This window comes from Strongylocentrotus purpuratus, unplaced genomic scaffold, assembly GCF_000002235.5.
Source record: "Strongylocentrotus purpuratus isolate Spur 01 unplaced genomic scaffold, Spur_5.0 spur5_scaffold_4, whole genome shotgun sequence".
Lineage (NCBI taxonomy): Eukaryota > Metazoa > Echinodermata > Echinoidea > Camarodonta > Strongylocentrotidae > Strongylocentrotus > Strongylocentrotus purpuratus.
This window is the reverse complement of record NW_022145610.1, coordinates 26,058,148-26,202,326: the sequence shown is the minus strand read 5'-3', so window position 1 is coordinate 26,202,326 and position 144,179 is coordinate 26,058,148. Positions and strand designations below refer to the sequence as shown.

The following is a 144,179-nucleotide window of genomic DNA, read 5'->3' as shown; positions in this document are numbered from 1 at the left end:
CATCTCCCATAAGGATTACACGCAAAAAGTAATGGATCTAGTGATAATAGGGTAATAATAAAGTAAATATGGTTGTTTATTACATTATTTGCGATTGTACGTGTTTTAATATTCAAAGGAGATGGTAGAGTGAAAGGTCAAAAAGAAAAAAAAGTGAAGAAAACAAATTGTTGGAGACGCCCGGACTCGAACCAGGGACCTCGAGGTCGGAAGTCAAGTGCGTTACCGATATACCAAAACATTTCCCATAGAGATTACACGTAAACGGAAAATGAAATCCTCAAATCCCACATTCCAAGTGAAATATGAGCATGATCCCGGCATCTGATCGAAAAATAAAGGGCACACTTGTGATAGCTTATTGTCTCAGCTACAACATACTCAAAGCTCAGCGTAAACAAAGATAAAACGACGGAGATATTGCTCGCGAAAGACGAGAATGTAGAATCCAGTTTTGAGAAAAAGTCATGTCCCTTAGAGAATACACGCAAAATGTGAAAAATTGACATGCCTCCTTTAATCGCAAAAATACGCCATGATATTATTGTCAAAATGAATTATTGTGATGACTGCATTTGTAGAGAATAATCTAAGGTAGAACATATCAAAATTTGAAAGAAAATTGATTAATATTTACAGAGATACAATCAATTTTCCAAAAATCTGCTGACGTCATAATATGCAAATTGAAATTCTGAGTTCGGAGGCCATTATGATGACGTCATGAGTTAATTGAGGGTCAAATGAGACATGAAATCATATTTCCAACTCATGCTTTTTCCAACCATGATATTAAAGTTGGGGGTCAATTGACTATCTGAAGAGCTATTTTGATTTTTAAAATGGCATGTTTTTGATCAAATTTGCATTATATTGCCCATAGCAGCACGCGCGGATTTTGAACTTTGACGCGCGCTCACGGCCTTATGACAGGTTAAGAGTAACTGAAATTATTGTAAATTGTCATTTACGGTAAGAGGAATCGAAATCATGTAAAAAAATTGAATTTGACCTTTTTCCGCGCGCCGTGCGCGCGCGCAACGCGCGCGGGGACACGTACGGACGGAAAATTTCGAAATGCTTAAAATGACCTAATTCGTACTCTCGTTTAATAGTTAAGTGATTTTGAGCATTTTAAAATTTTGACGCGCGCGTACGTGCGCGTCATGACCTTTATATGACCTTTGATGACATGACTTGTTGACCCTTGACCTGAAGTATATATGATATTAATATGAATGACCTTTGATAATGCATCATGAAGATATGATTGATAATGTGATTCCACAAAATGGCGCCTGGATGACGTCACGATGACTTGATGGCCTTGAAAATGTTCCTGTCACGTCTCATGACAATGACCTATCACTGTGTCAAAATTGAAACAAATTAACACAACCAATCTTGAGTTATCCTATGAACAAAAAAGTGTAGGAAATAAATAAAAATAAAGAATAAATAAATAAATAATAATAATAATAAAGAAAATTCTGACGAAAACAATAGGTGATCTGTTTTCAACAGACCACCTAATAAAGAATAAATAAATAAATAATAATAATAATAAAGAAAATTCTGACGAAAACAATAGGTGATCTGTTTTCAACAGACCACCTAATAAAGAATAATAATAATAAATAAATAAATAAATAAATAAAGAAAGAAAATTCTGACGAAAACAATAGGTGATCTGTCGTTGACAGACCACCTAAAAATCTTGACGAAATCAAAAGGTGATACGTAGACTTCGTTACGTATCACCTAATAACAATCTTGACGAAATCAATAGGTGATACGTAGACTTCGTTACGTATCACCTAACTAGACTTTAATTCGTCACTTCGACGAATTAGGTGATACGAAGCTATTTTTGCATCATGAATGTGTACCGATGATGATCTAATGATAATATTCATAAATACGATAATGACGATATTGATGATGAAGATTTTTTGGTTTTAAATGACGATGACCATGATTAAAAGTGGTATAGCGCCCCTTTAGGTATTTGATAGAGAATTGTTATATGATTAAACTATTAATTTACTAAACAAGCTCAAATTTTCGTCTGATTGCAGAGCCTACCAATCATTGAACTGATATTTCGACGCACTACATACGCAACATAATGAACAAGTCTAGACTGGAATGTAGTCTCAATCACCTCCCATAGGCATAACACGCATATTTAGCAAAAATTTGACATATGTCGCCTTTAATCGCAATTTTCACCATAATGACGTCATTAAAATGAATAAATATTAGTAATGATCTTGTGGATTGTCTCAGCTACAACATATCAAAATTTAGAAGTAAATCGATCAATATTTACAGAGATACATTCGATTTCCCATAAATATGCTGACGTCATAATGTGAGTATTCGTATTTCGGCTTCCAAGGCTATTATAATGACGTCACGATGTACTTAATGGCCAAATGAGACATGAAATCATATCTCCTACTCATACTCTATCCAAATTTGAAAAAGGAATGGGGAGTCTCTAGGCATCCCAAAGAGCTATAATGGACTTTTTATAGGCATATGTTTTTGCCAGTATATGCTATGTATTACAAAACTCGCGCATATGCCTTAAACAGACGCTCATTCCGTTATTTATAGTGATAAAGAGATAAACATGGTATCAATTTGTTCGGACAAATATGAGAAATATCCTGTCCAAAAAAATTGACTGGTAATTATTTTGAGTTCGACTGTGACAGACGAAAACGCGCGAAAATGCGCGTTTGCGCGATTTTTTAAATAAAATGCATATAATGGCATGAAACGTATGCAAAATGAATTTGAGATGATTTGGAGCAATTTAAAATTTTGCGCGCGCATTTACGCGCTGACATACGCGCATGCGCGTTTTTGTTTAACTGATATTGATTGGACGGATATTGACCTTCACCATAACAATTATGAATGAGGAAAGACTTTCTGTTATGAAGATATGATCATGAGTTGATTTTCACAAAATGGCGCCTAGATGACGTCACGGTGATTTTGAGTCTTTGAAAAGTCACGCAGTTCTAAGTTAGACTAATATCTATCATCATTACAAGTTTCATGATAATAGCTTTATTCATTCTTGAGATATCTTGCGAACAAATTCGAGGAAGAATAATAATAAAAACTAGACTTTAATTCGTCACTTAGACGAATTAGGTGATACGTATGATAATGGTTTACATAACGAATAATGCATTACATGATATATTATTTTATCAAATTCTTCTCCCATTATGATCCATCCATATGTCAAGATTAAATTGTGTCTCCTTGATCATCATGGATCTAGGGAAGATAGATTGAAACAATATATGACCACTGACCCTGTGCAGTAACCAGTTACACATTTGACTCTAATTTACATCATGAAGAACACCTTTTGACGATTTTATCTTATTCAAAGAAATGAAAATGTAATTGATAAATGATTAGCATCATTATGATAATGATGATCGTGATGATCATGATCATGATCATGAGCGCGATCATGACATCTTATTGAAAAAATGAGGGTTGATTTAGATAGCATATAGTCTCAGCTACAACATACTCAAAAATCAACAAAATCCAAGCCGAAATAACGGCGATATTGCTCGCAAAAGACAGGAATGTAGACTCCAGATTTGAGAAAAAGTCATTTCCCATAGGCATTACACGCAAAAAGTAATGGATTAAGTGAAAATAGGGTAATAATAAAGTAAAAAGGGTTATTTATGACATTATTTGCGAATCTACGTGTTTAAATAATCAAAGGAGATGGTACAGTGAAGGTCAAAATGAAAAAAAAGTGAGAAAAAAAAAGTGTTGGAGACACCCGGACTCGAACCAGGGATCTCGAGGTTGGAAGTAAAGTGCGTTACCGATATACCAAAACATCTCCCATAGCGATTACACGTAAACAGGAAATGGAATTCAGAAATCCTACTTTGCAAGTGAAATATGAGCATGATCCCGGCATCTAATCAAAAAATAAAGGGAAAACTTTTGATAGCTCATTGTCTCAGCTACAACATATCCGAAGCTCAGCGAAAACAAAGCTAAAACAACGGAGATTTTGCTCGCGAAAGACAGGAGTGTAGAATCCAGTTTTGAGAAAAAGTCATGTCCCATAGAGAATACACGCAAAATGCGAAAAATTGATATGCTTCCTTAAATCGCAAAAATACACCATGATACTTTTGTCAAAAATAACAATTGTGAATATTACATTTGTAGAAAATTGTCTCAGCTAGAACATATCAAAATTAAAAAGAAAATTGATCCATATTTACAGAGAAACAATCAATTTTCCAAAAATATGCTGACGTCGTAATATGCAAATTAAAATTTTGAGTTTGGAGGCCATTATGATGACGTCATGAGTTAATTGAGGATCAAATGAGACATGAAATCATATCTCCGACTCATAATCTATCCAAATATGAAAAAATATTAGGAGTTTCTATCTATTCTAAAGAGTTACAATGAATTTTATATAGGCATGTTTTTGCCCATGTATTGTGGATAAAGATAACGCAAATCCGCGCGTGCTGTCAACTTTGACGGACGCTCATTGCGTTAATAAAAGGTGAACAAATTATTAAAATGCTTGGAAAAATGTACCGAATATGATGACAGAAAAAAATCGGCGATTCTGTGTTGCAAAATGCCAGTACGCGCGAAAACGCGCGCGCATGCGCGTGTGCGTAATTTTTTTATCAAATGCTTTATATGGCCTGAAACGTATGCAAAAAAAATTTGGGATGATTTAGAGTATTTTTAATTTTTGCGCGCGCGTAAACGCGCGGACGAACGCGCACGCGCGCATTTACGCACGTTTATTGACCTCAACTTGACCGGACGGATATTGATCTTAATCATGATAAATATGAATGAAAAATTACTATTCGTTATAAAGATATGATCATTAGTTGATTTTCACAAAATGGCGCCTGGATGACGTCACGATGACTTTGAGTCTTTGAAAATTCACGCAGTTCTAAGTTAGACTAAGATCTATCATCATTGAAAGATTCATAACAATGGCTTCATTCAGTCTTGAGATATCCTGCGAACAAATTCGAGGAAGAATAATAATAAACTAGATTTGTAATACTTGTTTGGAACAAGTATAGGTGGGCTGATCCAACAAAAAATTGAGACAAAATAAAGGGTACATTTGAAATAGCTTTTTGTCTCAGCTACAACATATTCGGAGTTCAGCGTAAATGAAGCAAAAACGACGTAGATATTGCTCGCGAAAGACGGGAATGTAGAATCAAGTTTTGAGAAAAAGTCATGTCCCATAGAGAATACACGCAAAATGTGAACAAATTAGCTTGCCTCCTTTAATCGCAAAAATACGCCATGATGCCTTTGTCAAAATGAAAAATTGTGACAACTGGATTTGTAGAAAATTGTCTCAGCTAGAACATATCAAAATTTTAAAGAAAATTAATCAATTTTTAGAAAGATACAATCAATTTTCCAAAAAAATGCTGACGTCATAATAGGCAAATTGAAATTTTGAGTTCGGAGGCCATTATGAAGACGTCATGAGTTAATTGAGGGTCAAATGAGACATGAAATCATATCTCTGATTCATACTCGCTCAAAATATGAAAAAAAAAATTGGGGTCACCTTGCATCCTAAAGAGCTATAATGGATTTTGCATAGGCATGTTTTTGCCCATATATGCTATGTATTACAAGAGCTCGCGCGCATTGAAATTTATGTTAAACGGTCGATTATTCAATTATTTATAGTCATAAAGAGACAAACATGGTATCAATTTGTTTGTAAGAATATGTGGAATATTATGAAAGAAAAAAAATGGCGATTCTATGGTGTCTAATAGTTTTACGCGCGAAAACGCGCGCGCATGCGCGTGTGCGCGATTTTTATAAAAATGCTTAGAATGGCCTAAAACGTATGCAAAATGATTTTGAGACGATTTTGAGCATTTCAAAATTTTGCGCGCGCATTGACGCGCGGACGTACGCGCACGCGCGCGTTATTTGACCTGAAATTGACCGGACGGATATTGATCCTGATCATGATAAATATGAATCAGAAATACCTTTTGGTTATGAAGATATGATCAGGAGTTGATTTTCGTAAAATTTTACAAAATGGCGCCTAGATGACGTCATCAGTGAAGGTCAATGTTGAAAACGTTATTGTGCTTTGTACATAGGCCTATACATATGTGTGCCAAATTTCAAATTATTTGATTGAGCCATTTCCAAGTTATCTTGCCAACAAAAAAGTGGTTAGAAATAAGAAAAATATACTAGATTTGTAATACTTGTTTGGACCAAGTATAGGTGGGCTGATCCAACAAAAAATTGAGAGAAAATAAAGGGTTCATTTGAGATAGCTTTTCGTCTCAGCTACAACATACTCGAAGTTCAGCGAAAACGAAACTAAAACAACGTAGATATTGCTCGCGAAAGATGGGAATGTAGAATCAAGTTTTGAGAAAAAATCATGTCCCATAGAAAATACACGCAAAATGTGAAAAAGTGACTGATGCCTTTATCAAAATGATGAATAATTGAAACTGCATTTGTAGAAAATTGTCTCAGCTAGAACATATCAAAATTTGGAAGAAAATCGATCAATATTTACAGAGATACAATCAATTTTCCATAAATATGCTGACTTCATAATATGCAAATTCGTATTTTGAGTTCCAAGGCCAATATGATGATGTCACGATACACTTAATGGCCAAATGAGAAATGAAATCATATCTCCGACTTATAATTTATCAGGATATTAAAAACAAATTGGGGTCACCTTGCATCCTAAAGAGCCACAATGGATTTTGTATAGGCATGTTTTTGCCCATATATGCTATGTATTACAAGAGCTCGCGCGCACAGAAATTTATGTTAAACGGTTGATCATTCCGTTATTAATAGTCATAAAGAAATAAACTTTGTATCAATTCGTTTGTAAAAATAGGTGCAATATTATTAAAGAAAAAATGGCGATTCTATGTTGTGTAATAGTTTTACGCGCGAAAACGCGCGCGCATGCGCGCGTGCGCGATTTTTTATAAAATGCTTAGAATGGCCTAAAACGTATGCAAAATGATTTTGAGACGATTTTGAGCATTTTAAAATTTTGCGCGCGCATTGACGCGCGGACGTACGCGCACGCGCGCGTTCTTTGACCTGAAATTGACCGGACGGATATTGACCTTGATCATGATAAATATGAATGAGAAATAACTTTTGGTTATGAAGATATGATCATAAGTTGATTTTCGTAAAATTTTACAAAATGGCGCCTAGATGACGTCATCAGTAATGTTTAATGTTGAAAACGTTATTGTGCTTTGTACATATGCCTATACATATGTGTGCTAAATTTCAAGGCTTTTGATTGAGCCATTTTCAAGTTATCCTGCCAACAAAAAAGTGGTTAGAAATAAGAAAAATAAATAATAAATAAATAAATAAACTAGATTTGTAATACTTGTTTGAAACAAGTATAGGTGGGCTGGTCCAACTAAAATTTAAGACAAAATAAAGGGCACATTTGAGATAGCGTATTGTCTCAGCTACAACATACTCGAAGTTCAGCGTAAACAAAGCTAAAACGACAGCGATATTGCTCGCGAAAGACGGAAATGGAGAATCCAGTTTTGAGAAAAACTCATGTCCCTTAGAGAATACACGCAAAAAGTGAAAAATTGACATGCCTCCTTTAATCGCACAAATACGTCCTGATGCCTTTGTCAAAATGAAAATGTATGGCAGCCATATTTGTAGAACATTGTCTCAGGTAGAACATATCAAAATTTGGAAGAAAATTGATCAATATTTTTAGAGATACAGTCAATTTAAAAAAAATATGCTGACATCATAATATGCAAATTGAAATTTTGAGTTCGGAGGTCATTATGATGACGTCATGAGTTAATTGAGGGTCAAATGAAACATGAAATCATATCTCCAATTTATTTTCTATCAAAATATGAAAACAAAATTCAAGTCTTATGATGTATTATAATATTTACTATATTGAGAAAGGGAGAAGTTATATAGACATGTAAACAATGATGATCATGATGATGATGATGATCTTGATAGTAATGGGGATGACGATGATGATGATGATGATGATCATGATGATGTTGATGATTATCATCAACAGACCACGATGACATCAGACTGAAAAAAATGAGAGAACATTTAGATAGTATATAGTCTCAGCTACAACATACTTAAAAATCAACAAAAATCAAGCCGAAATAACGGCGATATTGCTCGCAAAAGACAAGAATGTAGAATCCAGATTTGAGAAAAAGTCATCTCCCATAAGGATTACACGCAAAAAGTAATGGATCTAGTGATAATAGGGTAATAATAAAGTAAATATGGTTGTTTATTACATTATTTGCGATTGTACGTGTTTTAATATTCAAAGGAGATGGTAGAGTGAATGGTCAAAAAGAAAAAAAAGTGAAGAAAAAAAATTGTTGGAGACGCCCGGACTCGAACCAGGGACCTCGAGGTCGGAAGTCAAGTGCGTTACCGATATACCAAAACATTTCCCATAGAGATTACACGTAAACAGAAAATGGAATGCACAAATCCCACTTTGTAATTGAAATATGAGCATGATCCCGGCATCTGATCGAAAAATAAAGAGCACACTTGTGATAGCTTATTGTCTCAGCTACAACATACTCAAAGTTCAGCGTAAACAAAGCTAAAACGACGGAGATATTGCTCGCAAAAGACAGGATGTAGAATCCAGTTTTGAGAAAAAGTCATGTCCCATAGAGAATACACGCAAAATGTGAAAAATTGACATGCCTCCTTTAATCGCAAAAATACGCCATGATGCCTTTGTCAAAATGAAATATCGTGGTGACTGCATTTGTAGAGAATTGTCTCAGCTAAAACATATCAAAATTTGGAAGAAAAACGATAAATATTTACAGAGATACAATCAATTTTCCGTAAATATGCTGACGTCATAATATGCAAATTGAAATTTTGAGTTCGGAGGCCATTATGATGATGTCATGAATCAATTGAGGGTCAAATGAGACATGAAATCATATCTCCAATTCATACTCTATCAAAATATGAAAACAAAAATGGGTTCATCTTGCATCCTAAAGCGCTACAATGGATTTTGTATAGGCATGTTTTTGCCCATGTATGCTATGTATTACAAGAGCTCGCACGTACGGACATTATCTTAAACGGACGCTCATTCCGTTATTAATGGGCAGAAAAAGGTGAACAAGGTATCAAAATGCTTGGAAAAATGTGCCAAATATGATGACAGAGAAAATTTTGCGATTTTATGTAGGCAAATACAAGTACGCGCGAAAACGCCCGCGCACGCGCGTGCGAGCTTTTTTTTGCGAAACGCTTAAAATGGCCTGAAACGTATGCAAAATTAATTTTAAACGATTTAGAGCATTTTTTTTTTTTGCGCGCGCGCTGACGCGCGGACGTACGCATGCGCGCGCGTTTTTTGACCTGAAATTGACCGGACGGATATTGACCTTAATCATGATAAATATGAATGAGAAATGCCTTTCCGTTATAAAGATATGATCATGAGTTGAAAGTACAAAAAAAAACACAAAATGGCGCCTGGATGACGTCATGAAGACTTGATGATATTGAAAAGGTTACTGTCACGTCTCATGACAATGACCTATGACTGTGCCAAAATTGAACGAAATTGATCAAACTGATCTTGAGTTATCCTGTGAACAAAAAAGTGGGAACAATAAATAAAAATAAAGAATAATAATAAATAAATAAAGAAAGAAAATTCTGACGAAAACAATAGGTGATCTGTTTTCAACAGACCACCTAATAAATAATAAATAAATAAATAAATAAATAAATAAAGAAAGAAAATTCTGACGAAAACAATAGGTGATCTGTCGTTGACAGACCACCTAATTATATACAGTGCGTCCCAGAAAAAACGAAACCGAGAAGTATCGATGTTTTATCATAACTTAATCACAACCATAATTGATGAATGATACATATTTGGAAAGCTTAGAGTCTCCTCTTTCAGTTGTTGCTACTCAGGTGATGCATATTTCACGCATGAGTGATTAAAAGCAATTTGAAGGAGGGAAACCAAAAAGACATTTGGCGGGCGGTATCTGAATTTCGAAGAAAAATTCACATTTCTAGAAAGTTAAGTTTCTGCCCTTTCATATGACACCTCAACCAGGAAAAATGAGCTAGGAATAACAAAGTTCTGTTTGTTTAAAGTAGCCCTTACATTTTCATAATTTTAACAAACGAATTTGTTTTCACTGGGTGCCTGCCGTAGCAAAAAGCAGATTTGACAAAAGACTTAACTCCGTTTCGTTGACAAATCAGCCATGCATGAAGACTCTCGTCTACGGTTGATTGTCAACGAAACGGAGTTAAGTCTTTTGTTAATTTCGTTTATTGATACGGCAGGCAGCCAGTGAAAACGAATTCGTTTAATAAAATTATGGAAATGCAAGCACTACTTTAAACAAACAGAACTTTGTCATTCCTCGCTCATTTTTCCTGATTGAGGTGTCATATGAAAGGGCAGAAACTCAACTTTCTAGAAATGTAAGTTTTTCTTCGAAATTCAGATACCGCCCGCCAAATGTCTTTTGGGTTTCCTTCCTTCAAATTGCTTTTAATCACTCATGCGTGAAATATGCATCATCTGAGTAGCATCAACTGAAAGAGGAGACTCTAAGCTTTCCAAATATGTATCATTCATTAATTATAGTTGTGATTAAGTTATGATAGAACATCGATACTTCTCGGTTTCGTTTTTTCTGGGACGCACTGTATATTGTTACGTGCATCATTGTCCTTAAATTCTTTGACATGTGATAGCGTATTTACAAACTACTAACTAGCTAAACGTAAGATATAGCGCTAATCTTTAGGTATGGTAATTCTACGAATTACATTTTCATGTTCAAGAATGAGATTAAATGATACTTGCAAACTAATTTTATTTCGTTTCGTATTTGAATACACTTATATTAAAAAACTATTTAAAGTATTTTAAGGCATAGAAACAAAAGAAATACATCGAATATTCTCGAGCATTAGTTACACACTTTCATCTGTACACATATCAGTACTACTTTCCTATGAACCATGATATATATTTCGAAAATATTTTCTTAAAGGTACTATGTCCCTTTAGCAGCCAACCTCAAATTCTGTATAACTTTGCATAAATTATGAATATGTCATGTAGAACTAGTCTATGTCCTATCGGTGAAATTTAACCGTTAGCAGTGTCCAAATATTCAAAATATGCAAGGAAACCCGTTTACTTGCTAGACTTCACTGTCAGACACTATTGAGTGACTGACTGGTTTTTTCTTCTTTGGTAATAACATACATAAAATGAGCTGTAAAGGGTACATGAGCATTTGTCTACATCAATAACCCACTTCTTGTGATGGCCAAAATTAAACTGATTGACTCCTTCTGAACCTTCTGAAATTGTAGTCAGCAGGGCGGTGTTCCGCATGTCGCTAACTTGTATGGCAGGTAATGCATGCTAGAGTGTGTTTCTGAAATTATCAACTGATGTAGCTATTACGGACTGCTGGTCGAGGGCATTCCATGCTCGTCCAGTTCTTGGAAAAAAGGAGTATTTGTATACGTCCTTTCTGGCAAAGGGGATTTCTATTGAGTGTTGGTGGTTTCTTCTTAACCTTGACCCTGTTGATACTTGTATGTAGTCCTCTTGCTTTAGGCCCACCTTTCCCTTGTAGATTTTGTACAGCATAACCAAACGACTCTTTTCCCTCCTGCGTTCGAGTGATTCCCATTCAAGGCAGGTCTGCATTTGTGTGACACTGCTGTCCCTTTGGTAGTTCCCTGTTACGAAGCGTGCTGCCCTCCTTTGAACTGCATCCAGTTTATTAATCTGCCCTATCCTGTATGGGTCCCAGGCACAGCTTGCGTATTCTAACACTGGTCTCACTAGGGTCTTGTATGCGAGGGCTTTCACATTCCCTGGGCAAAACCATAGATTTCTCCTGAGGAATCCTAACGTGCGGTTGGCTTTCATGGCTGTGTTGTCAACATGGTTCGCCCATGTCAGTTTACTGTCTATTTCTACTCCCAGGTAAGGATGAGAATTTGTCTGTTGTAAGTATTGTCCACAGAAGATATAATCCCTTGTCAGAGGTTTTTTCTTGTTCGAGATGATCATCACTGAACACTTGGAAGCGTTGAACTTCATGTTCCACCTATCTTGCCACGACTCCAGAGATGTAAGATCTGCCTGTAAGGAGTCTGTGTGCCTCTCGTTCTCTACTTCCTTGTATACCAAACAGTCATCTGCGAATAGTCTGGTCTGGCTTTTCAGCAGGTCTGGGAGGTCATTGATATACATCAGGAACAGTAACGGCCCGAGCACTGTCCCCTGGGGCACCCCGGATAGAACTTTGCTTGTTGATGACATACTACCTTCACAAGTCACTCTCTGGGTTCGGAATGTCAAGAAATTCCTAAGCCACCGATGTGTATGGTGTCTAATCCCGTAGTAGTGAAGCTTTTCCAGTAGTCGTTCATGTGGAACCTTGTCGAACGCTTTAGCAAAGTCCAAGATGGCCATGTGTACCGAGTTACCCCGGTCAAGTATTCTAGCAACATCATCGATCGTTGAGATAAGTTGAGTTTCGGTGGATCGCTTCGCTCTAAATCCATGTTGTGTATCCACTAGCACATCGTTTTCTTCCAGATGGTCCATGATATGTGAGTGAATTATATGTTCCAGAATTTTACTCACGACACAAGTCAACGACACAGGTCGATAGTTTTCTGGAGCGGCTTTATCTCCTTTCTTGAAGATAGCACAGATATTAGCCATCTTCCATTGATGTGGCAAGATCCCATTGTCCATAGAATCCTGGAACAAGTCTGTTAACAATGGTGCCAGTTTTGATGCAAACATCTTCAAGAACCAGGGAGGTATTTGGTCAGGTCCTGGTGCTTTGTTTGGAGATAGGTCCTGCAACTGCTTGAGAACTCCACCTTCATGGATCACTACATCGGGAATACTCTGGATGTTACTAGTTCCCAACTCTTTGCGCAGCATAAAACGTATGACCATTCGGAACAATAGTCTGAAAATCAAGACTATTACTTATTGGCTCTATAGCTCCTAAGTCGATTTGACAACCAATAGTCGTTAGTTTCCCACTTGAAGACATTTTCAAGCCCCACCTTTTTTAGGGAAGTTCTAAATAAATATTATCTTTCAAATGCCGTTGGAATTTAACCTTTTCATTTGTTTGGCCTGCAAATTGGACATAGTACCTTTAACATGTAGTTTGTTTAAATTTTTTTGTTCCAGGCAATCTTCTTCCACATAATGTACATTAACATTATTTTGATCAGTTCCTTGAAATCCATTTCGAATACTTACTCGAAATAGATTTTGTTAAATAAATTATTAAATCATTATTGAGTAGTATTTTGTGAACCCTTTGTTCATCTGTTGACATTGAACAAATGTGTAGAAAAAAAGTATTATTATCAGGAAATAAATTAAAATGCATGAATGATTGAATTGAAGAAAAAAACAGACTTTATAACACATTCTTTAGGCACGCAGCAAAAAATCAGTCTAAATATAGTGTAAACAGTTTACAAAAGCATGTCCTTTTATTTCAGTTTCGGATTTTGGAGGGGATTTCGTTGGCAAAGCGTATTTAAAGCGGCGGTATCAGAACTTGGCGTCATGGGGTGGGTGGGGTGCAAAACTTCCGGGCCGAACGTGATTCCAACAAAAATCACTTTTCAATGTACTATTTTGGTGTGCACAATGAAGGCCTTTGTTTGGTGACATTTAACTGCCATTTATACCAGAATTATCGCGAATTTAGTGGCATTTTTTTGCGGAAATATCCTCCAAAATTGGATTACAAATTTCATGAAATTTTCCCCAAAAAATGACTTTTGACGAATTCATTTCGTGAAATCAGTTTACATCTCTCTTTTTTTAATTCAACTGTACCAGGCGTTCGTAAGGGCTACAGAAATATCCGTTCACCAGCCATTGAATTACGTACATCATTACATGCATATCAACTGGTTAGCTGGGTGAAATTCTGCTAGATGGGAAAGATGGGAATTTATTCTGCAACCCATGATGTAACAAATCTATCCGAAAACTTTCGCGAAAGTTTTCAATAATTATTAATGCCGTTTTGGGGAACATATTCGCGAGAAAAACAAAATCGCAAAAATGTACAATTTTCGCGAAATTTTGAAAATGTCTTCAAGGGTCCCCCCAAAAATGAGGTATGGGGGCAGGGGCGGCGATCCCGGGAGACGGGGGACGGGGGACCGTCTCCCGGGATCGCCGCCCCTGCCCCCATACCTTTGGGCCATGAAGTCAGGTTAAAAGATTACTTGTTTCTGATTCCCCAAAAAGCTATACAATCACATAATTATCCACATTAAAAGTTTAGATTCGCCCTCTTGTAATTACGATGTCGTTGGTAAAGAATGACATTGACTTTCTCTGCCACGTTCTTACAACCTTTCACAGCGAACGCTTTCGAACCTGGCGGCCCAAAAAACTCGAGCTGTGCCAGGATTTCCGTTTCTTGCTTATTGTAAGAATGCTGGCCACTCTTTAAGAACTCTGCCCTGATGCACTGCCTTATATGATTAGTTTCAAGCGGAAGGAAGGGAACAAAGTGGCTGATGAGGTGAGAATTGATGATCTTGGCATTGTACAGACCGGTATCTACAGTATATGGATAATAAAACATTGAATTTTAGGGCTAAATGACATCTGGAGACTGGAGGTACATGAAATGGACTGGGTAAAATTTAGATCACTGGGCTAAAGGAAATATACACGTATGATGGATAAAATTTCACATGATATTGGTTAAATGAAAATATCCATTAGGCTCGTACAGATTATTATTAATATTTTTTAAATATATATTTTAAACATGTAAATGAATTGCAACTGTGAGCAAGCTTTGTATTTAAATGCCGCGTAGCTTGGCAAACACTGGTTAACGCCATCTACGTCTTCTTTTGGACAACTGCACGTAAACGAATGGACTTGATTAACGGTAGTCAGCGACTTAATCTCTACATGGTCAGCGCACGCTAGCGTTCGTGAAACAGATCGAAGTTCTCCCCGCGCTTCGGTTTCGCGTATGTAACACGCACGTGATTGCTGCGGTCGCGTCGTCCGTCGTCGTATTAGCGAGCTTTCGATTTAGGCACCCGACGTCGGCTACTACGAGGTACTGGAGCGTGGAGACGTTCCGCCGCTCAAGTCCGTTCCCTTCGCGGCAGTGCTTACGATTTTCCACGACGGTGCTTTCGTCGGCCAAGTGACCAATTTTTGAGATCGGGTAATTAAATCAGGTAATAAATGTGCGCGAAAATCTGTTACGAAGAATAACATGAGGATGACAGAAATAGAAAGTTAAAATGATAAAACAAAAAATAACATAAGAAAAGGTGAGGAAGAATAAAGAAAGGATAAGAGAGGAAATAATAAAAACAAAGAATAACATAAGAGAAGGTGATAGAAAGGAAGAAACAAAGTATAACATTATATTATAACTTAAAAAAAGGTGCTAGAATGATTAAAACACAAAGAATAACATTAGAGAAGGTGATAGAAGGAAGAAACAACTGAAGAATAACAAAAGGAAAGACAGAAAGAGAAAGTGATAGAATGGTAAAACAAAGAATAACATAAGAGAAGGTGACAGAAGGAAAAAACAAAGAATAACATAAGGAAAGACAGAAAGAGGAAGTGATAGAATGATAAACACAAAGAATAACATAAGAGAAGGTGATAGAAGGAAGAAACAAAGAATAACATAAGGAAGACAGACAGTAATAGAATGATAAAACAAAGAATAACATAAGAGAAGGTGATAGAAGAAAGAAACAAAGAATAACATAGGGAAAGACAGAAAGAGGAAGAGAAAGAAAGACAAAAACAAAGAATAACATAAGAAAAGGTGATAGAAAAAGAAACAAAAGATAGCAAGACGAAATAATAGAATAATATAAAACAAAGAATAACATAAAAGAAGGTGATGAAACTACACTCACGTTGACGTTTTCACGGCGACGGGGATTCACGGATATTGCCCCCGACTCCCGTCGCGTGATTTGGAGTGGGAACGTGGGCCCAGAAGCTCGAGCATGCGCAGGGGATATATATGACGTCACGCGTAGTAACCGACGTCGGGTGCCTAAAATCGAAAGCGGGCTGGCCCCGAGTCAGGCCACGGGAAAGACACGTAGTCTCGTCATGCTACATTACCTTTAAGATACGGAAATGTAAAGCGTGTTACGCTTAACGCCATCATAACAAAAACGCTACGGTTTGCCGCATCATATCTGAATTATATCCGTTTGTATATATTTGTTATTCTTCAATCATCTGTCGTCCTCCTATACACACATCCCACATAGATCGCACGACCCCCGAAAATACACCCTTGGCCTTGCGGGGTGAGAACGAAAGGCAATAACTGTCTCCGGTTTGGCGTTGAGGGTGTGTTATTTTCTCAGCTGATTGGGCGCGCGACATGGAAACAGTCCAGTAAGTGGTAAGTGTACTACATATCTGAACGAGGCCTAAACAGGAAAGGCAGATCTAGGACTCTGTCGGAATGAGAGGGGGGGGGTTTAAGATCGAGAAATTCCACGATCGGTGGGTATCACCAGGCGCGGATCCAGGATTTCTTAGGGGAGGGGGCCCAACTTTTTTTGTTTTGCTCCTGAAAATTTGAAAATCACGCCGGCCGAAAAGTCGCTCAGTGGGGGGGGGGGGGGGGGGGGGGGGGGAGGGAAGTGAGCCCTGGATCCGCCACTGGGTATCACAGAGTGCGTGTTTCAAAAGCCCATGTGAGCGGGGGACGGGGCAGTTAGAATATGTTACTGTACACACGCATGGCAAACATGTTTTCCAAAACCCCCTTTTAGTTTTAGCCATTAGTCGAAATCACACACTTTTCCGATTTTTACTCGAAAATTTTACCCCCTAAACAAATTTAGCCCTCTAGAAAATTTTCCCTAAACAAGGTCTACCTCAAATGAACCTCTATAGTCTAAAATGTGTACCCTTAACACGTTATAACAAACTCGGCAATCATACCCCCCTTTTTTGTCCTGTTTTTATAGGCCGAAGTCTCGAATAACAACAATAATTGAGTTGATTTCACGAATGTCTTTGCATTCGTGCTGTAATGATATTACAGAAAATTGAAAATTGTCTTATTATTCTTAGATGTGTTATGCTAGAATTCGTTAATTGAAAAGGATTGCAGTACATTTGCCATGAAAATTGTTATTTCACAATTCACATTTTCAAAAGATAATGCAGATGAATATATGCAGATAATTACACTTTATTAATATTTGTCTGGTAAACTGGGTAAAAGAACAATGAATGAAATTATATACTAAATTCGCTATCGTACAACTTTTAGGGCTTTCTATTTTCGCGTATAGGGTTCCAATAAATTCCCTTGTTTTAATGAAATACAATTCACTAACCTGCTTTGGAAAGGACGTCCTTTCTGATGATTTCCTCCATTTCTTCTAAGGTGATAGCCTCCCTGGCTCTTCCCTTGTCATACTGATCTAGAACATAATCGTTGATGGCCGTCGCAGCTAGGTTGCTGTGTTGAAGGTAAATGAGCTAGAGTTTAGGACAATGTATGTTGAAAATGATTATAGTAATAATGATAAAATAATGATAATAATGATAATGACAGTAATAATAATAACAATAATTACTATGATAATGGTGATGATAATAATAATAATATTAATAATAATAATTACAATAATAAGAATGATGATAGAAATAATAATAATAATAATAATGATAATAATAGTAATGTCAAAAATAATAATAACGATGATGATGATGATAATAATGATAGCCTACTAGTGAAAAAAATAATAATGGTAATTATGATTACAATAATAATAAAATTGATACTAATAGTTATAACAAAATATAGTGTGCGGTGGCCTTACACTGGGTGTACGACCGGTTTCCAATATCTGACAACAATGCAGCAGCGACCATCGATAACTAATTTGCAAAAATTGAAGTGAGCAATCAGTTGCTAATCGGTTGTAGGCCAGTTGCCGGTCAGTTGCCGGCTACGCCCTATGTCTGGTTATATACACAGTCTGATTATCTTCCTAAATAAACGCTCTAACTTACACATACACGCGCAACTTCCCATACTCACGCCTTGACTAAATTCCCAGATAAATGATATTGATAATAATATACATTAATAAATCGCAGATACTATGCAAATCCATTTTACTGCGCTGCAAGAGCTCCTGATATGCTTGATATCTTCAATATAAAGTTAATTGAAAATATATGCTTTTAGTTTTGATTTAAGGTACTTAACGATTGTGATTTCCTAATCGTTAACGGTAATCTATTCCACAGTTTGGGACCTGAGCATCCAAATGCACGATCTCATAATATTATCTTTTTGTTGGCTGCGCGGGTTACGAGTATGTTTGTGAGACTCAAGTTTTAAAGGTCCCATTTGCAGGCTAAACAAAATGAAAAGGTTAAATTCCAACGGCATTTGAACGATAATACTAATTTAGAAATTTCACAGATGGGACATATATGACATATTCATAATTTCTGCAAAGTTCTACAGAATTTGATGTTGGCTGCAACAGTTCTACAATAAAACTAGGGGCTTGACCGATTAGCACTTTACAGACGATCAACAGAATCTTGAATGATATTCTTTGGCGTACTGGTAGCCAGTGCATATCTTTCAAAAGAGGGGTTATCCGTGGTAATTTAGAATAACGGCAGATAAGTCTTGCACACGTGTTTTGGACCCGCTGTATATGTAAAAAATAATGTGTTCATTGGTAATTTTTACGTATTTTTTCCATGTAGAATTTACTTGTAAACATTAGTTTTGCCACTTACGCACTAAATTTAAGTCTTGCTAACTCAAACTTTCCATTTTAGTAGAACATACGTGGAATATTTAAGTAAAATCAAATACATAAGAACTTTAAGTAGTTTCAGCTTGTATTAATTTAGTAATTTTAACTCAAAATCAGAAATTATACGTATTACTCAAACAATTTATGTTGATTATTCTTATCTTTTTAAAGTAAGGACCGATGCAGTGCGTAATAGAAATATTTACATAATTTATGAATATTCATTAAGACAAAATTAAACTCTTTTTTAAATAAAACAATTCTTTTTTGTGGTTGAATGAAAATTTAAGGACTTTAAAACATTTACTAATTCATTTAACATGGCTAAGCAAAGACAAGACAATTTTTAATTGTTACCCAGTTCAAAACAAATCAAAACTTGATATTTCAGGAAATTGTCAACCAATTTTCCTTTTAAGATGCTACGATCAAGTATATATAAAATTTGGAGCCTTTCAATATGTGTCGAATTGAAGCGTATGTTATAGTTTGTGATGGTGGTAGATATATATATACGGTTAAATCTTAAATAAAAGTAGTGTTAGTGATTAGTGATTAATCTTAAATAGAAGTAGTGAATGATTAGTGGATGTTACTTTTTAGATTAGATGGGTACCAAATCGTGCAATATGTAATCCTATCATAGCTTTTTTTTAATTATCTAAAATGATTACAATACTTAAATTATTTACGTTAATGTAACTCGATTTAACTGAGTAATTATTTATTTAGCAAAATAAGTAAATTCTACTTAAGATGCCGTAGGTAATATTTACTTAATAAAAATAAGGCAATTCTTTTCCTCAATTTTATTGAGTTATTTCGACTATTATTTTTTTACAGTGTAGGTAGTCGCCCTATTTCGGAGTCAGGTACTCCATACAGCACCCTATACATTAATATAACTTACTAGTGATGCAAGCATGAACAATTACCTTTTTAATATTTTCTACACGCCCTGACTAAATTTCTACCTAAATGCCCCGACAAACCTCCCACATAAAAATCCTGGCCAACATACCTTTTTACACGCCCTGACTTTACTGTCTTACATGACTGTAAATGTATATTGCCTATGTGCAGGTACATGTAAAGCCTATTGTGCAGGTATGATTTTAATTATAAAGAGAATAAGTTATTGTGGTTCCATTTGTGCCAATGTATTAAAGCAGACTGGTACCTGCACATAATGCGCGCCCTGACTAACCTCCGAAATATAAAGATGGATCTCCGATAATCGATGCCTTCTATGTTAGGGTGGTTGTCCATGAACATCTTGATACTGTCTAGCAAACTTGAAGGCATGTCCTCTATCTCATCAAATATAAAGACGGGTAATATAGGACAAGAAGAAACCTTGGAAGTCACCAACTTAACCAGTTCTCTCTGCGAAGAGCAAAGAGAAAAAATATACATGTAATTATGTAGATTGGTGTTCATATAATTACAGAAGTTTACGATCGGATTCATATTAGGATATTATACAGGATGTAATCAAGTTTCATGAAGTTGCTAACTTTAAGGTTTTAATGAGGGTGCATCCTCGCCTTCCCTTCCTCCCCCCTCTCTCTCTCTCTCGTTCACTCACTCTCCCTCTTCCCCTCTCTTTGTTCCCTCTTTCTTCATAGCCAATTCTAGAATGATCTTAACTTCTCCATTTCTTAGATGTTACAAGTTTTTTGTTAAATTATAGCCTTTAAACTGTAACACTCGCTAAAAATTGACTAATTAAGTCAAGACATGGATACACTTTGGCCTTTAAACAGATAATTCAAATCCTTTTGTTATGGTACCTTGTAATCCTCAATTAGCTCCTTATGAGGGTAGTCCTTGGTTGATATCTTGACAGTCACAAAGCTGCTTCCCATTCCACGTGTGAAAATACTTTCAACTAGGAGGTGACTGATGTGGTTCTTACCGGTTCCAGCCGATCCATGCAGGGATAAGACTAGAGGCTTCCCTGGATCTGCATCGAATAGTTTGGCCATATGACCCATAATGGCAGCAGAGATAGTCTTGTGGGCTAAATGCTGACCAAACAGTTTGTCATCTAAAGCCTTATCGAATTCTGTAAAAACAGTTAACAAATGGTTTATGCAAAATATAGAATGGTTTTATACTAAATAATTATGAATGGAAATGAGAGAGAGAGAGAGAGTCTAGCTGTCATTTTAAATGAATAAAGATGCCTGTGACTTTGTATATAAAATATAAAAATCTTAGAGAGCATCATATTGGCCAGAAAGCTATCGCGTGACGCTCAACATTTTATTTTTTATATCCTACATAAAAGAATTCCCGTGCAGGGATCGGTCATGGATAGCTACACGTGATGTAAATTTTTTTCACCATGACAAAAAATGGATAATTATAATGTAACGTCAAACGAGGTATATTGTACAAAATTATATCCCGTTTTATGTAACGCACCTCGCACAAAGATACGCGCACTGCGACGTGTATTGGTCTACGATGCGCTAATCTGACTGAGCAATGATCATAAATAAATTGAGAAATTTTCTTGTATTTCATGTCATTATCATTTTGGTTAAAATTGGTGATTTGATGTTATTTTTCAGCTTTACCGTTTCTAAAGCACTGCGGTCGCAACCGCCTGGACTGGCTCCGTGAATTTTACTCGACCTGCCTCACTGGGCTGCATATCAAGAAGATCTGGAGGAAATCTACCGTTGTTGCCCTTCTAAAACCCAACAAGCCTGCAGATAATCCTAAGAGCTACAGGCCAATGTCACTCCTGTGCGTGCCATTCAAGCTTCTCTAAAGGCTTCTTTTGGCCCGACTCAACCCAGTGGTTGATCTCCAACTTCTGGATGAGCATGCCGGCTTCCGTCATGGTCGGTGTACTGTCCACCAGATTGTCAAGCTGACTAATGATATAGAAAAGAGCTTTGAAATAGGCAACAAGACAGGGGCTGTTCTAGTGGACCTCATTGCGGCTTATGACACAGTGTGGCATCATGGCTTGATACTAAAGCTTCTCCGTACCATCCCTGACCGTCACCTAGTGCGGTTTCTTGCAGCAATCCTTGCGAACCGCAGTTTCATAACCAAGACTAACGATGGACAAACTAGCCGACTGCTCCGCCTACGGAATGGGGTGCCTCAGGGCTCGGTTCTGTCTCCCATGCTATTCAATATCTACATAAGTACCTACCTTGCTCAGCTTCACGACAGTATGGCTATGCAGATGATCTGGCATTGCTGTGTACAGATAGGAACTGGAGCAAAGTAGAGAATGTGCTCACTGCAGACTCCCTCAAGATGTGGAGACTCAAGCTGAGCGTTGCCAAAACTACTGCAACTGCCTTTCACCACAACATCAAAGAAGAAATTCGACAGCTGACGGTTTTTCCATAATGGGACACACACCCCAACCAAACAACCCTCACCCAACATATCTTGGAGCGAAACTGGACAGACAGCTGTCTTTATTTTTTTATTTTTTTATTCCGTTTTATTTAAAACAGGGTAGCCCCGTCAGTAATCACAGTACTGTTTTCCAGGGGGCCCTGTACACAAATGCAACATATATGAATAAACAAACTACTTGAACAATATAAACATCATGGAAAACATCGATACATAGTAAGATATAACAGAAAATGAGTAAAGAATATGAGTGAATAATGAAACAAAGCCGTAGTAAGAATGATAAATTTCAATGAGCAATTTCAAATCGTTAACAATATACTCTGATTATTATTAATGATCTGTTTAGATTTTAACAAATTATTATATTAAGAAATTTATGTAAATATTCATGAAAGAAATAAATAAAGAAAGGCAAATTTATCCTTAACATCGCTGCTTAAAATAGAGAGAACAAAAAGTATTCTTGTCGGGGCATTTCGAACTGAGTGGGGTAGGCTATTCCACTGAAGAGCACCATCAACTGAGAAGGCACGTTTTCCACATTCTGTTTTAATTCTTGGAATAATAACGCCCAAATTGTCAGCATTCCTTGTTGAGTATCTATGAGTATGGGCGGACAGGGTGAACATATCATATAAATATGATGGGGCACTATTATTCATAACATCATACATTAATTTACTTTTATTGAACTCCCATCTTTTTTCCATGTCAATCCATCTTAGGGTACTAAACATTTCGGATGTGGGAATCAAAGTATTTATTTATAGGACAATTCTTGCCATCTGCTTGTGTTGCTTAATCAAGATATCTTTTGTTCTTTTATTACAAGTACTCCATGAGACACTACAATAGTCATAGTAAGGAAGGATAAGAGAATTGGCAAGTAGTTTGGCACTATCAATTGTGAGATATTTCCTGACTCTACGAAGTAGGGCCAACCTAAAGGCAATTTTATTTGAAGTATATTTCGCATGATCCTGCCACGTCATGTGCTGGTCTAGACAAACTCCCAGATATCTTACACTTTGAACTTGCTTGATTGGTACATTAGCAACTTTTATTGCGATTGGTGTGTATTGCAAGTTCAGCAATTTCTGCGGTGTTCCAAAAATCATGAAGCTTGTCTCGTCCGTATTCAGGGTAAGTTGGTTTCTTTCTAACCACTTTCTCACACAATCCAAATCATGATTCAGACATGTTTCGATTTCCCTTGGATTTGAAGAACTGTACATAAGGGCAGTGTCATCTGCATACATAATCACTTTACCGTGCTCGATGACTGATGGAAGATCGTTCATGAAAGGAGTGAAAAGGAGGGGCCCCAATATGGATCCCTGGGGGACTCCAGACTTTAACTTTAGCACGTCAGATTTTTTACCTAGCAAGGATGTACATTGTGCCCGGTGTACAAGATATGATTCGAACCATGATAATGCTTGTCCCGTATATGCCATACAGTTTTAACTTATCTAGTAATAATCTATGATTAACATAGTCGAATGCCTTTCGTATGTCAAGAAAGAAAGAAAGGGGGCCCTGTACACAAATGCAACATATATGAATAAACAAACTACTTGAACAATATAAACATCATGGAAAACATCGATACATAGTAAGATATAACAGAAAATGAGTAAAGAATATGAGTGAATAATGAAACAAAGCCGTAGTAAGAATGATAAATTTCAATGAGCAATTTCAAATCGTTAACAATATACTCTGATTATTATTAATGATCTGTTTAGATTTTAACAAATTATTATATTAAGAAATTTATGTAAATATTCATGAAAGAAATAAATAAAGAAAGGCAAATTTATCCTTAACATCGCTGCTTAAAATAGAGAGAACAAAAAGTATTCTTGTCGGGGCATTTCGAACTGAGTGGGGTAGGCTATTCCACTGAAGAGCACCATCAACTGAGAAGGCACGTTTTCCACATTCTGTTTTAATTCTTGGAATAATAACGCCCAAATTGTCAGCATTCCTTGTTGAGTATCTATGAGTATGGGCGGACAGGGTGAACATATCATATAAATATGATGGGGCACTATTATTCATAACATCATACATTAATTTACTTTTATTGAACTCCCATCTTTTTTCCATGTCAATCCATCTTAGGGTACTAAACATTTCGGATGTGGGAATCAAAGTATTTATTTATAGGACAATTCTTGCCATCTGCTTGTGTTGCTTAATCAAGATATCTTTTGTTCTTTTATTACAAGTACTCCATGAGACACTACAATAGTCATAGTAAGGAAGGATAAGAGAATTGGCAAGTAGTTTGGCACTATCAATTGTGAGATATTTCCTGACTCTACGAAGTAGGGCCAACCTAAAGGCAATTTTATTTGAAGTATATTTCGCATGATCCTGCCACGTCATGTGCTGGTCTAGACAAACTCCCAGATATCTTACACTTTGAACTTGCTTGATTGGTACATTAGCAACTTTTATTGCGATTGGTGTGTATTGCAAGTTCAGCAATTTCTGCGGTGTTCCAAAAATCATGAAGCTTGTCTCGTCCGTATTCAGGGTAAGTTGGTTTCTTTCTAACCACTTTCTCACACAATCCAAATCATGATTCAGACATGTTTCGATTTCCCTTGGATTTGAAGAACTGTACATAAGGGCAGTGTCATCTGCATACATAATCACTTTACCGTGCTCGATGACTGATGGAAGATCGTTCATGAAAGGAGTGAAAAGGAGGGGCCCCAATATGGATCCCTGGGGGACTCCAGACTTTAACTTTAGCACGTCAGATTTTTTACCTAGCAAGGATGTACATTGTGCCCGGTGTACAAGATATGATTCGAACCATGATAATGCTTGTCCCGTATATGCCATACAGTTTTAACTTATCTAGTAATAATCTATGATTAACATAGTCGAATGCCTTTCGTATGTCAAGAAAGACTATCCCAGTTATTCTACCTTTATCCATGTTAGTCAACAAATAATTGTTCAGCACCTTGAAGCCCTACGTGCGAGAGTCTCTGCACGGAACAACTTGTTGCGCCGCTTGACTGGTACATCACGGGGTGCATCAACATGCACCCTTCGCACATGAGCAATATAGCCCTGGGTTTCAGCGCTGCTGAATATGCTGCACATGCATGGTGCAGGAGTATACCCACACCAGAAAGCTGGCTTTGCACTTAATGACACCATGCGGCTCATCACTGGATGTCTCCACCCTACACCCACATATTTCCTCACAGTCCTTGCAGGAATCGCAACTCCAAGGCTGCGCCGAGAGAATCTGACAGACAGGCTGACAAACAAATCCCTTAATTGCTGATGAAGATCACCCCCTATACACAAAATAACGACAGAATCCCAAAATCTAGGTCGCCAACGCCTTCGATCGCGTCGACCTTTTCTCCCGATATGCAGCCGCCCTCAGCAGATCAGACTTCAGCGTAATCCAAGTTTTGAATTGAATTTATTTGAATTGAATTTATTTATTCACCATCATTGAAAACATTGAAACAAAAGATAAAAATGTACAATGATAATGTCAATATAACATAAATGCATGACATGAATTATAAAAAATACATGTTCTACAGCGATATACATGTACATTATGACAAAGATAAAGTAAACTTTGCTTCAAGAGTAAAACAATAAATGACTATTTACAATGAGTTTGTGATCGATGGTAAAATAGAGTCAAAAATAGCACATGTGCTAGTCGAGTCTGACTCTCGTTATCTAAAGCCTAAAATAAAGTTAATTTTAAAATACATGATGGGTTTCCAAATCTTATAAATAAGATTGGTGTATAATATTAAAATGAGACTGGTTACTATATACAACTATATAGTTACGAGGTTATGATTCGTGGTTTTCACTTAAGAGTAATTTTGTAAGTTTTTTACGAAAAGAGGTTCTTGATCTCTCAATTCTTAGTATGGGAAAAGAGCTGGGAATAATTTAAGGGACGTACGGTGGTTCGCCAACGGCAGTTCACTGTTCGACCCCCCTGGCACCAAAGCTCCGGCTGGCTCTGAGCTACCTCGGAGGGGTTGGGTAACACTCAATAGGCTGCGAACTGCCATTCCCGTAAAGAAACGTAAATTGCCAAAACCCGTTAATAGTCTTGTGAAAAACGCCCTATAGGGCACTTTTCTAAAAGACTATTCACCGGTTTGGGCATTTGACGTACATGCGTGAAATCTCAATGGGAAGGATTTTCGCATACAAACTCGAGTGGTGCGCAATAGCGTAAACAAACTTGATTACCATGATTGTCAAGTCACACATGACGTATTCTATGACCCTTTTCGATATTTGAAAGTTATAATGACTGCTTTAATATTCGAGGCATAGTTGTTTTATAGGCTCTCGGAGAGGTTACATCGTGCTATCACCACTCGGCACGCCTCTGGGCGATAGCACGATGTAACCCCTGGTAAATCAACCGGTAATCGTACTGGTTTTCAACTGGTAAATCAACTGGTACTCATCTACTGGTTTTCAACTGGGAAATCAACTGGTAACCATCTACTGGTTTTCAACTGGTAAATCAACTGGTAATCATCTACTGGTTTTCAACTGGTAAATCAACTGGTAATCACCTACTGGTTTTCAACTGGTAAATCAACAGGTATAATAATCTACTAGTTTTCAACTGGTAAAGCAACTGGTAAATCAAATGGTAATATCAACTGGTCTCAGATGTCAACTGGTATTTCTACTGGTTTCCAAATTGTATCAACTGGTATCAACTGGTACCAGTTGAGACCAGTTCAAACCAGTAGATACCAGTTGGAAATCCTTACTGGTTTCAACTGGTATCAACTGGGATTTCGACCTGGGATGTGATACCAGTTGGAAATCCTTACTGGTTTCAACTGGTATCAACTGGGATTTCGACCTGGGATGTCTCTCATAGCAGTCATTTTTACCATTATACTACCCAGTGGCGTACGCAGGATTTTTTTCAAGGGGGGGGGGGGTTAAAATGTTGTTATCGGGCCGAAGATTTCGCAACGACTCAGCCAGCCGCTGAATAAGCGGGGGGGGGGGGGGGGGTAAGAGGACACTTTTTTTTTTTTTTTGTAGTCCCCAAAAAAACGCAACGACTCAGCCAGTCGCTTAAAAAAAAAGGGGGGGGGGGTAAAGAGGACACTTTTATTTTTTTTGGTCTCGAAATTTGAAAATTTGACATTTTTCTTTGGTGGGGGGGGGGGTTAAGGTCACCTTTTTTAGGTCAGCCATGGGCATATTTTTTATTTTTTTATTTTTTTATTTTTTTATAATTAAAAAAAACAAAAAAACAAAAACAAAGGGGGGGGGTTTCAGGGGGGTTTTAGGGGAGTTTACACACATAAAAATACCAAAGGGGGGGTTCAACCTCCAACCCCCCCCCCCTGCGTACGCGCCTGCTACTACCTCATACGAAATAAGAAGAAAGAGCTTTACCGTTTACCGTTTTTCTCCCCCCCCCCCCCCCCCCCCCCGTGTGCAGCGCTTTGTAACTGCGCTGTATCAAATATCTTTTGGATTGGATCGGATACCATGCACTGTTTTCGAGGCACCTGGAAAATGTTTGATTCTCTTCAGTGACAAGCAATATTATATTTACCATTTTATTCGGGGCAATGTATTTCATCGTTTAGTACCATGATTACCATGGTTACCATAGTGTTTGGTAATTTGGACCAAAAAAAAACATGGTTAACATGGTTCTTTCTTGTAAAAAAAAAAGGAGTTCCGTCCTCCCTTTCGTCAAATGTATGATCTTTTGTATTTTTCAGATGTTTTAAATGGCCTGCAAACTGAAATGAACATGTAGTTTGAGGTTAATTCCCCTTAATAAGCGCACCACATTCTATACAATCTGACGACGACCCGACTTTGGAAGGAAAAAAATGTAATAGCATAATATGTTTAATACGAACAGGAAGAGTTTTACGCACTAAAATCCCCATTGTTAGTGTTTTTATTATCTTTCAAAAGCTAAGTCAGGAAGATGATGTTCGTTTAGATTTCCTCAAATACAATTGCCATTTCTTCGAAATTCGGATCGCAGGACGGTCGTGTAGTCACCCTGGGAATTATTACGGCAGTTGATTGAATGAACAATTAGGCAAGCTGACAGTCCCGAGAACTTCGGATAACTAAAAAAAGAAGAATGAACACCACAGTAAACTATGCAAATTACGTTAATTGATACAACACAAGAATACCGGTGTTAAAATAATGTTTGGGAATAGTTTTGTCTTCAGTCCCATGATTTGTTTAGAAATGTAGAGTAATTTTTGTTTGTTCGAATTTACGTACAGAGACAGAAGTTTATATTTTGAATCATACTTACTGCTTGAACCGCCATGGATATACGACCAGCGATGATAGCAACACTCTATAGCACCATAACATAGAGGATTCATGTGGGATATAAAATGTGACCGCGTAATAGATACTCGTTCTTCTCCATCATAGGCAGTATAGAGAACGAATACTAATATAACTAATATAAAGTTTGGGACTTTTTTCAACTGAATCATGGCGATAACAGTAAGAAATTCACTCTTTATCCCTTGAAAGTTGGAGAAATTTATCCGCGTTGACAGAACCAGAAGTAGAATTTTTTTATGACGTCACAAATGCATTGTGTCTACGCCGTTTGGATTTTTCATTTCAGGCTGTATGCTACCATGGACCAAGTAGGTCCATGATGCTACATGTTAGATAAGCATAATTTGTACAGGCAAAATTTCAACAGTATGGGCTCAAATATCATTATTTATGGAACAAAGTTCATGACAACTCCCTTCTCTTCCTCATAAGGAGAACAAAGTCCATAATCATAATCTTATTCATGAATTCCCACTTTTCTGACATCCTAGGATTTTCATTGAGAGTCAAGCTATAGTGATCGAATGAATCACTATACCACGACACCTCCACGTCGAGAAAAGATAAACAATGCTGCTTCACACATCTAATCTGAATCAATTATTTATTTTTGATCTGCGTATATCTAGTTATTTATTAATTTATCTATTTATAATTATTTTCATTCATTTTTTGTTTGTGTATAGGGGGGGGGGGTGGCGAGGGGGCTCAAGCGAACTAATGAATTTATCTGCTGCCCTCCTGATCACGAATCGTCATTTATACGGCCTGCTGTAGTTAAAGGCCATCAGTTTCAACAGCACAATTAAGAGAAAAGCGTGTTAAGTTATTATTGAAAATAAAAAATACAATATAGGATCATGATTATTGCTATTGTTATATCCTGGCTCAGGGTTAAAATTGGTTTCACTACCACAGGACGTGATTTTTTTGATGAGTCCTATTCTCGAGACAAATAAATGTTACGAGGTAAATCACAGTGTACATAATAATCATCAAAACAAACACCGAAAAAAGATTTATAATCAAATGTAATTTGATAAAGACATGAATAGGGGTACGATGCGTAGAGGCGGGTATATCCCCCCCCCCCCCCCCCCCCCCTCCCGAGGATACTTAAAGTTCCGATATTAGGGCAACTATCGCCTGGTATTCGGGCAGTGAAGTGCGTTTTTATGACGAATTCAGTTTTTGTCTGCTATCTCGCTTTATAGGCTCGCAAAATGTTGAAACAGGATGGTGGCATGATATGCGGGCAAAAGTATGAAGGTAACACGTACGCCTAACAATTCGTATTACCATATATGTAATGCCAGATTTTTGTAATGTTGTTTCCAGCCTATTGTCACGAGAAGATCTGGGATTCACTCTCGGCGCGACTCGGTAGCGTGACTTTTTCCTCTGATTCACGATTTACTCTCAAACTGACAAGTAGTTCTAAAGCTGCTCAACATGAAATTATTATTGAATTTAGATCTTCGATCAGCATAAACATTAAAATGTGTACCAGAAACGTCTGCATTTTACAGAAATCAGAAATTAAAAGTATGGTAATGCGATCATAATTCGCGCTCGACCTTAATTCGACCTTAAACAAAAACAAAACAAAAAATAGAAAATCGGATACCACCACCACCAAACGTAAAAGGAACCTTAGACTATTCAGGGGTTATGCAATTATCTCTTATTTGATGATTTTTTTTGGGATAAATCAGCTCTAAACTTCCCGTGCGCGAATTAAGGTCTCGTTTTTTCGTAATTTTCGTTCCCGCCCCCGCCCCCACTCTGGGGTCAGAGGGACCGCTTTCGTGTTCCCAAAATATCCGGTAAAGGGGTACAACAAAATTCGGTCCGTATTGACTTTACACACCAGAGATACGGGGTGCTTTCAAAGGGAGGGAACATGCATACGCGTAACCTAAATAACACTGAGTGGGGGGGGGGGGGGGTCGTCAGTTGCAACACATGCCGATCCGACATTGAATTTTGAGATCGCGATATCTCCCTTATTCTTTTTCGATACATGTTCTATAGATGCACCAATTTATATTAAAAGCCTTAGCCGTCTATTTGGTATACTCAACTTAATAAATTCGTGTAGAATATGAGAAATCATGGATCAAATCACGTTTCCTAATACTATTTTTTAAAAGTGTATTTATTTTTGTGAATACATGTTGAAAAGACGGTTCTGAAGGTTAAAGGTAATTTAATCCTACACTTTAATAATTATCATAGCATTTATGGTTCTATCGTTATTCGTATAGCGTAATATAAATGCATTTAATTCTTCTTCTTATTTTATTGAACATTAATTTTTCCTTACTATAGGATAAATTATATTTTTCAGTTCTATAGCAAATTAATATCAATAAAACAATATTCCATAACATGCAAAAACAGGCAAACAAATGTTAACTAATTCCTTGAACTTTAGATTAATTGAACACAATATAATTACAATGTGATCTTGTATATAATACCCAAATGATTGAAACAAAGGAATATTATTTTTGTTTATGATGAGTGCATTCATCATTTATTTATGAAATGACATTTCATTTGTATAGGACAAGTACCAAGTACATGAAATCGCACAGATAAAAGAAGTCTCAAATCTTTCTATGAACTGTTTCTTAACTTCTTTCCAGGTGCATATACTTATAGAAAATGCAAGAGGAAAGAGCAAATTATCTATTTCCAGAAATCAAGTATGACAAAGAATCTAACGTGTACATTTTATTTGTTCGTGACCCAACTCTCTCTCTCTCTCTATCCATGATTCTCTGTTTTAATGTTAGGAAGACAATTTATACATATATATATACTGTTATGTGCGTCATTGTCCTTAAATTCTTCGTCCTGTGATAGCGTATTTACAAACTACGGTACTGACTTATGCTATGGTCACATTACCCAAAAGTAGCCTGCTCGGCGGCCGAGCGGCGAGTTTTTAGCCAATTTTGCCCGGCCACCGAGCGGCGACCGCCCAGGCACCGCTCGTTTTTAAGGCATCGCTCGGTCGCTGCTGAAGTTTTAGCGCGGAGTTAAAATTCGGGCGGCGCCTGCTCACTTTCACTCGCCGCCCAGACTACGCTCGGTGACCGGGCGGTCGCCACCCGAGCGCCGACCTAATCGAGCGTTCACCGTCGAGCGATTTAGGTCGAAAATCGAAGACGCTAGGTCAAAGGCTGTCGAGCAGTCGCCGCCCGGTCGCCGCTGGGAGATCAGTCGGTCACTGGGCGGCGAGTCCAAAATCGGTCGGCAGCCTTTGACCTAGCGGCTTCGATTTTTGAATTAAATCGCTCGGCGGCGAACGCTCGATTAGTTCGGTGCCCGGGCGGCGAACGGCCGGGCACCGAGCGTATTTTGGAGCCCCGCCGATCACTGGCCGGCCGCAGTGCAGTATCTTTAAAATCAGCCGGCGGCCGGTGGGAGACTGCTCGGCAATCGGTGGGTCACCGGTCGGTCACAGCCGGGACACCGCGCGGAAAAGCTCCGCGATTTCGCCCAGTTTTGACCTAAAATCGACCGGCGACCGACGGGAAATCGACAGGTCACCGCCCAGGCATCGCTGGGGCTCTACAGCCTGCTCGACTTCTCCAAAAATCGCTGGGTGATGCCTAAATTCCAGCGGCGACCGAGCAGGCTACTAATCGGTCGGTCGCCGCTCTGATTTGTGACCATAGCTTTACTAAGCGAAAGATATAGCGCTAATCTATATGGTAATGCTACAAACTAAATTTTTATGTTCAAGAATGAGATGATACATGAAAACTAATTTTGTTTCGTTTCGTATTTGAATAGTACTAATACACTTACATTCAAAAACTGTTTAAAAAACAACATGTATTTTTAGGCATAGAAACAAGAGAAACACAGCGAATAGTCTCGAGCATTAATTACACACTTTCATCTGTACACATATCAGTACTACTTTCCTATGAACCGTGATATATATTTCGAAAATATTTTCTTAACATGTAGTTTGTTTATATGTTTTGTTCCAAGCAATCTTCTCCCACATAATGTACATTCAAATTATTTCGATCAGTTCCTCGAAATCCATTTCGAATACTTACTCGAAATAGCTTTTGTTAAATAATATATTAAATCATTGTTGAGTAGTACTTTGTGAACCTTTCGTTCATCTGCTGATATTGGACAAATGTGTAGAATCTGATAAATATCATAATCGTAAAATAAAACATAATGCATGAATTAAACTTTATAACACACTCTTTAGGCATGTAGCAAAAAATAAATCGAAATATATTGTAACCTATCTTTGGTCAGGCAGCACTGAGAAAACGTGTGACTGATCACTTAGCTTGAGAAAGTCCACAGGAGTGAACGAAAGCTTGCTCACAAAATTGAAGGTTGGTAGAAGCTTTAAAAACTACATTATATATTGTAAACAGTTCGCACAAAAAAGAATATCAAAATTTTCCTTTTATTTCAGTTTCGGATTATGGAGGGGATTTTGTTGGCAAAGCGTATTTACAGTGGCGGTATCTTAAGACCTTGGCGTCAGGGAGTGGGCAGGGTGCAAAACGTCCGGGCCGAACGTGATTCCAACAAAAATCATTTTTTCAATAGCACTCTTTTGGTGTGCACAACGAAAGCCTTTGTATGGTGACATTTAACTGCCATTTATACCAGAATTATCGCGAATTTAGTGGGATTTTTTTCTTCTCGGAAATGTCCCTAAAAATTGCATTAAAAAATTCATGAAATTTTCCCAAAAATGACTTGGGACGAATTCACGTCGTGAAATCAATTTACATCTCTCTTTTTTTAATTCAACTGTACCAGGCGGTCGTTAGAGCTACACTGATATCCGTTCACCGGCCATTGAGTTACGTACATGCATATAAAATGGTTAGCTGGGTGAACTTCTGCTAGATGGGAGAGATGGGAATTTCTTCTGCAACCCATGATGTAACAGTTCGCAAATCTATCCAAAAACTTTCGCGGAAGAAAAACAAAATCGCAAAAATGTCCATAAATTCGGATAAAAAGTGCCCCCAAACAGGGGCGGCAATTTGTTTCATGACCGGGGATGGGGCAAAACGTGAGGGACGAGGGAGCATAGTGTAAACTGTGTTTACGTGATACTAACGGAATACATATATTTTACAGTATTCTCTAGTACATTTTAAAGGATATTATGCGAGGGAGCGTAGCGACCGAGCGAGAAGATTTTTGCATTCCTGGGCCCTCAAGAGCCTAAAAGTTTGTTGCAGTCTTTAGTCAGTATTTGCTACACATTTTTTTTTGCACTTTTTCGGGGGGGGGGGGACGATCCCCCTAAAAAAATGAGGGGGGGCGTGTCCCCCGGGATCGCCGCCCCTGCCCCCATACCTTTGGGCCATGAGGTCAGGTAAAAAGATTACTCGTTTCTGATTCCCCCAAAAGCTATACAATCACATAATTATCCACATTATAATTCTGAATTTTTCCTCTTGTAATTTTCACGAAGTTGTTTGTAAAGAATGACATTGACTTTCTCTGCCACGTTCTTACAACCTTTCACAGCGAACACTTTCGGACCTGGCGGCCCAAAAAATTCGAGCTGTGCCAGGACTTCGTCTTCTTCTACCCTAAGAGGCAGTCGGCCAATCTTTAAGAACTCTGCACTGATGCACTTACTTACATGATTTTTTTCAAGCGGAAGGAAGGGAACAAAGTGGCTGATGAGGTGAGAATTGATGATCTTGGCATTGTACAGACCGGTATCTACAATATATAATAAAACATTGAATTTTAGGGCTCATTGACATCTGGGAGGATACGAAATGGATTGGGTAAAATTTAAACCACTGGGCTAAAAGGAAACATACTATGGTCGATGATGTTGATAAAGTGTAAATGTGGGTAAATTTTACCCACTCATTAATGATACATTTGGCCTGATATTAGTCCATTTTTTAATTTTTTAATTTTTTTTAATTTTTTTTTTTAGCAGATGTTTCTGCATTTATTGATAAATCAAATGTAAAACATTCAAATAACAATAATAGTATATAATATAATTGATTTACATCAAGAGTGACAACTTAATACACACAAAATAAAATATTAAAAAAATGCATAATTGAAAGCTTGAAAGTATGGAGGTAAGTATAAATAATCAAGATAAATGCAGAGGCCAACTATCATAAGCAAGGAAGCTTGAGTCGATAGCAGCCTCCAGCAGATTCCAGTGCAGATTCTTCGATCATCTATGTACGCCTCCCTTAGTCGCACGACCCCCGAAAATAAACAGTGACTGTCACATGTACATTGCGTAATTCAAAATAGAATTCTATAGTCACTACAGTAGGATATTGAAACTGCTCTTGAGTTGATTTCACGAAAGTCTTTCCAATCGTGCTGTAATTATACAGTGCGTCCCAGAAAAAACGAAACCGATAATGATCGATGTTTTATCATAACTTAATCACATGCATGAAGTCTTTCGTTTATGGCTGATTGTCAACGAAATGGAGCTAAGTTTTTTGTCAACTTTGTTTGTTGCTACGGCAGGCACCCAGTGAAAAAGAATTCATTTGATAAAATTATGGAAATTCAAGCACTACTTTAAACAAACGGAAATTTGTCATTCCTTGCTCATTTTTCTTGATTGAGGTGTCATATGAAAGGGCAGAACCTCAACTTTCTAGAAATGTGATTTTCTCTTTGAAATTCAGATACCGTCCGCCAAATGACTTTTTGGTTTTCTCTCTTCTAATTCATTTTAATCACTCATGCGTTTATATGTGTCATTTAGTAATTATAAATGTGACTAAGTTATGATAAAACATCGATAATTCTCGGTTTCGTTTGTTCTGGGACGCACTGTATTACAGGAAATTGAAAACTGTGTTATTATCTTTAAATGTATTACGTTAAAGTTCGTTAAATGAAAAAGGATTATAGTACAATTGCCAAATATTAATTTCACAATTCACAATTTCAAAAGACAATTTCAAAAGATAATAACATGCAGATGAATACAGAAACTTACACTTCATTAATATTTTGTCTGGTAGATTGGGTAAAAGAACAGGGAATGACATCATAAACTAAATTCACATATCGTATAACTATTAGGGCTTTCTGTTTTCGCTATGGGGTTCTCATAAAATAAAAAATGAATTAATGAAACACAATTCACTAACTTGCTTTGGAAACGACGTCTTTTCTGATGACTTCCTCCATTTCTTTTAAGGTGATATCCTCCCTGGCTCTTCCCTTGTTATACTGATCTAGAACATAACTGGTGATTGCCGACGCAGCTAGGTTGCTGTGTTGGAGATAAATGAGCTAGAGTTTAGGACAATGTTGTACGTTGAAAATGATTATAGTAATAATGATGAAATAATAATGACAATGATAATAATGACAGTAAAATAGTTAAAAAAAAATAATCACAATAATAATGATGATGATGATAATAATAATAATAACAAAAGTAATGACAAAAATAACAATGATAATAATAATAATAATAATAATAATTCCAATACTTCTTCTACTACTACTACTACTACTACTACTACTACTACTGCAACTAATAATAAAAATAATGCTAATAATAGTAAACAAATATACCATGCACTGAGGGGCTCTAGTTGAAATTATGGATCGAGGTGGCAGGAATAGCACTATTTCTGTCGCCGAGGAATCCATAATTTCACTAGTGGCTTGGAATAGTGCATGATATATTTGTTTTATATCTTTCAAACGTACCTTCCTAAAAATAATAATAATAATAACAATAATAGTACTGTCACTGTAGAGTGCAGTGAGAACAGCGCAGACGACCGTACCTCGAACGCGACTAGGCCGACACCTATATCACATTGATCTTGATCGATCGCATATCTATGACGTCATCCATGGTATAGTGCACTATACCATGAATGACGTCACGGTATTGCACATTTTTCTCATCGGTAACATTATAGCAATGTTTTGTTTGGTCACACGATGCTATATGTTAACCAATCACTGATCACAGGATTTCATTGATCAAAAATCTAATAAGATATAAATGATATAGAAATAATACGCGCCCTGACTTGTACCTCCGAAATATAAAGATGGATCTCCGATAATTGATGCCTTCTACGCTGTGGTGGTTGTCCATGAACATCTTGATACTGTCTAGCAAACCTGGAGGCATGCGCTCTATTTCATCAAATATAAAGACGGGTAAAAGACAACAAGAAGAAACCTTGGAGGTTACCAGCTTTTCCAGTTCTCTCTGCGAAGAGCAAAGAGAAAAAATATACAGTATGGACGTGTGACCATAGTTAGCGCCACCAATGGAAAGAGGAACATAAAATTACCCAGAAACGAAATTTTATTTGGAATTGGGTGCGAAATTGTGAAAATATTGACAAAAGATGGGCAAATTTTTCAGTCCGATTTGCGTCCGTTCCGAACTTAAAAATGTTCAACTAACCGATAAGGGTCTGGAAATCTTCGTTTTCAGAGCAGGGGCCCGTCTTACAAAGAGTTGATATCAATCGCAACTATGTACATTAGAGATAGGACTCCTGCAAACTTGCGATTGATTGGAGGACTTGCAATTGATTTGGATCAATCGTAACTCTTTGTAAGACGGGGCCCAGATATCCTCAAAATTGTAAGTAAAAAGTGGTACCAACTGATTGTATACTATCTTGCTTAGCAAATTATGATATTACCTTATTTTTTATGGATCGCATTTTTGGATAAATCAGCTGTAAACCCCCGTGCGCGAAGTAAGCTCTCGTTGTTTTTATGACCGTTGCAGCGCCCACGCCGATCCGAAATCGAATTTTTAGATCGCGATATCTCCGGAATCCTTTGACTATAATGTTTTTAAGTTGAACCAATTTGTAGTAAAAAACTTTGCAGTCCAATTAAAATAAATAAATTTGTGTAGAATATGAGAATTCATGGATCGAATATCACATTTTATGATATTGTCAAAATCTCCGCGAACTTTGGTCACCCCATTTGGATTCAAATTAGAACAATATAGGCCTACAGGATGAAAATAATCAGGTTTCATGAAGTTACTGATGAAGTTTAATGAGGGTGCATCCTCGCCTCCCCCCTCCCTCTCTCTCTCTTTCTCGCTCTTTCAATATCACTTTCCCTCTAGCTCCCCCTCTCTTTTTTCCTTTCTTCACAGCCAAATTCTAGAATGATCTTAACTGCTCCTTTTCTTACATGTTACAAGATTTTTGTAAAATTCTAGCCTTTAAACTGTAACACTTTTTTAGGACTGATTAAGTCAATACGTGGATACACCTTGGCCTTCAAAAAAAAAACAATACACCCTTTCACGGTTACAAGAGTGCGCATGCGCTGACATTGACGCCGTTTTAAATACACCGGTTTACGGTTGTATCAGTGCGCATGCGCAGACAGTTGACCTCGGGTCATTGGCTTTGAAACAAAGCCAATGACCCGAGGTCAGTGGTATTTATGCGTAAATTAAGATTGCGCCTTTGCAAATGATGATGTGCGCGCACAACGCAGCGCGTAGGCAGTGATGTCTTCATAATTTGCATGGGCGCAATCTTAATTTACGCATAAATACATGACCTCTAGGTCATTGGCTTTGTTTAAAATGGCGCACACAACCGTAAACTGGTGTATTACGAGTATAGTATACAGGGGGGTTCAACTCCGCTTCTGCATCCGTCTAGCCATGGGGAAATTTGGTGGGTCAAAAGTGCACACTGCTTCCACTTATCGTGTATTAGCCTATGAAGACGACAAATTTTTAGTGCACCAGCGAATTGGGGATTTTGGACTGCGCGCAGCGCGTAAAATATGTAAATTACGGAGGACATACTGTGTATGATCGAATCTCTTTGATAGTATACACCTGTTTACGGTTATGGGCGCCATTTTAATTTACGGGCAAACAAACCATTGACCTCTAGAGGTCAGTGGTTTACGCGTATATAGCGCCCATGTAAATATGATGTGAGCGCACATGCAGCGCAGGCAGTGTCATCAATGTTTTCAGGTGCGCATACAGTTGCGTCTTTGCCTGCGCTCGCATCTAATTTGCATGGGCGCTTTCTTAATTAACGCGTAAGCCACTGACTTCCAGGGGGGTGTTTCACAAAGATTCTAAGAACTTAACTCTAAGTTGAACTTAAAAGTTATGGAGAGCCATTTGTAGCCTTGAAATAAAATATATTCAAAAGCGAAAAATCAAGTATTTTAGACTTTTCATAAATTCCACATCAAGAACATGAAATCTCCCATGATAATAGAAAATACGAATGATTTGAATCAAAATTTTATGCCTTTTAAAATAACTTTTACAAAATATTTTCAAGGAAGCTAATGGCTTTCCATAACTTTTAAGTCCAACTTAGAGATAAGTTCGACTTCGGATCTTTGTGAAACACCTCCCAGGGGGTGTTTTATATAGATGTTCGTAGGTTACGCACAACTTTACGCACGACTGGAACATGTTCTTGGGTGCTAATCAGATTCTCAATCATTTACATGTAGCACAAGAACATATCACCAGTCGTGCGTAAAGTCGTGCGTAACTTATACGAACAGCTTTATGAAACACCCCCCAGAGGTCATTGGTTTGTTTACCCGTATATTAAAATGGCGCCCATGTCTGCGCATGCGCACTGTTCTAACCGTAAACTGGTGTATTAACAAAGTTGTTTACTCGTAATTTAAAATGGCACCCATTTCAATATGATGTGAGCGCACAGCGAAGGCAGTGACGCAAAAGTACATGCGCATCTGAAAACATTGACGACGCAATGTTTACTCGCAAATCAAAATGGCGGCTTTGACCGTGAAAGGGTGTGTTCAAATTCTTTTATGGTACCTTGTAATCCTCAATTAGTTCCATATGAGGGTAGTCCTTGGTTGATATCTTGACAGTCACAAAGCTGCTACTCATTCCACGTGTGAGAATACTGTCAACTAGGAGTCGAGTGATGTGGTTCTTACCGGTTCCAGCCGGTCCATGCAGGGATAAAACAAGAGGCTTCTCTGTGTCGATTAGGTCGTACAGATGACCATGAATGGCACCATAGATTGTGTCGCGGGCTAAATGCTGACCAAATAGATTGTCATCTAAAGCCTTAGCAAATTCTGTAAAAACAGTGTACAAACGGTTTATGCAAACATGGAATGCTTTCACCGGCTAAATAATTATGTAGGCAATGAAAGAAATTAAGAGAGACGGTCATAGAGTTATGCAAAGTCTGAAATAAAATGTAACTTTTAATCAAAATGTCTAGCTGTTATTTTAAATGAATAAAGTAGCCTCCAGCGCTCAAAATACACAAGGGCGATGGGCGATTCGCCCCCGTGAACTCCGTAATCGCCCCCGTCAGCTAGGTTAATGCTCACGGGGGCGATTGCAAAATAAAAAATCGCCACCGTGGAATTATAAAATAAAGATTATCCTTTCTGATATAACTTTAAGTTTAACACAATATTGAGTATGAATTTTCAAACCTTAAACCAATGAAATGGAACTTAAATGGCGCTTTCTCTCCCATCTCTATGAGTATTACCGATACAAACAATGGAAGCTCGCAGTGCAGCTGCGGCCGTCAGCAGAGGCTATACTGCGCCGGTGGTACCGCTGTGCACGCTGAAGCCCAATATCTGCTGGAAACGATCGCGCAAGGACTGAAAGATGGAGAAGTTTTTCGTTATGAAAAGTGTGAATCCTCTGAAATCTGGTTATTCTAAAAGACCAGCAAATAATGTAACTCGACCAGGAAATCAATATTGAGAAGAAGATCACCAAAGATGTTGCAGGGGCGGATCTAGCCGGTTTAGAGGGTTTAACCTCCCCCCCCCCCCCCCCCCCCCTCCCAGAAGGAAAAACCAGTTGAACCAGTTAAAGCCAACTGGTAACCCTGGAAATTGAAATGGGCCAGTTGAACCAGACCAGTTGAATTATAACTGGACCAGTTAGAATTTGAACAGTTGAAATCCAACTGGACCAGTTAGAATTCAACTGGTCAGATTCTAACTGGTCTGGTCTAGTTGGAATTCAACTGGTCAAATTCTAACTGGTCCAGTTGGAATTCAACTGGTCAGATTCTAACTGGTCCAGTTAGAATTCAACTGGCCCATTTCAATTTCCAGGGTTACCAGTTGGATTTAACTGGTCTAACTGGACCATTCATATACCAATTGAAAACTTAATTAGTAATTAAAGGCATAAGTAGCACTTAATGTACTAATTCATTTTGCCAATTGGCAACAACCCAGTATAACTAGATCGTCTGCAATTTCCAATCTAAAGGCATTGGGAATAAGTAAACTTGTTAACTAAGTATTTTGGATATACTTGTATTTTATCGAATCTATTTTAGTTCATAGTTAATGTTTTCCCTAATTCATGTTTAATTAAATGTTATTTACACGAAGTAATGAAATGTCCGGAATATGCTATAAATTCAGATAAATTGTATTGAAACATAGATGTGCACGCACTGTATCCATTATGCAAATTAGCTGGTGTCAACTGGAAATATGCACACGGACCAGTTGAGTTCTAACTGGTCCAGTTGGAATTCAACTGGTCAAATTCTAACTGGTCCAGTTGGAATTCAACGGGTCAAATTCTAACTGGTCCAGTTGGAATTCAACTGGTCAAATTCTAACTGGTCCAGTTGGAATTCAACTGGTCAAATTCTAACTGGTCCAGTTGGAAGTAACAGACCAGTTATCAACTGGAAATATGCCCACGGACCGAGTTATCAACTGGTGCAACTGGGAATATGCCCACAGACCCGTTATCAACTGGTGCAGCTGGAAATATGCCCACAGACCAGTTATCAACTGGCGCAACTGGAAATATGCCCACAAACCAGTTACCAACTGGCGCAACTGGCAATATGCCATGCACAGACCAGTTATCAACTGGTGCGACTGGAAGTATGCAAACAGACCAGTTAATAGTTATCAACTGGTGTAACTGGCCATTATAAGGACTGGTTCCAGTTAAATCAAATGCAGTCGCTCCAAATATCCGCTTGATGTGCATCATGGAACAGTTAGAATCAACTGAAACCAGTTGAATTTAACTGGTTCCAGTTGAAGTTAACTGGAACCAGTTGAAGTTAACTGGAACCAGTTGGAAATTTCAACTGGTGGTAACTGGTTTTTCCTTCTGGGCTCCCCCTTTGGGCTGCCAAGTGAAAATGTGATGTGCATAGAAAAATGCTACCATGTGTCAAGACCTACACAGTATTAGTAGATGTCAGTAGATGCCAGGAAAACATCACTAACCGGGGTTCAAAATAGCACCAAAAAATTGGCTCGTGGACGATGCTTAGCATGTTAGTAGATGCCATGAAATCATCACTAACGGGGTTACCAGCCCCCCCCCCCCAACCTTAGCAAAAAGCTAAATTCGCCCCTGTGTTTTGGAAGGATATAGTAAAGTCTAAAAGTAAAGAAAGAATGTAAATAAGGTTGCTCCGAATAATGAGGAGGACATTATGTGCAGAACGGGAAGAAATGGAGAGAATGTCATCATGGGGATAAAAGTCAACAACAGCCATGTAACAAGTAAATTTCTAAGAGGGAAAATGCCGACTTAAATGAATGATAATGATAAAATACCAAGGAATTTAGGAGTTTCATGGGAACCAATTCAATGGAAATTTGTATTAAAATAAGAGCCCCCGTCAGCACTAAAAGAGCCCCCATGAGAAGGCTCACGGGGTTTTTTTTTTGGAAGAGCCCCAGTGGACAACAAATTAATTTGAGCCCTGTCTGTGACTGTACATAAAGTATGGTATTTCTTAGACAGCATCCTATTGGCTAGAAAGCTATCGCGTGACGCTCAAAATTTAATAAAATAAATAATAATAATTTGATTTTTATAGCGCCTTTTCCAAAGCAAAGGTTACAAGGCGCTGCTCTCTTAGACTTTCAACAATTTAAGAGGAGTTGTACAGGTAAGTTTTCAGTTATTTTTTGAAGAAATCTAGTGAAGTACTGTTTCTTAAGAAAGAGGGGAATTTGTTCAAGAGACGTGGGGCTAAGGACTGAAAGGATTTGAAACCAGCCTGTTTACGGGATTTGGGAATGACAAAGGTAGGAGCTGATGAAGACCTAAGAAAATAGGATGTTCTCTGTTGCTGAAAGAGTGAGGAAATGTATACAGGAAGGGTGGTCGACATAGATTAGAAAGTTTGAACAAGTATCCGGTGTTGTATTCCTTATAACTGGGAGCCCGTGTAGTTCCCGCAACATAATTTTATATTCGACATAAAAGAATTCCCGTGCAGGGTCTGGTCATGGATAGCTCACGTGATGTAAAGTTTTTTCCACCATCTTGTGAGGGCAATATACGTGGTACTCCCGAAAGTTAAGCCAGTCAATATTGTTATTGTTATCCAAATCAGACATTTAGAGCAAGTACATAATGTAGATCAACCATGACAGATCTCAAAGAACTGAAAAAATTCTTTGTCAAACCAGGGGGGTGTTTCACAAAGATCCTAAGTCCAACTTAACTCTAAGTTGGACTTAAATATTATGGAGAGCCTTTGTAACCTTAAAATAAAATATATTAAAAAGCAAAAATTTAAGTATTTTAGACTTCTCATTCATTCCACATCAAGAACATGTCATCTCCTTGATAACAGAACATTATATATGATTTGAATCAGTATTTTATGCCTTTTAAAATAACTTTTACAAAATATTTTCAAAGATGCTAATGGCTTTCCATAACTTTTAAGTCCAACTTAGAGTTAAGTTCTACTTAGGATCTTTGTGAAACACTCCCCAGCACTGCATCCACTGCTTGACTAAATTTTTGATACACTGGAACCAGTGTGCCAATGGTGTGAGTATTACATCACAATAGATCTGTGCGCGCAAAGTGCGCAGGTGCTCGTCAACAAAACAACTGCAAATTGTATGGTACTTGGTGAATTGGGGAGGCTTAAACTTGAGAAATATATCGAAAGCAGAATGATAAACTTCTGGTGTAGGATTGTACATAGTGGACAGGATAAATTTTCTGGTAAGGTGTATATTATCTTAAAATTACTCTTTGAGAAGAATATATATCAGGCACCTTGGTTAAAAAAAAATCAAGCTGACTCTGGACAATATGGGGATGTCTAATTTATGGGAAATTTGTGAAAATACTAGCTATGAGTGGGTCAAACAAACTGTGGAACGTCGATTGAGAGATTCTCATGCTCAGTATTGGTCTGCTTGTATGTATGATAATTCGCATTGTGTTAACTATCGAATCTTCAAACATTCTTTATGTTTAGAAAGATACTTAATCGATCTCATTAAAAGAGATCGGACAATATTAAGTCGTTTTCGCTGTGGCAATCATTACCTGCCGATTGTAGCTGGTAGATATTCAAATACTCAGGGAAATGAGGCTATGTACGCTGTGCAATTTGCAATCGCTTGGGGATGAGTTTCATTACTTGTTTGTATGCCCTACCTTCCGTTCAGAAAGAAAATTGTTCATCGATAAATATTTTATTGAAAGACCGAATACACTGAAAATGGATCAGCTTTTTAACTCCAATAATGTACAAACACGTTTAAACTTAGTAAAATTCTGTCGAAAAAAAATGCTTCGTTTTCATTAATTTAAGTATGTGCAAAAACATGTTATGAGTTCAAAATTAACTTTATGTTTCTCTTTTTTGTCTTATATCAATTAAATTGATATCAAGAATATTTTCAGTAATTCATTAATTCAGATATCAATTTACTGGTGCCAGTAAATTTCTTTTTTCAATTGCTTCCATTAATTTCGTCATTAATTATCGTTTTAATTAATATTATCCTTTTGTTTTTGATTATTATTATTATTATCATCATCAATATTGTTATCATTATCATCATAATTTTTCTCACTATTGTCGATAGTGTTATTTTGTATGGATTAACATTAATTCTATTTGTATTGTATATTTCACAGTGTTTAATTGACAAATTCAAACTGATTGTAAACTTCTCCAATACCCCAATGTGGGTGACATGAGAATAAATTGTCATTGTCATTGTCATTGTCATTGTACGCATAATAGATGCTCAATGAAAATGACAAAATACGGCGCTGTCAATATGGTCTTTTATACAACACCTACGTGGATCCTTGTCATTTGATTAGAGGATTGTTGTGGTCACATGATATTCAACAGATGTTCTATTGCACGGGCGTGCATTTTTGGTTATATTCGCCGTGCATTTTTGGTTATATGCATATTGCGTAGGCCTACCTCTCTGCCGTGCGCGTATCCCTGCGTGTATCTGACGCGAAGGCAATCTGAATGTAATCGAGAAGGCTTGACTCCAACTTTAATTTATCTTTAATGTAAAGCATAATTTGTTGTTTAACGTTCTATTAGATCTTCTTCGATGTTGTATGAAACAAATAATGAATGTTTTTCATTCGTAATAGTGCGAATATTTTCATTCGTTGAAAGATTAACGTTAATTCGCGGCTGACGCCTCGTTGAATAGAATGTTCATCTTTCAACTCATGAAAATATTCGCACTATTGAACTCATAACCATTCAATAGGCGGTGTCACACAGAAAAATCCCGACCCATCTTGAATAAACCAGATTTTAGAAATCTAGTTTTTTCATTTGAGTCGGTGACAGACTGGTGACAGACAGGATACGAATAATCCGGATAACTAAAATCCGGATTTTTGATGGGCCGTTGCGCACTCGCCGTTTGGGTGGATAAGCATTATACGTTCAATCGAAAGTATGCGCCGTTTAGGTAGATAAGCATTGTGACATCACACGTTTAAATGCGCGCATTTAAACGTGTGATGTCACAATGCTTATTAAAAGGGATTATTTCAACATTGGTGTCAGACAGAAAAATCCCTTCAAAAAACCCTTGAAAAATCCTTTCAAGAGAGAATTATCTTGCTTCATATGAGGTTTTTTGAAGGGATTTTTGAAGGGATTTTTGAAGGGATAATTGATGTCAGACAGCCAAAAAGAGGATAATTAAAAACCGGATATTTAAAATCCGGATTTTTGGCCTCTGTGTGACACCGCCTAATATGGTCTTTTATACAACACCTACGTGGATCCTTGTCATTTGATTAGAGGATTGTTGTGGTCACATGATATTCAATAGATGTTCTATTGCACGGGCGTGCATTTTTGGTGATATGCATACTGCGTAGGCCTACCTCTCTGCCGTGCGCGTATCCCTGCGTGTATCTGACGCGAAGGCAATCTGAATGTAATCGAGAAGGCTTGACTCCAACTTTAATTTATCTTTAATGTAAAGCATAATTTGTTGATTAACGTTCTATTAGATCTTCTTCGATGTTGTATGAAACAAATAATGAATGTTTTTCATTCGTAATAGTGCGAATATTTTCATTCGTTGAAAGATTAACGTTAATTCTCGGCTGACGCCTCGTTGAATAGAATGTTAATCTTTCAACTCATGAAAATATTCGCACTATTGAACTCATAACCATTCATTATCTGTATGAAGGGGTGACCAAAGTTCGCGGACATTTTAGAACATATTTCAAAATGTGATGTTCGATCTATGATATCTCATATTCTACACAAATTTATTCATTTCAATTATTACCAAATGGATGGCAAAGTTTTTTACTACAGATTGGTTCAACAAGAAAATTATCGTCGAAGGATTTCGAAGATATCGCGATCTAAAAATTCGATGTCCGATCGTTCGTGCGCGCTGCATCTAAAAAAGTCATAAAAGTAACGAGACCTAACTTCACGCACGGGGGTTTACGGTTGATTTATCAAAAAATGCGATCCATCAAAATAAGGTAATAACATGATTTGTAAGGCAAGATAACATACAATCAGTTGGTGCCACTTTTTACTTACAATTTTGAGGATTTCTGCTCTCAAAATGAAGATTTCCAGACATTATCGGTAAGTTGATAATTTTTCGGAACGGACGCAAATAACTGCAAAATTTGCCGATCTTTTGTCAATATTTTCACAATTTCGCACCCAATTCCAAAGAAAATTTCGTTTCTGGGTCATTTTGTGATCCTCTTTCCATTAGTGATATCAGATTTTCGAAATCTTACCGATTTTTTGAGAAAGCGAACTTTGGTCACGCGCGAACTTTGGTCACACCACCATATAATATTTACTGCTTTTTTAACACGTTAGGTCCATAGGCCTTTTCAAGATTGTTGTTGTTGTTGTTGGGTTTGCCGGCGCTATCCATCGATTTCGATGATTTCCGCGTGGCTGTGTGTGAGGGCGTCTTGCTCTCACTTCTGCTGCATGCTCTACGTTACTGTGATTCTGATACTTGCCCAGTGTGTGAGATAAAGATTTATCTTGGCCTTTGTTGTTGGCTAAGTGCAAGATTGAAGATTATGGGGGGGGGGGGGGGGGGGGGGGTAATGTGCTCGTTACTCATTATTTTTTAGTCATTTATTGTTAGAGCTTGTTGAAATTAATATCATGAAGTTTCGGTTTATAGGGTTAATGATAAATAAAGTGTCTTATGTTTAATAGTATGCGCATTTAATAATCGGCTGCCATCTTCTATTCAGGCTTTCGTATGTCCATCATCTCCTCCGCCACTCTGTTATTTTTTTGAAAAATAAAAAAATCCTGAAAAGCACAAGAATGATAACAACACAATGCTATAATACACTTTATAATTCTCGATATCTTCCAGTACCTTTTATAAAGGCTAAAATGATTGAGCAGTTTTCTTCTTTTCCAAGTAGATTATTTAGGTTAGGATTCGTCACATGAAGTCTGCAATACATATCCTGAAAACCACAGTACCTTTTATAAAGGCTAAAATGATTGAGCAGTTTTCTTCTTTTCCTAGAAGATTTTTTTTAAGGTTAGGATTCGTCACATGAAGTCTGCGATACATACGATTCCTCCGTCACTCTGTTACTTTTATGGAGAAAAAAAAATATCCTGAAAAGCACAAGAATGATAGCACAATGCTATAATGCACTTTATAATTCTCTATATCTTCCAGTACCTTTTATAAAGGCTAAAATGATTGAGCAGTTTTCTTCTTTTCCAAGTAGATTTTTTAGGTTAGGATTGTTTTACTACATTCGTTTGTATTCCTTCCACCACAATAATCAGACCTTGGGGTTTACCCCCGGCCCCCCCACTCAGTGTTATTTAGGGTACGCGTATGCTTGTACCCTCTTTTTAAAAAAAACCCTATCTGAGCACTGCCAACATTTCCGAACCCCCCTTTCGCGGGCTTTTCACGGGCTTTTCCTGCCTTGGAGACCCCCCTAAATCCGGAACGCTGCTCAATGTACCCCCCTATCTCAGGACATGCAGACACCCCCCCCCCCCCCCCCCCTCTCATCTCAGATAAGCTGTCATTACTGGTTGGCACTTCTTCAAGTTCAAGTTCTTGATCATTTTGAAGCACAATTTTGTTTAGATCTAGGGCTTCAATATTACACCATATCACAGACACTGATAACATGAAGGGCCTTGCATCTCAGATTTAACATTGTTAAACGATCCCTTTAATACACAGCCAGGAATACTAATGCAGCTGTGTGTGAATTGGGGTAGGCTACACTACAGTACAAAACTACATACTAGGTCTAGATTCAAGTCCCACATATTCATTTTCATGGGTGTAGGAAAATGAGTTTGAAAGTATGCGATCAAACTATAGGCCTAGGGCAAACTACTCACCTGAATGTGCCACCCTGTGAGCCACAGGTAGACAGCCACAATATCCACAACGAGGAGACTGTGGGTCCTGCTCAAAGACGTCCCAATCATGACAATTTTGGCAGGGCCCACGCCTCATAGCCCATCTTGATGCCCCGGCTTGATGCCGAGCCTAGCCCGATATGCATGATGAGCGCGCCGTACAGTACAGACTATACGTTCTGTTGTTATCTCTCTCTCTCTCTCTCTCACAGATTTTGAGAAGTTCGTACTGCCCCTGTACTGGGACGGGAGTGCGTGGGACTCAATGTTTTTACTTTTCATAATGAAATAATCCTGAATGAGCTTTCAAAACTAGCAGGAATTTCTGAAATCTGATCGCGGGATTTCATCAATTTTTCTATGTTGAACTTCAAGATTTTTTATAACACCCTTTTTTAATTACAAAGAGATGAGAGAAAAACACCCCTTTTTTCAAGAAATCTCCGGGTGAAAGTCAAATACACCCCCTTTTTTTTACATTTCTCGGGCCGGACTTTGTCGCACGAAAAGTACCCCTTTACCGGACATTTTGGCAACACGCATGCGGTCATTTCCAAACCTGAGTGGGGGGGCCGGGGGTTTACCTTTGGGAGAGTCAGTGATAGTACTTGTCCTTGCTCTTTGCTTTCTCTGATTAGTTTCTTTTTGGTATGGTTAACCACTCTTCATCATCTTCTGTGGTTTCCCCCCTTAATTCCGTAATTGTTTGATCACTAAAAACATTTTCAGTCGACATTGGAGATGATGGACGAACATCGCCTTCACCTTGTGATTGCATGGCACTTGCAAAAATCTTTATACGCCTCCTCCCCCGAAGAGGCAGAGTTAGCCGTTACTGCGCGGTTCACAGACACATTTATTAGTTTATTTTTGTTATGTTTGGAAATTATGAAGTGCAGACGGGTGAATGAATAAATAAAAAGCCAGGCCGGTTAAATCTTACCTAATAAGGTGCAAAGTATCAGAAATCAAACGTTTACAAGAGCTCACGGTCACCGTAGATACCTCGACGGTCCACGCGGCGCGGGAGGCTCGTTAGCTGCTATGTCCCGTAGTCCTTTTCACTGCATGAGAGGGTAATAGGGTCTTTTATAAAAATGGCTCCAGTATTTTAAGCATCGTGATTGGTCAAAACGCGTCACATGACATGCACCTATTTTTGATGCATGCATGATCATGCAAAAAAAGCGCCGCTGTAAAATGTTTTTATACAATTCACCCCCAGATCCCAATCAAATAATTGGTCATGCGCGGTCACGTGTGATTCATTTACTGAGTCTATTTTCCAGTCCTATTGCACGCTTTTTTAGCGCATGTACATGATGCGCAGTAGTGCGCGTTGCTTTTTAGATGTTAGCGCTTAATATGTGTGCATGGGCCTATTCTTGCGCCGGCCTATTCTTGCGCAGCACTATGCGTAAATCGGTATAGAGTGCGCTTGCTATATGTATGTGTGCGCACTAAATTAATTAGCCTATACTGCATGCCACGACAGTCTTAATATTCCTCGTTGATGTTGTGTGTATCTATATATCTATATATTATCCAATTTTCAGTCTTCCTGGATTAAGATTAGCAACATTATTACATATTGCACAGTGTATTTGCTAATTAGGCTAATTACACTACATCTACATGAAATATCTTCTCATGAATTAATGTGTTGTCTTTCAAAAGGTGATTTACAATGATGCATTGCACCATTTTTAGGCTTTATAGATAAACAATGAAACTGAAATCCATATATCGTACATAATTATTAGCTCATTATGATATTTAAGACAATTGCATTACTTAAAAATAAACAATGGTGTCATAAATGAATTCCTCGTCATGGAAAGTCCTTGAAAAGTAAAAATATCCATGTTTTCAGGCTTCCTGGATTAAGATTAACAACATTATTCCGTACTGCACTTATATGCTAATTAGATTATTGTGCTAATTGGGCGAATTATACAACATATACATGGCATATCTTCTCATGAATTAATGATTAATTTTTCAAAAGGTGATTTACAATGATGCATTGCACCATTTTTAGGCTTTATAGATAAACAATGACAATGAATGAATGAAGTTCATACATTGTACATAATATGCTAATTATGCTATTTAAGACAATTGCATTACTTAAACATAAAAACTGATGTCATAAATAAATTCCTCGTCATAGAAATCCCTTGAAAAGTCGTATTATCCATGTTTTTTTAGGCTTCCTGGATTGAGATTAGCAACATTATTACATATTGCACATATGCTAATTAGATGATTATGCTAATATGGCTATTAAAAAAGTTGCCCAAGGTTGCCAAGCTGGCAACCAAGCTGAATTTACTTCAATACCTATTATATTTTGGTAATGGTTCTACTGTAGAAGTCATGATACGGAGGCTTGGAGGTTAATGTTTACAGGTGTCTTTATTAGAACCAAACTGCGTCATGATTCAATCTCATGAGCCATGTTGAGAACCGTAGTCTATTGTCAAGACTTACATAATATCAGCACATCTCCCTTTCTAAGAAGGGTTACATTCTTTTTCCACAGAAATAACATAACACATTATTTTTAACACTTACTTTTGAACACATCGCTGGATATTAATTTTGGTTTCAATATGTTTTCCAAATCTGGAAACAATGCATATATGGCGAGCGTTGGGTTTGTTTTGATCTGTTTCAAATACTTTTCAAGAAATAAATGATTTTGTGAGTTGTTTCTTTGACCATGCATTCAGAATATTTTGCAACATTTCTTTTGTATGTTATTTCTTTCCAATAACTTTTCAATCCAGTGATTAACACACTTAAGCTTTAACTTGAGCTTGAACATAACTTAACGATATCCAATCTTGATATCTTCCAAGTATCTGTGGATATAACAAAAAACATATATACAGTTAATGTTAAAACATTCATAACAATATAATATAATGTCCTTTTAAAGGCAAAGTGTAACTTTCACTTTCAGTTCTTCTTGATATTATCAGCTTTTGTTAATATAGTCCTTTTGCTTTTCATTGTTCATAGTTCAATTTGTTTTTGTGATTATTTCACAAGTCCATTCGATTTGGCGGTTTGCTTATTCGTCCACTTCTGGTGGTCATGTAGGATGATGCTTGCTGGGCTGGTACGCCGGAACGCTCAGGGGTTGGTTCGCTAACATCCTCGTCATCTGGATCGCTGTCCGTCTGTGTTGTCTGTTGGAACCGATCATCCCTTCGTGTGGGTGCCGGTCTGAGATGACGTCGGTTTCTTCGTCTAATCTCTCCATACTCTGTCTCTACCAAATATGATCTGTTTGGCAGTTTGACTTTGACGATGCCACTTTGTGACCATTGATTGTTGTGCATGTTTTGAAGTCTTACAGTCTGACCTATGTTTAGTTCTGGTAGGTCTCGAGCATGTTTATCATATCGCTCTTTCTGCTTTACCTTCTGCCCTTCCTTCCTTTCCCTCACCTGTTGAGGATTGATGTGTTGTGGATCAAGAAGTTTGTCCACCATGGGCAGGTTTGATCTCAATCGCCTGTTGTACAGGAGTTCAGCTGGCGATTTTCCACATTCTAGTGGTGAGCTTCTGTAGACTTGTAGTGCCCTGTAGACATCTTGTCTACTGTCTTGGCATTTGCGGATGAGATTCTTCACAATTTTCACTGCATTCTCTGCTAGTCCGTTCGACTGAGGATGATACGGACTTGTTGTTGTGTGGCAGAAGTCCCAATCTTGTGCAAAGTTTTTGAACTCTTTACTAGCTAATTGCGGACCATTATCCGTCACGAGTTCACTTGGTGTGCCTTGTCTTGAAAAGACTTCTTTCATTTTTGTTATCACTGTTTTACTTGTTGTTGTTGACAGTGGACAGACTTCAATGAATTGTGAATAGTAATCTACTATTACCATGTAATCTTTGTTATTCAGTGTGAACAAGTCTGCAGCGATCTTTTCCCACGGTCTGTTTGGTACCGTGTGTGGTTTCAGACTTTCTGTCTGTTGTTTTGGTTTATACATCAAGCATGAGTTACAATTTTGTACCATTTCTGTTATGTCTTGATTTATTCTGGGCCAATACAAGACTTCTCTTGCACGTCTCTTGCATTTTTCTATGCCCAAATGTCCTTCATGGATCTTATCCAACATCTGTTTTTTCATTGTGCTTGGTACAACGATCCTGCTGCCTTTCATGATTAAGCCTTCGGCTTCTGACAGCTCATTTCTAATGTTCCAGTATGCTCTAATTGCTACTGGACATTGTTGTTTTGTTTCAGGCCATCCATCTTTGATGATGCCTATCAATTCTTGTAGTGTTTTGTCTTTCTGTGTTTCATCTACAAACTGACTTTTTCTGTTTGATGTGACTGGTAATGTCTCCATTATTGTGTCTACATAGATTCTGATGTCTTCTTCTCTTTCGACCTGCATGTCTGCCTGTGGATCTACCGCTCTAGACAATGCATCTGCGGTGTACATGTATTTTCCTGGTGTGTAGGATACTTTCAAATCGTATCTCTGCACTCGGATTAGTAGGCGTTGAATGCGAAGAGGACAATCACAGAGTGATTTTTTGAACAATGGTACAAGAGGTTTATGATCTGTTTCGACTTCTACCTGTCGTCCATGTATGTATTGGTGAAATCTTTCACATGCAGACGTCATCGCTAGCAGTTCTTTTTCTATCTGCGCGTAGCGAGTTTCTGCATCAGTCATTGCTCTCGATGCATAAGCAATGGGGAACCAATTCTGGTCATGTTGTTGCAGTAGCACTGCACCTAGTCCATTCTTGGATGCATCAGCTGATAGCTTCGTCGGCTTTGTGCTGTCATAGAAATGGAGCACTGGTTCTTGTGTCAGAGCTTCCTTGAGTTGACACCAAGCTTTTTCTTGTGCATCTTGCCACATCCACTCATTTCTTTTCTCAAGAAGACTTCTCAGCGGGGCTGACTTTGTGGATAAATCTGGTATGAACTTTCCTTGGTAGTTAACCATACCTAAGAACCTTTGAACATCTTGCTTGTTCTGTGGTCTTTCCATGTTCAATATGGCTGCAACCTTCTTTGGATCTGGTTGAACACCTTGTTCACTGATCACATCGCCAATGAATGTCATTTGGCTCACATTGAACTCACATTTGTCTCTGTTGAGTTTCAGATTTGCTTTCTGAGCTATGTCAAGGACCTGTTTCAGTCTGGTGTCATGTTCCTGTTGGGTTGACCCCCATACTACTATGTCATCCATCATTGTGTTGACACCAGGTATGTGTGCGAACAAATTATGCACAACCTTGTGGAACACTTCTGGCGCACTGCAGACCCCAAATGGTAACCTGAGAAATCTGTATCTCCCAAATGGCGTTATGAAAGTACATAGCCTTGAGCTTTCCTCATCTAACTCTATCTGCCAGAAACCTGAGGACGCATCTAATTTGCTGAAGTACTTAGCTCCTGCAAACTGTGCTGTTATTTCCTCTCTTGATGGTAGCTGGTAGTGCTCTCTTTTTATGGACCTATTTAGATCTCTTGGATCGAGACATACTCGAAGCTGATTGTTTTTCTTCATCACCACCACGAGCGACGACACCCAATCACTTGGTTCATCCACTGGTGTGATAACTTTAAGTCGTTCCATTTTATCTAGCTCATCCTTGAGCTGATTTCGCAGTGGAAATGGAATTTTTCGACATGCATGTTGTACAGGTTGAGCATTTTCTTTTAGCGTGATATGATGCTTTCCAGGAACACATCCTAACCCTTCAAACACGTCTTCATAGTCATCTACTATTACATTCTTTGATTCTGTTTTGACATTCAAGACTCTCTTTACAAGCTTCAATTGCTCACATGCTTGTAAGCCTAACAATGGTTGACGATCACCAGGAGTTACTAGAACAGCCATATTGTGAGTTAAACCTTTGTACTCCACTTGTACATAACAACGACCCTTTACTGGAATTACTACTCCACTGTAGCCTGTCAATCTCACTCTAGCTGGATGCAGCTTTGGCCTGGGAATCAAACTCTGATACACTGATTCTGGAAGGAGGTTTGTCTGAGCACCAGTATCTAACTTGAAAATAACCGGCCTACTATTGACAACTAGCTTGACCTTCCACTCATCACGAGACTCTAATGTTTCTACAACATCAACCATGAACTCATCTTCGACCTCGAGATTTTGCATCTCGTTGATAACTTTACTCATTGGAGTTTTACAACACTTCGCAAAATGATTTCCAAGACCACACTTTTTGCAAATTTGACCTTGAGCAGGGCATGCATTTTGACCATGCCAGTTTCCACAACGACCGCAACTATTTCTAGATTTCTGACCTTGAGTCTGATTTTGACTTCGATATGGCCTTTGAGTTTGTTGTTGACCTAGACTTTGCCTTGGATTTTGTCTTTGATTACCGTGAAACAACTTTCTCCTACTCCCAAGAGCATCAACCAAGACTTCATCCGTGGAACTCAGCTCTTTTGCCTGAGCTCGAGTAGTTTCAGCAGAACGACACAACTGTAACGTCTTATCCAGCGTCAAATCATCTTGCCTCAATAGGCGTTCCCTGACCATGGAGTTCACAATTCCACAGATAATTCTATCACGAATGAGGCTATCCTTTAAGTCACCAAAATCACAAGACTTAGCTCTATTGCGCAATTCAGTTGCATACTGATCTGTTGTTTCATTTTCGTGTTGTGACCGTGTGAAAAATTTGTGTCTCTCAAATGTTACATTACGTTTTGGCATGCAATAGTTCTCAAATTTCTTTAGCACTTTCTCTAATTTCATCTCATCTCCGGTATCTTCCTCAAACTGGAATGTATTGTAAATGTCAAGAGCTTCTTCCCCTATGACATGTAGGAGCATGGATGTTTGTGCTTTTTCTTCTGTCTTTGACATTCCACTGGCCACATTATACAATTCAAATCTTTGTTTGAAACGTTTCCAATTTTCTGCTAAGTTTCCTGTCAGCTCCAATGGCTGTGGTTGACTTAGATTTGTTGCCATGGTTTCTTATTTGTTTCTCTCTGAACAATGCTTTAACCTCTTATTTACTATTGTGGTATCTTTACAACCTAGTCAAACTAACGAGACAAGCAATTTCACCGAGTTAAAATATGCCGACGCATGTACACTGTACGCACTCATAGCCACATACACACAGTTTGCACACACGGGACTGAGCCCTTCAATCTGGCGTAAAAATGGAAATCCTGCACCTGTTTATTCCTGGGTTCTATCCTCCCTCGAAGTCAACATCTGTCCTTGATCGGGAAGACCTGACACCATATTATATTTTGGTAATGGTTCTACTGTAGAAGTCATGATACGGAGGCTTGGAGGTTAATGTTTACAGGTGTCTTTATTAGAACCAAACTGCGTCATGATTCAATCTCATGAGCCATGTTGAGAACCGTAGTCTATTGTCAAGACTTACATAATATCAGCACAATACCCATCTAGAACACAAATCAACAAAAAAACCTTGTTCTTATCAACTTTTCCAGCTATGAAAAATGTCTACAGCTACAGGACTAAGTAATAGGCTAGCAGAAGAAGAAAAATGAACAGTAAACTATGCAAAATACGTTAACTGATACAACACAAGAATGTTTAGAAATGTAGAATAACTCATTTTTGTACGAATTTGCATACAGAGACAGAAGTATAAGAATTATACTTACTATATGAACTGTGTCGGGTATACGACCAGCGATGATAGCAACACTCTATGAAACCATAACATAGAGGATTCATGTGGGATATCAAATGTGACGGCGTAATAGGTTTACGTTGTTCTCCATTATAGGCAGCATAAAAAGGTCCGCCAATTAACACAAAAGGACTAATACATGCAGCTATAAATAGGGAAAGAAAGACACAATCATTCATGATGATAAAAATAAGACATGCACTCTTTATCCCTTGAAAGTTTGAGAAATTGACCCGCGTTGAAAAATATGAACCAGAAGTAAAATGTATTTATGACGTCACACATGCATTGTGCACGTCTACATTGCTACCATGCTACATTGTACATGCTACATGGTAGATAAGCATGTTCACTTTGTACAGGCAATATTTTAACAGTATGAGCTCAAATAACATTATTCATGAAACCGAAAGTTCATGACAACTCCCTTCTCTTCGCTTCCTCATGAGGAGAACAATTAAAGTCCATAAGCATAATCATATTCATGAATTCAGTGACAGTGGTACTATCCTCGGTATAAATTGCTTCATTATACGGAGAGAGGTTTTAAACTAACGTCCTAACGTAATAAACTGATCGCAACTAATATTCAACCACTTCATCCTTTCTTTCCTAATGAATTCTTTAAAAAAACAAGCCGAATAACAATACAGAAAATAATTACTAACAATTTATTGACATTGTTAATTGCACAACACAACGCCACTAGGCTATCGTCGATCCAACAGTAAAAGTATTAAGAGAGGACCAGTAACTACGCCCTCTCACATTGCCTGGCAGAAATCATCGAATGACGATGGAAACGCCATTAATCGCAACAACAACAAAGCGGATCCAGGATTTCTCAGGGGAGGGGGCCCTCAAAATTTTAAAATCACACCGGCCGAAAATTCGGGGGGGGGGGGGTAGTGAGCACATTTTTTTGGGCCCAATCCCCCCCCCCCAAAAAAAAGCTAAAAATCACGTGTTTTAAAAAAAAATCGCAGGGGGGCGGGGGCGGCCCCCCTGGATCTGCCACTGCATGAATTCCCACTTTTCTGACATCCTAGGATTTTCATTTAGAGTCAAGCTATAGTGATCGAATGATTCACTATACCACGACACCTCCACGTCGAGAAAAGAGAAATAATGTGTGCATGATCAGGCGCCGCGGAAAACGATAAAGTTGATGTTGATTATTTTTTATTTACATAATTATATCTAGTTATTTATTCACTTATTCATTTTTATGTTCATTCGTTGTGTGTGTGGGGGGGAGGGCTCAAGCAGGGGCGTAAGAGCATTTTTTTTTGTCCAATTCGTGAGAAAATACTTTTTCTTTTCTAATTTTCTTTTTTGGCCGGGGAGGGGAGACCCAGGTCCGTCGGCCCTTCCCCATTCCCCCCCCCCCCCCCCGTGGATCCGCGTCTGGGCTCAAGTAAACAAAGTAGCGAACGAATGAATTTATCTGTCAAAGAGTGGTGCTGCCCGGCCGGCCCCCGATCATTAATGAAAATGAAAATGCAAGTAGGATCATGATTATTACTATTTTTTATTATATCCTGGCAGAGGGTTACAAGTGGTTTCACTTACACCTATACGTCATTTTTTGGATAAGTCCTGTATTCCCGCGACAAAGAAATGTTACGAGCTAAATCACAGTGCACATAATAATCATCAAAACAAACACCGAAGAAATATTTATAATCACATGCATATTAAGTTGATAAAGACATGAATAGGGGTAGGCCTACGAGGCGTAGAGGCGGGTATTGCTCCCCCCCCCCCCCCCATCCTCCCGAGGATATTTAAAGTTTCGATATTAGGGCAACCATCGCCTGGTATTCGGCATGCAGTGAAGTGCGTTTTGATGATCGACGAATTAAGTATTTTGCTAACTCGCTTTAATCGCTCGCAAAACGCAAAAACAGGATGGTTGGTATTCGGGCAAAAGCAAACACGTATGCGCCCTGTGAAAAAGAAACCTTACATTACTCAGAGGTTATGCAGTTATCTTATATTTGATGAATCGCTTTTTTTATAAATCAGCTCTAGACTCCCCGTTTTTCTCAATTACTTTTTCAATCGTATATTTTAAGATAGCGACATCTCCGTAATTCTTTTACGATAAATTTCCTAGATGTACCAATTTATAGTAAAAACCTTAGCCGTCCATTTGCTATAAACTCACTAAATAAATAAATTAGAAATCTCCGCAAACTTATACTCATATACTTATACTCATACTACATGTACACAGGCGCATACACAAGGGGGGGGGGGTTGAACCCCCCCCCCCCCCCCCCAATTACATTTTGTTATATGTGTGTTTTTGTTGAAACCCCCCCCCCCTTTGTTTTGTTTTTGTTTTAAATAATAATTAGAATTTAAAAAAAATTATGGTAATGGATGAACCAAAAAATCTGACCTTACCCCACCCCCCCCCCCCCAACGAAATATCGATCGGCCATATTTTCAAATTTTGAGACACACAAAAAAAATTGCTCTTTAATTGAACTCGATATAATTGCAAAAGGATTTTGTATAAGATTCCCAAATGATTGGAACAAAGAAACAATCTTTTTTTAATTTGTTATTTAATGAATGACATTTCATTTTGCATAGTACAAGTATCAAGTACATGAAATTGCACAGATAAAAAGAAGTCTTAAACCTCTCTTCGAAATGTTTCTTAAAATCATATTTTTCATTTAAAAAACCTCTTTCCAGGTGCATATAAACATCAGATATATCTAAATATTTCATCTCACACCAATATGAGAAAGAAAAAAACAATGTATTTCAGTTGATGTGAAAATATGATTATTTCAGAAGACTTGTGTTAGGAGAGCTATCATAATGGAATCAGACACTCATTATTTGCCTCACATTAAGAAATGACAACATACTGTATGATCATACTATGATAATACGAGAGATAATCATGGTTTCAGAAAATGATAATATCAATCATGCTAATCAAAGTTCTACTATGATAAGCATTTATCCCTGTTCTTCAAATAATGATCTATATTGTCAGTGTTGTTGAGAGGCTACTCAAAGTATAGACAGTATGAGATATCAATTATGACGCGTTTACACAAGAAATGATTCCAGTAAAGGAATATAAGGAAAGAAAAATGAATATGCATTAAACATGTGGACAGCAACAAATAAAAAAGTAATTAACCGAGATGCATTCAAATCATATTCCAATAGATGGATTTTGAGTTGTATAGAAATATAGAAAGATCTATTTAGCAATTTAAATCATGTTCCAATACTTTTAGATGAATTTTTAGTTGTATAGAAATATAGAAAGATCTATTTAGCAATTTAAATCATGTTCCAATACTTTTAGATGAATTTTTAGTTGTATAGAAATATAGAAAGATCTATTTAGCAACAATGAGTAACACCTTATTTGGGAATAAAAAACCCAAATTCACAATGATTTGTTTTCAAAGGTTCCACGATGTGATTGAATACTGTGCCATCCACCAAACTTGCCTTCAATTAGAAATAATCAAAAACATTTCTATGGATGAACTGGAGCAAATATTAGATGTACATAACTTGGCAGTCTTAGAAGTGCTAACTTTATTTCCTATAAACATAATAGTAATCACAATAATGTTTTTTTTTAAAGATGATGATAGTTATGACAAGGATGATGATGATGATAATAACATTAATAATAATAATTATCTAATAATTACAATAATTATAATAATAATAATAACAATGATTAAAATAATGATAATGATTATGATAATAATAATAATAATAACAATAACAATAACAATTACAATACTATTTTTTTTTAAATGACAACAATAACTCAGCTTTAAACTAGTACCTAATTTCTTGCACTTAAGTGCCAACTATAAAATCGTTTTCAAACATGACATGATAAATGATGTAAAAAGATCCACTAAAAAAGTACAGCTAAATGGATGGCAAGTGGGGATTAAAAAGGAAATCTATGAAGAAGAAAGGCTGTTACATATAACACATGGTCCGAGTGTTATGATTTAGGGATTTGTGAATAAAGATGTCAATTTTGGCCTTCTTTTTTAAAGTATGTTTTATGCTGTTGAACCAGGATTAATTAAGCTGACAAGTGAATTCATGCATTTATTTTGTCCTCTTCTTTATATTCATTTCTTTCCATTTATAAAAATTTGTTCTACAATTTAGAATGAAAAAGGAAATATCTACCGCTCAGTGAATTTTCATATGTAAAATAAGGCAAGATTGGTGGGTATATGGAATATTAAAATTCATCATATTATCATCAGCTAAAAGGCACAACCTTCTCATCACCTAAACAAACATATCAATCTTCCAAAAAATATTGTGTGCTTTAACAAAGCATTATATTATAAAATTGTTTAATCAAGTAGTCTTAGTATGCAGCCAATTCATTATCTAAATACATTGTATATATATCTTCTTAAATTTCTTCTAATGTAAAATATTCCTATTTCATAGGATAAGTAAAAATGATTGATAAATTTGGAAAGCAGACTTAGTCTCAAGTAATAAAAATACAACAGGAAATCAAAATATGATAAATATCCAATAATGAAATATAGAATGTGATTCAGACTAGTTAGACATGATATTTCTACTTTCATAATCACTAAATGATACACTTTCTCATCATCACATTTCTTCTGTTGAGTCAATCAGTCAATTTACATTCAATCAGACCCAAGAAATTTACACATCCAATTTCTATACTCTGATAGAAAATGCAAGGGGAAAGAGCAAATTATCTATTTTAGAATTTGTGAAATTATTAAAAAAAATAGAACTTTACAATTAATCAAATGACTATATGAGGTGACTTAACAATGAGTTGAACGAGTCACAACTATAGCATATGAAATTAATCTGAAAGTTGATGGTTAAAATATGCAAGAGAAAAGGGAATGGAAGATCTATGAAATGTAAGGAGCCGCCAAACTTTCAGGCATATACTTGATGGAGGTTTAAACGATGTAGGCCTACTTGGTTTGAACAATTCAGTGGGCATGTACACCCACACCCTCACCACCATCACCAATTAATCGGCTTCTAAAAAATCACTAATAAGGCCTTTAAAAAAAGATGTTGTATTGCCCTTTAGGTGCCAAAACATGGGTCAGTCGGTCAGAAATCTTTGATTTTTTTAATACTTTTTTTTCTTCTTTTTTCTCCCTTTTTGGGATGATATTTCTCAGTTTTAAATGCTTTAAAAAAAAAATTCTTCTAAAAACAGAAAGAAAAAAAAAATTAAAATTAAAAGTAGATTTCAAGATTGTTTGCCATATAGAGGGCGCAAGTATAGCTATAAGTAGTGCAGTGGGGCTTTAAAACTGAGTAGATGTCCTTGTGGGTTCAAACAGACTATTTGAACCTGTTTATGTTTACCACATTTATTATCCTTATTTACACATAGCAGAAGCAGCCACTATAACACATTAGATAGGAATTATACAACCTAGTACTACTTACAAATAATTGCTTCATTCCACTCTCTCGAATTCACAATGTAAAAATTTATCAGCTGCTTTAATTATTAAAACATCATTACTCAGTAGGATTTATAGCCGAAAGAGGCTTTGTTATATACAATATGAAATATTGGGATGTATACAAGTCACAAAACATTTAATTCTACAAGTTTCTGCACTTCGATATTCAGCTTACCCATCAAAATCTGCCTAAATATGCACATGTATCTACATGGAAATTTTAAGAGTTGCATGATTCATTGTGATTTGGAAATTTCTTTTTGCAGTAAGTGAAGTCTAAAGAAATTTATAGGAGATTATATCTCAGGATATTGCCTTTCATTAGTTCATAATGTTTTTTTGTTTTTTTTTCTAAGGGGGAGGGGGGGGGGCTGTGCATCAGTACCAAAATCTCCCCAATAGCAAAATAATACCCCGCTCCTCACTGTGTTTGAAGCATCATAAGTTTCCAAAATCTTTAAAGAGCCAAATATAAATAAACAAATTACATATTTTCATACAGGTGTTTAAATTATATAACATATCTGACATTAAAAGAATGAGGCTCCCCTGCCAGCCCCCACCCCTGGAAAAAAAAACATCAACACTGGAGTAAATTATACACATTTAAATTTACTTTACCATAACTGCTCTTAAATCTTATAAGTCTGTATGCCTCGTGTGACCTTTAGCCTTCAGTTTATAGAGAAGTATATTCACTTTCTCCGCAACATTCTTGCAACCCTTCACAGCAAACACCCTGGACCCCCTCGGCCCGTTGAACTGCAGCTGGGCAAGTACATCATCTTCTAAAGATGAGGTGGACGCATACCCACGGACCTTGAACTCAGCATGGATGCACTGCCTTACGTGAGATGCTTCGAGTGGGAAGAAGGGTATAAAATGGCTGACGAGATGTGAACTGATGATTCGGGCCTTGTAAAAACCAGCATCTAAAATATAGAGTGCAGAAAAGGATGAAGAGATCCTGCATATCCATTAAATTTTTCGGACAATTGGTGGTGAAAATGTCTGTGTGAAAGGAGCATTAATAATTAAAGAAACAAGGTGAAAATGAAAGAGAGAGAAATATGGAAAGTAATCCCCAAACAATATCTTTGATTCGGCCTATAATATATTTTGAATCCTACTCCAACAGTACATTTATTTTTGTAAAGTGCTTTTATAAAGGTTTTTTTCTTTTGTGTGGAACTCTTGCACTTTGTGTATGTGATTTTAAGTGGATTTGGTGCCTTTTAAATCTTAGATGTTATGACTATAATTATTGAAATAAACATCATGCCTCGTTCAGAAATGAGTATCACTATCAGGTCTTGTGGGTGCTATCATCATTTTAAAACCCGAAACGTATTTTATTGAATTGAAAAAACTGACAAAAGAAGCAAGGTTTACATGAAATTGACAATGTGAACCTGTTATGGATGACATTTTGAGGGAAACGGGGTAGAATGAAGTTCAGTCTCTTTATGCTTCAATCTTATACAAAATGCTGAAAGAAAAGGTTAAAACTACTGTCTTTGATAGTCCTTAAGTGTAATATGACCACACAAAAAATGGATTGGATCACAATAGTAGACTCTAAAAAAAGAAAATATTAGGAAATTACTAACCAGGGTTTTCACTGACTTCGTTCATGATGATTCGCTCCATTTCAACTAACGGGATGTCTTCCCTCGCTATTCCCTTCTCATACGATTCCCACACGTGCTTGTTGATGGCTTGTGCAGCTAGGTTACTGTTTCAAAGATAAAAGAAAAGTTAAGGCAAGAGTGAGACAGAAGTATGCATCTTCTGACATCTGGAAATATTTTATATGATTTGATTTGATTTGATTTTCTTCTGCATTCATGTAAGTATACAGTTTTTTTCGATAACAATATAAAGTACAAAAAGTATTTTTCTGACAATGAATCATAAATAAGCAAATACAAATATAATTATGAATTTTTATTTTCAAAAACGAAATAATAAACTGTCATAAATACTCAAATTCATCAAACATTATAAAATTATTTTCGGAAGAAGGACTGTCATTGTAAACAGATTGCCCCTCATGACATATATTAACACATTTATTAAGCAGAAACGGATAGGTTATTGAAAATACAAATGTTGATGATAGTGATATTGACATACAATGCAGATGGGGATGATGATGATGATGATGATGATGATGATAATAAAACCGACTCTACGACCACATTTAACCAAGGAAAACTTAGACCTCAGAGTAACTTCCTTTGTTAAAGTTGATTTTGATTTTGATATTAAGTTTGATTTTGAGTTTGAGTTTCAGGTTTTAATTTGAGTGAATATGGGTCTTAGGGTTACAAAAAATTCTTCTTTAAAAATCTTAAAGGCATCGTTTAACAATGTTAAATCTGAGATGCACGTTCCTACATATGCTACCAGTGTCTGTAATATAGTGTAATATTGAAGCCCTAAAAAATCGCGCTTCAAAATGATCAAGAAGTGCCTCAAAAAAGGTGAGTGACCGGTTTTACCATACTCGTTTTTCCCCAATAGACTGTAGTATTCTGAACACCGTTTGGCAAACATAAAATTTGGTTTCGATTTCCAATCATAAATATCTCGATAATCAGACAGATGATCGGCTTGTAAAAGCCATGGCGTTCTTGACTGACCTAAAGGTTTATAATTATCATTGCAGCATGAGCTAAATCCAGGATTTTGTTTCAGAATCTGAGACAAAGTTACCGGATCCCTTTAATGACGTACCACACTGCTCTGCATATTTTTTAAAATATTTTTTATTATCTTTTGAGTTTTTTTGTAAACTTTCTTTTATTATTTTTTTGTTATTAACTATTTGGCATCATCTGTGCCTGCAGGAGGTGAAAAACGAACTAAATCACTGTAACCCTCAGGTTTCTTCTCCCGGTATTACTGAATGGATGTATGCAGGTGGACCACTACAACGGGTTTAAAGTGCAGTGAGTTCTGAACGTATCAAGGTGACTTGATGTTCTCTACATGGAGACTACATATAATGTTCTATCCGAGGGACGTAGTTTTTTCCAACGTTCCACATTTCTGTATCTTATGTTACAGAGCTCAGTGAATTCATGCAGGACCTTTGTAGCGTATAGCGGCTGTCATCCATTTCTACTTTGTAAATTATTGTTTTTTAATGACGATTTACCACTTCATATCTGAACGAGCCTCAATACTACGACATCAAAATCTATTTTGTGTTTTGGATGTTTCTTTTCATGCCACTATATTGTCGGCTGGCTGGCTGGCAGAAGGGGGTTATATAGCGGGCAAATGACTCAAAAACTACTTTTCGATTTATTCACATTTAAAGATTTGTTTCATATTCAAACTGTTTTCCGTCCCGAAAATTGGTTTAAAACTTAAAAGACTAATATAAATGTTATAGTAGAACACGACCACAATTTTTTTCTCGGAAATAAGTCAGTTTTATAAAAGTTTGAGGCGATTTAGTGCTAACGCCCTTCTACTTAACGCTTCAGTTTTGACCTGAAATTCGAGCTAATGCCCTTCTGCCAGCCGGGCGACGATATGTCTTGCTCAATCGAACTTACTGACCTTCTGAATATAAAGATTGCTTTCCTATAATCGGTCCCTTCTACTTTAGTGTGGTGATCTAAGAAGCCCTTGATGTTATCCAGTAAGCCAGCAGGCATGTTCTCTACCTCATCAAATATGAAGACATGATGAGGGCATGAAGAAACCTTGGATTTGATTAATGAAACCAGCTCCTCCTGTAGAAAGAGAGAGGGAGAGGGGGAGGGAGAGCAAAGAGGACAGAATTAAAAATGAATGTACAATCAGTTGTGAACACTATTTGAGTTCTTGATTTTAAACCTAGACCCCGGCCCCCTACTCAGTGTTATTTAGAGTATGTGTATGCATGTTCCCTCCTTTTGAAAACACCGGCCCCCCTAAGTCCGGTGTGTAAAGTCAATACGGGCCGGATTTTTGTGTACTACAAGCCGGATTTTGGTGCGTGAAAATTACCCCTTTACCGGACATATTGGGAACACGCATGCAGTCCCTCGAACCCCGGAGTGGGGGGGGGGGGCCGGGACCTAGACCCAACACTTTACCCAGGGGCAAACTGATAGTGAAAGGCCACCTACTGGGGGGCACTTCATGGAGCAATGGGGAAGGGGGGTATGGTTATTTTATAGTACACAAATAGATACTGCTCTGAGACAGTCCTGATGGAAACTATGGTCCCCGAGATGACTCGACTGTGGCCATTTTCTTGCGCGATAAAGAACCTGAAGGAAAATTGTCCTCTTCATATTACCGGTATATTATAGGGCACCAGGGATCAACCAACAGAGGCTCCAAAATAGGCACTATATATTCACTTCATATCTGTCATCCTAAACTAGAGCCAGGGTCCGCAGGGTTTCAAGAAACTTTCATAAGTACTTGCTCACTGATATCTCATTTAATCACTTGTATTGAGTCCTGCCGCAGCACTAATGTCCTTTGGCAAGACATTGATCTACATTTGCCACACTCAACCCAGGTGATGTAAATATATAGCATACCTGCCAACCTGAGACAAGAGAAATTAGGAGTAAATTTTTCTGGATGGACTACGAGGTCGCAAACCACCGAAGGATTGGGGTAGTAGCCCGTAGATTGGGGGGGGGAACTAATGATCACGTTCGGGCTGCGCTGTGTATATCTTCTATGAGCGCGAGCGCGGATGTCGGCGTGAGCTGGTTATCAGTGCTGTGTTATGCTTTAGTCTTATACATACATACATATTGGTATTTATTGAGCGCCTTTACATGAACATGCTCAAGGCGCTTTACATTTTGAAATGCAAACATAATAGTTATATACTCTCCAAGTGCATTACACTCTAAAAAAAAATTAAAAAAAAAAAAGAAATAAATAAATACATAAATAAATAAATAAATAAATTTTAAAAAATCAGAGTTTTGAGGCATGCACTCGGAATTCGGAGTTGGTATGAAAAATGCGGAGGAACTCCGCCTAAATCGGGGTGGTTGGCAGGTATGATATAGGTACCTGGCAGGAATTAGTTCCTTAAAATGCTCAAGCGCCATAATGGCAGCCATGCTAAAGCCAGGGTAATAATCGGGAGCGCCAGGAGTGTCAAATCTTACAGAGCGCTATATACAAGAACCCAATATTATTACTATTATTATGACATCAGGTGTTACCCCTGATGAGCCCTGTGTGAATTATCTTTTAGTAAGTGATGCTTAATGGATCAATCGATCGTGCAGTTTCTTCTTACAATGATATAACACATGTACCTTGTATTTCTCTAGGTGTGCTTTATGAGGAAAGTCCTTTGTAGATATCTTGAGAGTCACAAAGCTGCTATCCATTCCGTGTTTGAAAAGGCTTTCGACCGTGAGACGGCTGATGTGATTCTTACCGGTTCCAGCCGGTCCGTGCAGGGACAGAACCAGCGGCTTTGGTGGATTAGGATTGGTCACATGACCATCTATAGCACCAAGGACGGTCGTTTGGGCCAAGGGTTGGCCAAACAAATGGTCGTCAAAAGCCTTGGCAAGAGCTGAAAGAATAATTAAACATAAATAATAAGTAAGACCTACATTAAGTGTAGATAAACGATTCAGTTCACTTCCTGAACTTTTACTTCCCATTATCATGACAGCTCTTAAATAGAATGTGTCAAAGTTGTATTTCATGGCATACTTTTTCTTTTTACACACAGAAAATTAGTGCAAAGTTATGTTCGCTAAATACAAAACAGATTCATGAGATATATTTGTTCCTTTTTTGAAATTTTGTCATTTAAGATTTTTACAGACTGCTAAGAACATGCCAAAATGATAATAAAAAATATATACCAACCATCTATATCTGGTCTATAGGTCCATTTATGGAAGCAGCATTCAATCGTCCCATAACACAGCGGGTTGAGCGAATGTAAGTGTTTTTTCGTCCACAATGCTACTCCTGCTTGACTATTAAGTACACAGGAGCACAGCATGAAGAAAAACCCATAGAAAGCCACTCCCCACATCATGAAGAAGTTCTTAGTCGAATCTGACAGAAATACAGAAGATTACAATTTCAGTAAAATTAGAGATTTATAAAATTGCATTGGTATGTAAAAAGTGGGATGAGGAAGTCATAGAAAAAGAGAGAACTTAATTATTTTTTTTTTAAACATATATTTTGAAAGGTAAGCTTAGCTATATATGCAATGAGAAATGTAAACAATATTAACAGGTGGGAAAATTAAGACTGTATGCATACCAAACAGTGACATCATATAGTCCAATTGGATACCCCCAATTAAGGGGCATTGGCAGAGAAAACATTTCACCTTTTATCATTCATGTTTTGTAATTTTCATATTACAAGGCATTATACTCTAACAAAAGAATAAAACTATAAGGCTTTTGTGAACTGGTGTCCATTTACATTAGTTAACTCTGAACTTCATAAACATCATTGTTTTATGTTTTAAGTCAAAAGGGGAATACATATTTCAACAATTTTTAACAGCGGACTAATAGACCTATTGATAATTATAAAAAAATCTGCATCAACTAGATCTATTATTAGACTAAGACAATATTATGAGAAATCAGAGTCGGGCATAGAAATTGAAATCAACACAGCCACGCCTTAGTAAGCACCCAACATTTTTAAAGAGGTATCAACAAACTGCCATTGCATTTGTTCAATGAGACTTCAAATTAACTGTCACCACTCTATTACCACAGACCTGAAAATGCGTGTCTACAGTTCTGTTGCTATTACGCAATACGACTAGACTCTACGAGTAATTTGGGATTCCCCATTTCTAAAAATAAATCTAGATCGGTCTGCCCATCTCTGTCATGGTAGAGTCTATATGACCATTATATTTTTGCACCGTCACATTGAATTATACAATCAGTTATCACATATTCTTTTAAAAAATAAGCCATGTTAATCAATTTACGTTTCCTACATATTCTTCGCTAATAAAAGGAGAAGTTACCGTTATTCTAACTTCATAACAGGCCCGACGACATCGACAGCAACATAACAGTGCTTCGCCGCAGCAGCTCAGCGGTGCGATGTACTATGGCAAGCAAACTGTAGACTTTATGAGAGCCCCGATGAGAGCACAATACATGCAGCTGAAAAGAGAGAAGGGGAAAAACGTAACCCCCCCCCCCAAAAAAAAAAAACAACAACAACAACAACAACAACAACAACAACAACAACAACAACAACACAACAACAACAACAACAAAAATGCCGGTGAACAATCTTTTTTTGTTCTTGAATCAAGTAATGAATTATACAAATGCTTTTCATTCACGAAATATATTGTCGGGCTCTACTTCGTACTGGCTATACCGTATATGCTCAAAATGATTTGTGCGCTTTTGAAACAAAGTGAAACAAACAACAGAGACAATATTTGTATGACTTACTTCAGGGGGCTACATATTGACTTGCTTTGAGGGGATACAAGTACAGGCCTGAAGCCTTTCGCTCTCGAGTGTCGAGAAGTATTTTGCTGATCAAAGTTTGCCTCAAATTAATTGCCAGATCAGTTCATTCCTTTTGAGACTAATCACATACTTCACATTTGCTAGTCGCAGGTCAATTTGATTTGAGTCTATTTATTTTTATCCTTGACCTTTCAAATAATGACACCATAGTTTACAGATATATCAACTGATCTGATAGTTCTCTTCTTTAGCCATTAAGCGATGATCCTGATGGGCCAACTCTGAAAACTAAATAAATGGCATGTTAATAAAATTAAATGACTTTCTTTTCTCATTTTAATTTTTTATTCTATTTAGCTTTTGCTCTAAAACATTTTAAAGACCTGTGGCCCTTGCCCTGTATAGTTGATCAGAAGTCAGAAGGCTCAGAAGTGAAATACCATACTTACTAATTTTCAAACCATAAAGGAAAAAAACTCAAATGAGTTACATTTCGCGTTTCATAGCTTCATTTGGACATCACTTCATGACTTGGAACGAAAACTCGCAATCAAAATAGACAAAATAGCACAATCCAAGGATGGATGAAGCATCATTAGAAGCGACAATAGATGCATATAAGACACAGGTATGGACGTTAACTATTTGATTGATTTCATTATGCATTTTACAGGAAAGCACGCATATGATAGACTAGTACCAGGTACTAGTGGAGTGCTTATTTCGGAGACCTGTCCCACAAACTCTTAATTATGTTTGGGATTTCTTTAATTTTTTTTTCTCGAGGTGAGTAGGGTAGCGCGCCCAGTATTCGGTCAATTCCCAGTATTCGGTCAGACAGCCGTTTCAACAGCTGTAACAATTAAAAAAATAATTTATGAGCCACGAAACTTGCACAAATCAGGCAGCTGAACAACTTTTCTTAACTCTCAAAATTAAATCAGATTTAGGGCCCCGGAAAGATCTCCACCTTAGCTCGAAATTGGTCAGTGTCGCACAACTTTCCGCACTTTCGCGTTCTCTTAGCACATGCGCTAACATGCATAGCCATATGTAGAAGTCTATTGCGAAACAACTACGTGTGCTGTCACAATGAATTTAGTATGTGTGTGAAGAGAATCACTTCCGTGTTCGCTCCATCGCAGCGAATTTGCAAATGACGCACTTGCCGATGTGCAAGAGGTATTTATACGATACCCTTGCCATGCGGTATCGCTCAGCCAGTATTCGGTCAACGCATTGACATTCCGTGCTTTATCGCGCAATTGTGTGAAAATAGTGCGCAAATACGCTACGCTCCTTTGCAACGGAGATACCACGCACAAATCGCGTGACCGAATTCTAGTCGGCGCGACCGAATTCTGGGCAGAAAAATGCTCCGTCTTCTTTCGGAAGTCTTTTGCTTATCGTTATTCTATATTTTCAGTGACTATAAAATCCTGTTAGAGGAATAAATTTCTTTTCTTTTGATGGGTAGATTGCCCAATGAAAGAGGTAAGAATTCAAAATATTAGTGATTTCCCCTTAAGTGACCGAATACTGGGTACTCTACCCTAGAGTGTACGAAGATACTTTAGTGTAAAAGATAAGGAAAGTGTCTCTGCAAGTTACTGAAATTAGTCCCGTGTCTGTTTACACTTCATTAACGAGAGATTTTTGTTATTTAAAATGTTAGATTGAATTTGAAAGTGAGTTGCAAGAGAATTCAGAAGAGTTAAATTGGATTTTTAATTTTAGAGGCGTCTATGAATGCAATGTCTATGAAGATGTTTGAGCGAATGCCAAAGTGGAGGTAGACTACTGTAGTTTGAATTATTAGTCCTGTGTGGTAATGGGTGATTTTATTTACATTTAGTCTTTGTTTACATGGCTTCTTTCTACACTTCACAGACGCCACACGGGCAAGAGTGGATGCGCCAAGTAACCCTTCGTTATATCAATATATTTCATAAATCACCAATATAAGTATACGTTGACGTGATATCGTCTTTGAATGGTACCCTTTTCCATGGTCTCATTCTAGCTTAAGCAAATAGAGACTGTCCTAGCAAGCAGAAGCAGTGCCAGTGAAGGTGTGGAGGCTCTTCATCAACTCCTGCAAGATTTGAAAGATGTCATTGAGTTAACCCAAGGTGAATAATAATCAAATATACCAATACCATGCACCATGGACTGAGACTGAGGCTCCAGTCGAAATTGTGGATATTTGCATACCTGCCAACCCTTCCAAATAATCTGTAATATTCTGATTTTATGAATTTTAAGAAGAACCTACAAATTCGGAATATTCAGATTTTTATATCATTTTTTTTTTTTTTAATTTGCTAAAGCCAAATTAAGCTTGTTTTATCATGTGCTGCGATTTGAGAGTTCATGTATTGCGTGCTTTGAATGGCTGCATGATCGAGCAGCAAATTTGTGCTCGCTTTTACTGTATGTACACATTTACCGCGAATTGCCAGTTACGCTGCCGCTGCATGGGCGATTGCTTATTTTCGAAGGCATACCATGCTAAAAATTCCTAATTCTTATTTTCAAATGTTGGCAGGTATGTATTTGGTGACTGGCAGAGTCACTATGCCAATCACTGAAGATCCATTATTTTACCAGTGCCTCAAATTCAACAAGAGTGCATGCAATATTTGATTTAGATCTCTCATAAAAATGAAATGCTAATGTGGTGAACTATACCTTTTTTTTTTTTTTTTTTTTTTTTCTTTCTGCGGTGAACTATACCTTGATTAGCATCACAAGATATCCATATCTTCTTCATGATAGAAGTATTTCATGTCATGTGAGCCATACATGACTGATCCTAGCACTGGAATTCTTGGATATAGGAATTATGGTAACACATAAATATAAAATTTGATGGAAAGAAGAATTTCTGGTGTGAGGAATTCTTTTATTGAAAATTGAAAAATAAGTTAAATTTGTCAAGCTTCCCATAAAAAGAGATGGTTTGCCCATCATTTTTTAATATCATAGGGGTGCAGAAAAAAAAACATCATGAAACTCACCTCAATACAGGTAGTTTTAATCACCAAATAACTTACATTTAACAGTAAAAAATTATCAAGTGACCAACCCAAGAAAAAATGTGATGGATCTAATTTTAATTTGAGGTACAAATAACTTTCAAAATCATTTCAAAATGCATATTATACAGAACTACTTTAGAGTGAGTTGTTGCATTAAATGATATTGCTTCCATTGGATTGGAAAGTCAAATGGAGGTGTTTGTGCGCACGCACAGTGTCAAGGCAGAGATAGACCATGATTGCTGGATCCAGGGGCATCAGTAGTCTCAGTACTCTGCTATAATTCTGCGTTGTATGTTCGCGTACATTTCATTTTCCGCTTAGCAATATGATGTTGACGCTAATGGTTACAATGCACTTCTTTCTTTATTTCCCGCAGGAAGTCTGCTTTCCTTGCGGAAGAGCAAACTCTTGAGCTATGTTGATGACATCACGGGTCCTCCGCAAGCTGATAAGAAGACAAGAAATGGTGCTGAAGAAACCCATCCAGTTGACGTGGATGAAGAGTATGCAGCTTTTCAGGTAGAACAAATTTAATACAAATCACAGTAATGTATCATACAGTCAATATGTAATGAGTACAAAATACATTATTAAAATAATCATACCCTTACCAAGTTTTGTAATTTTTAAGTTGGTGAAAAATTGATTTGTCCCGATTTATGTTTCTTAAGAATATGACATACATGTATTAAAGCTTACATGTAAAAGTATTTAACAAAGGCCTTAATCTACACTGTTTCACGAGGTTAAAACAAGTAACTGTTGTGTTCTATTTTTTTTTCTTCTCATGAATAGAAAACGGCATCAATTATAAATGTATATAGCCTTCTATTCCCTGATTCCTCTCTATCCCTTCCCTTTCTGTTGGGTAAATAAGCTGCAATAGCATAAACAAGCAACTCCTCTTACACCAGCTTACCAGAGAAAAAATAAAGATGAAGATAACAGTTGGAGGTGTAATGATGAAGAGGAGGAGGTGGAGGAGAGGGAGAAAGAAAGTGTTTATGATTTGGGGATTATTTCAAGAACCAAATGCAGCCTTAATTAATATCTGTAACACACCATATTCCTGCATGATGATTGTCATTCAATGTAGGCTGAAATTGCAGCAACGAGCAGCTCCTCTTCCAAGGGACCAGCTAGAACTAACCAAAGACTAGAAGATGATGCTGATGAGGATGTTGAGGAGGAGCAGGAGGAGGATGGAGATATGAACGACTTCGAGGATATTTCAGGAACCAGCTGCAGCATTCTCTACAGACATGAATGGGGTGCGCACCAGAGACACAATGCTGTAGTTTTATCCGTAGAACCATCTTCACCAGATGACGATGAGGTATGTTTACATTTCATTCTTTTCGTCCTATTTCATAAAAAAATAGCCAATTATACACCCATACTCTGAGCACACAAAGTCATTGGTCCAGTTCAGCTCGATGTATTTCGGTCCCCACCCACATTTTTTCCCCCATACAGATATGAAAATTCACAAGTTTTCTTTAAAGAATATATCCTCTGTAGATAGAGAGCACAGAAGGGCATGAACACTGCTGAAGTACATGGGTTTCATATAAAACAAAAATATACAAGAACACTATTTTGATTTGATTATATTTCTGCATTTTTCCAAATACAATAGCTGAATAACAAAGAACATGTGAATGAAAGGTGTAATACAATAATAACAATAATATCGTCATATCAAAATGTGATTTACATTTACATATAATATAATACTTTTATAATATAGTATTATGAGTTTGAAGTATTATCCTAACCATCTTTTGAAAAGTGCAGGGCAGCATTTCATGAAACTGTAATAAGTACAAGTTCACCGACATCCCATTGAAACGTGTGTTAAACTTAATACACGCATTTCAATAGGATGTCGTTGGACTTGTACTTATGACGGTTTCGTGAGACGCTGCCCAGGAGACTACAGGATGACTAGGATGGCGGCCTCAAAAGAAAAAGCTAACATGGTGAAATGAAAATGAAAATGTGTTCATACAATCTTTTTGAATGAGTTCATACGATCTTTGTGAATGAGTTTGTGAGTGTATTGTGTGGTGTGTGTGTGTGTGTGTGTATCGATAGCGGATATAGTGGATTTGCATTTAGCTCTGTGTTGTATGGTGGAGTAGAAACAACTGTGGCCATTGCAATAAAGAAACAAAGAATACAAAGAGCAAAATTGACTTGCAATGTGACCAAATTTGAGATATCATTGATATTTTATTTGTCATTGTCCCTTACTTTATTCCCTTGTTTTCTAAAATTGAAAACTATTTTTTTTTGCCTCCTGATTTTTTCCAGATCAAGTTGCGTGTCCTGTTCTGTAACCCAACGAACACCTCTATGAAGCCCTGTCCCTTCTTCTTCAAAGGAGAGTGTCGCTTTGCAGAAGAGGAATGCAAGTATGTTTGAAAGATATACAGTGAAACCCAAGGGAGACAAGAAAAGTGGTCTTTATGTACAGGTTCATGTAGGTCTTGGGGGGAGGGGGGGGTAAGAGGACACTTTTTTTTTTTTTGGTCTCGAAATTTGAAAATTTGACATTTTGTTCCGTGGGGGGGAGGGTAAGGTCACCTTTTTTAGGTCAGCCATTGGCATAATTTTTTTTATTATTATTTTTTTTATTTTATTACAAAAAAAAAAAATTAAAAAATTAAAAGGGTGGTGGGGGGGGGGGGGGGGGGGGTTTACAAAAATCATACACATAAAAAATACTCAAGGGGGGGGGTTTAACATAATGGCTCTCCATAATGTCCAACTTAGAGTTAAGTTTGACTTAGGATCTTTGTGAACCACCCCCTGGTATGCATGTATGATATTAGCAGCAGTTCATTAAATATTTGATTTGTATTCCTGGATACAGGTTTTCTCATGGTCACATTGTCAATGCATCTGAATTGAAACAATTCCAAGAAATAGATCTCAGGTGAGCACATATTTTCTAAGAACTCATTATTCCCCACTGTGTGTACCGGTACTTACTATTTTTTTATTCAATATTATCCATTATATACCTCACTTAAGTAATCCAGCAATCTGATTGGTCAAAATTGCATTCATAAACTTTAACTGTTCCCGAAAATTCCCGGTAACCATGGTTAAAAAACAGTTCAAAATCCCAATAACCATGGTTATTGGGAAAATAGGTCAGTCTCCATGGTTACTTCATAGGTTTACATGTTAAAATATGGTCTGAGCGATCGAGGATACCGTACGTGTGCGAAGAATTGGTCGGTAATTTCAATACAATTGAATCTCGATCGATCTTACCGACAAATTTATCTTGCATTGTTGACATGAAGACGAAAATAAACTTCCAAAAACAAAAAAACAACATCTGCCGATAGATCTTGATCTAAATTCGTGCCAATATGCATTGCAAAAGTAAAAGAAGGGCCTGTTTAATGGAGCAGCCGCGAAGCATCTGCCACGCGAAGCAGTTTTCAATCCATTTTAATGTATATATAAGAAAAAACTGCTATGAATGGTAACAGAGCGCGATAGCCGAGCGGTTTGAGGCGCTGGTTTTAGATACATCACCTTTTGTACGCAAGAGATCGAATCCCATCTTCGACAAAAGTTTTTTTTTTTTTTTTTTTTTTTTTTTTTTTTTTTTTGCATATAAAAGTATTAATGACTGCTTTAATATTCAAGAAATAGTTGTTTTTATACGCTCAAGGGAAGGTTAGAATTGTGCTATTGCCCCGAGGCAGTCATTAATACTATATTATGATATTTTGTGTACATGAATTGTTTCCATTGCTGGAAAAAAAATAAAGTAGTATTTTCTGAATAAAAATAAAAATTTCACACTGATTTATGCCTCATTGTCCCTTCTGTTCAAATCCACCCTCCCCCTTTCTCTCTCTCTCTCTCCCCCCCCCCCCCAACCCCCTCCTCTCTCTCTCTCTCTCTGTCGCCAACCCCCTCTATCTTTCTCTCTCTCTCTGTTCCAACCCTCCTCCCCCTCCTCTCTCTCTCCCTTCCCCCCTCACTCCTCCTCCTCTCTTACTCTCTCTTTCTCTCTTTAGCTGTGTTCCTCCTCCCCCTCCCCTTCTCTCCATCTTTGCCTCTCTCCACCTTCTTCCTTTCTCTCCACCTTCTTCCTTTCTCTCTTTGGTATCTTACTTTCTTCCTTTGTGGGTATCTCCTGCATTTGGAACATTTCTCATCCTCTTAATTATATTGTGTCTATCCTTTCAGCCAGCTCTCTATAGAGGGCAGGTGTCTCGCCAAGTACGATGATGATATCTGGTATCCCGCCAGTGTCATTGACATCGACAAGGACACCAACAATGTAACTGTTTGCTTCGAGTCTTATGGCAACTCAATCACGGTGGAAGCCCAAAATGTATTACCCATCGGTAAGTCTACACCATCGATAACTCATTGCAATTGAATCTATCTTTAAAGGCATGGTTTAACAATGTTAAATATGAGATGCATGGCCCTACATGTTATCAGTGTCTGTGATATGGTGTAATATTGAAGCCCTAAAAAAATTGCGCTTCAAAATGATCATGAAGTGCCTCAAAAAGTAAAAATCTTTGAGTAACCGGTTTTACCATACTCATTTCCCCCAATAGACTGTAGTGTTATGAAAACCGTTAGGAAAATGCGAAATTTGATTTTAATTTCTAATCATAATCAGACAGTCGATCGGCTTGTAAAAGTCATGGGGTTCCTGACTGACCTAAAGGTTTATAATTATCATTGTAGCATGACCTCAATCCCGGATTTTGTTTCAGAATCTGAGGCAAAGTTACCCAATCCCTTTAATCAACGCCCAAGTAGAGTTGAAATGTGTTTTTATAGACAGGTTCTGTTTCTGTGCTGCTAACCTGCATCAGGCAGTCAAGATGTCCTGTAGTTTCACAAAGGGAGACGTTACTAGATATTTATTATAATGAGAAGTGTGCAAGACTGTTAAACGTATATTTCTCTTCAGGTGAAACAAAAGTATCCAAGTTGGGATAGGCTGCTTTTCTCAATGTGGTCTCTTTAGGAGGTTATTGTGGTATATATTTGATTTAGGAGAAAATAATTAAAAATATCTTTAAAATAAAAATGTTTGGATTTTTGTTTTTTGTTGTTGAAATGAACTGTTAACTGTAGGATGATTTCAGTTTCATCTATACAAATATTGATGTGCAAGAAACTCATGAATTTGAGAAAATATTGTTTAAGATTTAAAAAATGGTAGTCTCGACAAGCATAGAGCAGTAAAAAGCTTCCCCATGAGACCTCCAATGTTATTGCTTGTATTCTTGAATAAGTGCATGTATCAGCTTTGCCCTCTCGTGTGAGTAAGAGTAATGAATTCTGAAGAATAAGAAGCGCGCGCAATGATAACTTTCGCTTCTTGTGTTGCATACTGATAGGAACTCAAACGGCATTAGACGATGATGAGGAGGAGGAGGATGAAAACCGTAGCATAGATAGTGATCACAACGAGCCATCGACATCGAGCAGGAGTCGGCTTGGGGATGATGATGAAGAGGAAGAGGAGGAGGAGGATGAAGTCCCAGATGTGTTATGGATGCCTTCAGGGCCGTCTTGTAAGCTGGGAGAATGGGAGACGCACACCAGAGGAATCGCTTCAAAGATCATGGCTATGATGGGTTATGAGATAGGGTAACTACTCATTCTCATATATCAAGTACAGGGATGTAGAGGTGTCGTGGTCGAGTAGATACGTCGCCGGACTGTCGATCACAAGGTCCGTGGTTCGAGTCCCGCCACGGCACTAATGTCCTTTGGCAAGACATTGTGTTAGTTGCTTCTCTTCAAAATCTTTGCTTAACATGCATTTTTGTTTTTTACCAGTGTTACATAGACATCACATTTATTTTATATAACATTACATAAACTGGGGTCTACAATATTAATTTACCATGACGGTAGAGTGCTTTTAAACATGGTTCGCTATGCTTTTTAAGCTAAACTAAATTCCAGCAAATGTTGTTATGGTTGATAGGAGACATAGTTTCTCACTTCTGGGCCTTTTCTTATCAAGATTTGTAAGTGATTTGGATCAATCGCAAGTTTGTAATCTCTTATGTACTGCGATTGATATAAATAGCAAATAACTTACAATTAATATCAACTCTGTATAAGACGGGGCCTTGATATGTCACAAAAATTACCCCAACACCATGGAATGACTCTTATATATATTTTCTTGATACAGGAAAGGTCTTGGCAAGCATGGAGAAGGGAGAGTAGAACCGGTTGAAGCTGTGATGGTTCCGCCAGGTAGGCAGTTCCACTCAAATGTGTCATGATTTTTTTTCCCTGAAATCTTTGTGTTTCTAGATAATACTTTAAAGCCTCACTGCACTGCTTATAGCTACTTGCTCCCTCTATATAGCAAACAATGCCTAAGAGGTGCCCATTGGTCCCCCATGATCCTCTTTTTCTCATGTTAATTGAGAGCTGATTTGATGAGATAACCACTTGTCAGTGAACTTGCTTGGAGATCTAACCCCCCCCCCCCCCTGACCAAACTAGTACAGATAGGCTTTAATGCAGAGTTTTAAAAAAATATAATAGATTTTTAGTGAGGACCAAGAAAGCATATGTTCATCTAGGATAAATTTTATGAGTAGTAGATTACCAAAAAGGGATAGAAAAAAGAAGGTTTTTGAGAAAGGGTCGCAATTGTAAGTTAAAGTGAGAAAGAACTTTACAATTAAGTAATTTAGCAAAAAGCTGCAAGAAATATTATTACAATCTGCTTCGCTTGAATTCTAGTCCGTCTAAAGATGTTAATGATTGCCGTAAGTTTGCCGTATCTTTATTCTGTTTTTCATTTTATGCAGTTAAAAGAGTTGTATGAAACAGATTAAGGGGTGTGTCTAGTCAATGGATTTTAATTCAGACAAAGTTTCCAAGTAATTCCTTGCATGATTAGATCACTATTATCAATTCAATAAAAAGCTTGCCCTTCTGCGTTTATGAAAAGACGAGTAAGATTACATGTACAAATCTAAACTCTTGGAAGTTTTCTGTCTGTTCTATTACAGGGAAGTCGTTGGACGCAATCATGAAATTGAGAGAGACAAAGAAACTTGGCATTGTGGGTAAAAAGAAGAAGAAGAGGGGGAAAGGGAAGAATAGAAAGAAGAAAAACGGTGCAGGAAACAGCAACATGACCAAGTTAAAGAAGCCTAAAGATGTCTTCGAGTTTATCAATACTCATCTTGGTGCAAAGAAAAGTAAGTTCTCTTACCGTACACTGTTATCTTAAATGTCGAGTGGCTTATATTTCAAGTTGTCAATATGATTTCATTATTTGCATGACACATCAGATTTTGTACACACATTCATCCAGTTCCTTATTGTTTGCTGAATGGATAATTCAAAGAAAACCAATGTTGTATTATTATTATTTGTTCTTTCCAAAATTGATTACTCCTGTACAAGCAAGATATCCAGTTAATACGTCATTGCTATTTCGATATGCAATCATTACAATCATTACCATTTTTAAAGATATATAAACTTACATCTTACATTGGTAATGTGTGTGGTTGTGAATATCAATGACAAATTGCAAATCGTTTTACATATTGTGTGTAATTATTGTGTTTGCATTTGAAAAATGGTTAAAATATGAACAGTAAAGAGTTACAGCTCAGGTTTTTGTTTAGTAGTGATTTATGCCGGTTTTCATTGGATAGTTTTAAAAGTCCTGCGTGTATCAAAATAGTACAAAGGACCCCAGGTTTGAAAATCTAGCCTCTAGCTTAATACTATCAACCTTTTTACAGTTCATTGAAATAGATCAATGCATTTCCTTTTGATCGACATGTTCAGGAATTTGTTGAAGATCCTTTCTAAGGATCAAACCTTCATCCGGTATATTTTATTTTTGACCTTTTAACCCTGCAGTAAAGGTCAACGAACTGTTAGCAGATAACACATTGTTTGTTAAGACTAATAGGATACGCAGAGAGGAGAGTCAGGGAGAGAAGAAAGCTAACACAAGACAACTAAATGTTCAGGTCTGTTTTTTTGTTCTTAATTTTGTTTCAGTTTTCTCTTTAAAGTGATGATGATGATGATTTCCTATGTTTGATTACATTTTCTTGTTTCTGCTTGACTTTTCTTTTTTTTCATTCTTTGTAACATGATTCTCGCTATGTGTGATTATCGCATTATGAGGTCAGATCGATCAGTCAGATTAGCTCTCTTGTTTTGGGGGACAAGGGGGGGGGGATTGGCTCTTGTGTTTCTTGATTTCTTTGAAGGGACCTCCTCTCCTTTATTAGCGTTAATTTTTTTATATCTGCATTTGTTTCTGTTTTATTTTAAAAACTTGTGGTGCCCATGAACATTGTATTTGAGTTTATATTTTGCCTTTTCACCTCTTCACAAGACATATTTTATGTAAAAGTTCAAGGCAGAACTGTTCGGATAAACATGCACATTTGTTTTGTTTATTTGGTTGTATTGTTGTCTGGTTTTTTGTTTGTCTTTTAATTTAAACAAAAAACAGTTTTTAGTTGTTGTTTTCCCAGTATCTGCAGTATTTTCTAAGCTATTATGTACCGTATTGTGAATATTTTACATTTGTACCCATTAAAGTGAGAAAAAGTCGTGATTATTTCTTTCTTATTTATTTTGCAATCATACAGCTTCTAAAAACACAGGATGAAACTAGATCTACAGAGAAGAGGCTAACACAACTAAGAAAGTCATTAGTTAGGAATCAAAGGTAGGCCTATGTCTAGATTATTAAAGTCAAATCATTTTTAGAATTTAAAAAGAAAATGTATTCTACCCCTCTCTTCTTTATTTCGTCTTAAACATAAACCATACTATCTTTATCTGCTATTATTGTGAGTACATTATAACTAGTATGTTTCTTGCAAAAAAACTATTATTAATATATCTTATACCAACATTTATTTTAAAAAGTCTACCATTACAAAAAATTATTTTTCAGAAAAATAAATCTTTTTTTAGTATTTTAATTTAAGAGTGATAAATGATCCTTAGATCCTTTTGAATTGAATTGAATTTATTTCTGCATTTGCATTAGAAATACAGAAACAAAGTTAAATCAAAACTAAAAGTATAAAAAGTAAACAAACATCAAATATATGAGAATTAAGAAGATAAAAGGACAAATTTACACGACTTGTATCTCAATTCAAATCTCTACTCAAAACCTATCTTTTCAAATTGTAAATTGCAGTTGTGCGTCGGTCAATGGAGGTGCGCACCATATTTGTCTTTATTTAGTTGATTGCCACTGTTTTTCTTACCTTATCTATGTTACTTTTGTATTTTTGCTTTTTCTTCTAATTTAATTCTACGGGTTATAGTCTTCTCTTAATCAGAACACTGTGCGCTTAGAAACATCAGTATTAAGCGCCTAATAAATGTTATGTATTATTATTATTATTGACTTGAAAGACATACAATGTAAACTTATATCCATGTTCCCGTTTAGAAGCAGTTATACAAGTCTAAAGACAACATAAAGCACATCAAGCAATTGCTTTACAGAATCCAGATGGGCTTGCGATGATAATCACCCTCTCTAACCTTTCATTTCTTTTTGCCTTGTATGTTTGTTTCTTTGTTTTTGCAGTGATAAGACATCGTGTGCAGCTATTCAGCTTAAGATCCAAAGATCAGAAGACTACCTTGCCACTCTGAAATCATCGCAGAGAAAGCTGGAAAGACAGAAAACCAGTCGAGATGATCACAAGAAACTAACAATATTTTGATGGATGCTTCACGACTGAACAGTAATCCTTTTTTAACCGCGAGGCTTCAGTATAGATTGACTCTGTTTCTAAAGAAAGAAATATTTTTAACTAGGATCGCCGGAAAATCCCGGACTGCCAAATCCTTGTTGACGTTGATCTGACGCTGGTTCCCGCTTTGCATTCGGTGTCTGCTCGCTTACTTCTCCCGAACCCTGACTAAAGTTTGGCGCACATCGATGCAGTGACATTATTTTTCTGATTTTTAATGCACGGGCCGTGCGTCGTCTGTGTGATTGGGCCTACACGATCGTGAAATCTGTCGAAAACCTTTTTCAAATATAGGTTCCTAATAGCTGTGAATAGGAAGTTTCTAATCACCCCAATTTTGTATTCATTACATTATAAATGTGATTTTTTTTTCTTCAATAGTTATTGATTTAATCATAGTTGATATAAAAGTAATTGGTCTACAGTTATGAAAACTCATTAAAACTTATGTATTTTGTCATTTTTGCCATTCCAAAATTACCAAAGAGCCCCCCCCCCCCCCCCCCTCTCCTTTAAAAATGAATTTGGTAAGATATTTATTTCCCCCTTTCCCTTTCAACCATTGACCCCCTCTCTCCAATTGTATTTACATGGTATAGTAATTACGGTTCGTAAATCAATTGTTGGATTAAATTAGAGTGATGTTCGGCATGAATGACCTCATTTTATATTTTTCCTGGAGAGCCCTGTACTAACAGAAGTAAAAAGTATGCCTCTGAGTCTACAATTATATTTTAAGATGAGGAGATAATGTTCAAATTTGAAGGAGAAAAAAATGAATGCTTCAGCTTTATAACCAAGCAGTGAGATTGTGATATCTTAAGTTATTTAATAAATTATAAAATCATGTTATACTTGAATTTTGATTTGTGTCATGATTGGAAGTCTTAATTCAGGTTTTGTTGCATCTATCCATTTACCTATTATTTCATCCATCCAACTATTCATTCTACCATACATTCATTGATCTGTGAGTCTATTAATCTATTCATGCGTCCACCCTTTCACCAATAAATTTAATCTATCCATCTATCCAGCCATCCATCCCATTTATTTATCAATCATATTCAACCTTTCATCCATCCCTTTATCATCTATCATTATTTATACATCAATCCATCAATCCATTCATCCTTCATCCACTCATCCATTCATTCATCCATCTATCCATCCCATTAATCATCTATCATTATTTATACATCCATTCATCCATTTATTAATCCATTCATCGTTCATCATCCACCCCTTTTATCATTTATACAACCATCCATTCATCCTTCATCCATCCACCCATCCCCTCTATCATATATCATATTTATACATCCATCTATTCATTAATCCGTCAAACCATTCATCCACCAAGACATTCATATATCCATCCATCCATCCATCCATGCTGATATACATACTGCCATAGACATGTATTTATAGATCTCTATTCCACCCACCCATACATACATACAGTATCCATCCATCCATCCATCTTGACGCTAATATACGGATTCCAACAAGTCTTTCCCCAAACAACGTGACATCCAAACATATTTCTTTCAAGTTTCAACACTGAATTCGACATAATTATTTACCAAAGCGGATGTTCAGCTTGGAAAAAAAAACACCTCACTTAACGTCTTATTACATTACACCACCAAAAATATAAATTGAGAACTCGTCCGTTGTATATATATTTAATTGCATTGAATTTACAAGCTATACGCAATTTGTTTAAATATCAAATGTAGGCACTCTGCCTAAACTGTTACATTTAATGCAAGAGAAAAATTACACAATTTTTAATACAAAAGAATAATCTGAACCTACTATCCCAAATAAAACTACAAATTAATATGTTAAGATGAACTTATGAAAAGATGTGGGATCTATATCAAGCTTTTCTGTTTCTAATATCCAATTCATCATTATTTATGCATCCCCTATTCTTATTTCCGATAGCAACAGATATTTCTTTCTTCCCCACTTTATTTACAAAACATCATACAATCATGAAAACTCAATACAGGCAATGAATTCTGAGTACCGGTATAACAATTTTTTAAAACTGTTTTTTGCTTTGTCTATTTTCAAGAAAAAGCATGCATTTAATAAGAAGGTTGAGTTCTGGGAAGAGGTGAAAAATAATTTGTGAGCGTTATCATTCTTATTATGCAAGTGTGGAAAAAAATCAGATAAGAAATGTTCCCTGAAAAGCATGGCTCTTCAAATGCCTTCATATTCTATACATGTCATGTAACATCGTAAAAATCCAGGGTAGGATTTTTACACCACGTTTTTGTGTAGTCCCATATACATCTTTCTGTGTACAGTGTTTGTAACTTTACCAAGACATGGCCAAATTTCTTATCATTTTGATGATTCCAGAACCTTGCAATACACACAAATTCTCACAATACAATCGCATGACCAGAACTCAACTTCATCTTTAAATCTGTGGGAAAGTATATATAAAGATAACACCCTTCTGGCTCTCAGCAGACAATACATTCCATATTATATGTAACTTATGTTTTATATGGCTGGGCAACGAAATCAAAAGTTCTTGTCATCAAACTATTCCTTTAACTTCATATATAATACATCCCCCTTGTGACCTCTCTTAACCTCTTGCAGATAATATTTCTATTAAAATATCCTATCTTAAAATTTTGCTTTTTCTTTAGTATTAGGAATTAAAGTAGTTGAATAGAAATTCAATACGATTTTATTGACAAACCATCCCTCAAATTAATTTATATAAACATGAAATTCAAATGGCGAATTAGACAACCGTTGACAGACAAATTCATTTGTGTGAGAAAAAAAAATGAAGTTTGAGTATAGCAACACGCAGATTCAAGAATGCTATAAAATCTCACATTACAAGCTATCAGTATTGCATTTGTATGGGTTTACTCCATCAAGCAAAATAGTAATATTTCATACACCTCCAGATGAAAGATTCCCAAAATTGTCAACCATGGTTTTTTTTTTAGGAACACCAACATGAAATCTTATTCGTAAGTCAAGCTGAGCTGTTTGACAGTAATTTCTATCCATATGAAGAAGAACAAAAACTGATTAACAGGCAATTGGGAAAGCCTTTCAGAATTGTAATTCTTTAAAAATAATAGTATAATCCAAAGCGTAAAAATGACTTATATCAATAATAGCCCAACATGAATTATTTGCTTAAGTCTGTATTTGCTTCTTGTTGTCAAAAACATTCCTGTATACAAACAGGCATAAAACACACATCCGAAGAGCTCTGTGAACATAAAGATCTAATTTGAATGTACTGTACACGACGATGACAGAATTTTACAACATCTCAATTACTTAAATTTCCAAAGGTATATGTTGTTTGAAAGGGAAAACCAGGAGCAGTGCATCAAAAGTATGGTACCCTTTTTAAAACATCAATAAACAACATATTGGTTTGTCAAATAGGACTAGATGTATTCAAAGGCTTGCACTCTACACCATGTTAAGATCAAAGTCAACCAAATATAGAGAACATACCCGATCATTTTTGCTAGTAACACACTATATAATATAGTCGTGACAAGTACTAGTTATGAGCACTCGTACATAAAACATATTTGGCTTCCCTTGTCAGTCTACCTGTGACTAGCTCATTTTCTACAAAAAACATCCTCTACTGAAAGCCAGAAAGGCATTAACCATGTGTAAAAGTATATCAGTGAATGCTCTTCTTGCTCCCAGCAGACAATATGAGCAAACTTTAGATTTGTTATTAGTTATTAGAATAAAAATGTATATTTCATTGCTAAATATTTAAGCCCTTGATTAGTTTCTATATTCGCAATGAAAAAGAGAAATCATATACAGGGTACAACAAAAATTTATTTTTATTAAATTCTAAATTCTATTACTGAACCTGGTAGGGTATTAATATAATTTATTCTATTTACAGGAATGTGTTAATTTACAGTGTGTTTTAATATTGGAGATGATGACTATTATCCTAACATGTAAAATACAAATCACTTAGAATCACCACCAAAAGTAGAGGGCTAGGGACACAAGGAATATGATGACTAAGATAGCAGCGATTTTGGCGTTCCTTGATCTAAGGTTGAGGTTTTTAGCATCTTGTCTGTATTTCTTGGATATCGTTGAGAGATTGCTGGCCTTGTTATCAAGCTCTGTAAAAATAAAGAACCAATGCTTCTGTTAGTATGTTATAAAACCAAGTGACAATGGCTGATGAATTGCCCACCCCTTCCTCTTTCTCTCTCTTCTCTTCTCTTCTCTTCTCTTCTTTCTCCTTCTCCTTCTCCTTCTCCTTCTCCTTCTCCTTCTCCTTCTCCTTCTCCTTCTCTTCTCTTCTCTTCTCTTCTCTTCTCTTCTCTTTAGTTTTTAGGCTCGTAATAAAGTAGGAACTTGGCTGGTAACTCAAGTTTATCTGTGAAATAGGACAGGCTTTTTTCTAATCTACCACATGTCTGCGAATGTATCTCATGATATAATTTTTAATAGAAGATGCGACATTTAAAGTTTTGTGGTCAACATGTCTCGAGGCACATCCAAAATGGAACTCCGTTCAACATGGCTGAAAGACTAGTAACACTGGTGCTACCCCTCCCCACTAGCCATTGAGAGAGTGTTAGTATCATGGACGGAGTACCTACAAGGCCACATACATGTAAGAAGGCCAAAGAGAAATGGGAGGATGCAGGAGGAGGAGGTTGTACCATCTTTGTGTGATATTGCACTTTCCCTCTCCCACATTTTCTCTTCTACCTCCCCCCCCCCCCTATTTTTCCAAGAGAGGGCATTGGTATCATCGTTGGAGTACCTGAAAATAATGGGTGGTTGAAAAGCACATACATGTACTGAGGCCAAAGAGTGATGAGAGGATGCAAGAGGGTGTTGTATCATCTTCATAAATATTGCCCTTCCCCTCTCCCTTACCCTTTCTGTTAACACTGATTGGGAAGGGGCCATGTGCCCCCATGCTCCTCCCCCTTATAACTACACCACTGACTCTACCCTTACCTTCGAGGCAAACCCCCCTCTTCATGACATCATCAATGTTCTGTACCATGATCTTCTGTACATCTTGTAGCTCTGTGTTGATGTTGGCAAGGTTCCGTCTGGCTCGCGTGTCTGTGTACGACTTCTTGGTCTTCTGTATAAAGGTGTCTGCGGAAACAAACAAATCAGGAAGATGATAAATAATCTTTTGCTGCTAAATGCATTTTTCTATTTTTACTTGGATTGAGTTTTAAGATTTAGCAAAATAGTGTAGCACTACTATATGGAATGCTCAAAGAAAGCAAATAAATACTAAATTAGTAATATGATACAAGAAACAGTACGTACTCACTTCAGTAATATTCTAGTTCTTGTTTTCAGCATTTATACGTATAACAAGAAAAAGAATTGTTCACAAATTAACTAAACAATGCTTAAAAGGCAAGCATTTTCAATCAAATTGTAACAGGATGATTTAAAAAAATGGAGAAATGGAGAATCTGCAAGATGGAAGATTCATATTTCATCATCCAAGGGAGCTTAGTGTAAATGACCCTCTTAAAGATAAAGTTGAGTTATGGTCATGCGATTGCATTGTGAAAGAAACGGTGTGGAATCGATCAGAAAAGGTTGATTATCTAGCACATGTAAGTATTGGTGTGTACTGCAAGGTTCTGGAATCATGAAAATGATAAGAAATTTGGCCCAGTCTTGGTAAAGTTACAAGCACTGTACACAAAAATATGGGACTACACAAACATATGGAATTAATATATGTCCCTCTTTTTATGCTGTTACATGCAGGCGCGTACGCAGGATTTTTTCAAGGGGGGGGGGGGGGGGGGGGGTTTTAACATTTATAAATCGGGCCGAAAATTTCGCAACGACTCAGCCAGCCGCTGAATAAGCGGGGGGGGGGGGGGGGGGGTAAGAGGTCACTCTTTTTTTAATCGCAACGACTCAGGCGACCGCTGAATAAACAGGGGGGGGGGGTAAGGTCAACTTTTTGAGGTCAGCCATGGAAATATTTTTTTTTTTTTTTTTTTTAAATAAAAAAAAAAAAAAATCCAAAAGAGGAGGGTTTAGGGAAATTTAGGGGGGGGTTTACACACAAAAAAAATACCAAAGGGGGGGGGGGTTAACCCCCTAAAACCCCCCCCCCCCCATGTACGCGCCTGGTTACATGCCATATTTAGAATATTAAGGCATTTGAAGAGCCATGCTTTTCAGGGAACATTTGTTATCTGATGTTCTTCCACACTTGCATAAAAAAGATGATAACGCTCACAAATTATTTTCACCTCTTCCCAGAACTCAACCTTCTCTTTAAGTAAGTGTTTCAAATGATTACTAATGACTATCAAAATACCTCCTACGTGATTCTGAGCCACAGCTAAAGTGATTGTATACAATATAAAAAAGGCCCAAATTGCGGTGATATTTAGTTTAACACACTGTCAAATTAGGATAATTGGAGTATTTGAAACTAGGTTTAAAAATAGCCATACTTACCAAATTCAATGAACGAGTATGGTCTGCTTATTGTTGGTACTCTCTTGCCATACTGTGAATAAAACTCCTGATGGAGCTCTTCCAGATAGTTGAATGCAAGTTTCTTGGAGAAAGATTTCTCACAGAGTGTCAGGTAGCAGATCCCAGTCTGTATCAAGTAGCTGTAAAAGAAGAACAGCAAATGAATATTGCAATAATTTCATTAATTTCCCTTTTCAATTTAGGCTAGCAAGATTGTGTCTATTGTTAAATGTATACAGTATGCCTATGGTTGGCTCAAGCACATGTCAAAATTGAAGTTCATGACATTTTATTAAAAATAACATACAAACAAGGGGCATTTAGAAATGATGCAACCGTTGAGTGACTGATTTGCATACAGTATGTTTGGAGATGCCACAACTTTAATAACCATGTAGTACAAAAAGGGTACAAACTGTTGATCATCTTTTTATTTCCCCATTATTTTCTTGAAATGTTCTATAGAATTTGCTCTGGATTACATTTCAACAGGTTTGGCTTTTAGATCATTATTTTTATTACAGGGGAACGCAATAAAATAATTACTGCACTGTGTCCCAGCTTAAACTGACAGATGATGGAACAAACAACACCATAGAGATTGTGTATCAAGAATCTTGTTGATTTCTTTGTTGGAATTTTTATATTGAGAGCTAGCAAATGTATGTATAACTGTTGTTAAAATTACAATTACGATCAATGAACGTACAAAGATCAACAAATGCAAAAGATACACAAAAGTACACAGATACAACATATTGGCCTGTACATGTACTTCCACAGAAGAAGAACATGATAGGAAAGATGGGGAGAGAAAACCACACTTACTGGAAAAACATCGGTCCAGATTCGATGGTAAACCTAGTCGGGGATGACTCATTGAGCTTGAGATTTCTGAAGAGCATCTTGGCTTGAGTCTGGTACTCCTGTAAGCTACGGCCTGCCTGTAACCAAGAGACAAGGAATCACAAGATTATTCAATTAAAAGAATTCTAATTATAACAGCCATGTAAATAGCATTCCATAACTTACTTGAAACTCTTAACTTTCCACATTTCTGGAGCTACTAAATAGTTACTGTTGATGATTGTATCTAAATTTAATTAATTATATCTTTAATGTTACATACCTAATCTGAGTTAAAGTTATACAGATTTAAACTTCATAAAGAGCACTTCACTCATACATTACAATACAGTACTGCCATTTAATGTTATTAAAAGTGAAACGAAAGCGAAAATCAAATCATACTAACTTCCAAACAACATTTAACACCAACAAAAATTATTTTAATTGAAGAATGCTTCTCCAAGCATCACTTCTTTCATGTCTTTGCCATTTGCCACTTGGCAAGCATAAATTCTTTCTTTTCTGGTAAACTATCTGTCCCTTCCCAAACTTTATGAAGCATGCCTCTCTTCCTTCATCATTTAGCAAGTCAAGTAGACCAAAGTGATATCTTTTTAATCTAATTTCCCCCTCCTGCTTCTCCTCCTTTTAGTAGGGACTCGACTTTTAGATTTGCACCCCCCCCCCTTTTTCTCTCTCTCTCTCCCCCTCTCTCTTTCTCTCTCTCTGTCTCTTCTTCCTCCTCCTCCTCCTCCTCCTCCTCCTCCTCCTCCTCCTCCTCCTCCTCCTTCTCCTCCTCCTCCTCCTCCTCCTCCTCCTCCTCCTCCTCCTCCTCCTCCTCCTCCTCCTCCTCCTCCTCCTCCTCCTCCTCCTCCTCCTCCTCCTCCTCCTCCTCCTCCTCCTCCTCCTCCTCCTCCTCCTCCTCCTCCTCCTCCTCCTCCTCCTCCTTCTTTAGTCTTCTACTTCAACTTTTTTTTCAAGTTCTTCTCAGGCTCCTTCTCCTCCCCGACCCCGTCCGGTCCCCACAAACATTTCAAAGATGGTATCTTACTTGTTCATCCTCTTGCATCGATGCTGCTAGGGGCAGTCCATCAGCAACACGAGCTATCATCGTCATCAGAACCATTTTGTTGAGATTATTTTCGCAGTTTCCGAGACAGACGGCGAGCCCGGATTTTAGAGAGTGGATGTACCGTTCCCAATCTTTTGCCAACACCAAAATGAGTATGTGGTGCAATGATGAATTACAGAGGCGATGTGTCAATCCTCTATACGCGCAGATAATTATCCTTTTACACCTCAGTTAGGCACTCTTGGGAATAAATTTGTAAAAAGGCCAACCTAACAATCCGTATACCTCAACTTCACTTTAAAGTTAAATTCCAGGCTAGGATTTTAATGATTTTAGAAGATCATGATACGTGTACTACAAGTTAGTCTTTTTTCAAGATGATTATAAAACATAAAGTTAAACAGATAACTAAAATTTAAATATCAGTTATTCTTTTAGTTCTTATATTTCAAATATTATTTTAAATAATAAATTTGAAAAACTTCAAGTAGGTCAACAAACCAAATTAGTGAAAAATGTACATTTTTACAAAACTAAAACACTATAGCGACTGAAAAGTTATTAGGAATGAAAAAATGGCTTATTATTTTATTTCGAGTCCAAGCTCTTTATCAATTTAAAGAGTAATTTTTACTGATCAAAATAGTTTATACTTAGTTTAACACTTAATCTTATGGTATTTTTATATAATTAATGTATTATTATTGATGAATAATGTTTTTAATAATTATTTCATTATTCTAAAATTAGTGTTTTTAATCAAAAGAATACTCTTAACTAATAGATAACATCAAGCTCTTAAGTTGATCAAAATTTTGCGACGAATTTTCTAATGAATTTCTAATCACTATCTTCTACCATATTTGCGACGGCGCACAAACGTGAAATACTGGTAAGAACGGGTCGTATTATTTCATCTTTTTTACCATAAATTTGTATTTTTTTCGATGTAGCTCTACCCTTTATGTGGTGTTAATATAAATCTCCTAATTTTTTTATTTTTAAAAACTTACTTTTCCACACTTAAGAATGAAATATGCTCCACAACTGTTTAGCATGTCCCACATATTAAAAATCGTGTGTTCAAAACTAGATATTTCATTTCGAATTCGACAGTCATCCGATTACGGAAGTCTTTGGGTCTTTTTACTTTCGAATTCGAATTTTTACGCCGCTCAAATATTTTATTTGTTAGTCAAGTGACAGTGATATTTTGGAATTGAATGCAAAAATGACTGATGACATGGCATGGTTATCATTCTTCAGTAGGGGCGCTGGCACTCCGAGAATGAGGATCGTTAATCGTCCGCATAAACAAGGAAAATCCTTGTTAACTCATAGCCTGCCATAAGGCTGAATGCACACTATTGGTATAGTGCTTTGAACATGCAAGAGAGCCATCGCTTGAGTGCCATGTGCATGCAAGGGCGCAATCGTAATAGCAGTTATTGTTCATGCTCATTCATTGGACTGTGCTGTGTGTTTTGCACTCGCTATTCATAGATCCATCGCGTTAATCAGATTATCTCCAAAACAACCTGGCACGGGGGGATTTGGGGCTTGGCACAATGGAGATTATGTGGCATGATAAGAATTAATGCGCAGAAAATGCGTCTGCATTTTCGCGGACGTTTTTTTCTTCGGTGCTCTGCAGGTTTCGGGTTCCTAAACTGCGCGCTGGCAATTCTGCGTAATAAAATACCCACAGTTCACCGTCTCCTAGTTTTATGGGTGATCCGTCTTCCCAAGCCCAAGGATTTATCGCTCTTAAAAACGTAAAAGTTTCTGTACAAAGACAATGTGAAATGCATTTTGGAGTCCGTTTTTTTCTTCGCATCTCCATCTTGTGGATCGGAAATCAGCATTGTGTGCGAAAATGCGGACGATCCTTATTCTCGGACCAGTGCCCCTCCTTTTTATTGCCGGTTATATCATCATGATTATTATTATTAGCAGTAGGGCTAGGGGCGCTGTTCCGAAAAGGATCGTCCGCATAAACGAGGATCGTCTTTGTTAAAGCGAACAGATTCGTCCTAAAAAATAAAGATCATCCGCATTTTCGTGGACGATACTGTTACTAGTGTAAGTGTTAATATTCTTCCGGACATGAATAAAGACGTATAAGGACAGTTACCCCCTGGACAATCTCCCCACCCCCCCCCCCCCCCCCCCCCACCCCAGAAAATGAACCCCCCCCCCCCCTCCAACCACAAAAAAATAAAAGGAAAATAACCCCCCAGGCCTAAAAATTTACCTGTCTGATAAATTTTAGGTTATAGGTTATTGCACTATCAAGTACTTTTATAATAACTACAATTGTTTTTAATATTAATTCAGTGATGGGCTCAGACTAATTTCTTTTTGTAGAGTCTAGATCTAGATCGTTCCAAATATTTGGACCCATGAAGAAAATTTCATTTTGAAAAATTAGTGTAATGGCAAGATATAATAAATAGTTCACTGAATATGGGTAGAGGCATATTGGGAGATGCAATCATATTCATGTCATCGATGACATGTCTTGAAATTTTATTATTTTCAGTGAACCACCACAATCAAGGGACTGATTCAAGATGTCTGAGGAGGATGGACTATCCGCCTTGAAGAAGCCGAGGGTTCACTATGGCACACTGGAGGAGCATCTCAAGAAAACTGGTGTGTCAGATGCCACCGGCATCGTTCTTGAAGCTGGCAACATAAACATGTCTGCCGGTAAGTCATTACTCCATTTAAAGCCCGTCTGCACTAGTTTGGCCAGGGGAATTAGACCTCCCTGCAAGGTCACTGACAGGTGGTTATCTCGTCAAATCAGCTCTCAATTAACATAAGAAAAAGAGGATCATTGGGGACCAATTAGGCATTGTTTGCTATATAGAGGATGCAAGTAGCTACAAGTAGTACAGTGTGGCTTTAACCTACATCTTTGTATTGAAAACTAGGAGGGACAAAATGATGGGAATGAGAGTTACTTGCCCCATTGGTGCTGAAAAATGCCTCTGTAAAAGCAAGTATGAAATATATTGTGTAAGTGCGTTGTGATGCATGAAATCTCTGAGTAGTAGCCCTTGTGAGGAAGATGTGTCCTGTTAATAACCTGTATAAAATTGTTCTAGAAGCAAGAAATGGTAGGCCTGCAGGTGATGTCAATGCTCTTCATTCTAATTATATTTTATTACAACACTGTTAACTTGTTTTAGTCACAGGCTGTTTTTCAACAGGTTCGCGAATCACCAAGTTTCATGATTGAACATTTGAAGTTTTACTTGAGCATGAATTGATTCCACACCTCTTTTTTTACAGGTGAAACATTTGACATGGAGGAACATATCAGTGAAAGAAGGAAAGAATTATTGGCAGAGTTTGAAAGAAGAAGAAAGGTTTGTGTATTTTAGTTCATTTTATTTACTTCTTAAAGAGCTTAAATTCATTATATCTTCCAATTTGTCAAATCATAGTTTGAATGAAATGAACATTTTCATATAAACTCAATAAACATTTTTAATTATGTACACTTATATTACTGTTTGAGGAATGTTAAATTACTTTTTGCTCATCCACATACTTGTATGAAGTAATGAATTTAGAGTATCTATATGATAGGGGTGGACAAAATTGTCTTTTATTTTCTTAATCCCCTTTGAAGAGTTTATTATCTAATCAAGTCTATTATCAATCCTTTACTCAGGCAAGGCAAATCACAGTTTCAACAGATGATTCCGAAGTAAAGGCACAGCTTAGGAAATATGGAGAACCTATCTGTAAGTGACTTTTTTATACCAACTTTTGTTTTTGAAGTACGCTCTAGCTGGGTTTTTTTAGTTGCTTTTTTGTTCTCAATCTTTTTTACATAAATTTATATCGCAAATCAGGAATTATCATGGTGTATGTATATTTACAGGGTTGTACATTGTGAAAATCATTGCCATATCCAAAGATATATTATACTTGAGAACTGTTTTGTTTTGAGTAAACAGCGAGCTTCATCTGCAAGATCAATTAAATGTTTCCAATTTCTTTGAAGAGAGTTTCAACCTGTCTTGGGGAAAGCTGTTATCATCCTCTATTGTGCATATTTTCTTGTTTCAGTACACATATACTACTGAAAAACTAAAGACTTTTGCAACAAGAAAATTTCGCCGATTGCTAGTGATCAGTAAAAGAAATACACGGGGGCTCAGGGCGATTTAGTCCCCGAAATGCCAAAAAGAGCCTCCGTAAATTTGCATAGAGTTCAATGCAAACTAAATTTTAGAGTGCTATTTTCATGCACGGGAGCTTGAAAAGTAGCCCCGAAAAAAAATGTTAATTTTTTTCCCTGCTAGTGACGGCCATGCTCACGGCAAGAAACATTTGCGCATCCGAACCATTCACCAAATTTTGCGAAGAATTCATTAAAAAATTATGATTGTACAGCATTTGCATTGAATGAAGGAGAGATATTTTGCACGTTTCTTCAGGTCTGTTTAGTGAGGGCCCAGCTGAAAGAAGAGAGAGGCTACGCCATCTTCTTGCTGCTCTGGGGGAGATGGCTGACCAAGACAAACAAGCCAAGAAAGCCAACAAAGAGAAAGCCAAAGACGGAGAAGCGGTATGATTTCTGAATGAACACTCATTTGTCTGTCTCAAAATAACCCAATACTGAAACATAGGGTAAATAGGAACAAATTTTACAAACTTCTGACACATATTTTTCACCTCAGGACTGATGCAGGCCTTCTCTATTACTTTTACTTATGATTATGTAAAAAAAAAAATTTACTACATCAATCCTGGGAGAAAGAAGTTATGTCAAGACACTTTCCCAATATGGGTTCATAAAATTCATACTGCTGTTCTACACACCCTGTTTTATGATATTTACAGGCCTGGGTATTTATATTTAAATCACTTTAATTCAACATTATATTGAGAAATTAAAGAAAAATGATAGCTTACCAAAAGAAATTCTGAAATTATGAATCAATCCTGGAATCCAGAGGGCAATAAATATCAGATATTCCTGAGATGGCATGATTGAAGCTGTTTGATATTATACACAGACCAGATAAATCACCCTAACTTTTCAATTCCTTATTTATTGTATGAAACACTTGAAATGTAAGCTCATTTTGTAGTGTGAAACTCTTGAAATGTATGCTTATTAAATGTGTGAAACACTTGAAATGTATGTTTATTATAGAGTGAAACAATGCAATGACTTTGTGGTCGTATTGCAATACAATAATGCATTAAGATTTTATCTTACAGGGTAGATAACAGTGGAATGCCTTCAACTTTTGGGTTTCATATTGATGTAATTATTTACTCCCTGAGCTACCAATCATTGTCAATTATTGTTTTATTTGATATCACAGGAGAAACAAACTACATGGTATCATGAGGGCCCAGCCAGTTTGAAAAATGCCAGACTTTGGATCGCTGAGTATTCATTACCAAGGTGAATAAATTTGTTGAGAAAAATTATGTTCTGTAAGGTTTATGACGCTAGTACATTTGAGAAGAGAATGTGATTTTATTTCTCCTCAAAATGCACAAGCATGTCATGTCATATCATACTTGTGTTTGAATGTACTATGCAAAATATGATTTATTTTGTTCATTTTATATTATGTTTTATTTCTAAATCTGTGTTAAATGATTAAGATATATTTAATATCATATCAAAATGGTTGTTCAAAAATCATCACCAGAAAAGTCCTTGTCAGATAAGCAATAATTCTCACAGTTATACAAATAAAATCTATTTTTAATTCAGATTCAGATTCAGATTAATTGTATTGGTCAATTTGGAAATTCAGTTGTTGGCATTACATAAAGCACATGAAGTGAACACTGTAATTTATACTTAATCTAATGTTTTACTATGAACAATCCAACAATGAATTCAAAGCAAATGATGATGATGTATTTGTTGCAATGTAATCCTTGACAGAGCCGACAAGAGATTAGAAGAAGCTAGAGAAGCCATGAGGATCCCTGAATCACAGACCAATGCCAGAAGACAGGAACTGCACAGAAAGGCCAGGGTAAGCACCATTAAACTAATATGTCCTGGGGGGTGTTTCACAAAGATCCTAAGTTGAACTTATCTCTAAGTTAACAATTATGGAAAGCTGTCTATCTATGAAAATATTTTGTAAAAGTTATTTTAAAAGGAATAAAATGTTGATTCAAATCATTTATATTTTCTATTATCATTGGAGATTTCATGTTCTTGATGTGGAATTTATAAAAAATCTAAAATACTTGATTTTTCGCTTTTGAATATATTTTATTTTAAGGCTACAAATGGCTCTCCATAAGATTTAAGTTCGACTTCAAATCTTTGTGAAACACCCCCCAGAATTATTTTACCCCTTTCTGTGTCGTGGGCAGCCAATCCCGCCCAGGAATGTGACTTTTGACCGGTGTGTTGCGATTAAAAATAATAATAATAATAATAATAATAATTAACAACATTTGTATAGCGCTTATCACAAAATATGTCTCTAAGCGCTTAAGAAAAATAGAAAGAGAAGGAATTACAGCCAAATATTAAGTTATACATAATAGATAGTGGACAATCAAGGGGGCTGCATATGCAAATGAAAAAGGCTATTTAACAAAAAAGTAGGTTTTTAACATGGATTTGAATTTGTCTGTTGAATCTGCTTGTTTTATACATTGAGGTAAATTGTTCCAGAGTTGAGGGGATGCTGCATAAAAAGTTCGGGAACCATAAGACTGGGTATTGGTGGCAGGAACTATTAAGAGTGATTTCTTGTTTGAGCGCAGGTTGCGGGAGGGTAAGTATTCTGATATCAGCCTTTGAAGGTAGACTGGAGCTGTTTTTGTCAAACATTGGAAAGTCAGCAAGAGGATCTTAAAATCAATTCGTTCCCGGACTCTTAGCATGTGAAGCTCCCTAAACAGTGGAGTGATGGACTCACGTGAACGACGCTTTGCAATAAGTCTAGCAGCTGAATTTTGTACTCTCTGCAATTTGTTAATTTGTGCATCAGGAAGACCATACAGAAGACTGTTGCAAAAGTCAATACGAGACATGACCAGTAACTGAACAAGTCTCTGGGTGGTCTTTTTAGTAAGAAACTGACGGATGCTACCGATTTTATGCAACGCAAATGAGGCAGATCTGCATACATTGTTCACATGAGTCTTCAGAGATAGATTATTATCAAATGTGACCCCAAGGTTTCTAGCACCTAAAGTTTTCTCTCCCTGAAACAGAAGTAGATACAGCTATTGTGAAGTTTGTTCTCATGGAAGACATTTTATGCCTGATTCAATCATGAAACGAAGCACTATGAATCAAAATGTCATTCTCCAGTTCATTGTTGGAATTATGGTAGCATAAAAGGGGTTAGGATTCAAACCCAAAAATTCCATTGAACCTATTTTTCAGCCCCCTTCTAAAGTTTATGAGTGGATGGTCTTCAACTATATTTTGATCACATAGCCAATCCAGACTAGTAAGTCTTTCCATTAGTATTTATACTTTGATGTGCGAAACTGCACTTTTTAAATTGAAAAATGTGTACCATTGTGATATTGGGAATGGGGTGTTAGCATTTGTTATCACTTGTCATTTCTAATGAAAGATGAGTAACTGCGAAATATTTTTACAAAACTTGGTGAAATCATAGATGAATATTTGTTCTCAGTTCATTATGTATGCAAATATGATATTATACAAGTGTTGTAGTTGAGTGGTTTAATACTTTATTCGGAATGCACAGGTCACCTGGGACAGCACTTATGTCCTTGTCCAAGGCATTTTATCCATATTGCTCCTCTCCACCCTGGTGTTAAATGAGTACCTGGTAGGATGCAACGGTCAATGTGATTCAAAGCCGATACGCTCCCCAGAGAGTGGAGAATGTGCAGATCCAATGACCGGGGTAATTATTGTAAGCTCTTCAATCGGTCGTAACTGGTAAAGATACGATTCTTTACGAGAAGTAGTTATTATTATTATACAGCCAATATGTTTTCAGTTTGAAGCTTTCTTGTGACCTATCATGATTTTTATTTTCTCTTCTTAGAGTCTAACAGCAATAGGTAGTCAGATTGGAGACACAAGGCCCATCTCTTATTGTCGTTTCAGCCCTGACTCAAGACTACTTGCCACAGCATCATGGTGAGTGGCTTCTTTTGTTCGAAGATCAGGGACCTGTTTCACAAAGCCTTTTTTCAATGACAAATGACAAAAGTCAGTGACAAATCTGCTGATAACCAATCAGAAGCAAGGATTTCAGTAGATTATAACAAAAACTGTCATTTGTCACTGATGACAAGTTTTGTGAAATGGGGCCCAGTTCTATGGATCCATGTTGTCAAAAAACTTGTGTATGACTGTATTCAGTTTAATAAATAGAATGAAATAAAAACATAATCGGTCAAACCTGTCTTAGTGGCCACCTCTCTATAAAGGCCACCCTCCTATAGTGGCCATGGGTTTTGTCTCCCTTGAGAAAGAAATATGTGTCGTAGAACCTGTCTAGAAAGGCCACTTGTCTACAGTGGCCACCTTTTTTCTGTTTCTCTTGGTTGGCCTTAAAAGACAAGTTTGACTGTGCATGCTTCAGTACCTTATAATATCTTTCATGGAGTTATTAGTGCAGGTAAATCGATCTCTGTACTAACTCAACCATTGACCAAACAATCACCCCTGAGGTTATCACTACAATTTTTAAAAGGTTAGATTTCTATTTTCACAGCGAGTTAATTGCAATGATTTGCCAATGATGTTCAATAACTTTATATCAGCCATGTCAATGGATCAGCGCAGCTGATTGGCAGCAATTAGGAATGGAATTACTCACTACTCAAAAATTTGTTGGTCTTAACTGAAGTGAGGAAACTCAAAATAAATTTTAAGTTTATGCTAAATATGTTTATTCATGGTACTCAGGGTGAATTCAAGCGACACTTTTTCACCCTAGACACACGGTTTTCAAAGACATTTAGTTTAAAACGCGTTGCGTTCAATCGATTTCAAGCATTTTTTTTGTTGGTCGTAAAAATAAACGTGTTTAAAAAAGCAAAAATGAAACGCTGAAAAAGATGCGTTTCGTATCGTGATTCTGTAGAATCACAGACGCTAAAAATCGCTTGAACAAACGGTGATCTCAATTATCCAATCCAAAAGATATTTGATATAGCGCCTTTTCTTTGTAGTTACAAAGCGCTGCACACACGCTCCACAATGTTTGGGCCACTTAAAAACAAAAGTTAGACACTTCTCAAAGATCAGTTAAGTATATGTAGGCTGGTAATAACGTAATTTTTAACGGCGTTTTGATTTGTGATTCATGTTTGTGATTCTAGCTTCAAAAAACTTGAACGCACCCTTGGGAGTTAACGCTTGATTCAATGTGTTTACAATATATACATAAAGTGTGTTCACTTCTTCAAACTGATGGACTTATCCTAAGCTTTGACAAGTGTAAAACAGATACCCTATAATTTGTATACATCTTGGTGCTTTTTTAGGAGTGGTCTTATCAAGCTGTGGACATCACCAGACTTCAGTCATTACAAGACACTGAGAGGCCATAATGCCCATGTGGGTTGTGTGGTGTTCCATCCTCAGGCGACGCTCTCACTCTCACCCAACGCTTGCTGTATGGCTTCGTGCTCAGCCGATGGTGCAGTCAAACTCTGGAGCTTTGAAAGGTAAGTTTTGCTGTCAGATCATCTTATGAATGCAAATAACTGAAGATGGTGATGATGATGATGATGATGATGATGATGACCACAACAACGACAACGATGGTGGTGGTGGTGGTAATGATGATAATGATGATGGAAGTGTGGTGAGTGTGATTGTTATATCAATGTTAAACAAGATAATGATTCTTGCCTACTGGACTGTTAGTGCAGTCAAACTTTGGAACTTTGGAAAGTACTCTTGAGGAAGATCATGTAAAGTTTTATAAATATTGAGAATGGGTTATAAGATTAATGGTGATGGTAATGATATTGAAGATGATGATAATGATGATTACGATGATATTGATGTTGATAATGATGATGTGATGATTAACAGAAGGAAGAGGAGCAGGATATGAATGATGAAGATGATGATGATGATGATGCTGCTACATGTTGATATGATGTTAGTGGTAATGGTAATGGTAATAATGTTGATGGAGCTGAGGAGGAGCAGGAGGAGGAGGAGGAGGATGATGATGACGATGTTAATGTCAAAAGTTCATATTTCCCAATGGAATATATTCAGTGGTCAAATTCATTACTTTTGAGCATATAAATATATATTTATCCATGGAATAATTGAAATAATTGGTTCATGTCTCCTTTATCAAAGTGTTGTAATAACAAGCAAGCAACTCTTTATTGTTGATGTATTGTTTCCACAGTGAGGAACCCGTTGCTAACATAGAAGGGCACGAAGCCAGGGTAAGCAGAGTAGAGTATCATCCATCGGGCAGATTCCTAGGCACAGCATGGTAAGATCAAGTATTTTAATTTATCCCACCCCTCCCCCTCCCCCTCCCACTCCCCTCCCCCACCCCTTCCCCCTCCCCCTTTTCTCTCTCACTCTCCCCCTTCTTTCTCTCTGCCTCTTCTCTTCATTCATACCCTGGTTCACCAGTGCTTTTCAGGACACCACTCATGAATGAATACCTCTCTTTCTCTCTTAATTCTCTCAACTTCTCTCCCGATATCAAGTAGTCCCCACAAAATTTAAATTAAAAGAATACCTCTCCCTCACTCTCATTTTCTCTTCTACCTCTTTCAAAGGCAAGAGTCCTTTTCATGACTACCCAACCTAGTGAAACCGCAAACTTAATGAATGTTTTATATACATAAAAACATCAAAGTGCATTTATGTTGACTTGTTTGCCTCAAAATTGGCATTTCAGACAATCATGTTGTCATGGACGAGTAGATATGATATGTACGGACTGTGGATCACAAGGTCAGCGGTTCAAGTCCCACCATGGCACTTATGTCCTTTGGCAAGACATTGATCTACATTTGCCACTCTCCACCCAGGTGTTAAATGGGTACCCGGTAGGATGCGAAAACTAATGTGCTTGATTAGCAAGTGTGCGCTTGTAAAAATGACGCCTGGCTGAATGCTCCCCTGGGAATGGAGAATGTGCATGCATTGTGTGTGTGTGTGCGCGCGGGTAAGCCTGAATCCGATGACCGGGGTAATTATATATATAATAATGATAATAATACTCAGTTCTTTTATAGCGCGTCACACATTACAGGATAGCATGTCCCTATGTGCTTTAAATAGAAAGGAAAGAATTACAAGAAAAAGTCATTCAAATATATATCTGTAAAGTGCTTTGAGAGAGCCATCAGTCCTGAAAAGCGCTATATAAGAACTAGGTAGTAGGTATTATTAATATTATTAATACCAACCATTATGTTTTTGAGTTTTTGACTGTCAAGTAATGCCTGGCTGGAATGCTCCCCAGGGAGTGGAGATTGTGCACACAGTGTGTGCGGGCAAGCACTGAATCCAATGACCAGGGTAATAGTATATTTGTAAAGCGCTTAGAGACATTTGTATTAAGCGCTATATAAACTCTAAATATTATTATTATTATTATTGTTATGTCACATATTGTTTTCTTTGTGCAGCTTTGACTCCTCCTGGAGACTGTGGGACCTGGAGGTGCAGGAGGAGATTCTCCACCAGGAGGGGCACAGTAAAGCCGTCTACTCCATCGACTTTCAGAAGGATGGTGCCATATGTGCTACAGGGTATGTATCGCTGCTCAGGGACTGGGGGTGTTTCACAAAGATTCTAAGTTGAACTTATCTTTAAGTTGGACTTTAAAATTATGGAGAGCCATTTGTAGCCTTATAATGAAATATATTCAAAAGTAAAAATTGAAGTATTTTAGATTTTTCATGAAATTCCACATCAAGAACATGAAATCTCCCATGATAATAGAAAATATGAATAATTTGAATCAACATTTATTGCCTTTTAAAATAACTTTTACAAAGTATTTTGAAGGATGTTAATGGCTTTCCATAATTCTAAAATATAAGTTCGCCTGAGGATCTTTGTGAAACACCCCCCTGGTTTCACAATAACAATATCAATAACAAGTGCTAACCTTCCATTACAAATTTTGCTCTCGGCCAATCAAATGCAGTAATTTCTGTAGCTTGTAACAGTTATTATTACTTGTGATCGAGAACAAGTTTTTATGAAACTGGGCCAATATCAGGTTAAAGGTAAAGACCAGTATTGGAAACGCCCCAATTTCAAAAAATGAAATGGAAGCTCTCATTACCAATCATGTGAAAGAATATGTTTTGACTAATACAGAATGATAAAAAATTTGCCGGGAAACTGCCTACTAATTCATATATTTGGTAAATTTGTTTCTCTCATGGTCTGTGAGAGATATAGGGTAGTCCCATATACATCTTTCTGTGTATAGTGCTTGTAACTTTACGAAGAATGGGCCAAATTTCTTATCATTTTGATGATTCCAGAACTTTGCAGATGCTAGATGCTAGATGATCAACCTTTTCTGATCGATTCCACACCGTTTCTTTCACAATGCAATCGCATGACCATAACTGGTCTTTACCCTTAAGGGGATATATATTCAAGAACACGAGGAAATTGATTGTTTATCGATGTTGTCATTCAGGTGGTTGTACATCACATGCTTTTGCGATAATTGCTCCGTGGTAATTTTAATTTCAAACCTGAACCTTACACTATACCTAACCCCAAACCTTACCCCCACCCTAACCTAAAACCCTTTTGCAGCCCTTAACCAAACCCTTTAATTTCAAGAATAATAAAGTCCCGAGCAATCCTTCCTTAGGTATGGTTGGAGCACCCATTTTCGCATTCAGCATTGATAACCGAGTAATTTTACATGACCAAAATGGAACATTTTGTAGTTGAGGATTAATGCCTTTTCAAAGAGCACTTGTGCATTTAACAGCTTGGTTTCAGACCAATGCTTCCCTGCTACAAAACCTCTGCCGTATCACTAAGCCATCATGCGTCTTCAATTTTTTAAAGGAATAGTTCAAATGAAAAGTAAATTATGCTGACACTCATGGTAGCTACTTTCATTGTGGTGTTTGTACTGTATAGATTTACCATTGAAAGCTTTACAAAACACCTTTGGAAGGTGTCAAACTAAACATTGCTTTAATGGTGTGTTGAATGTTTTTAATATTTCTTTGCTTTCATCTCTGTGAGGCAATCTTACATAGAACTCCGTTTTTTCAGAAATGAGCTCGTTTTGTGTCAACATCTATGCAATGTTTCACGCAAATACACTGTAATATCTGTGATACATGCATAAATCTCTGAAACGTTCATAATGTGCGTTTCTCATCATTATTTTTTCAGTGGTATGGATGCATTCGGTAGGTTATGGGATCTGAGGACGGGCCGTTGTATCATGTTCCTTGAAGGTCATCTCAAGTCGGTACTTGCTGTCAACTTCTCACCGAACGGGTAAGAGACCATCAAAGAAGTATGTGACATTTTCACATTATCTCAATAAAGAACTTTTTTTAGCCTCACCCACACTAGCCTTTAAACAAGGCCACATGCCTGATGGACGCCGAGTGACTAAAAAGACGCCGAGTGACTAAAAAGAGACTAATCGCGAAAACCTGAATTAACGCCAGTGCGAATTGTCCAGACCTGTGGCCTTTATCAATCTGGTTTGGATTTCTTATGTTAACCCTTGTTTCCGACTGGAACTCGCTTCAGAAAACGTAGAAAACGTATCCTAGCACGACGTCAGCATATAGTATCCATCACACACACACACACACAGTAAACTCTACGTAGTGCGAACATGGACCTACATGCCTACTATACGTACGTGCTAAGACCACTGACCACTGACCTCTACATGGAACGAATCATGAATCCAAAGTAGGCATATTGGCCTACATTCTATGAATAATTCATGCGGAGCAGTGAAACCCACTTTCCAAAAGGCCTCATGACATTCGTCATTCGGTCGCGCGTTCACTCCGGGTATCTAGACTCATCTCAGCCGCTTAGCCAGAGTCAACGAGGCCTTGTCAAAAGGCTACACCCACACATGAAGCAGGAATTGGCCTATGGAATTCCTATGTGGCTCATATTGTTTCATCATAGCTCGATTCTCTTGTCCTAAATGTGATCTATCGCCATCTCTGTTTGTTTTTGCTCACAGCAATCAGCTTGGTACCAGAAGCAAATCTCTTGTCCTAAATGTGATCTATCGCCATCTCTGTTTGTTTTTGTTCACAGCTATCAGCTTGGTACCAGAGGCTCAATTCTCTTGTGCTAAATGTGATCTATCGCCATCTCTGTTTGTTTTTTCTCACAGCTATCAGCTTGGTACCTGAAGTCCTATTCTCTCGTGCTAAATGTGATCTATCGCCATCTCTCTTTGTTTTTGCTCACAGCTATCAGCTTGGTACCAGATGCTCAATTCTCTTGTGCTAAATGTGATCTATCGCCCTCTCTGTTTGTTTTTTCTCACAGCTATCAGCTAGCTACTGGAAGCGAGGATAATACAGCTAAGATATGGGACATGAGACAGCGGAAAGTACTCTATACCATCCCTGCACATCAGAATCTGATTACGGGACTCAAGTTCCAAGGTAAACAATACTAAATGGAATCAAAGAACCATTATAATTTTTCATTTTCAGTGACATGAAAGTACTACTTTACCAATTCTATGACACCATGTTTATAAACTATAGCTATTGATGAACGATCAAGTTTATAATTTTCATTCTTTGAATTCTGGTTTCATTTGGCATAGAATTTTTCCAAAAAAGAAAGAAAAGGAATAATAATAAGAAGGCAGGGGAGGAGAAGGAGAAGATGGTCAAGAAGAAGAGGAAGGAAAGAAGGAGGAGGAGTGGCACTAATGTCCTTTGGCAAGACATTGATCTACACTTACCACTCTCCATCCAGGTGTTAAATGGGTACCGGTACGAAGGAATTCCTTAAAATGCTGTCGAAGTCGGCAGCCTAGGATAGCCGGGTAATGTTGAAGCGCCTTGAGGACCTTGCAAGGTCGATACGTGCGCTATATAAGAATCCAATTGTTATTATTATTATTATAACGTGTGGATAAGCATTTAAACTTTGTTGCATTATTATCTTTTTTTCAGGTACTACTGGAGACTACCTCATTACATGTTCATACGATGGCACAGCCAAGGTAAGATCATATATATATATATATATATATATATATATATATATATATTGAACCTCCCAAAAAATCATGTCACGCAGGTCAAAAATTGGCCAAGTCGACTCTTAAAGCCCCATTGTACTACTCATAGCTACTTGCGCCCTCTATATAACAAACAATGCCAAATCGGTGCATGTTGGTCCCCCATGATCCCCTTTTTCTTATGTTAATTGAGAGCTGATTTGATGAGATAACCACCCGTCAGTGACCTTACAGGGAGGTCTAATCCCCCTGGCCAAACTAGTACAGACGGGCTCTGAGGAAAGTCCAGATTTAACCCTTTGTTATTTTAAAAGCTCATATAGTTAACATTGCAGGAGATGACTTCTCCTAAGTAAAAACTAGCCAAGTCAACTATCTCAACAAGTCCTGACTTTTCCCTCTATTGTTTGAAGTCAGATTTAACGAGTCAAATTTTGGCTAAGACAAAGAGGAATTTCAGTTCTCAACAAGAAAAATGAGTCAATTTCATGATCCCCCAAGTCAAAGTTGAATGTAAATCAACTCATGTTTTCAAAACACTCACAACTGCTCTGTTCATTAGACAGAGCAATGCTATGGGGGGATATATGATATGGCTATTAATTCCTTAGATGATGCTTTTTGAAGAAATATTCTCGTGAATCTCTAGTAAAGGTTGATGTGTGGCTCGTTCCTCACATCTTTCTTTTTTTCAAAACAATTTTGCTTTCCAACTCTCCACCTCCACTCTTTCTTTTCTTATCCCTAGGTATGGGCACATCCAGGCTGGTCACCTCTCAACACGCTGGCAGGGCATGATGGGAAGGTAATGTGCGTCGACCTTTCACCCGATGAGAAATACATAGCAACATCTTCGTTTGACAGGACATTCAAATTGTGGGCACCAGAGTGAAACAAAGTGTGATTTTTTATTACTCTTTTTTGTTTTTCTTCTTCCACCTTGGAACTGTGCACCAAAGTTAAGGATAAAGTTAAGTTCTGGTTAAAAAAAGAAAATGAATTCTCAAACGAAACTTACACTTAATATTCAAGATTACAAATAAATGTCATTTGCCAAACAATTTTGGTAGAAAATGTATCCTGGCTGAGAAATGAGCATAGACAGATAAGGAAATCAAGGTATAGTAGCCCTGACACCATTTGTGTAGTCCTATATACATCTTTCTTTGAACAGTGCTTGTTACTTTACCAAGACTGGGCCAAATTTATTATGATTTTGATGACTCCAGAACCTTACAGTACACACTGATACTTGATCAACCGTTTCTGATCGATTCCACTCCTTTTCTTTCACAATGCAATCGCATGACCAGAACTCAACTTTGTCTTTATACAAAGTGGAATATTGATTTTGTTTTTTTCTTCCAACGTGGTACTTGGCACTGAAGAGAATAAACATGGAATATTTTTATTCTTCTCTACTTTTATACCTTTATACCGGTATCAAAGATGAAAAATTATTTTGATATCATTAAGAGCAATGCTCAACAAAACTGAACAGTTAAATCCTGGACTAAGAATTTCCTTAACTGCCACACACCCTGCGTCTCATTGTTTGTGAAAAAGGGGGTTGTCACAAGACTAGAAATGGGTAATTTTACAAATCAATCCTCTCATCAAGTGTAGGGATTTTTTTTTATTACATGTGGCAAATGAGCGATCCTAAAGCAATATGAAGAAAGCCACTGAAGTGTTGAAAAAAAAAAATCGTTGAAAGACTAGAAAATCTGCAGATCATTTTTAATTTTTAAGCACATTAAAAATGAGCCCCTATTCCACTCCCCTTGTCATTTAGATATCAAATGAATTGAGTTTATGGATAGGTGCGTCTTTTGTAATCCACATCAAATAATTAGTTGATTCAAGAACTGGTAAACTTCTATGGAAGCTGCTTATATCCACGATAATATCATCATGATCTGGATATACTTTGTTATTCGACACTTGCGGGTTGCCATGCTTTTTCTTTCATGTGCACACCCTTTGCACAATGCATGAACTATTTTTGTGATACATTTTAGATACAGATTGATGGCTAGTGTACCATGCTTTTCTTTTCAAAAATAGAAGCTCATAAAAAAAAGTTTTGTGGAGCCTTTTTTCTAATAATCTTAAAATCTTCAATTTGAAAATGGCTTCAAAAGAATTGGCCTCTCAATATCTTTTCGTATTTGAAATTCTTCTTTGATTAAAAAAAAAAAGAGACACAAGCAAGTTCAGACATCATCAATTTTTCATTAGAATACAGTTTCCTTTATTTGCTATCTTGACTATTTCTTTTAACTACACCCTTCTCAAACCAAGCCAGTCTAAGGGTATTGAAGACAAAGTAAACAAACTTTCTTAAACATTCAGTAAAATGTAAATTTTATTCTCTTCTGTACAAAGTTGTGCATACTTTTTTTTTAACATAATAAAAGAAAGATCTAGTGCTCTGAAAGTACTGGTGAAAGTCAAATCCTAGTCTTCTCTGTGTATTTGTAATTGTCTATGTGAAATATACGCCAAGCATTAAACTAATTGTTTTTACACATATAATTCCACATGTGAACAGTGATGTTACATTATATAAGTTTTGAAAGAAATCAACAACAATGGACAAAGTAACATGTCCAATGGTTTTTCCAAGTAGCTAATCTGTGTACCAGTACAATTTACAAAAATCATATGACACATTACAGGCAAAATACTCTATGAACATGAGAAAAGTAATACATGTAAGTTGAAATAATGGACGGGTAAACTGGACATTGGTAATATTAAAGTAAGGTGGAAGTACAATGTATATGGTTTGATCCTAATATGTTTGTTCAGGTATGCTGGAATTCTAATATTCAATATATTTAATAAGTACAGGGGGTGTTTCACAAAGATCCTAACTCTAAGTTGGACTTATTATGGAGAGCCATTTGTAGCCTTAAAATAAATTGTACAAAAGCGAAAATTCAAGTATTTTTGACTTTTATAAAATTCCACATCAAGAACATGAAATCTCCTTGATAATAGAAAATATGAATGATTTGAATCAACATTTTATGCCTTTTAAAATAGCTTTTACAAATTATTTTCACAGATGCTAATGGCTTTCCATAATTTTTAAGTCCAACTTAGGATCTTTGAGAAACACCCCCCTGGTATGATAAATAGTAGACAGTGACAGGTACTAAACAAAACAATTTACATATATATTTCATATTACATTCCAATATGTTTGGTGCAAACAGTGTGATGTTATGACTTCAGACATCATTTCATTGAAAATTGTTTGTTCAATCTAAAACTGAAAGAAGCAACAACTGTATAATTACAGAGCCCTCTTTTGCACAATTTGGCAAACAAGCAAAATTTGATCGTGTCATAATAGCCTATTATACATGTGATTTAACAGGTACATAAAGGTCAAGTCAAAGCTATTTTGTCCCATAAATATGCTAATGACCACATCTAAAATTTCATTCTTTACAATGACTGTATCAAGCTGATGGTCCCACTACACTAGATGTGGAATCACACAAAACCTTGAACACATGTAAAATTATGTTTTATTTCAATTTATGCTCACAACTCCATAGCATAATTCAATGATACTTGATGACATACTGTATGGGACAAACCATGAGCTTCCTTTATAGGATTGATAACCCCTAAATAACTTTTGTAAAGAAGGTAAACATAAACAGTACATATATTTTTTGTTTGTTCCTTTATGTATGCATCTGTTTTTCAAACATAGCAAAGGTGAAAATCAACTATTTGCTACCAAATCAAAACTTCTTTCTTTTTAATGCAAACAAAAACATATTTTTTTAAAATTTACTTCCTCTGTTCTTGCTTAAACTCTGATTATCAATGTTCCAAAACTTGATAAATATTTAGCAAATCAAATCCCAGTTGATCTTCATGTATTATTTCAAAATCTACATGCAGATATTGACTGAATAATCAAAACATCATGAAAGAAACCATACAAAATTAAATAAATTCAAGAGTATATACACCAAATCCGAACAAAAATGTAGCATTATCACTTTGTAACAATGAAAATATTGTCTAGCAGCTTCTATGTACAATATAAAGGTGACTCAGAAGCAAAGCTCTACAAGTAAAGTAATTTCCTTAGCATTTAAGGTATCAGACAACAAATGTTGATAAGAAATGAACAATGGTGAAAAACAGTTGACACAAGTTCAATAATTCCTGCTCTTGAAAGCACTATTTAGGATCTAATACTCAAAGATCTGAAAAAGTCAAAACCTGACGCAATACCAATACATTTTCATGTGTAAAGGCTTGCAACAGATGAACGGTTACTTGATTAGTTTTTAATAGCATTAGCATCTGTGTTTTTTTATATTTTAATAAATTCTGAAAAATTATTCGGAAACCATGCACATAAAACCTTCCTTCAAAAAAATATATAAAATAAACTGCAACTAATGTTTTAAAATTTCAACAAGAAATACACTACTCATCAAAACAATGACCATGATAAAATCTTTTTTTTTTTTAAACCTTTGAACTTTATATACCTGTAATCTGTGATAACAAAAATCATCTGAGAGGAATAGTATCACAATTGATTTCTGACACAAGCTACATATCTGATTCTGATAACGTGTAAAATAGTTAACGTTTGTTGATCAAATGTTGCAATGTCAGGCATGGTCTTATGCATGGGGAATATGGTCAGCAAGCTGCTTGGAATGATAGATAATACCTAAACACAGGGTTCTCGGTGATTCAAAAACACCCTTGGTCCTTGGTTTGTTACTGTAGATATATTTTCTTTTCTAATGAGGTTCCGCTGTGATGTGAATGGGAGATTTTATTTTTGTAAATGTACCAAGGGTTATAGCCATCTACACGTGTATACATATAGTTCAATCAATCTAGTTCCAGTTGATTACATGAGGATTTATTTTCTTTTGGTTTGTGCTTTCCCAACACTGCAGTATTGCCCATATTGTGCCCAACTCGAACTGGGTTGACCAAACTCTCCTAATCAATGGCACTGCCAAGGTTTGATTCTCCCCAGCCAAGGTGCCAGCAATAGTATAACAAAAATATGTGGATGCATTCAACCTGCGAAATTACTATGGTCCTACATGTAGCACCCCCTGGGATGTAACAAGACCATATATTTCAATCAGTTTGGACCAAGGGTAGATATTTTCCTGCCGAGAAGCCTGCCTATACACACATCACACAACTCAGTAAAACTTATCTTCTAGATTAACAAATCTCCTGTGATCGACATGGTTGGTCTTATCGTAAGACCCGCCTCTCCAGGGACCCTTGTCCAGCGTGATCTCACCATTGATGTGCAGCTTGTCCGCGCGTCCATTGAGTGTCCGTCTGTAGAAGAGCGTGTTCTCGTCGTGACCTTTAGGCATCTTGCCGAAAGAGAGCTTGAGCATGCGTTTCGTTAGATCCTTGGTGTCAGTGCTCTTCTCGCAGATGTCGCGGGCATTCCTTGTACCAACGGCAGTCTTTGCTCTTGATGGGGCTTGGGCTGTGCAAAAAGCAATGTGGGTTGGTGGTTAACATAGTACTCTAAATATCAGGGGGGCGTTTCACAAAGCCTTTTCATTGACAAATAACAAAAATCAGTGACAAATCTACTGATATCTAATCAGAAGCAAGGATTTCAGCAGCTTATAACACAACTTGTCATTTGTCACTGATCACAAGTTTTGTGAAATGCCCCTCTGGTCAGAGCCAGAATGGTGTTGACTCATATCATTTAACACAGAGTATAAGAGAATTTTTAAAGACTTTCTTTCTCTAAAAAGATGATATCACAGCTTCTTCCAATACAAAGATGTTGTATTGCCATTTTTTTTACTGTTTTTTTGAGGAAAAAAATGTATTAAAGCATTCAAAACTAAAAAATATCAGCCCAAAGAGGGAGTTAAGAAGAAGAAAAAAAAAAAATTTTTTAAAGGGCAATACAACATCTTTTTTTTTTAGGCCTAATACTAATTATGCCTTTTCATCTCTACCATCAAAACTGAAGTAGAGAGCACAATGGAATTAATATGGTATGTCATCAGGTGTTTTTAAAACACAAGTATCACACATAAATAATTCTTAACAGCTTTATGATGAATTGGAAATCAAGCAGACACACAGTTTTTGTTCAACTTTTAACTGATCAGCTTTCTCCTATGAGAAAAGAATTCTCAGACCTCTATTTCCAATGGAACCCATAAATATTTTGATAGAGTTCAGTAGACTTTACACAACATCATGATATGACAGTAGAGCAGAATTGATAGTTTAAATCAACATATAGCTAGGAACATGTACAGTCAAACCTGTCTACAGCTACTGCCCAAGGAAAACACAAAAAGTGGTCTTTGTAGACAGGTGGTCTTTGTAGACAGGTTCCTTTAGTACATGTTTCAATGAGAAACCTTTTTCAAGGGAAACAAAAATGTGCTTGTTGTAGATAGGTGGTCAATAAAGCAGGTTTGACTGTACTACAAACATCCAGTCACTTACTTTCTGTTTTAGATCTTTGATGCCTTGCACTCTGTATACTCCGAGGTCTCTGTGTCTGTGCAGGGGGCCATGTTTCTTTTAGCTCTTTGCCGTTCTCTTTGATGACACTGTATACTTTGAGTAAGTTGTCTAACACTAGAGGGACTATACTGACGCAGCCTCCATAAAGGACACGGGCCTCGGAGCAGCTTAGATGGTTTACCTGAAATGGGAGACCAAGACGAAATACTTGATACTTACAAGCAGCATCTAAGGGTGATGTTATAATACCATCGTAATGTTTACACATTTCAATGGATGATTGACAATTAAGGCTATTGAAATTGCCTCGGGAACATGCTACAAATATTTGCAATCATGTTTATGTTTGAAACATCAACAAAAATCCAAATGTGACATTATACTCAAGTAATGCTAAATACATGAGGCAAGTTAAAGTAGAGTCAAAATCAAGTAAAATCTACTAGCTGTTGTTCAATCTGGTATTAAATAATGAAGTCCAATAAAACAAATTATATATATATACATTTGTTTCCCCTTAAATAAATCCACCTACCTCCTGATGAGGGTATCCAGCTCTTAGAGATGAGAATTCGTTGGATGGGTTGAGTAATGTCCTGCCTCGGGCCATGGCCTGATTGGCCGGCCCCTCCTTGATCACATCAGGATTCACGTTGGAAATACGCATTACAATGTTTGTCAGCTCTCCTACCAGATCTAACCATTGCTTCATGGCCCGGCGGTCAGTGGCATTGCGGCTACGCTCAAACAGTTCTTTGACCTATTATGAGATGGAATGTGGGAAAGAAAGATAATTTAATTTCCTTGTCTAATTTCAATAAATAAATCTTTCAAGTACAGAATTAGTTTTACTGATAAAATATCCCATATACATGTATATGCTCTAAACAATTCCTTGCTTTTGAGGGGTTAAAAAAGTCATTCTCAATGCAATTCTTGAATTATTTTCTTTTTAACATTGATATATCTATAACAAACATAAAATAAGTTTGGTACAGCCTTTCTTTAATTCCTTTCCTTGCTTCAGCCAAATACTTGTCAATCACATTTGCATAAATCACACAAAAACAGTACAGTTGATAAGTCAAGTTGTTAAGTCAATTGATCTGACTAATTTGGGCTTCTTTTATTCAAAATATGTACTACTGTGATGCATAATATGTCAATCAATCTGCCTAACATATCCATGATTTCAAAAGTTTTCATGATCTCATCCTATATATTCAAGGTATATTCAAGGTATATTCACAAAGTCTGGTGCTATATTTCCTTGATGGCACAGTTCAAATCTTAAAAGTACAGTTCCCTAATCTATAATTCTATTATGTTTGAGAACTTTTTTTTCCACCAAGATTATTATACTTCATTTAATCTGTTTCCGGCACATTTTCTTCATGATGAGAGAGAAAACGAGCCAAAACTAAGAGTAAAAGTACATTCAGTAGTTAGTCCTGCCCTCCACATTCACTTAATTGACTCAAAATCCAAGGATTGAGGGGTCGAATCCCAGCCCGGCAATAACGTCCTTTGACAAGGCATTAATTTTAATTTAATTTAAGTTGCAACTCGATCTCCATTCACATGCTCTATGAGGACGGAATGCTCATCAGGGAGTGGAGATTATGCATGCATTGGATGTGGGAAAGCCTGAATCCGATGACCAGGGTTTTAATATATCTGTTAAGCACTTAGAGGCATTAATTGTTGATGTATCAAACACTATATAAACCAAGAACATTATCATTATTCTTAATTAGAATTTCTCAATTTTGTCTTCATTTTCCGAAAGAGCATCAAAAATAAGGTCCAAATGTCGAAAACCAATTGAATATGTTAAGTATTGGCTGAGATATGACCATCTGAATAAATAGATTTCCTATACAAACTCAGTGTTATTTTGCTCTGGTTCATAACATTAGGAACCAGAAAAAATTAACACTGAGCTCATATAGGAAATCTATTTATTCAGACTCTATTAAGACACATTTCTTTTCCTCATACTTGTCATAATTCAAAAAATTTCTTCATAACATGTACATTTGTGTGTCCCCATGATCTTCCTTAAAATGATACCCTTGCAATTTCTTGACGATGGAGTATATACTTACATGATTGATGGACCTGACTGGTTTGGTTTTCTCATACGCATCTGTCCTGGTGTTGGCCAATGCATTGATGAATGTAAACTGCTGCTGCTGGAGGACCTTATAGCGTTCCCTCAGCTTGGCAACATCTCTACGTATAGCATCCATGTCTGATTTGATCTGAAAGATATACAAATATGCAAATATTGTCATATGCAATAGGAATAAAAAACATTAAGCCGTCGATTAAAATTAGCACATATATATAGATTTAACATACTAATAGAGGACCTTGTAGGATGCCATTCCACAGCTCCATACATACATGTACATCCGATTCGATCTGAAAAATGTACAATTCATGCAAATGAATTAAAATTGAATCAATGAAACAACTACTTTTTAGAAATAATTGCATATTCACAATGTTGATGACACAAACGTTCAACGCAGGGCTAAGTTTTGTGTCCAATAATACTGCAGACAGGTGAATTGTTTCGACTAAAAGGAAAGGAGAAGGAAAAAGAGAAGAAGAATATAAGGGGAGGAGCTAGGAGGAATAAGTTAAGGGAAAATTAGTAGGATAATTCCAAGAATAACTTTGAATGTGCAGGCTTTCTCTGATACACTCTTCATGTAAAAAATACACAATAAAAACTGATGATTATTATAGACTGCAAAGCATGATGATACCAGAAATAGCTGACCTCTGCTGATATAGCGATAAAGGTTAAAGCCATACAGTTTTATTCTTAGAAAACTTACATTAACAGTGATGACAGCTAGAAAAGAAGAGCATTTGCAAATTATGTAGAAACAAAGAGTCTCCCCGCCACTATTACAGTCACCATACTCGCTCCTTCAAACAAAGTTCCTGACTACCCAGATAATTAAACGCCATTTGTATATATAGCACTGTTCATGCCATTACCATAGCAACCAGTTTGCTGTTAGTGTTTGTCATTGTTCACTTTTCTTGCGAGACAGCACACCCATGCGAGCAAAAATTGATGAGCAAGGCATCATGCAAGTGCATCTCACAAGAATCGATTGTTACCATGACAACCATCTGATAAACTAGAGCAGATTGCTGTCTTGACGCCACCAGCCGCCTTTCTGAATCAGGAATAATTGTAACTGGGATTCCGGATCAGTGATTGATTGATTTTTATGCATGTGTGTGTATTGAGGTATGAATGGCAGATGCAAAAGATGGAATAAATAGAAGTAGATTGTAAATGGAATGATTGATGTTTGTGGCAAAGAAAAAGAGAGTTGATTGGACCTCTAATCTCTCTCTCTCTCTCCCCTTCTCTCTCTCTCTCCCTCCCTCTTTCCCTCTCTCTCAGCCCAAACGTCATTTCTTTCAGTATTTTTATCAGTACAAGTCAAACTAGCTAGTTTAGCGGCCATCTCTCTATTAATTAGGCCACCTTCTCTATTAAGGCCACCTGCCTATAATGGTCATATACATTGTGTACTTGTATCTTATCTCGATCCCTCTATGAAGAAAGGTGTGCATGGTGTAGAGCCCGTCTAGAAAAGCCGGCCTTTCTACGGTGGCCACTTTCCCATGTCCCTTAGGTGGCCATATTAGACAGGTTTGACTGTATACGGCTACCAGTATTCTTGAGTGGATTGCTTTCCAGATAGATTTCAGAAAAACATCAGCAAACACAAAACCAGTCAAACAAACCGCAAGTGTCGTGTCCTTCATGAAGTAGGTGTGGATGGGGAGTCTCATGCATGCATGCTTATTGTGAATTTTTGTTTGCTGATGTGCTTCATATCAAAATGGAGAAGAAAAGATCTGATAGCCCTATTGACTTGTTGGCATGGTAGTAAGGGGATTGCTCGCCCTTTCTTTACAATATGACAAGTGTTTGATCAAGGATTTCAGTGTGAAAAAGAATGGCTTGCGTAATCCATTAATTGATTCTATCCTTGTATATCTATTCTCCTGCATTATTAATGCTATCATTATTGATTTTGACACCAATATTCTTTTACTCGACTCAATTCCTCAACTGTCATTCCAAACAGAATTATCATTCAAGTATCATTGCAATGTGCAGTTCCAGAGGGCTTCCAGTGCCTTCTTTTAAAGTCTGTCTGTACTAGTTAATAGGAGGGATTAGACCACCCTGCAAGGTCACTTGACAGTTAGTTATCTAGCTCATCAACTCAGCTCTCAACTAACATAAGGAAAAAAGGATTATGCATGAGGGACCAATGGTCACCGAGGCATTGTTTTCTGTATATAGACATTGTATAGAGGGAGCAAGTAGCTACAAGTAGGACAGTGGGGCTTTAAAGGAATTTTAAACTGAAATTAAGTGAATTAAAATATATATTCAAATAGCCATATAAACTGTATGAATTTATAAAAAGTTTAGGGTAATAGCTATTCTCATGGCGTCAATTGTGCGCAGCTATGACAATGAAAACAATCAGTACATGCAGGGTTGCTTCACTTACTTGCAGGGGTGCTTGAATATGGTAAGACATAAAAATTTACTCATTTGATTCAATATCAATAGGCCCCTATATATCAAAAAATGACCGGAAGTGAAATGTGCTAATTACGATCCTGTGACGAAATGCAACAACCTGTGGACCAATCACAGTCACACCTTCGTATCTGTTAAGGCTATATATTTAATACATTAAACAGAATAAAGACAAAATAAAGATTGATAGATTGATTCAATTTCAACAAAAAATCATACTTGTGAAATTAATCGTGAGAATGGTTGGAATTGTGAATGGATATAACTGAAAACCTCAAATATTGTTGATAAACATTAAAGACGGTTTTCTGATTATACATTATAATAATCGATCGATTGACAAACTGATTAATTATGAAAATGTACGATTGTCACTGGTGATACATTAGGAACAATATTTAGCAAGAAATAGTTGCCTTTTCCTCTAAATTATAACAATTAAATAGTGATCATCATCAATTCTATTATACTTTAAACACACACTCCTTCACTTGCTTATGTCACTTATTTTATGTTGCTGAATAGCACCCAAGGGCCCAAAATCATCCTAAAGATTTACCAAATAAGATTTTTTTTTTTTGTACTATATTTTTTAAGAACTAAAAAATTACATCACATATCACCTGGCAGGAAATATTAATTCCTTAAAATGCTATATGAGCGCCCCAATGGCCGCCTTTGCTATATAAGCCAGGGTTACAATCAGGGTAGAGCCAGGAGCATCACAGCGTGATGGACATGTGCGCTATATAAGAAGCCACCATCTTATTATCATTATATATTACAAACATAACAATATAATTATATGAAAGTTTATAGTTAAATATAATTGTCTTACATTTGAATATCCAAGATGTATGGATGGGATAGCCATGCAGAATAATTCTCTTTCTCCACTATTTAATTGTATATGAATATATCTACAACTCATTTTTTTTTTGCTGTTATTCATTCATATAATATATGTCTATATAAATACAACAAAACTGTGACATATTTATCATGTTTATTTAGTTTACTAATATGTTACTTTTTTATTTTATTTATTCATCAAAACTATATTCATATACATGTACATATGTGGAAATATGTAACTTCCACTTTACAAATGGAAAAAGAGTATTGTTTTAAAAAAGGAGACTAATTCAATATCCATTCCAGACTAGTCGAGATCTATAGAAGACTTCCCGATCCGAGCCCGGGCCCGGGGGCGTTATTTTTTTATGCGGCACAGATTGGGGCTTTCTTTTAAAAGGGGTCTTGATTTACAGACTAATACTGGTCGTGTGCGTACTAGACAGTATAAGTAGTAGAGGTCTGTTTTTAATAGTGTTACATGTAATCCACTACCGCATGGAAAATCATTACATCAACAATTAAAATCAAATTGGAAATCTGAAGAGGAGGCAGCACGTCAATAAGGAGAACATCACAATAATTAGTCAATAAAACTTAACTAACTTAAACGAAGAGGAATGTTATCTAAACACATAGTTCGCGATGGATATACAAACTTCTTCGCAGCGCTAATGCGCTAGCGAACATGACTAGTCTCACGTACGTGCAGACACTATTCAGAAGGGAAAGAACGTACTTCCCATAGGTTTAACACGCGCCATGCCCCAATCTGTGCCGCATAAAAAAATAACGCGGCCCGGGGCGCACGGCCAGCGCTGGTGCCAGCTACTTTCAGCCTACCGGTGCAAGTCGATCGTTGCTAAGGCCAAATTCTTTGCCAGCAATCTGTCGTGTAACTTCTCCGATTATCTTAATCACACATTATTTTACAACCAAAATCCACTTGAACTCAAACAACATACTTCTAAGAAGACACTATGTCTGTCAAAATGAAATTATTCTGATTATTTTGGTGGAAAATAACTTAAATCGTCCGGTTGCTAAGGCGATCGGATAGATCATATCGCGCGTGAACGTTGACGCATAAACATTTTCGCAAGGTGTCTTTTTCACGATTACTTCTTCCTAGAAACGTGTTTTTTCCTCAGAAATACGATAAAAGGGGATATCTAGTTCTTACCTGGTCACTCTCGAAGAAATTGCGTCCAAAAAGACCTTTTTTCTTCACCAAGATCGAGGAGTTGCTCGCAGAAGACGTGCAGCTCACTCACTATGCAGACTACATTCACTCACGTTTTGCAGAATGGAGTTTGTTGTGTTGATCAACAACGCGTGACCCGCTGATGCACTTGTCTTGTTGGGTCGAAAATCTATGGAAAGCCGTTGGTGACTTTATTCACGTGCCCCAGACGTATGGAACGCGGCACACGTCTGCTAAATTGACCAATCACCGCCTGTTATTTAGCAGGCGCGTGCAAGGTGCGATAGCACACGCCTGTTACTTTATTAGCACACGTGTGCCTTTTTCCAGACGGATGCTGTTTACTGCGCATGCGTCTGGAATTGATCGACCAATCAGATACCTTGTTTAATATGGAGTTTAATTTGTGTGTTTACGGTGAGTGCATGCAGCGCAGACAAGCAAACATGTGCCGGGCACGTGGTGATCGACGCACGTGGTACTCTTACCGTTCTTAAAAGTATTGACTTTGATTTCTATGTCAGAAAAGAAGTATACATTCCATTGAGGTTGGAACTTTCTGATGCAAAGAATAGTATTTCAAATTATAAACGAGGTACCGAACTGCTATATGAACGTTTATCCTCCACCTAGTATAGGAGTTTGTAAATACTATAAAGTTAGTCTAAGGTTGATAAAGAAAAGGTAAGTCTAATATCATAAATGGTAGTTTCCAAATTTACAATCTATCATTCAGAACCTACTCTAATTGCAAATTAGGTGATATACTATGCAACAGTGCCATTGTGATAATGTGTATGATCCAGTGTAGATAGTGTTGGAACAACAGAGTAGATCTCTCCCCCTCTTCCATCTCTCCCTTATCTCTCTTGGGTCACTCTGTACAGAGGTCAACCTCACTCGTGGTAGGGGAACACACACACACACTCTCTTTTTCTCTCCCTTTCTTCCCCAATATTCTCGTTCATGTTGTGTTGTTGAGCAACACTCTCCATTGGGCTAGGACAGAGGGATTAGTGATAGGAGGCATGTTTGCTTAAGAGCTCAGATTAGCAGTTGGAAACACTGTGAAGAGTTTGCATTTGCTTGGCACAAGGGATTGTCTGACCATTATTATTTGGTAGTTTTCAATCGAATAAACCTGCTCATAATTATCCCATAGGCCTAATGGTATTTAAGGGTTGATGTTTGGATGTTGATTGGATTATAATACAACATGTATTGCTGTATATTGCATAAGTGGAAGTTATCACATTTCTTAGAGATAATCAATATTCTTTAGTCTATATTTCTTGTCTTGTATATAGTTTATGATTATTCCTTTATATTTCTATGTTATATGTCATGGGCTTTCATCGAAAGGGTGCGGTGCGGCGCGGCGCGGTGTGGTGTGCTCAACGCACCCATTCGATAAAAGAGGGGGGCCGTTTCTCGAAAGGGTGCGTTGAGAGCGGAGTTCCGTTTTAACACACCCTTTCGATGAAAGCGGGGGGGGGGGGGCTTTTCTCGAAAGGGTGCGTCGACTAGTCTTTCGCATCAGTCGTTTAAAATGAGGATCTCGGACAGAAGGTAATAGTTGCCAATTTAAGTATATCGAAAATGGATTAAATAAAATGGAATGGTCTTGATTACAGAGTGGTCTCTTTCGTTATTACTATGTTGATGGGGGAGACAGAGAGAAGGAGGGAAAGGGAAGATAAAAGGAAAGAAAGAAGAATAAGAAGAGAAGAGGGAAACGGGGGGGGGGGGCGAAGGACTCTTGCCAAAAAATAAATCAGAGAGAGAGAGAAGGGAAAGGGAAAGGGAAAGAGAAGATAAAAGGAAAGAAAGAAGAGGAAGAAGAAGAAAAGAGGGAAACGTGGGCAAAGGGCTTTTGCCTCCTCCCCCCCCCGCCAACAAATAAATAGGAGAGAGAGAGAAGGGAAAGGGAAAGGGAAAGAGAAGATAAAAGGAAAGAAAGAAGAGGAAGAAGAAGAAAAGAGGGAAACGTGGGCAAAGGGCTTTCCTCCCCCCCCCCCCCCGCCAACAAATAAATAGGAGAGAGAGATAGAGATAGAGAGAAGGAAAAGGGAAAGGGAAAGAAAATATAAAAGGAAAGAAAGAAGAAGAAGAGGGAAACGGGGGAAGGGCGAAAGGCTCTTGCCTCCTCCCCCCCCCCCCCGCCAAAAAAATAAATAAGAGAGAGAGAGAGAAGGGAAAGGGAAAGAGAAGATAAAAGGAAAGAAGAGGAAAAGAAGAAAAGAGGGACACGGGGGCGAAGGGCTCTTGTCCCCCCCCCCCCACCAAAAAAAAATAAATGAGAGAGAGAGAGAGAGAGAGAAAAGGAAAAGGGAAAGGGAAAGAGAATATAAAAGGAAAGAAAGAAGAATAAGAAGAAAAGAGGGAAACGGGGGCGAAGGGCTCTTGCCTCCTCCCCCCCCCCCGCCAACAAATAAATAGGAGAGAGAGAGAGAGAGAGAGAGAAGGGAAAGGAAAAGAAAATATAAGAGGAAAGAAAGAAGAAGAAGAAGGAAAGATGGATACGGGGGAAGGGCGAAAGGTTCTTACCTCCCCCCCCCCTTCCCGCCAAAAAAATTAATAAGAGAGAGAGAGAGAGAAGGGAGAGGGAAAGAAAATCTAAAAGGAAAGAAAGAAGAGGAAAAAGAATTAGAAAAGAGGGAAAGGGGGCGAAGGGCTCTTGCCAACAAAATAAATAAGAGAGAGAGAGAAGGGAAAGGGAAAGAGAAGATAAAAGGAAAGAAAGAAGAGGAAGAAGAAGAAGAAAAGAGTTAAACGGGGGCGAAGGGCTCTTGCCTCCCCGCCAAAAGTAAATAAGAGAGAGAGAGAGAGAGAGAGAGAGAGAAGGGAAAGAAAGAAGAGGAAGAAGAATAAGAAGAAAAGAGGAAAACGGGGGCGAAGGGCTATTGCCTCCCCCCGCCAAAAGTAAATAAGAGAGAGAGAAGGGAGAGGGAAAAAAAATATAAAAGGAAAGAAAGAAGAGGAATAAGAAGGAAAGAGGGAAACGGGGGAAGGGCGAAGGGCTCTTGCCCCCCTTCCCCCCCCCCCCCCCCCCGCCAACAAAATAAATAAGAGAGAGAGAGAGTGAAGGGAAAAGGAAAGAAAATATAAAAGAAAAGAAAGAAGAGGAAAAAGAATAAGAAAAGAGGGAAACAGGGGCGAAGGGCTCTTGCCTCCTCCCTCCCCCCCCCCCGCCAAAAAATAAATAAGAGAGAGAGAGAGAGAATCTGTTCTGATCCTGGTCCTGATCCTCAAGAGGGATATAAAGAAGACCAATAAGAACGTTATCGTTCGAGAGAGAGTGTTTGTTGCTTCTAGAACATTTTAGAATTAAGTCCCATCACATTGCAGTTGTGGGGAGGGACTATGATTATTACCCCCTTGGATGGCTTCCCAGAGTCTGGCTTTGAAGGTTTCGACTGCGTTGCAGGCAAAGATGCTGGGGGGGGGAAGTAAATTCCAGGCCCGTACGGTTCTTGGAAAGAAGGTGAGTCGATATATATCCGTCTTGCATCTTATGTTGGAGAAGGAGAGGGAAAGAGAAGATAAAAGGAAAGAAAGAAGAGGAAGAGGAAGAAGAATTTGTGTTCTGCCAGTGTCACAAATAGATATATAAATATGCTCATCTGACGATAATTTGATGTATAAAACCTCTCACCTTCTTGGGGCTCCGCCCCTTGGATCCAACACCAATTTGTGTCCTGCCAGTGTCACAAATAGATATAAAAATATGCTGATCTAACCGTTATTTATTGCCCAAAACCCCTGAGCTTCCGGGTGCTCCACCCCCTGGACCCCACGCCAATTCGTGACCCCTGTGTCACAAATAAGGTATAAAATAATAATAATTTAATGGACAAAACTCCTGAGCTTCTGGGGGCTCCGCCCCCTGGACCCAACACCAAATTGTGTCCTGCCACTGTCACAAATAAGGTATAAAATTATGCTCATCCGACGTTAATTTTGATGATTAATACCCCTGAGCTTCTGAGGGCTCCGCCCTGTGAAAAAAACGTGTAAAAAAAAAAACACGTTAATTTTTACCGTTTTGGGGAAATACCCCCCCCCCCCTGGCGTTCAAGGGGGGGGGGGGGGGGTACGATTTTTCAAATTTTTGAGAGCCCCAAAAAAGATTAGTGCTCTCTAGTAATTTCGCGACTACTCCGGAACCGCGGCAGATATAAAGTTTTTCTTTCATGACTTTTTTCTTTCGAATCTTACGCATCTTTTGAAACATTTTTTTGTTGAAAATCGGACGTATAATTGCGGAGTCACGTGACCTTTTGTTTTTGCATGTCAGCCCTAAAATGGCTCATTTTTGTGATTTATGTACATATGGAAATACCATTTATTCTTTTAAAAAAAGAGAAAACATTGGTTATTTGGTCTTGTTTCAAGTTAATGTGTTTGATTTTGGGTAAAAATAGTTGAATTGTGGTTAGAAATGAAATGAAATAACAAAATAATATAATACATAAACACAAATTATCAAAACAAGAGATAACATAGGGATAAACTGGCTCTTCCAACTTTGTTGTCGTATCATTATTCTAACGAATATATGAAGTGAAAAAGAACGCTCGAATATGAATTATATATGATTTATGGGTAAAAATGTGAATTCTCTGACCTTGTTTGCATAAATTACCATAAATATGCATTTTCGCGGCGATCGGCTGTGAAACGGCCGAGATCTCAGAAGGGGGACCCCCCCCCCCCCAACCCTCAAGTCCACTCCAATCACATTGAAAAAAGTATGACTTAAATCATCTCTCTCATCATTATATAGTATTCATGTTTTTAATATTATTTATTGTCCATTAAACAAGTTCATAGAGAAAATACATATCTCTCTGCAACATTAAAAAAGAATCTTCATTAATATGTCTTAATTTGTATTGATAGCCTTGTGGTCGCCAACAGTGGCGTAGGCAGGGGCGTCTCCAAAGGGGGGTGTGGGGTGCGACACCCCCCCCCCACCTGTCAGGATATGGTCGGTAAAATTGCGCTGCCGTCGGGAAAAAAGAGAAAAGGGGGAGGGGAAAAAAGAGAGTAAAAGGGAAAGAAAAGAACAAAAGAAAAAGAAAAAAAAAAAAAAAAAAAAAAAAAAAGGAAAGAAAAGAGAAGAAAGAAAAGAAAGAAACAGAAAAACGAAAAAGAGGGAGAATAGGAAAGACAGGAGGCAAGAGCCCTTCGCCCCCGTTACCCTCTTTTCTTCTTATTCTCCTTCCTCTTCTTTCTTTTCTTTTATCTTCTCTTTCCCTTTCCCTTCTTTCTCTCTCTCTTATTTATTTTTTTTGGCGGGGGAGGGGAAGGAGGGTTATAGGAGGCAAGAGCCCTTCGCCCCCGTTTCCTTCTTCTTCCTCTTCTTCCTTTCCTTTTTTATTCTCTTTCCATTTCCCTTTCCCTTCTCTCTTCCTCTCTTATTTATTTTTTGGCGCGGGGGGGGGGGGGGGAGGCAAGAGCCCTTCGCCCCCGTTTCCCTCTTTTCTTCTTCTTCTTCCTCTTCTTTCTTTCCTTTTATCTTCTCTTTCCCTTTCCCTTTCCCTTCTCTCTCTATCTCTTATTTATTTTTTGGCGGGGGTTGGGAGGGAGGAGGCAAAAGCCCTTCGCCCTTCCCCCGTTTCCCTCTTTCCTTCTTATTCCTCTTCTTTCTTTCCTTTTATATTTTCTTTCTCTTTCCCTTCTCTCCCTCTCTCTTATTTACTTTTTGGGGGGGGGGAGGCAATAGCCCTTCGCCCCCGTTTTCCTCTTTTCTTCTTCTTCTTCCTCTTCTTTCTTTCCTTTTATCTTCTCTTTCCCTTTCCCTTCTCTCTCTCTCTCTCTCTCTTATTTATTTTGTTGGCAAGAGCCCTTCGCCCCCTTTCCCTCTTTTCTTATTCTTTTTCCTCTTCTTTCTTTCCTTTTAGATTTTCTTTCCCTCTCCCTTCTCTCTCTCTCTCTCTCTTATTTATTTTTTTGGCGGGAGGGGGGGGGGGTGGGGAGGTAAGAACCTTTCGCCCTTCCCCCTATCCATCTTTCCTTCTTCTTCTTCTTTCTTTCCTTTTATATTTTTTTTCTCTTTCCCTTCTCTCTCTCCCTCTCTCTCTCTCTTATTTATTTGTTGGCAGGGGGAGGCAAGAGCCCTTCGCCCCCTTTCCCTCTTTTCTTATTCTTTTTCCTCTTCTTTCTTTCCTTTTAGATTTTCTTTCCCTCTCCCTTCTCTCTCTCTCTCTCTCTCTCTCTGTTATTTATTTTTTTGGCGGGAGGGGGTGGGGGGAGGTAAGAAACTTTCGCCCTTCCTCCGTATCCATCTTTCCTTCTTCTTCTTCTTTCTTTCCTTTTATATTTTCTTTCCCTTTCCCTTCTCTCTCTCTCTCTCTCTCTCTCTCTCTCTCTCTCTCTCCTATTTGTTGGCGGGGGGGGGGGAGGAGGCAAGAGCCCTTCGCCCCCGTTTCCCTCTTTTCTTTTTATTCTTCTTCCTCTTCTTTCTTTCCTTTTATATTCTCTTTCCATCTCCCTTTCCCTTCTCTCTCTCTCTCTCTCTCTCTCTCTCCCTTTCGCCCTTCCCCCGTTTCCCTCTTTCCTTCTTCTTCTTCTTTCTTTCCTTTTATATTTTCTTTCCCTTTCCCTTTCCCTTCTCTCTCTCTTTCTCTCTACTATTTGTTGGCGGGGGGGGGGGAGGAGGCAAAAGCCCTTTGCCCACGTTTCCCTCTTTTCTTCTTCTTCCTCTTCTTTCTTTCCTTTTATCTTCTCTTTCCCTTTCCCTTTCCCTTCTCTCTCTCTCTGATTTATTTTTTGGCAAGAGTCCTTCGCCCCCCCCCCGTTTCCCTCTTCTCTTCTTATTCTTCTTTCTTTCTTTTTATCTTCCCTTTCCCTCCTTCTCTCTGTCTCCCCCATCAACACAGTAATAACGAAAGAGACCACTCTGTAATCAAGACCATTCCATTTTATTTAATCCATTTTCGATATACTTAAATTGGCAACTATTACCTTCTGTCCGAGATCCTCATTTTAAACGACTGATGCAAGAGCCCTTCGCCCCCGTTTCCCTCTTTTCTTTTTATTCTTCTTCCTCTTCTTTCTTTCCTTTTATATTCTCTTTCCATTTCCCTTTCCCTCTCTCTCTCTCTCTCTCTCTCTCTCTCTCTCTCCCTTTCGCCCTTCCCCCGTTTCCCTCTTTCCTTCTTCTTCTTCTTTCTTTCCTTTTATCTTCTCTTTCCCTTTCCCTTTCCCTTCTCTCTCTCTCCTATTTATTTGTTGGCGGGGGGGGGAGGAGGCAAAAGCCCTTTGCCCACGTTTCCCTCTTTTCTTCTTCTTCCTCTTCTTTCTTTCCTTTTATCTTCTCTTTCCCTTTCCCTTTCCCTTCTCTCTCTCTCTGATTTATTTTTTGGCAAGAGTCCTTCGCCCCCCCCGTTTCCCTCTTCTCTTCTTATTCTTCTTTCTTTCTTTTTATCTTCCCTTTCCCTCCTTCTCTCTGTCTCCCCCATCAACACAGTAATAACGAAAGAGACCACTCTGTAATCAAGACCATTCCATTTTATTTAATCCATTTTCGATATACTTAAATTGGCAACTATTACCTTCTGTCCGAGATCCTCATTTTAAACGACTGATGCAAGAGCCCTTCGCCCCCGTTTCCCTCTTTTCTTTTTATTCTTCTTCCTCTTCTTTCTTTCCTTTTATATTCTCTTTCCATTTCCCTTTCCCTTCTCTCTCTCTCTCTCTCTCTCTCTCTCTCTCCCTTTCGCCCTTCCCCCGTTTCCCTCTTTCCTTCTTCTTCTTCTTTCTTTCCTTTTATCTTCTCTTTCCCTTTCCCTTTCCCTTCTCTCTCTCTCCTATTTATTTGTTGGCGGGGGGGGGGGAGGAGGCAAAAGCCCTTTGCCCACGTTTCCCTCTTTTCTTCTTCTTCCTCTTCTTTCTTTCCTTTTATCTTCTCTTTCCCTTTCCCTTTCCCTTCTCTCTCTTTCTGATTTATTTTTTGGCAAGAGTCCTTCGCCCCCCCCCCGTTTCCCTCTTCTCTTCTTATTCTTCTTTCTTTCTTTTTATCTTCCCTTTCCCTCCTTCTCTCTGTCTCCCCCCATCAACATAGTAATAACGAAAGAGACCACTCTGTAATCAAGACCATTCCATTTTATTTAATACATTTTCGATATACTTAAATTGGCAACTATACCTTCTGTCCGAGATCCTCATTTTAAACGACTGATGCGAAAGACTAGTCGACGCACCCTTTCGAGAAAAGCCCCCCCGCTTTCATCGAAAGGGTGTGTTAAAACGGAACTCCGCTCTCAACGCACCCTTTCGAGAAAAGGCCCCCCTCTTTTATCGAATGGGTGCGTTGAGCACACCACACCGCGCCGCACCGCACCGCACCCTTTCGATGAAAGCCTATGTCATGTGGGTAGTCGAAGCATAATAATAGTGCAGATTGCAGTATTGATTGATAAGCTCGTTTTCCTCGAACGATATTTACACCTGAGATTATGTATGTGTTGTGTGCTAGAGGAATACAACATATTTCTATGTTAGTATTATTATTTCTAAATCTGAGAGGATAATAGATTAGCGCGTTTAGATGAGATTGCCTAGGTACAATGAAGGTCTAATTTAGAGTTAGGGTATAACGAATTACCATCAGGGGCGTCTCCAAATGGGGGGGGGGGGGTGTGGGGTGCGACACCCCCACCTGTCAGGATATTGTCGGGAAAATTGCGCTGCCGTCGGGAAAAAAGAGAAAAGGGGGAGGGGAAAAAAGAGAGGGAAAGGGAAAGAAAAGAAAACAAGAAAGGAAAAGAAAAGAAAGAAAGGAAAAGAAAGGAAAGAAAGGAAAAGAAAGAAAAGATAAGAGAAGAAAGAAAGAGAAAAAAAGAAAAAGAGGGAGGAGAGGAAAGAAAAGAAAAGAGAGAAAAGAGAGAAAAGGAAAAAAAGAAAAAAAAAGAGTATACAAGGGGGAAAAAAGAGTATAAAAGGGAAAGAAAAGAAACGGGGGATGAAAGAGAGGAGAAAGAGGGGAGGTAAGAGCCTGAGAGAGGAGGAGTGGGAGTAAAAGAGAGAAGGGGGTTGTTGGGTGGAGTCGTCTCGTCGAGGGAGCAAGAAAGACACGGGTAAATATGTTGCTGTGTCGGGTCAGCTGTGTCGGTATTCTTGCTCGATCCTCGTGTACTATATCAATGCAGAAGTTTGAAGTCGGTGAGATGTATATTGTCGGTCGTCCGACAAGTTTTTTTCCCTACGAACTGTGACTTTTTATCCGCTGTGACAACTTCGAGAGTGACTACAACTACTATACTTGTATTTTCTCCAAGTTTCACTTTCCTATAATATCAGCTAAAGAAATCAGAGGTTTGACATTTTCGAGGAAACTGAATTCAAACAAGGTTTAAGAGTCAACATCTTCCTTTCTCTTTCTCTCTTTCTTCATTTAGACGAGTCGAGAACGGTACAACGAATCGTCTTTTTTCTCTAATAATTTAAGGAATCGTCAAAGCTTCCGCGCTTCGCGCTAAAGGGGGAAACTGAATTCAGATGAATAGGGCTTAATAAGAGTCGAAATGGTACGACGAATCGTCTTCCTTTCTCTATATTGTGATGAAACGCCAAAAATTCCGCGCTTCTCGCGGAAGGGGAAAACTTCATTTAGACGAGTCGAGAACGGTAGGCCTACAACGTACGAATCGTCTACTTTCTCTAATAATTTAATGAATCGTCAAAGCTTCCGCGCATCGTGCTAAAGGGGGAAAACTGAATTCAGACAATTAGGGCTTATTAAGAGTCGAAAACGGTACAATGAATCGTATTCTTTCTCTAATAATTTAATGAAATGTCAAAATTTCCGAGCTTCGCGCGGGAGGGGGAGAACTGAATTCAGATAAGGATTAAGAGTCGAGAACAGTACACCGAATCGTCTGCTTTTTCTCATCATTTAATGAAACGTCTAAGCTTCCTCGCTTTGCGCGGGAGGGGGAGAAACTGAATTCAGACAAGGATTACCAGTCGAGAACGGTACAATAAATCGTCTTCTTTTCCTAATAATTTAAGGAAACGTCTAAGCTTCCGCGCTCTTTAAGTGATTCGCTTGCTCACTACCGCCCCTCCCTAAAATAAGATCCTAGCTCCGTGTCTGCATTAAAATATATAGCTATGAATGCTGACTAAGTTGACGAAATAATTCGTATATTTGTGTCGTCGTGGAAAATGACCATTTGCGCATACGCAAGTACTATAGATAGTCCGTAGGAAAAACAATAATTAGCCTTCGGCCCCGGGTTTATAGGGTTAAATTTGTAGATATTGGAACTTTAATTTTGTCGGTAATTGGTGGCTAGTTTTGTCGGTAATCGTTGGCCTCTACACCCCCCCCCCCCCCCCACCGCTGAAAAAGGTCTAGCGACGCCCCTGATCACCATATTAGGTATGAATATGATGTGTATAAGAACAAAACAAATATAACATTATCTGTATGTAAGTGTTTATTCGATTTGATAATGAAACTGTTCTTATAATAATGTAGATGTAAGTTAAATAGGAACTCTGTAGGACCATGCATTATGGTTCAAGGCATGCCCACATAGATAATTTTGTTATGTTAGGGGTCGGGGCCAAATGCAATGAATTATTGATAATTTATTGCATTTTCTTTGTGTTTTTTTTATTTCTGGGAATTGCGACGTACCCTAGCCCTCGCTGTTTACTCGTACCAAGGGAATACTGCGGGGAGGGTGGACCGAATGGTGCAGCGTGGTCGTAATGATTTTTTTTTTTGGGGGGCAGGGGCAGGATGATGGGTCGCGTACATTATTGGGGCACGCCTTTTTTCTTTATTTGTTCAGAAATGTACGTTTTCAATAAATGTTTTCTACAAATATTTGGGGCCATGTGGCGACCCCCGCCCCCCTGCGCCTACGCCACAGCCGTGGGGTGTTCCCTATCCATTATTTTGCTTTCTTATCATCATTTTGTTTATTTCTAATTTAATTTTCATTTAATTGTTTATGAAAAGCGACCCTCAACCCATGTTATGAATAGCGACCCTTAAACACGAACCATTATCCCGGGCCAACCCCCCCCCCATTAGTCTGACCACGTAGTGCAAGTACACATTTTTTTTTTTTTTTGGTCTCGAAATTTGGAAATTTGACATCTTTCTTGGTTGGGGGGGGGGGGTGAGGTCACCTTTTTTAGGTCAGTAATGGGCATAACTTCTTTTTTCTTTTTTTTTAATAATTAAAAAAAAAAAAAAAACCCAAAGGGGGGGGGGGGTTTAGGGGGGTTGTAGGGGGGTTCACACATAAAAATACCAAAGGGGGGTTCAACCCCCACCCCCCCCCCTGCGTACGCCCCTGGGGGTGGGTACAGGGACGGGCGAGCTTCCCCCTCCCTCCTCCACGAAGCGCGGAAGTTTTGACGTTTCAACAAATTATTAGAGAAAGAAGACGATTCGTTGTACCGTTCTCGTCTCTTAATCCTCGTCTAAATTCAGCCCCCCCCCCCCTCCTGCGCGAATCGCGGAAGCTTTTACGTTTCATTAAATCATTATAGAAAGAAGATGATTCGTTGTATCGTTCTCGACTCTTATTTTAATCCTTCAAAAATCTTCTTTGTCTGCTCCTTTTTCTTCCTACGTCCTCTTCCTTTTCTCTCCTCTCTCTTATTTTTTTGTTTTTTGGGGCCAGCGTTTAAGGGAGGACCGCTCCCACTGCCCCACCCCGTCCCCGGAAGCTCAGGGGTTTAAGGCAATAAATCACCGTCAAATGAGCATGTAAGGGCCCGTCTTAGGGCCCTAGGTGGAATCTAGGGGGGCAGAGCCCCCAGAAGCTTATGGGTTTTATAGGCATTTAATCACGGTCAGATGAGCATATTTTGATACCTCAGTATCAGGGCTCCCGATCCCCGCCGTTCCCTTCGCCCTGACATGTAGGCACCTCAAGAAGCAAATTCCTTGCCTGGCTGTAAATTTAGGAATTTGTCATATTCCAACAAACGCATACAAAAATATAGGCAATTTACTAAAAAGTGAGGCCAAATCTCGGAAGATTATGTCATTTTAGCCCCCCCTATCAGTACACCATCCCCCCCCCCCCCTCCGTTACACCTTGTTGGCGGGGAAAATCGCAACTAATCTCCCCTACCTTTCTTCTTTCTCTTTTTTTGTCTTTCCCTTTCTCTCCTCTTTACCTTTCCCTTCCCTTCTTTTTCTCTCTTATAGGTTGACCGGGGGGGGGGGGCATGGGCCTTTCGGCCCCCATCCCGCTCCGCACGCTTTTGGCGGGATTAACAGCAACTGATCTTCCCTTCTTTTCACCCTTTTCTTTTCTTCTTCCTCTTTTTTGTTCCCTTTTAGCTCTCCTCTTTCCCTTTTCCTCCCTTCTCTCTCTCTCTTTTTTTTTTTTGGGGGGGGGGGAGGGGGAAACAGCCTGGGAGCCAAGGCTCTTTCGGCCCCGATCTCTTCCTCCCCCCCTTTTTTTATTTTCTTCTTCCTCTTATTTCTTTCCCTTTCTCTCCTCTTTCCCTTCTTTTCCTTCTCTCTCTCTCTCTCTCTCTTCTCTTTGCGGGGGGGGGGGGGGGGGCAAGGACCGCTCGGCCCCCTGGATCCGCGCCTGACGTCATTGCCTCGCTATCCTCTTATTGTTTTCTTTCTATTGGTAATATACATTTCTCACTTTCCCCCTGAGAATCTCATCTCCTAACACCAGCATTCATGTCATATTGATAATAATATGTTTTTGTGTGGATGCACTAATAATCTAATATAGAGTAATTGTTTTCAGTTAAATCATGAAAAATGTGAATTCTGAAAATTTATTTATATAAAAGTCAATAATTATGAATATACAATATTCTGAAAATAGTTTCAATTCTTCAAAGTTTATAAAAGATCTTGTGAAATGTCATGCCCGCAATACGATACAAATCATACAACCTGGGCAAATGCATTGGGAAATCAAGTTTTTGGGATAAAGAGGGAAATTAATGGGATAAAGATATATAAAGCAATTGATAAATAGTGAGGCAATGGCGTCACAAACTTTTAACTAAATTGGCAATTTGTGTAGTGATTTCCATTGTTCCATAGTTTTTCATATTTAAAAAAAATCATAACTTCCTTATTACATGTATTAGTTATCCGATTTTACTCTTTTTTGTTGCTCTGCTCATCTTGTTTTTCTGCATCTATTGAAAGCGAATTATTTTTAAGTGGATTTAGCCTTTAGGTTATACCACATTCAAGCTTTTCGTAAATATACAATATTGCACGATATTTTTTCCAAATAAGTAAGGAAGTTAGATTTTCAAGATATTTAGCTAAATAAGATACGATTTTGTGACCGGAAGGCATATGTGAACTGAGCTTTTATTAGAACTTATGGACCTACCATCTCCAGGCACCCATAAACTATACAATTTTAGCCAATGAAAATTCAAGATTTTCGTTTGTCCATGACATCGAAATTCTCAAAACCTCAGGATACCAAACGGAGCTGACCGGACTACAAGCCTAGTTACTGCTCGGGGAGGGGGGGGGGCACTTTAAAATTGTGTCTCGTTGGGGGATAGGGGGGTTGAACACTCTCGGGCCTTGAAGGTTTTCGCGTCATGTAGCGTACAAAGGGGTAATGCAATCCCAATATGATTTACTGTTTGAGTTCTATAATATTTGAAATAATTGATAGTGCTTATATATTACGTACGCTTAAATATATATTTACATAACTCTACGTTTTTGTTTAACGCTGATTGGAAACGATAACTGATGATGGGGGGGGGGGGGTGGATGGTAGTATCTTCATTTGTACATTTTGTATTATTTTTTTTCTTCTTTATACTTCTGTTCTTTGTTTGTTTTTAATATTTGAATGTTTAAGATATGTGTAATAATAATAATAATAATAACAATAATAATACTGTCTTGTGTACCCAGGGTAGCCTCATCAGTATTAATGCTGTTCTCCCTGAAGTCCCTGCAATCAAACTATAATATATAATACGATGTTGGTTATAAAGGTGGCCTATTTACCCTAGTTTATGGAATGATTTTGACAATGATTTATTCTTAACAGATCTAGATAATAGTATACATTCTCAGATTAAAAACAAAATAATATTTTGCAAGTGTTTGTTTTACATGACTGCATGACTGCTAAAGTGTGTGCTACCAGGCGTGGGAGGGGCGAGGGGCCTTGCCCCCCCCCCCCGACAAAAAAGAGAGAGATGAAGGAAAATAAGGGAAAGAGGAGAGAAAGGAAAGAAAGAAGAAAAAGAATATAAGGAAAGAGGTAAAAGAAGTTGATCGGGGGAGGGGGAAAAGGCCTTGCCTTCCCCTCCAGCCCCCCTTCGCCCCCCCCCAAAAAAAAAAGAGAGGAGGAAGGGAAAGGAACAGAGGAAAGCTATAAGGGAGAGAAAAAAGAGGAAGAAGAAAAAGAAAAGGGTGAAAAGGAGGGGAGATCACTTGCAATTAATCCAGCCAACGACGTGTTGATCGCGGGGCCGAAAGGCCCTTGCCTCCCCTCCCCCCTCAGCAAAAAGAGAGAGAGAGAGAGAGAGAGAGAGAGAGAGAGAGAGAGAGAAGGAAGGTCGGGGAAGGGAAAGAGGAAAAAAAGTGAAATAAAAAAAAGAGGAAGAAGAAAAGAAAAGGGGGAAAAGATATGCTTTTGCGCTCCCCCCCCCCCAAGCGAGACCAAGCGCCATATACGCCACTGGACACTACTGGCGTACTCCCCCAAATAAGAATAAAACGAGGTTTTATTTCTAATTTGATTTCAGTGATTTACAAATGTTGTGAAATGACATAATGTTTAGTAAATTATACTGTTTCATGAGTTTGTTGGAAAATGACGAATTCCCAAAGTTACAGTCAGGCGAGAAGTATGCTTATTTAAAGGTCTACATGTCAAGGCTCGCGGCACAGCGGGGCTCGGGGGCATTGGTCCCCCCCCCCCCACTATTTTGAAAAAAGTATATTCAAGAGAAGTAGGGAGAAAGTAATGAACGTAATGAATGCGCGGCCCCGATAGCCCCTGAGTTTCCTGGGGCTCAGCCCCTGGAGCCCACGCCAATTAGTGACCTACCCGTGTCATTAATAAGGTATCAAAATATGCACATCTGAACGTAATGAATGCCTATTGCCCCTGAGCTTCCAGGGGCTCCGCCCCTAGACTCCACCCCAATTTATGTTCCGCGAGCCTTGGCGTGCAGACCTCAAAATAAGCATATTTCTCGCCTGACTGTAACTTTCGGAATTCGTCATTTTCCAACAAACTCATAAAACAGTATAATTTACTAAAAACTCAGCTTATGTCATTTTACAACATTTGTAAATCACTGAAATCGAATTAGAAATGAACCACTTAAGGGGAGGCTGCCCCCTTCGAATTAGTACGCCAGTGGTGTCTAGTGGCGTATCTGGCGCGAAACCATATTTTTCCCCCTTTTCTTTTCCTCTTACTCTATATTTTCTTTCCCTTTCTCTCCTCTTTCCCATTCCCACCCTCCCTTCTTTCTTTCTCTCTCTCTCTCTCTCTCTCTCTCTCTTTTGCTGAGGGGGGAGGGGGAGACAAGGGCCTTTCGCCCCCGATCCACACCTTGATGGCGGAAAAATCGCAACTGATCTCCCCTACCTTTCTTCTTCCTCTTTTCTTTCCTTTCCCTTTCTCATCTCTTTCCCTCCCCCTCTCTTTTATCTTTTTTAAGTTTGCTGGGGGGAGGCAAAGGCCTTTCACCCCCTACCCGAACCACATGTTGTTGGCTGGATTAATTGCATCTGACCCTCCTCCCTTTATTTTCACCTGTTTCTTTTCTTCTTTCCCTTTTTTGTTCCCTTTAGCTCGCCTCTTTCCTTTTCCCTTCCTACTCTCTTTTTTTTGTTGGTCCCCCCCCCCTGAGGATCAACAAATTGTTGGCGAGAAAAATCGTAACTGATATCCTTCTTCATTACTTTTCTTATTCCTTTTCCCCCCTTCCCTTTGACTCCTCTTCTCCTTTTTTTTTATTTCCGTTTCCTTCCTTCTCTCTTTTTTTTTTGGGGGGGGGGAGGGGGAGGGGGGCAACAGCCTCGGAGGCAAGGCCCTTAGTCGCCCCCCCCCCCCCGCCGATCTCTTTTTTGCCCCTCTTTTCTTTCCTCTTCTTTCTATCCTTTCTCTCCTCTTTCCCCTTCCCTTCTGTTCATTCTCTCTCTAGCTCTCTCTATTATGGCGGGGGAGGGGGGGGGGGGGGAGACCCCTTCGGCCCTCCCCTGGATCCGTGCCTGGCCGTGGGTGTTTCCCCCATCCAATATGTACTGACCTGAGCAGTTTTGTAATAGCGAACAAGCCCCGTACGTACTGATCGAGCTGAGCAGCTTTGTAACAGCGGACTTGATTGGTTACCTTAAAAATCAATTTACGAACGTTCTGCGCATCCGTCTGGCAAAGTAACAGGCGTGTGCTATCGCACCTTGCACGCGCCTGCTAAATAACAGGCGGTGATTGGTCAAATTAGCAGACGTGTGCCGTGTTCCATACGTCTGGGGCACGTGAATAAAGTCACCAACGGCTTTCCATAAAAATCTGCGGCGAAGAACAATAAACGCTTTGTATGCTGGCGGCTAGCTATCATGGTTCGGCACACCTTTAAAGTCATTAAGGCGTGCGTATTGCGAATAGCGTTCAATAATCAAGTTGGCATAAAGTCATGGAGCTTAACAAAACATGTGCGTCATGCAAGCTCATTTATTATATCATATTTTTCTGGTATAATAATAAAAAATTATTCGAATCAAATGAGATTGTCCAGATGACTCTAAATTATAATGAAGGCCGACCGACCCTAAAGGCTAAACCACAATAATCATTAATTGAATACATCTCACGCTGATTGTAAATGCATCGAATAGACCACAAAATAATGTTTCTCGATCACTTGGTTTTATCTATGGCGAAATTCGGTTGTTATATACCCATACACAATGCAGGGGCGGCGATCCGGGGGGGGGGGGGCGCGGGGGACATATCTCCCTCAATTTGTTAAGGGGGGATCGACCCCCCCCCCCAGGAAAATTTGGAAAAGTGCAAATAAAAAATGTATAGCAAATACTGACTAAAGACTGCAACGCACTTTTAGGCTATGGGGGCCCAAGAGTGCAGCGTTTAGACGGGTAAAAATGCAAAGATCTTCTAGCTCGGGAGTTATACGCTCCCTCGCATAATATCCTTCAAAATGTAAATATAAAGTAGATATTGTAGGAAAGTGAAGTGTGAAAAAATACATGTCATTATATTGCTTGTTTTTATACAGTTTTGCTAAGGAATGTAATTTTTTTAATACAACAAAGCTTAAAAAAACCTGTGAGGGGTAGTTACTTCCGTCACCTTCGCCCCTCTCGTATAATGCTCCCTCGCACTGGCTTACTGATGGGCACTGCTGATGGGAGGGGGGGGCTCTGCCCACTGGACCCCAACAAAGGCCTTAAGGCGGCCTTGGATGCGCATCTGATCGTGATTGAATGCCTACAATCCTTGAGCGTCTACCGGGGGGCTCCGCCCCCTGGACCCCACTCCAAATAGTGACCTGCATGCCAGTGTCACAAATTAGGTATCAAAATATGCTCATCTTACTGAAATTTTATGATCGCGTTTCAAGTGCACTCGCTGCTCACGAGCATGTCATTGGTGTATTTATGGATCTGAGTAAAGCATTTGACACACTTGACCATTCAATTCTTCTTTCTAAGTTAGAGCATTATGGAATAAGGGGCATAGCTTTACAATGGCTTGCGAGTTACTTATCTATGAGAAGACAGTACACTTATTATAACTCTGTTAACTCTGACATTCTGTATCTTAAATGTGGTGTTCCGCAGGGATCCATCCTGGGCCCATTATTATTTCTTATTTATATCAATGATATTTGTAATGTATCTAAAACTTTAAATTATACCTTATTTGCAGATGATACGAGTGTTTTCTTGTCTCATCGTGAAATCAACACTCTAGAACAGAAACTAAATTCGGAACTACCAAAGTTGACTTTATGGTTTAGAAGTAATGTGCTCTCTCTCAATGTTCTTAAAACAAATTATATTCATTTTAGAGGTAGAAAATCTAATGACAACCTTGCTCTTAATATTAAACTAGATGATATTTCTTTAGAGAGAAAGACATGTACGAAATTCCTTGGTGTCTATATCAATGAAAAACTTGACTGGAGCGACCATGTAAAACACATTGTTACACCAATCTCCAGAAATATTGGCGTACTGTATAGAATAAAATGTTTTGTTTCTGATAGAATATTACTGATGCTATATAATAGTCTAATTTTACCACACATTTTTTATTGTAATATTTTGTGGGCAACATCCAAGTGTGTGACTAATAATATTCTTCTGTTACAAAAGAAAGCTGTACGCATATGTACCCGAGCTGGTTATCGTGACCATGCTACCCCACTATTTGTTAAACTGAAATGCTTAAAGATTGATGATATTAACTTCCTCCAAATTGCCATATTTATGTTCCGTTTTAATATCAAATTATTACCTACGTCATTATCTTCAATGTTCCAACCTAATAACATGGTTCATTCGTATTCAACAAGGCAGTCATCGAATTTACATGTGGTCAATCCTCACACTACATTAGCCCAGAAATCAATCAGACACACAGGTCCAGATGTATGGAATTCTTTACCTAATGATATTCGAAATATAAAATCAACAAACTCTTTTAAAAGAGCACTCAAATGTATTATCATTTCACAGATGTAAGATATTACTTACATTATAATCTATTTATCAGTTCTAATTAAATCTAACATAATTTTGTTACTAGGCCTAACGAATTTTTTTTTCTTTCTTTTTTTAAAACTTTGTAAATAGTGTAAATAGTTCACTACAAAACTTTAGGAATTTTATTTGTCATATATTATATATTTGAAAGGTGTTGTAACGATTCAAGCTCTATTTGCTTATGTTTCATCACCTTTGTGTGTTCATTCTTCAAACTGTATATAAGTTGCAACTTGTCTTTGATAAAACAATGTTATATTCTTTTTCACGTGAAGTTAATTCAAATGTATTGTAAAATTGAAAATGATTTGTCATCTTATATTAATTTTCATGTGATGTTAACTTCAATGAATTGTGAAATTGTGAACATGCATAAATAAATAAATAAATTTAAAAAAATATTAAATGCCTAAAACCCCTGAGCTTCCTGGGGCTCTGCCCACTGGACCCTGCACTAAGGGCCCTAAGGCGGCTCCTGGATGCTCATCTGATAGTATGTAATGTCTAAAACACCTGAGCTTCATCGCCCCCTTGACCACCGCCGGGGCTTTGCCCCTGGACCCCACGCCAATTTACGCTCGCTGATTTACCTGATTGCAGATACTTTAGTCCCCCCCCCCCCCCCCCCCCACTTTAAAAAACGTCCCGCGGGGCCTGCATGTTACATGTAAGATTAGGGGTGTGATCTATTATGTTCAAGTCAAATGTACTATTATGTATCCATTTGTATCTATTGATGTTTATAATCTGTAATCCTGTATACTGACATGCAAACGAAACAAAATAATGTCCGATCATTGGAAAATAAAATTTGAAATTGAATTTGATGCGGATTTTTTTTGTAAATAATATGTGATGTATTGTTTTTATTAATTACTGGCAGACATGGATCAATGAAATATTTAATTAGGCCTATATATTTCTCAAATTTTATAATACTCTGAACTAAGTAAAAACCCAGTGACAAGAGAATTGAAGTTATAGTGTTACATTAGCGAGAGGGCTGTTTCAGCCCGCGCCCGGCGCCAAAAATTCTGAAACTAGAAAAAGGAAGGAAAAACAAATTTTCGAGGTCCTCAAATACTATTTCATGTCGATGATGATAGCAAGAACCCCCTACTTCTCCAAGCCGCCCCTCCCCCTCCCCCCCCCCCCCCCCCCAACAGGCGCGGATCCAGGATTTCTTAGGGGCGGGGGGGGGGGTAGACACCCCACTCCACTCTTACATGCAGGCCCCGCTGAACGTTTCTCGGCGGGGGTCAAGGAGTGGAGCCCCCAGAAGCTCAGGGGTATAGGCATTTAATTATTGTCAGATGAGCATATTTTTATACCTTATTTGTGACACTGGAAGGACACATATTGTTGTTGGGTCCAGGGGCGGAGCCCCCAGAAGCTTAGGGGTTTTGGGCAATAAATTACGGTCAGATGAGCATATTTTTATACCTTATTTGTGACACTGGCAAATCACGAATTGGCGTGGGGTCGAGGAGGCGGAGCCCCCGGAGGCTCAGGGGTGTTAGGCAATAGATTAAGGTCAGATGAGCATAATTATACCTTAGTTATTTGTGACACTGGCAGGTCACTAATTGGCGTGAGGTCCAGGGGACCGAAGGGGGGAGGGGTGAAGGAACACCTTTTTTTTTGCTTTCTTTTGCCAGGGAGGGGGGGCGGGTCCCCGGGCACCCTGGATTCGCTAATGCCCCCACACCCCAGCACAACGAAGCGCGCCTGGTTAATGATTTTTCGATTTGATTATAAATAAATTAAGTTATAATATTATGAAGGAACTACCAGCCCTTGTGAAAAAACATACCTGCATGCTTGTTTAAGTACTAATCTCATCATTAATTAGAAGAGGGTAATGAAGTAAGCCTATATAAGGGACTTTCTAATATTGTTCAGATGAGAACAAATACGGGAGAAAATGCTGCTAAGGTAGTGACGTCAATGCTAAATGTACAATTAAAGACAATCTGAAAGTTTGAGTGAAAGTGACGACCATCACTAATGATACAAATTGGGAAAAACTGGTCTCATCATCGTCATCATCATCATCTATACGGGAGTGTAGGATATCCTGTAGGTCTCCCGGTCAGATCACTTGGTACATTATTAAAGGCAGTGCATGCGTGGATTATAACAAAGTGTTTGTCTGACCAAAAAGAATCAAAGCTAAATGAGTTAATGCTGGCACAGTTACTAGAGACACTGGTAAAATGTTCCAAGACTGGATGACCCGATTGCTACAACTGAAGTTACTCCTGACAATCGACAGCGAGTAGTGAATAACTTCAATGAATGGCCTCTTGTTCTCTGATACTGTTTTATTCGATTAGCACCTTCGCTGGATGTCTTCCGAAAATGTCTAAAAACTGTCCTCTTTGACCATGATCAACAATAGATTCTTTGATAACTTTTTATGTAAAGCGCTGTGAAACAACAGTAAGAGCGCTATAGAAATGACTTAATTGTATTGTAATTGTATTGTATTGTACTGTGATTTCACAAAAAAACAATCTGGATCGAGTCTATCTATACCATGAAATTTCTTGAAAACTTGGATCATGTCTCTTCTTACCCTCCGGTCAGGTCAATTTTTTGTGTGTAAACCCCCCTAAAAAAAACCTAAACCCCCCCCCCCCCCCCCCCCCCCCCCTTTTGGATTTTTTTTTTTTTTTTTTTTTTATTATTTAAAAAAATAAAAATAAAAAAAAAAATTATTCCCATGGCCGACCTAAAAAAGGTGACCTTACCCCCCCCCCCCAACGGAGCAAAATGTCAAATTTCCAAATTTCGAGACCAAAAAAAAAAAAAAAAAGTGTCCTCTTACCCCCCCGCTTATTCAGCGGCTGGCTGAGTCGTTGCGAAATTTTCGGACCGATTTATAAATGTTAAAACCCCCCCCCCCCCCCCCTTGAAAAAATCCTGCGTACGCGCCTGCCTCCGGTAATGTAACGAATAGAGATTGAGCCGTTTAAGTCTTTCGCTGATTGATTCCTAATTCAATTCAATTCAATTCAATTCGATTACAATTTAATTACATTTCAGGTGAATGTAAATCCTCACAAAGACACAAAGCAATTAATTGGCTCATTATTTTAAGTGTTGAAAGATTTGTAAAAACGTTTGAGAAAATTCAAAAATGGTGTGGAGAATTAAAGTTCGAGGGTATTGCACAGTGACGCTTTCAAAGAAAACCATAAATATCTTTGAAGTTTGAGAATTTTTTTTTTTTTTTTTGCATGTTAGAGGGAACAGTCACTGGCGTACTGGTGGGGGGGGGGGGCTTGGGGGCGCCAGCCCCCCCCCCAAATAAAATTGAACCATGACTTATTTTCAATTCCATATACAAATGGTGTATAAATGTTCGTGATATCACATGATTTTCAACAAAATGCGCGTTTCTCCATTTATGTTGCAAACTGACACATTCCCAAATGGCCAAGAAGAGCATATGTTTTTTTTTATAGTCACTAAGGGCCGTTGCCACGAACAGTAACCCTAGTAAAAAAAATCCTTTCCAGAAGCAACTGTGACAAGCACTGCCGGGCGTTCAATACTTACATCATGTAACACTGCACATGTACCGTTAAGGGGCCCAGTGGGGAATTCAGACAAGATTACGAGTAGTGAACGGTACAACGAATCGTCTTCTTTCTTTAATAATTTAATGAAACGGCAAAGCTTCCGCGCTTCGGGAAGGGGGGGGGGTTGGCAACTGAATTCAGACTTGGATTAAGAGGCGAGAACGGTACAATGAATCGTCTTCCTTCATTAATAATTTAATGAAGTGTCAAAGCTTTCGCGCTTTGCGCGGGAGGGGCGGGGGAACTGAATTCAGACAAGAACACGGATACACCGAATCGTGTTCTTTCTCTGATAATTTAATGAAACGTGAAAGCTTCCGCGCTTCGCGCGGGATAGGCGAATATGAATTCAAACAAGGATTAAGAGTAATAATCTATTGAAACGTTAAAGCTTCCGCGCTTCGCGCGAGATGGGCGAAAATTAAAACAGACAAGGATTAAGAGTCGGAACCGGTACAATGAATCGTCTTCTTTCTCTTATAATTTAATGAAGTGTCAAAGCTTCCGCGCTTTGCGCGGGAGGGGGGAACTGAATTCAGACAAGAACACGATACACCGAATCGTGTTCTTTCTCTGATAATTTAATGAAACGTGAAAGCTTCCGCGCTTTGCGCGAGATGGACGAAAATGAAATCAGACAAGGATTAAGAGTAATAGTTTAAGGAAACGTCAGAGTTTCCCCGCTTCACGCGAGATGGGCGAACATGAATTCAGACAAGGATTAAGAGACAGAACCGGTACAATGAATCGTCTTCTTTCTCTAATAATTTAATGAAGTGTCAAAGCTTCCGCGCTTTGCGCGGGAGGGTGGAACTGAATTCAGACAAGAACACGATACGCCGAATCGTCTTCTTTCTCTGATAATTTATTGAAACGTGAAAGCTTCCGCGCTTTGCGCGAGATGGACGAAAATGAAATCAGACAAGGATTAAGAGTAATAGTTTAAGGAAACGTCAGAGTTTCCCCGCTTCACGCGAGATGGGCGAACATGAATTCAGACAAGGATTAAGAGACAGAACCGGTACAATGAATCGTCTTCTTTCTCTAATAATTTAATGAAGTGTCAAAGCTTCCGCGCTTTGCGCGGGAGGGTGGAACTGAATTCAGACAAGAACACGATACGCCGAATCGTCTTCTTTCTCTGATAATTTAATGAAACGTGAAAGCTTCCGCGCTTTGCGCGAGATGGACGAAAATGAAATCAGACAAGGATTTAGAGTAATAGTTTAATGAAACGTCAAAGTTTCCGCGCTTCACGCGAGATGGGCAAACATGAAATCAGACAAGGATTAAGAGACGGAACCGGTAAAATGAATCGTCTTCTTTCTCTAATAATTTAATAAAGTGTCAAAGCTTTCGCGCTTCGCGCGGGAGGGGGGGAAACTGAATTCAAACAAGAACACGATACAACGAATCGTATTCTTTCTCTAATAATGTAATGAAACGTGAAAGCTTCCGCGATTGCGCGGGATGGACGAAAATGAATTCAAAAAGGATTAAGAGTAATGATTTATTGAATCGTCAAAGCATGCCTCGCGTTGCGCGGGATGGACGAAAATAAATTCAGTCAAAGGATTAAGAGTAATAATTTATTAAAATGTCAAAACTGCCGTGCTTTGCGCGAGATGGACGAAAATAAATTCAGTCAAAGGATCAAGAGTAATAATTTAATGAATCGTCGAAGCTTCCTCGCTTCGCACGGGATAGGCAAAAATGAATTCAGACAAGGATTAAGCGTGATGATTTATTGAAACGTCAAAGCTTCTGCGCTTTGCGCAAGATGGGCCAAAATGAATTCAGACAAGGATTAGGAGTAATAATTTAATGAATCGTCAAAGCTGCCTCGCTTTGCGCGGGATGGACGAAAATAAATTCAGTCAAAGGATTAAGAGTAATAATTTATTAAAATGTCAAAACTGCCGTGCTTTGCGCGAGACGGACGAAAATAAATTCAGTCAAAGGATCAAGAGTAATAATTTAATGAATCGTCGAAGCTTCCTCGCTTCGCACGGGATGGGCAAAAATGAATTCAGACAAGGATTAAGCGTGATGATTTATTGAAACGTCAAAGCTTCTGCGCTTTGCGCAAGATGGGCCAAAATGAATTCAGACAAGGATTAGGAGTAATATTTTAATGAATCGTCAAAGCTGCCTCGCTTTGCGCGGGATGGACGAAAATAAATTCAGTCAAAGGATTAAGAGTAATAATTTATTAAAATGTCAAAACTGCCGTGCTTTGCGCGGGAGGGGGGGGGGGAGAACTGGATCCAAACAAGAATTGAGAGTCGAGAATGGTACAACTGTACGTTTTCTTTCTCTAATAATTTAATGAAGTGTCAAAGTTTCCGCGCTTTGCGTGGGAGGGGAGAGACTGAAAAATAACTTAGTTCCTGGCCCCGGGATTATAGGGTTAAATTTGTAGACATTTGGACATTGGCATTAATATATTTGTCATTCCACTCCCCCACTGACAAAGATCTAGCGACGCCCCTGATAACGACACAGTTTATACACTCAAGAAACATTTTGCAAGTACTACTGATGACGTACCGGATCCCCGTCTTTGTGAATTGTGCAGCATCAAAGCATATACAACGTCTCAAGACGTGACAGATCACTTTTCTCTAACTTTTAACCAATCAGAAGGCCTCGTTTTTTTCCAGGAAGTGCCGGTGGACATTAATGCGCCAAATGTGGTTCTCAAATTGCAAAAGATCCCTACACTCTTATTCCTGCCGAGTCAAAAATGTGACTCCAGATCCGAGTCAGTGTTTTTTCACTCCATTTCGGGTGATTCTGACTCGAAACTGGGTTAGATAGGGCCACCTCCGTTCTGAGTCTTCGGCCCACGGTGCCGCCAGATTGACTCCGCACCGAGTATCTGATATATCCGCAATGTAAATAGTCAATACTAGTCACGTGTCCCATGACGTATCGGCGTCCTAATCTTGTGCGCGCCCGCGAATATCGAATTTAGACTTTTTCTCTGAGCGAGCGCGGCGCGAGCTAGCTAG

The 144,179-nt window shown here is 37.8% G+C and overlaps 8 protein-coding genes across 8 annotated transcripts; 2 read left to right on the top strand and 6 right to left on the bottom strand.

The window, feature by feature from the left end:
- Positions 1-14,406: 14,406 nt before the first annotated feature.
- On the bottom strand, positions 14,407-20,384 carry LOC115929008 (torsin-1A-like). The gene is made up of 3 exons (XM_030997021.1): positions 20,216-20,384; positions 17,560-17,684; positions 14,407-14,764 (listed from the first exon to the last, which is right to left on the bottom strand). The coding sequence occupies exons 1-3, from the start codon at positions 20,311-20,313 to the stop codon at positions 14,472-14,474; spliced, it is 516 nt and encodes a 171-aa protein (XP_030852881.1). The 5' UTR covers positions 20,314-20,384; the 3' UTR covers positions 14,407-14,471.
- A 13,728-nt stretch (positions 20,385-34,112) lies between these two features.
- Positions 34,113-39,879, bottom strand: LOC105446497 (torsin-1B-like). The gene is made up of 4 exons (XM_030998072.1): positions 39,629-39,879; positions 36,852-37,030; positions 35,943-36,067; positions 34,113-34,518 (listed from the first exon to the last, which is right to left on the bottom strand). The coding sequence occupies exons 1-4, from the start codon at positions 39,701-39,703 to the stop codon at positions 34,223-34,225; spliced, it is 675 nt and encodes a 224-aa protein (XP_030853932.1). The 5' UTR covers positions 39,704-39,879; the 3' UTR covers positions 34,113-34,222.
- Positions 39,880-50,893: 11,014 nt separating this feature from the next.
- LOC115929192 (uncharacterized protein K02A2.6-like) lies at positions 50,894-55,618 on the bottom strand. The gene has a single exon (XM_030997678.1). It carries the CDS (start codon positions 55,493-55,495, stop codon positions 51,545-51,547), a length of 3,951 nt encoding a protein of 1,316 aa, XP_030853538.1. The 5' UTR covers positions 55,496-55,618; the 3' UTR covers positions 50,894-51,544.
- A 5,878-nt stretch (positions 55,619-61,496) lies between these two features.
- Positions 61,497-68,782, bottom strand: LOC592199 (torsin-1A). The gene is made up of 6 exons (XM_030998195.1): positions 68,703-68,782; positions 67,562-67,756; positions 66,994-67,259; positions 65,276-65,451; positions 63,313-63,437; positions 61,497-62,634 (listed from the first exon to the last, which is right to left on the bottom strand). The coding sequence occupies exons 2-6, from the start codon at positions 67,734-67,736 to the stop codon at positions 62,342-62,344; spliced, it is 1,035 nt and encodes a 344-aa protein (XP_030854055.1). The 5' UTR covers positions 67,737-67,756; positions 68,703-68,782; the 3' UTR covers positions 61,497-62,341.
- Positions 68,783-69,677: 895 nt separating this feature from the next.
- On the top strand, positions 69,678-82,341 carry LOC590789 (zinc finger CCCH-type with G patch domain-containing protein). Its single transcript, XM_030998056.1, has 13 exons — positions 69,678-69,793; positions 71,189-71,297; positions 72,586-72,728; positions 73,306-73,545; positions 74,526-74,626; positions 75,088-75,150; positions 76,428-76,588; positions 77,606-77,858; positions 78,415-78,479; positions 79,250-79,441; positions 80,118-80,230; positions 80,864-80,943; positions 81,826-82,341. Exons 1-13 carry the CDS (start codon positions 69,746-69,748, stop codon positions 81,962-81,964), a joined length of 1,707 nt encoding a protein of 568 aa, XP_030853916.1. The 5' UTR covers positions 69,678-69,745; the 3' UTR covers positions 81,965-82,341.
- Positions 82,342-84,396: 2,055 nt separating this feature from the next.
- On the bottom strand, positions 84,397-90,836 carry LOC590766 (vesicle-trafficking protein SEC22b). Its single transcript, XM_790360.5, has 5 exons — positions 90,423-90,836; positions 89,351-89,466; positions 88,502-88,662; positions 87,011-87,157; positions 84,397-86,157 (listed from the first exon to the last, which is right to left on the bottom strand). The coding sequence occupies exons 1-5, from the start codon at positions 90,495-90,497 to the stop codon at positions 86,006-86,008; spliced, it is 651 nt and encodes a 216-aa protein (XP_795453.1). The 5' UTR covers positions 90,498-90,836; the 3' UTR covers positions 84,397-86,005.
- Positions 90,837-91,275: 439 nt separating this feature from the next.
- On the top strand, positions 91,276-106,717 carry LOC590747 (U4/U6 small nuclear ribonucleoprotein Prp4). Its single transcript, XM_030997867.1, has 15 exons — positions 91,276-91,335; positions 92,986-93,155; positions 93,744-93,820; positions 94,129-94,201; positions 94,901-95,031; positions 95,798-95,880; positions 96,376-96,469; positions 98,486-98,580; positions 99,936-100,118; positions 100,823-100,912; positions 102,066-102,188; positions 103,816-103,923; positions 104,953-105,071; positions 105,594-105,643; positions 106,410-106,717. Exons 2-15 carry the CDS (start codon positions 93,017-93,019, stop codon positions 106,551-106,553), a joined length of 1,509 nt encoding a protein of 502 aa, XP_030853727.1. The 5' UTR covers positions 91,276-91,335; positions 92,986-93,016; the 3' UTR covers positions 106,554-106,717.
- A 3,876-nt stretch (positions 106,718-110,593) lies between these two features.
- LOC590733 (sperm acrosome-associated protein 9) lies at positions 110,594-118,957 on the bottom strand. The gene is made up of 5 exons (XM_030997743.1): positions 118,819-118,957; positions 114,295-114,450; positions 112,722-112,946; positions 112,166-112,367; positions 110,594-111,173 (listed from the first exon to the last, which is right to left on the bottom strand). The coding sequence occupies exons 2-5, from the start codon at positions 114,436-114,438 to the stop codon at positions 110,872-110,874; spliced, it is 873 nt and encodes a 290-aa protein (XP_030853603.1). The 5' UTR covers positions 114,439-114,450; positions 118,819-118,957; the 3' UTR covers positions 110,594-110,871.
- Between the last annotated feature and the right edge of the window lie 25,222 nt (positions 118,958-144,179).

What these genes read in the sequence shown, in the direction of transcription:
- LOC115929008 (XM_030997021.1), bottom strand. Translation starts at nt 20,313, where the DNA reads ATGCCTTCAAGTTTGCTAGACAGTATCAAGATGTTCATGGACAACCAC. An exon ending in TCCATCTTTATATTTCGGAG is followed by an intron (nt 17,685 to 20,215) that starts GTTAGTCAGGGC and finishes CCTTCAACACAG; the next exon opens with CAACCTAGCTGCGACGGCCA. An exon ending in GGACGTCCTTTCCAAAGCAG is followed by an intron (nt 14,765 to 17,559) that starts GTTAGTGAATTG and finishes CATATACTGTAG; the next exon opens with ATACCGGTCTGTACAATGCC.
- LOC105446497 (XM_030998072.1), bottom strand. Translation starts at nt 39,703, where the DNA reads ATGAGTAGCAGCTTTGTGACTGTCAAGATATCAACCAAGGACTACCCT. An exon ending in AACTAATTGAGGATTACAAG is followed by an intron (nt 37,031 to 39,628) that starts GTACCATAAAAG and finishes TGCTCTTCGCAG; the next exon opens with AGAGAACTGGAAAAGCTGGT. An exon ending in TCCATCTTTATATTTCGGAG is followed by an intron (nt 36,068 to 36,851) that starts GTACAAGTCAGG and finishes TCTCCAACACAG; the next exon opens with CAACCTAGCTGCGTCGGCAA.
- LOC115929192 (XM_030997678.1), bottom strand. Translation starts at nt 55,495, where the DNA reads ATGGCAACAAATCTAAGTCAACCACAGCCATTGGAGCTGACAGGAAAC.
- LOC592199 (XM_030998195.1), bottom strand. Translation starts at nt 67,736, where the DNA reads ATGATGTGGGGAGTGGCTTTCTATGGGTTTTTCTTCATGCTGTGCTCC. An exon ending in GCAATCTTTATATTCAGAAG is followed by an intron (nt 63,438 to 65,275) that starts GTCAGTAAGTTC and finishes TCTTTGAAACAG; the next exon opens with TAACCTAGCTGCACAAGCCA. An exon ending in CGAAGTCAGTGAAAACCCTG is followed by an intron (nt 62,635 to 63,312) that starts GTTAGTAATTTC and finishes TCTATATTTTAG; the next exon opens with ATGCTGGTTTTTACAAGGCC.
- LOC590789 (XM_030998056.1), top strand. Translation starts at nt 69,746, where the DNA reads ATGGATGAAGCATCATTAGAAGCGACAATAGATGCATATAAGACACAG. An exon ending in TGTCATTGAGTTAACCCAAG is followed by an intron (nt 71,298 to 72,585) that starts GTGAATAATAAT and finishes TATTTCCCGCAG; the next exon opens with GAAGTCTGCTTTCCTTGCGG. An exon ending in CCAAAATGTATTACCCATCG is followed by an intron (nt 76,589 to 77,605) that starts GTAAGTCTACAC and finishes GCATACTGATAG; the next exon opens with GAACTCAAACGGCATTAGAC.
- LOC590766 (XM_790360.5), bottom strand. Translation starts at nt 90,497, where the DNA reads ATGGTTCTGATGACGATGATAGCTCGTGTTGCTGATGGACTGCCCCTA. An exon ending in TCTGGACCGATGTTTTTCCA is followed by an intron (nt 88,663 to 89,350) that starts GTAAGTGTGGTT and finishes CTTCTTTTACAG; the next exon opens with CTACTTGATACAGACTGGGA. An exon ending in GAGGGGGGTTTGCCTCGAAG is followed by an intron (nt 86,158 to 87,010) that starts GTAAGGGTAGAG and finishes TTATTTTTACAG; the next exon opens with AGCTTGATAACAAGGCCAGC.
- LOC590747 (XM_030997867.1), top strand. Translation starts at nt 93,017, where the DNA reads ATGTCTGAGGAGGATGGACTATCCGCCTTGAAGAAGCCGAGGGTTCAC. An exon ending in AGATTCCTAGGCACAGCATG is followed by an intron (nt 100,913 to 102,065) that starts GTAAGATCAAGT and finishes TTCTTTGTGCAG; the next exon opens with CTTTGACTCCTCCTGGAGAC. An exon ending in GGTGCCATATGTGCTACAGG is followed by an intron (nt 102,189 to 103,815) that starts GTATGTATCGCT and finishes TTATTTTTTCAG; the next exon opens with TGGTATGGATGCATTCGGTA.
- LOC590733 (XM_030997743.1), bottom strand. Translation starts at nt 114,438, where the DNA reads ATGGATGCTATACGTAGAGATGTTGCCAAGCTGAGGGAACGCTATAAG. An exon ending in CAGTCAGGTCCATCAATCAT is followed by an intron (nt 112,947 to 114,294) that starts GTAAGTATATAC and finishes ATCTCATAATAG; the next exon opens with GTCAAAGAACTGTTTGAGCG. An exon ending in TCAAAGATCTAAAACAGAAA is followed by an intron (nt 111,174 to 112,165) that starts GTAAGTGACTGG and finishes CTTTTTGCACAG; the next exon opens with CCCAAGCCCCATCAAGAGCA.